The sequence below is a fragment of the Xyrauchen texanus genome, chromosome 37 (genome assembly GCF_025860055.1).
Source record: "Xyrauchen texanus isolate HMW12.3.18 chromosome 37, RBS_HiC_50CHRs, whole genome shotgun sequence".
Classification (NCBI taxonomy): Eukaryota; Metazoa; Chordata; class Actinopteri; order Cypriniformes; family Catostomidae; genus Xyrauchen; species Xyrauchen texanus.
Genome location: NC_068312.1, coordinates 18,457,714 through 18,581,093, shown reverse-complemented (window position 1 = coordinate 18,581,093; position 123,380 = coordinate 18,457,714). Strand labels below are relative to the sequence as shown.

The following is a 123,380-nucleotide window of genomic DNA, read 5'->3' as shown; positions in this document are numbered from 1 at the left end:
GTGGATTTTTGAGTTTCAGGGAAACTGCCAATTGGGCAAGCTCTTGTTTATAATGCCTTTTATAACTTGATCATGTTTCCCAATAATTTGGTAAATCCAAAGTTACAATACAGCTTCTGTTCCACAAAATAACTTTACATAAAAATTTAAGCATACCACCATTCCACATGCCTCTCTATTTAAGTGCCTTTTAATATAAAATGAAATTCTGCAGATACAATAATACATTAAAAAAACAAATATGTAACCACATCTTTAACCACAGATTAATCCAAAGTAATTTTATTACAAATTCTTACATTTTATATTCATAAAACATGTACAGAAGGCACAAAATGTGCAACATTTTCTTTATGAAGACAAATAGACCATTTCTCTCTCCAATCTCCTGGCTTTAAATAATACTGTGAACTCATAAAAACCTTCTTGCTGTTGAAATCCAATCACACATGTAAAAGAATGGTCACCAGGTAACTTGGAGAATTAATTTGTGCCTTGGTACAAGGTGTGTATTAAGTTGATAAATAGGCGTCGATTCGCAGTGCTTTTTCCTTCATAAATTAAAAACGTACAAAAATATATATATACTGAGGGTTGTTGAGGGGAGTCATAGACACCCACAAAATGGAGGTTTTAAACAACAATAGAAAATATACAAATAGCATCAAAAGACAAACTCATTACAGAATCTCAAACAATCCAGAACAGGCCAATGGTAGAAAAAAAGCCCTGAGCAATTCCAGTAGCACCCAGCCGCGCCGGCCATTTGAACAGCACGATGTGTGTTCTACCCACTGACAACCAAACTGGTGCATTAACCCACCAAACGCATACCATAACAAAATTGCTGAGGCCCTGTGCCTCCTTGGGTCCCTATGGGTAACAGTGCCTTCTCTTAGTAGTGCAATCTGCCAAACAAGAAAAACACTTTAGGAGGACATGGTTAACAGAATGCTTACATCTGATAATAGATATAGACTTCTCCACTAGGGTAGAAACTGTACTGTATACATACCGTTTTCTAGGTTTAACCTCCCACCCATCACGGCATTTAACAAATGTAATTTCTTTTCCTGGTGAGATCCCAGTTTCTTGTGCACAGAAAGTGAACCTATAAATATAACATTGTTGGCTTTAATAAAATATATATTTTTTAAATTAGACAATTTACTCTTGGTTATAAAACAAACAAGTGATCACGTTACCAACTTACTTCTTCTGCGTTTCTCCTGATTTGACCCTGATCCTCCGAACCTCTAGGACTTTTTCTTTCCGTCGACTAGACAATGACCAGATCGATGACTTCACATACTTCCATATGGATGACAAGGACTCAGATGGGCCTTCCCAGCGAAGAGTAATTTTTAGCAACTCACCAATGTCCTCTTCCGTAAAGACAAGAAATGGGTTTGTGAGGTTTAAACCAACACCATCAGCACTGTGAAAACCACAAAGAAAAGTCTTCAAAATTACATTACTCATCTGATCGGAGTTCCCCTTAAATTTCCAAAGGTATAGGACACAATCCAACCCATATTAAATTATATTATATACCAGTTTAATAAAGAATATAATACATATAATGTAATCTTAAAGCGCTTACATGTCTACACTGAGATTATTGGTGTCGTTATGGGATCCATGTAGTTTGATATAGAAATTGGGATCGGCGTCTTCCGCTTGCTTCCTATCAAAAACATGCATCTTCATCTGATAGTGGTAACCTGTGGAGAAACCAACCGTTAGGTATTGCAATTACCAAATACTTAAATTTGTGACTCAATGCTATGGCATGTAACTTTGAGAACAAAGACATTATAATGCCTTACCACCAAAAGGAGTGTCTGCACGAGTCTTCAGGTACATTTTACTGTTTCTCCTCTTGCGCATTTTCTTGGCATTGTAACCGATGCTGTTGCATCGGTTTTTCCTGCAGCTCAAACAAATGCCCTTCTTAAAGCGATCAGGGCCAGTGCACTGAAAGGCATAGCTCACATGGTCCTTATTCATAAGAGAGTCCACGAAAAGATGCACTGCTCGCTCATGTTCACACTTCATCACTTCCACAACATCTGTTTGGTAACAAGACAGTTGTGGTTACAAGAGAGTTGGTAACTGTGACAAAGACAGTTGGAAATTACCAAAACTCTTTGGAAATTCTTCTAAAGAACCTACTTCCTACAGCAGCAGTAGAGAGCACATCTCCTAAGGAACAGCCTGGCTGTACATCCCCACCATTGGGATAGATATCGATGTGTCCAATAGGCTCCTGGATTCCAATACTGACACCTAGAGCTCCCCGTGTGTATGTGTGAAGGACATCGACAAAATCTGCATCGTCAGGAGAAAGCCTCTTGTGGGAATCTGCCCCCTCAAACATGGGACCAGCTGGGTCCAAACCTATTGAAAACACATATTTCAGACATGGTTTCAATTTCTAATTATATTTCTCCCATAAAACGATCGAGCAATTTGAATGATTGCTTAAAAAGCCATGATGCCAACACAAACATGCAAATTGTACCTGTTATACGTCCAATATTTCCATTTACAAAGGTTCCAGCATATCCAGCAACATGAGCACCTAGACTGTATCCAATCATGTGGACATTTTCTAGTTGTAGCTGCTCCTCTTCCTATCAAAAACAGGCAGACATTAGTCCCAACATAGTGGCAAATTCACTAAATCTGCTAAAATTCTTGAATTTGAACAACGAAAAATTAAATAAGCTAATAAACGAAATAGTCACCCAAAGTTAAGAAAATATTTGGCAAAAGGAAAACGGATCTCAAACTCTGAAATTGATGATATATGAAATGTGAAGCCATTAGGATTTATGTACATTAGGGCATCTGTGAGTGTCGGTTGGGCATGCTCAGCTGCTTATTTACACTACTTGTATCATTTCTGTATAAAGTTGGCTTCAGAAGGCAAATAAGAGCAAACATTATTTGTTCCATTAGAATCCCCTTTATGCCTTGGGTAAGCTATCAACATATCCAACAAAAGCACACAAGCAAAACAAATCCATCTGGAAAAGACAAATTGTACTTCACCAGAACATCTGCTGTCCCGAGAAAGAATTAATAATATTGGCAAAGAGACCACAAGCAGAACTTTCACGGTTGCTAATTGCCAATTCGCTCATCTCAATAGACACCAAGAGAAACAAACCCATGCACCAATGGGATGTATAATATAAACCTACCTGGAGCCAGTCCAAAACAGTAGCAATGCTCTGTCCAACCTGGCGAGTATGGTTGACAGCATCAGGATAAAGCTGGTGGGCGAGACCCAGCCAATCGACCACCACCACATTGGCCTCAGACTCCCTCCTCTGAACAGCAGCCACCAACTTGTGCATCCAGCTTTCAAACATCCCACTCATCTGCAAAAAAGAAAGATCACACCACCCATTACTAAACCAAACTAACAGAGATCCAGCAATTAGGTGCAACATTCCTATATTCCTGAAAACATTCCTGAAATGTTTTTTGCTACACTGAAGAAAGAATGCTTGTGTGGTGTTATATTTGCATCAAAGATGAAATACGAGGAACCTCAAGAGGACTCAATACAAAAGCGGTGTAACCTTAGGTGTCAAAAACATCTAAAAGGTGAACCTATAACTAAAATACTTTCTTACCGTCCAGCCATGAATGATCAGAATGGTCTTGGCTGTTGTATTGAAGCCACATTCCTCAATGCTTTCCTTTTTCCCAGGTTGGAGGTAACAGCCATCATCTTCAAGATCCAAAGACTTGCGCATATTGTACTTAATCCGGTCATGAAGCAATACTGGATCCATAGAGAAGTAAACGTCTGGACCATCTAATAGTGACAGTGGAATGATAGGGGTTTCAGTGTCAATCTCAAAAGATCTTCTAAAAACATCATCATATTTTTAAAACCAAGTGTTTAAAACATTCCAAACCAGCAAAGAGTACTTAATTGTTTCATAACATGTTGTGTTTATTCATGGCAAGCTTAGTGGCATTCTCTCGATTTAAGGACTTGATTGTACAATGAGCTATTGTGGAGAAGGGGGAAATGTTGAAATCTTGTTTTACAACTAGTTTTCTAAAGAATGAAAGAACATTCCAGCTCATCATCCAGGCTATGCTAAATGTAGTCTTTTGAGTTGGGATTTAAGAGAGTGTCAAAACAGTTTCAGTTGAAATGCTGCTGTTATCAAGAGCAGCACGCGATCTATATATAAAAAGGCATTTCAATATTTAAAATTTAAATAAAATAAATTGCAGTGATGACGCGCTGGGCGCGGGTGTCTTTCAAAGTCAAATAGTTTCCACGGAGTCAGGGATGCCGCTGGCCAAATTGATGCCCCAAGCATAGGGTGGTAGGGGTTCGCGTGGTATGAGCGTGAAGCGATCGTCTGTGTTCCGCAAAGTTTCGGGTCCTTAACGTATAACGTGCGAGTCCCCGTGGACTTTCTGGTGCCCCCTAGGGAGTTGGTGCCCTACGCAGACTGCGAACTATGAGTGTAGGGAGCGGCGGTACTGCACGGAGTTAATGCCCTGCTGGATGACTGCAGTCGACAACGCGGCAGGATGTGTCGCTGATAAAACGTGGACTTATTCAGGCGCTCATTTAAAAGGTAAATCCAACACAGCGGATTTTCCGGAGTTTCCTCTCTTGTGCGTCGCCCTGACACGTATTTCATTCATTTTTTGGATTTCACTGACAGGTTCATTCACAACAGTCGTCATTGTGAAAAAGTGAAGCTTAAACAAGCATCGTTTCTCAGCTTGAATTTAAAATCAAAGTTATTGTTTGTCATTGTTCATGAATGGAATGACTAGATGTCCATAAGAAATGCAAGCAATAGAAACAACGACGTGTTTTCTATTGCTATTGCATGACGTGTACAGTGCTGAATATTGTTATGTGTTACTTTGCAGCTGTAAAGCAGTTAGGCTAAACTATCACAAGATGATGTTAAAAAAACAGAAAACCCGCTTTCTTACCTTTCAAAGGCGTATAGTCACCGGGTGCGGTGGCTGAGGCGCTGCATAAATAGCACATTATTAAACCTAACAAACAACTCATAGATGATCTCATGGATTTATCTACCATAATGTTCAGTGCTTTAAAATATTTTCTTTTTTCCCCCACAAGCTCAAGTAAATGAGGACGTTAAACGTATTATTCCTTTACTACGAGGTGTCAGGGAATTGTGTGAACCTGTATCAGGTTGCTCATTAGAGTTTTAAATAGGGTTTTTTCAGTCATCTGATCATCGGCAGATATCTACGACAAAATTCTTTCTTTCTAATTGGTCGAGCCCCTGGAACTACGTCCGAAGGCGTGGCATTGCCTTTGAATGAGTTGTAGTTTGTGGAAGACTGGCACCATTCTCACGTTTAACCCTATGTGCTCCGAGCCAGAGTCTCACGGTAGCACACACACACACACCGGTGCTCGGGGCGATCGTGTTGACGTATGCAACATACCAAATGTTATTTCTGCACATGACTGTGCTTGTTTACAAATATTCAAACATGAAATACCTTAGTGTGTATTTTACACTTGTATTGATGGCGTAGTGTGCTAAAGCACTGAACTAGTTATCAGAAGGTTGGTGGTTCGATCCCCACATCCATCACCATTGTGTCCTTGAGCAAGGCCCTTAACTCCAGGTTGCTCCAGGGGGATTGTCCCTGTAATAAGTGCACTGTAAGTCGCTTTGGATAAAAGCATCTGCCAAATGTAAATGTACTAGTATGTACTGTTAGACATTTTGTTTTTCTTCTCTTTTTGTCATAAATGTCATGTTGTCAATCTGTCACATTTGTATGTTGTATAAGTTCTGTTGCCGATAACAATGATTTGATACTTTTGCACATAAGCAGTTTTTTTTTTTTTTTTTTGCAGTTTCATTTTGTAAAATTTTCAAGATTTACTGTTTAAATTTCATATAAATTCATGCATTACATTGTAGATATAGATGTACAATATTGCTTTTAACTTTGGATAACATTTCCGATTTAGTTTGAAGAAGAAGAAAAAAGATATTCCCTTTATGTGAAGACATACCCCATATAGTGATATAACATGCCCCACTATAAGGTCCGCTAATACATTTTTGTTGCCTGTAAAATAATGGGGCACATTTTTCAAGACTTCAATGTATGAACAGTACTGGGCAAAAATATTGGCACCCTTGGTAAATATGAGCAAAGTAGGCATGTGTAAGAAATCTGCATTGTTTCTCCTTTTGACCTTTCACTCAAAAAATGTACAAAAATCTAACCTTTAACTGAAATAAAACAATTGAAACAGGAGAAATATCTCATTATGAAATAAATATTTTTCTCCAAAATGCATTGGCCATAATTATTGGCACCCTTTTATTTAATATTTTGTGCAACCTCCCTTTGCAAAGATAACAGCTCTGAGTCTTCTACTATAATGCCCAATGAGGTTGGAGAACACCTGGTAAGGGATCTGAGACCATTCCTCCACATATAATCTCTACAGATCCTTCAAATTCAGAGGTCCATGTTGGTGGACTCTCCTCTTCAGTTCACCCCACAGGTTTTCTATGGGGTTCAGGTCAGGGGACTGGGATGTCCATGGCAGAACCTTGATTTTGTGGTCAGTGAACCAATTTTGTGTTGATTTTGCTGTTTGTTTTGGATCATTGTCCTGCTGGAAGAGCCAACAAGAGCCCATTGTAAGCTTTTTGGCTGAGGCAGTCAGGTTTTGATTTTTTATCTATTGGTATTTGATAGAGTTTGTGATGCCATGTATCCGAACAAGATGTCCAGGACTTTTGGCAGAAAACAACCCCACAACATTAAAGATCCAGCACCACATTTAACCGTGGATATTGGGTACTTCATCTCTGTGAGCGCCAAACCCATCTCTTATATTTGCTGCCAAAAAGCTCTATTTTTATTTATTTTTTCATCTGACCATATAACACAGTCACATTTGAAGTTCCAGTAGTGTCTGGCAAACTGAAGACACTTGAGTTTGTTGTTGGATGAGGCTTTTTTTCTTGAAACCATCCAAACAACTTGTGGTGATGTAGATGATGTCTGATATTTATTTATTTATTTGAGACTTTCTGACCCTAAGACCCAACTCATTTCTGCAGTTCTCCAACTGTGATCCTTGGAGATTCTTTGGCCACTTGAACCATCCTCCTCACTGTTAAAAAAATTAAAAAAATTATTATTTAGATATATTTCATTGATAAGAATTTCTTGGGGTGCCAATAATTGTGACCAATGGGTTTTGGAGCAAAATATTTATTGAATAATGAGATATTTCCCTTTCAATTGTTCTAATTCAATTATAGGTTAGATTTTTTATTTTTTATTTTAATGAAAGATCAAAAGGTTAAACAATGCAGATTTTTTTTCACAGACTTCTTTGCTCATATTTACCATGGGTGCCAATATTTTAGGCCACAACTGCACATGAGCTGACTCTCTAACCCTAAGGATAGGGTTAGAGAGCTACGCTGATGACACACAACTCTACTTGTCTTTTCAGCCAAACGACACCACAGTGACTGCTCAAATCACTGCCTGTCTGGCAGACATCTCGGCCTGGATGAAGGAACACCACCTGCAACTCAACCCAGCCAAGATTGAAATCCTTGTCTTTCCAGCCAACCTTACTGTTGAACACAACATAACCGTGCAGCTGGGTTCAACTACAGTAACACCTTTCAAAAACAGTCAGAAATCTAGGGGTAACCATCGATAACAAGCTAAATTTCACAGACCACATCATGTAGACTGCAAGATCATCTAGATTTACACTCTACAATATCAGGAAAATAAGACCTTTTCTCTCTGAACATGCCACACAACTGCTTGTTCAGTCACTTGTCATAACTAGACTGGACTACTGTAACTCTCTCATTGCAGGCCTTCCTGCATGTGCAACTAGAACTCTGCAAATGGTCCAGAATGCAGCAACACGTCTGGTCTTTAATCAATCAAAGCGAGCGCATGTTACACCACTCTTTGTCTCTCTCCACTGGCTGCCGGTTGATGCACGTATTAAATTCAAGGCCCTGATCCTGGCATACAAAACAGTCCCAAACAATAATTTATGCAGATCTACAATCCCGCTAGAAGCCTTCGGTCGGCTAAGGAACGTCACCTTGTTGATAGAAACGTTTCCAGTTTCATCATACCACGTTGGTGGAATGCCCTTCCAAACTCCATCCATGAAGCTGACTCACTCTTCAAAAAATGGCTGAAAACACATCTTTTCAAGAGCACTTAACCAGGCACTAAAAAAAAAAATTAATGTTGCATTGAAATCTGTTTTGAATGCTATTCTGATGCTATTGAAACTTTGTAGTATGGCATTTTCGTACAAATGTCTCCTTAAGATGATTTGCTTATGTTTTCCACTTATGTAAGTCACTTTGGATAAAAGCTTCTGCCAAATGAATAAATGTAAATGTAAGGACTCGAACTAAATACTTAAGAAATATCCAATGGAGTAAGAAGTATGACAACTAGCCCCATACCTTCCTATACACTGACAACATCCATCCATACATCCACCCATCATTTTCTGTACCTGCTTATCCGGATCACAGTGCTGGAGCATTGTTGAGCACCCCTCAATAATCAAAACAAGCAAGTACATCCCCCATTATTTATACCATGATCAATGGAATAATGTAAATGCTTCATGCTGCAACCCCCCCAATGTTCAAGCCAAATATATGCCCTTGGGTGCACTGACAACACAATTAAACTATTCCTATGCAATAAATAAATACACTTTTCACAGGTTTACAAATTGAAAATCTATTATAAGACAACATCAGTGTTCTGCAACTACAATTAAGGCAAAATAGATGGGATATATACTGTATGGGTATGGGATATAAGAAAAGTAAATCACATCTCAATAACTGAACCATATGATGACAGACTGACTCACTAAAGCTGTCTGACTGATGGATGGATTTGTTTAAAAATAATGATAATAATAATAACAGGGCAACTTGTGGTACTCTGACGTACTTTGCATACATTTTACATCTGGGCAACAAATGTTTTATTTGATGAAAAATGTATTTGTATTGCCAGAAAATTTCAGTCATATTCAAGAAAAATGTATGCAAAGTATGTCAGAGGCTAAAATAAAAGATGTCTTTTATTTGGAGTAGAAAATTCCAAACAGATTCACCAAATTGCCATTACACTCTTCATACAAGACCAACTAAACATATAAATAGCCTTAACAAAAGTTCAGATATAGGTAGTCATTGGCCATGAAGTGTGAAAAGGACAAGCATTGTCTAAAATATGATTCAGTCATTAATTAGAGCAGGCTACTGGTTGTTGGTGAATTCTAAGTGGGTCATATACAATAAGCTGGACACCCTCCCTTCATTTGGATTCCCATTTAGAAAACACCCCGATAAAGCTTATGCATAACCAGAATAGAAGACAGGGGCTGCATACTAAAGAGCTAGAGCTTAACAAAAAAACACTTTATTCATCGGCCAGTTCGGTCTCTGTCCAATAATATTTGTACTGCAAAACATTAACCCAGAACACTTAGTTATTTTGCATCATTAAATTGATCAGGACATACAATACACACACACACACACACACACACACCCATATGCAGCATATTTGGCAAAAGTCAAACCAGCGGGCTTAATACCACCTTAAAGAATGCAATAGATACACATGGCTATATGAATCTGAGCACAGCATGTTTCCAATGTATAAGGCAATGGAGTGAGTTGTAGTCTGCCCTAGGTTATGTAAGGATGTATTTGGGTTAGTTCTGCTGATCATAGTATATAAAGAAAGGCACCATTTGGAGTTTCACAGCTGCCACACCTGCAGTACACTCTCGAGATCGCCAAGCACTCTTTTAGTTCTCTAAGAAACTTACACTTAGCCTGCTTCTTGAAAGAAATCTGTCATCTCTAAAGATTGTCAACTGTTCCTTCAGTAACCCCATCATTGAAGTTCCTTAGCTGAATACATAACTAGGATATTTGAGGATCCTTTAAAGGTTGTGTGGTCTCCAGATGGTTACACCAGTGTGGCAGGAAACCCCAAATGGTGCCTGGAATATCTTTGAATTTTTACAGTGAACATTTCTTTAAAACATATAGTCTTAAGTTTCGGAGCAGCAACACGTCAAGATTGAATGCTTTGATAAATGGCCTGGAAAGAAAACAATGCAAAGCAAGTAGACTTATGCTGCGTTCCCTTCAACTCGGATTTTCCAACTTCCTACTATGAAAATTGCAACTCCCATTAAAGTCGGAATTTCAACTGGGAAGTGGAGCATTTGGCAATGGGATGTATTCATAGTCGGAGATATCCAGTAGGAATATCCTGCATCCGAAATGGAGCATAGGCTACTGAGTGACAAATGAGAAAGATGAGTGTGCCATGTGAACAATCAAGCGTCAAGAGGGGGATGTTTACATGATCTTTATATCAGATGCCTGACTATATCTGTTCCGATTGCGTTAAGATCTGTGCTGGGTTTTAGATCCGAGTTTGCGGGATTTCCTGACGGGTTTATTTATTCAGTTGTAACGTCTATATTCATATTTTGTATATCGATTGCATAGAGACGCTAGTACAAATGATGTTTTAGAAACGTTTGTGTGTGTGTGTGTGTACGTTTTTTGCACATAACCGGAAACACTTTTGTTGTGTGTTGCGCATGCGCGAACTGTGTGAGGCGCAGGTGGTTATCATATTGGCTTTGGCAGCTCCAGTTGCATTTATAGTGAATTATACTAGAATGACACCATTAACCTCATATTTTCATCATTGCCATCTATCAAAACAATGGATTTACATGAAAACAGTCAACCGGCGAAGCATATGTCACTCACTTATAAGGTTAGGACTGAACTACACTAAAGACAAACAAAGCTTGCATGCTTTTATGTAAACCATACGTATCTTCTTTTTAAGTAGCACATCTTCTGGACATACATAGTATTGACCGTGAAGCTAAATAAACATGACAGCAAGCTGCAGTACATATAGTCGTTTCAGTTAAAACGATGTGTTGATGAAATGAATAAATTGCGTGCATTTGAATATTCCGCCACCTTGCGGTGTCATTGACGCTGTCACGCATGAGTTGCTTTGGCTAAATGATACAGAATTTTACATTGCCGATGCATTATTACGGTTTTGATCGAGTGGATTTTCCATCCATCTCAAGCTCAGTGTGTTGTTGCACATATATGTTATGTTTGTCACTGTAGACATGTTGCCACTGTGGTCTCGGGGACAGAACTCGCTCGTCAGATCCATAAAGAAGTCCAGAGTGATATTGCAAAGCTATTGGCCCAAGGCAACAGAAGGCCTCATCTTAGTGTTATCCTAGTGGGAGATGATCACGCCAGCCATACTTACGTGAGAAACAAGACCAGAACAGCTTCATTACTTGGTAAGCAAAACCGAAATATACTGTAAATCAACAAACTTTTATTCTGTACATGAAGAAAAAAAAAAAACAAACAAAAAAACTTTTGAAGTAGAGACAACCGCAGAGCTAAAAGGTAGGCTATAGTTCACCAAAAAAAATAAACATTCTCTTATCATTTACTCCAGATTAATCCCAGATTTGTAACACTTTCTTCTGCTGAACACAAATGAAGATTTTTAGAAGAATATCTCCACTCTGTTGGTCCATACAATGCAAGTGAAGTGGCCAGAAATTGAAGCTCCAAAAAGGACATACAGGCAGCATAAAAGACTCCAGTTGTTAAATCCATGTCTTCAGAAGCAATTTGAGAGGTGTTGGTGAGAAATAGATCCACGTTTAAGTAATTTTTTTTTACTATAAATATCTACTTTCACTTCCACATTCCTCTTGTTTTTTGGCAATTCTTCATACACTTCTGGGATGACATGAGGGTGAGTAAATTATGAGAGAATTTTCATTTTTGGGTGAATTGTTCTTTTAACAGTAAGGGTTTATTTTTTATTTCCAGGCAATTTTGCTTGTCCTGCAAACTTTTTACCCCACCACAAAAATGATATACATTTTATTTTTGGCAAAGAGATTTTATGTGTGCCAGAAGAGAAATAATCAAATGAATATATCTAGCTGGAAATTGTACAGCTTATGCAAAAAAAAAAAAAAAAAAGTAGGATGGCATATAGTGCAAAACATTATTGATTGGTTTATCATTTTCCTCCCGTTCTAACTGATGCTTCTATGACCATCATAATTTCATTCTTGCAGTTTTGAGAAAAAATAAATTATGTTAGCCAGCTTCATACAGTAACATTACCTTGATTACAGATTTAAATCCTCAGAAAGAATTCACCACAACAATGTTCAGTACATCACAGCAACACACACACATATACAGTATCTCACAAAAGTGAGTACAGCCTTTACATTTTTGTAAATATTTGAGTATATCTTTTCATGTGAACACTGAAGAAATGACACTTTGCTACAATGTAAAGTAGTGAGTGTACAGCTTTAACAGTGTAAATTTGCTGTCTCCTCAAAATAACTCAACACAGCCATTAATGTCTAAACCGCTGGCAACAAAAGTGAGTACACCCCTAAGTGAAAATGTCCAATTTGGGCCCAAAGTGTCAATATTTTGTGTGGCCACCATTATTTTCCAGCACTGCTTTAACCCTCTTGCGCATGGAGTTCACCAGAGCTTCACAGGTTGCCACTGGAGTCCTTTTCCACTCCTCCATGACGACATCACAGAGCTGTTGGATGTTAGAGACCTTGTGCTCCTCCACCTTCCGTTTGAGGATACCCCACAGATGCTCAATAGGGTTTAGGTCTGGAGACATGCTTGGCCAGTCCATCACCTTCACCCTCAGCTTCTTTAGCAAGGCAGTGGTCGTCTTGGAGGTGTGTTTGGGGTCGTTATCAAAAATCAAATTAAAATCAAATCACTTTATTGTCACACTACCATGTACACAAGTGCAACAGTAGGTGAAATTCTTGTGTGCAGTTCCGAGCAACATAGCAGTCATGACAGTGACGAGACATATACCAATTACAATAAACAACATACTTACACAACAACAATTTACATATCAAATGTACACATACTTACACAACACAATAATTATATACAATGCACAGTAAACAATACACACAATATAGAATACACACTATATAATAAGTGGGAGTATATGAAATATATATAAGTAGTTGAATTGAGAAGAATATTTTGACAGTCCAGTGTGAGATTATAGATGAATAAAGTGCAGTGCTAATTATTGATCCTAATAGATCAAGTGTTCAACAGTCTGACTGCTTGGGGGAAGAAGCTGTCATGTAGTCGGCTGGTGCGGGTCCTGATGCTGCGATACCGCCTGCCTGATGGTAGCAGTGAGAACAGTCCATGACTCGGGTGGCTGGAGTCTCTGATGATCCTCCGAGCTTTTTTCACACACCGCCTTGTGTATATGTCCTGGAGGGAGGGAAGCTCACCTCCGATGATGTTTCTGGCAGTTCGCACCACCCTTTGCAGGGCTTTGCATTTGTGGGCGGTGCTATTGCCGTACCAGGCGGTGATGCAGCCAGTCAGGATGCTCTCTACAGTACTAGTGTAGAACCGTGTGAGGATGTGGTGATTCATTCCAAACTTCCTCAGCCGTCTCAGGAAGAAGAGGCGCTGGTGAGCCTTCTTCACAACGGCCTCAGTGTGGACGGACCATGTGAGTTCCTCAGTAGGCAAACTGCAATGGGTCCAAAGGGGGGGCAGAACAGAGCAGATGTAATCTCTGATTAACCTCTCAAAACATTTGCTGATGATGGGGGTCAGAGCAACAGGATGCCAGTCATTTAAGCAAGTGATTGTGGCTTGATTCGGTACAGGCACAATGGTTGATGTTTTGAAGCATGTGGGGACTACAGACAGGGAGAGGGACAGATTGAAAATGTCCGTAAAAACACCAGCCAGTTGATTCGCGCACGCTCTGATGACGCGGCCCGGAATGCCGTCTGGACCCGCGGCTTTACGGATGTTCACCCATTGGAAGGATCGGGTTACATCTACAACAGAGATGGAGAGTGAACCAACCTCTGTAGCGTCAGCCGTGAATACTCTCTCCGTGAGGGCGGTGTTATTGTCCTCAAAACGAGCATAAAATGTATTAATTTCATCAATGCAGCGGTGTTCACGGCGGAGTCTTTATTCTGTTTGTAGTCCGTGATGGTGTTAATTCCCTGCCACATACTTCTAGAGTCAGTGGTGTTGAACTGACCTTCAAGCTTGTGCCTGTACTGGCGTTTGGCTGCACTGATGGTGTTACGGAGGGCATAACTGGCTTGTTTACGCTCCTCCGTGTTAGGAGAATTAAAAGCGGAGGTCCGCGCATTGAGTGCCGCGCGAACAACATCGCCGTTAACCCATGGTTTCTGGTTGGGGTATATCCGTATTGTTTTGGTCGGAACAACATCCTCTACGCACTTTCTGATGAAACACGTTACGCTGTCAGCGTAAACCTCCATATCGTCATCAGAGGCGGACCGGAACATCTCCCAGTCCGCGTGATCAAAACAGTCTTGTAGTGCAGAGTCTGATTGGTCCGACCAGCACTGGATCGATCTGAGGGTGGGTGCGTGCGTCCCGTTTCAGTTTCTGCCTGTACGCAGGCAGAAGCAGAACGGAATTGTGGTCCGATTTGCCAAATGGGGGGCGGGGGAGGGATTTGTAGCCATCCCGGAAAGGAGAGTAACAATGGTCTAAAACCCGGTCCCCTCGTGTGTTGAACTTTATGTGTTGGTGGTATTTTGGAGCGATTGTTTTGAAGTTGGCTTTGTTAAAGTCCCCGATAACAATGAACGCAGCCTCAGGGTGCACGGTTTCCTGCTCACTTATACACCCATACAGTTCCCTGAGTACCCGGTCTGTGTCGGCTTGTGGGGGGATGTACACAGCTGTGATGATGACTGCTGTGAATTCCCTCGGTAGCCAGAATGGTCGACACAGAAGCATGAGATATTCCAGATCAGGAGAGCAGAAAGATTTGATGAAATGTACGTTCCTCTGATCACACCATGATTTGTTGATCATAAAACATACACCACCACCTCTGCTTTTACCTGAGAGGTCTTTCGCTCTGTCCGCTCGGTGCACGGAAAAGCCCGTGATTTCGATGGCCGAGTCTGGAATCTCCGCAGCCAGCCAGGTGTCTGTAAGGCATATAACGCAGCAGTCTCTCGTTGGAAAGAGATCCGCGCTCTCAGCTCGCAGAGCTTGTTGTCCAGAGACTGAACATTTGCCAGTAGTATACTGGGTAGCGGGGGTCGATTTGCACGACGTCTTACTCTGATGAGAACGGCGGCTCGTTTTCCTCTTTTCCTTCTGCGTTTCCGTGGCCGAGCAGCCCAGACAAAGGGCTCCGCCGGCATGTTTGTAAACAGCGGGTCGGCATTAAGGAATTTGAAGTACGGTTTTCAATGTGTAATTGTAGAACCAATGTCCAAAAGCGTTTGTCTGTCGTAAACAATAAGGCAGACAACATCCAAGACAAAAAAACAAAGAACTGTAAACAAAACAAACAATAAACCGCAGTGTTGTATCAGAGCTCGCAACACAGCAGCCATACTCGGCGCCATCTTGAGTCCAAAAAAGACTCATCATGCTGGAATACTGCGGCCCAGTCTCCGAAGAGAGGGGATCATGCTCTGCTTCAGTATATCACAGTACATGTTGGCATTCATGGTTCCCTCAATGAACTGTAGCTCCCCAGTGCCGGCAGCACTCATGCAGCCCAAGACCATGACACTCCCACCACCATGCTTGACTGTAGGCAAGACACACTTGTCTTTGTACGCCTCAACTGGTTTCCGCCACACGCTTGACACCATCTGAACCAAATAAGTTTATCTTGGTCTCAGCAGACCACAGGACATGGTTCCAGTAATCCATGTCCTTAGTCTGCTTGTCGTCAGCAAACTGTTTGCGGGCTTTCTTGTGCATCATCTTTAGAAGAGGCTTCCTTCTGGGACGACATCCATGCAGACCAATTTGATGCAGTGTGTGGCGTATGGTCTGAGCACTGACAGGCTGACCCCCCACCCCTTCAAACTCTGCAGCAATGCTGGCAGCACTCATACGTCTATTTCCCAAAGACAACCTCTGGATATGACGCTGAGCACGTGCACTCAACTTCTTTGGTCAACCATGGCAAGGCCTGTTCTGAGTGGAACCTGTCCTGTTAAACCGCTGTATGGTCTTGGCCACCATGCTGCAGCTCAGTGTCAAGATCTTGGCAATCTTCTTATAGCCTAGGCCATCTTTATGTAGAGCAACAATTTGCCATGAGGTGCCATGTTGCACTTCCAGTGACCAGTATGAGGGAGTGACATCAAATTTAACACACCTGCTCCACATTCACACCTGAGACCTTGTAAGACTAATGAGTCACATGACATCAGGGAGGGAAAATGGCTAATTAGGCCCAATTTGGACATTTTAGCTCAGGGGTGTACTCACTTTTGTTGCCAGCAGTTTAGACATTAATGGCTGTATGTTGAGTTATTTTGATGGGACTTCAGGGATTTCTTCAGTGTTGTCACATGAAAAGATATAATCAAATATTTACAAAAATGTGAGCCGTGCACACACTTTTGTGAGATACTGTAGATATATATATATATATATATATATATATATATATATATATATATATGTATATATGTATGTGTGTGTGTGTGTGCCTTTATGTTTGTGGACTGATTAAGTGCTCATGTTTAAATTATTTTTATGTTTGTTAAGCATAAAAACACAAACAGGATGAACAAATGTTAGATTTAGTGATGATAGGGCAAGTGACACTTCCATCAATTATCTGAATCACTCTCATACTGATGAGTCCTGAACTATTTGCAATCTAGGAATTTGGAGATGTGAAAATAGAACATTATATGAGCGTCATTTATCTGACTGTCACTAACAGAAGTCCCTGTGATTTAAACCCTTCATTTAATTGTACTTCGCTTGTTTTAAGGCATGTCAAGCAGCACAATTTTCAGGCCATCATCAATATCTCAGGAAGAGGTGCTGGAACTGATAGACAAATGTAACAGAAACAGGGGAGTCAGTGGGTTATTGGTCCAACTCCCTCTTCCAGGTACAGTATTGCCAGTTTTGTTCAGTTCATTCTTTGAAATTTTTTTACTATAAATATCTACTTTCACTTCCACATTCCTCTTACATTTGGTCCCCCAGGTCATTTGGGTGACGAAATGTAAAAGGTGGTGGTGGTGTAGTGGTCTAAGCACATAACTGGTAATCTGGTAATTAGAAGGACACTGGTTCAAACCCCACAGCCACCACCATTGTGTCCTTGAGCAAGGCACTTAACTCCAGGTTGCTCCAGGGGGATTGTCCCTGTAATAAGGGCTGTGTAAGTCGCTTTGGATAAAAGCGTCTGCCAAATGCATAAATGTAAATGTAAAGGTTAAAAAATTGTAATTGTCAAACCGAGATTTATTGACCACTAGGGGGATGGGGGTTGGAGGGACATGTATGTGTGAATCCCCTAAATTAGTCTCATTCAGTGTTCTCCTCAAATGTTGTCGCTATTGCATGTGTTGCAGTGGCAAGTTTGAATTGAGTCTGTGCTTTGTTTTATTTGCATACAGCATTATAGGATCTTCATTCTTCACAGTATTTAATGAAACAAGCCAAAGCTAATTATGACTTGAAAATGCTGTGTTATGTAACTTACTTTCTTTAGGTGGAAGAAAAGCATACTGTGTATATCTGATTCAGGTAGCTATAGTTTCATGTTTGCAATAGTGATGAATTCACATACTGAAAGAATGTATCTATCTTACTCAGAGCACATCAGTGAGAGAGCTGTATGCAATGCTGTCGCCCCAGAAAAAGATGTTGATGGATTTCACATAGTTAACATTGGGAAACTCTGCTTGGATCAGAGATGCATGGTGCCGGCCACAGCAGCGGCGGTGTGGGAAATCATCCGAAGAACGGGTTTGTGACAAAGCTTTCAGAGAATTGAGATCAAAGTTTTCTTACAATGTTTTCAAGATGTCAATACTCTCAGTTTCTCATACCTCTCCTATTGCATCCCAAACAGAGATTTGATTTGGTTGGCTATGATTACATTGTTTAGCTAGAATATCATATAGACTCGGAACAGGAGTAGCAACAGTATCTTATGGCAGTTTATATATTGCCCACAGCAAGACTTTACATGTTGAAAAGCACTGTTCTGCAATTGTATCCATGTTTTGATGATTTTTCCATGCTGTGCAAAATTCAGAGGCATTTGTGTTATTTAGCTCAGATTTTTATATATTTGTTTTGCTAAAGGCGTTGTCTCCTGGCTCAATGTGTGAGTCAGTATATGAATCCATTTATTTGTCTTAATTTTTTTTGTTCAGGCATCGATACAGTTGGAAAGAATGTGCTTGTTGTTGGACGTTCCAAGAATGTAGGAATGCCGATTGCAATGCTGCTACATTCGGATAGAAATCATGAACGGCCAGGAGGTGAGATACATTTAATGTCTTTTTGATTGCTATCGATTCATGTAATTACCTTTTGTTTGTAGTTGCCAGTAGAGACACAAAATAAAGTCATGTCATTATTTTGATTTCCTTGTAACTAAAATATTTAAATCTAACTGAAATATTCCCAAATGAATCAATATCGAATCGGAATCAAATTGAGAGCTTGTGAGTCGGAATTAAATTGGAATATCCGTACCGATGGAGCTTAGAAGCTAAAATAACCATACCAAGAGTTCATGAATTCATGGAGCTATTGAGCTAACAACACGTTATACACAGCCACAATATGTTCCGATTACACTCTGTTATTGTAATTTATGATGATACTACTGCAAAGTGGGTGTATAAAAGAGTGTTAATGGGGGTAAAAACAGACAAAAGAGTGATGATAAGAGAGTCATATCTTTCGGCAGGTGTGTGAATAGCTTTCACTGCAGATGGCACGTGAGTGAATGGGCACTTGAGAGTATTTGAATAGATTTGATGTCTTTTGGAGACTTGTTTAATGAGTCCACAAAAAGACATCAAATCTATTCAAATACTCCCTATGTGAATGATCATACAGAAGTAGGTAAATTTGCACCAGCTCACTTATAACTCTACACGCTCATGCTCATGTTGACTGATTTTGACTGACTGAAGAATGTAAACAGAATTAGCTGACAGCTTCAAGTAGGTGGAGCTCAAGTTCACACCTACCGATGATGTGGACCAGTGGCTGTATGAAGGTGTTTAGCAGCTGGTCAGAAGTTTTCTTAAAAGTTTGCCCTTGTGGGGGCCTGGGTAGCTCAGCGAGTATTGGCGCTGACTACCACCCCTGGTGTCGTGAGTTCAAATTAATGGCGTGCTGAGTGACTCCAGCCAGGTCTCCTAAGCAACCAAATTGGCCCGGTTGCCAGGGAGGGTAGAGTCACACGTGGTGGACTCCTTGTGGTCGCTATAATGTGGTTCTTGCTGTCAGTGGGGCACGTGGTGAGTTGTGCATGGATGCTGTGGAGAATAGCGTGAAGCCTCCACACGCGCTAGTTTTTCGTGGTAATGCGCACAAGCCACGTGATAAGATGCACAGATGGAAGGTGTCGGACGCGGAGGCAACTGAGATTCGTCCTCCACCACCCGGATTTAGGCGAGTCACTACGCCACCACGAGGACTTAGATCGCATTGGGAATTGGGCATTCCAAATTGGGGAGGAAGAAAAAAAAAAGTTTGCCCTGGCGAGCTGATATGCACCCTGAAACGAACTCAAAATCACCTTCTTTTTGGACAGATTTTGTTCTCATTTACATCAATCCCATTCTTTCTTCGATTTCGTATGAATACCGGGACCTTAAGGAGAATAAATCCACTGAACCACTTAACCTAATGTTAACATGGCTCCATGATCAATGCCTTATTAAAAAGACAAATTAACTTTCAAATTTGATACGTTACACCAAATAGTACATTTCTCAAAAACAACAAGGATTTGCTTTTTTCTGTAGCTTGAAAACGTCACAATCCCACCTAAAAGCAAGGCTTTTATTTTAGCAATTGTGCCAGAAAAGCTAAAGCCCTGAGTTAACCTCAACAACATGGGGCAGACAACATAGGGCATGATTACCTAAATAATGATTGATTGGTCTACTAAAGCATTGTTATTTTTCAACAATGTTTGATTTGGATGTACAAATAGTTACTGCTAACAGATCGTTCTGTAAATACAAGGATGATTTCAAAAGGCACATTTTCAGAATTTGGATTAATAAATCTACAGCTCAGTCACCTTGCTTGTTGAGGGGGAGTGAGATCATTGCACATCACAGATTCACTGAATGAACCCTGGGTGTAACTACTGTTGATGCAAGTAGTCAAATTTTTTTATAATGGAAATTGTATTTTAATCTATAACCTGCAATGATCTTCTCTGTACCATTTTTATTGTGGTTAATTTTAACATTAACATTTTTACAAAATGATTTTAAATGAATATACACATTTAAAAATAATCATAAAAAGGTTACTTTATCTACATTTCTATCAAATATGACTAGAATGCATTGTCTTTGGCTGTACCAAAATACTTTAAGCAGTTATATCTCTATTTTCAAACAATGTGTTCATGTAGACTGTGCCAAAACTCTTTGTTTTCACCATACCTCCAAAAGGAGGTATGGTGAAACTTTAAACATAATCCAATAATTTGCTCTTTGTGCTTGTGAAGAAAAGACTAGCATTCAATACACAGCTCACATTGTAATTGCAACATGAAAACAAGTTAGTTAACACTAACTTCTCACTGTGTGAACACTGAAGCAAAAGTGGAAGATACAGTGCGGTATTGCATAAGGAACAAAAGGTATTTCAGGGTCTAGTGCCCTCTTCTGCCTAACCAGAGCTAACACTGCTTGTAATGCAAATGAGATTACATGAGACAAGATTTAGAGGCAGAATAAATGTGATTTTTTTTTTTTTATATACTGCATTTTCAATTTTTTTTTGCATTTATGTATTTTTATTTTGCATAGCTTTATATAGTACACACACACAAATATATATTGAAATGTTACAGTTCTATTGCTTGTAGTTTGCCACCTAAAAGCAAAGTTTGAATGAGATTGAACAAAAATATGTTTCAACAGAGTGGTTCATTTTATCTCGAAAGTTGGCAACAGTTTGCGGTTGTAGTCCTTGGTTTAAAAAATTCTGAGAAACCCTGTTTGTGGTTTTGTATAAATAAGTTTAAAACATCTCTTGTACATTTCAGGAAATATATTTTTGCATTTGGGGAAAACCATAAATATACCCGTTGCAAAATATTTGATAATGCATCATCACATTCGTTTTGCATCACAGTTTCTATTTACGGTAACACTTTACAATAAAGTTCCATTTGCTAACATTAGTTAACAACTTTAGTTAACATGAACTAACAATAAACAATACTTACTAAGCATTTATTAATCTTAGTTAATGTTAATTAAAACACATACTGATACATTTTTTAAATCAAAAATTGTATTAGTATGTTAACGCACTATGATCTAACATTAACTAAGATTGAACAATTGTATTTTTATTAACTAAGATTAATAAATGCTGTAGGAAATATATTGAAAATTGTTTGTTCATGATACCTAATGCATTAACTAATGTTAACGAAGCGAACCTTATTGTAAAGTGTTAGAGTATTGACATTATGTATGATTCTTAAAATTCTTGTAATGATTTTCATAATAAAGGAAAAGAGTGAACGGATGCTTCTCCTTTTTCTGTTTCTCTTTACTTGCATGTCACAGGAGGAAGGGGAGAGATAAATTGAGATGTCAAAGATTAAAATGAGGTTGGGACAAGAATTTGGCAATTACAACAGGTGCAAATGCAAGACATACCTGATTTGAGTTGTGAAACCATTCACTTTTATAGTGGTTTGTGCTCTAACACGTAGAAAATTCCTTGCGCAATGTGAGAAGCAGTTATGGATCAGTCCTTCAAAACCTTTCATCTTTTTTCTGTGTGACTCACAATCTTGCGGTTAATAAAACAAACTCTAGGGTTTACCTTCCTGTAAAAAAAAAACATCTGCAAGATAGGTCTAATAACATAGTCCTGTGACAGTGATAGTTATTACAACACAATTATTAACCACATTATTGTAGTTGCTCTAGTTACGACATCCGCAAACATACAAAGCTTGTTAGAGTTGAGATGTGAATTCCACAGAATTTAGCCTGTTATTAGCCAAAGATTATAGCTTTGGTATTTTATAAAGTACTGTTAGTCATTCCAGGAATTTCTAGTTAAGAATTTCCTTATTTGCTCGTTATCCGAAAACCGCACAGCATTTAACGTTTTTTTTTAGATAATTTTTGTGGCATGAGCCATGCAAAGATGATGCAGCTTTAAGGAAGCCCATACTACTTCAGAGAAAAGCCTGTGGGAGCTTTTAAAGTGGCAAGAAGTTTCTGGTATCTTCACACATTAAAGGGATAATTCATTTAAAACCAACAATTATTTTACTCACCTTCATGTTGTTCCGAACCCATATGACTTGCATCCTTCTGTAAAACACATAAGATGTTATGCAGAATGTTGGACTCAGTCACCATCATCTTTCATTGTGTGGGACATAAATGCAATGAAAGTCAATGGCGACAAAGATAACATTCTGCATAAAATATCTTTTCATATTTGGAACAACATGAGGGTGAGTAAATAAAATAATTTTCCTTTTTGGTTGAACTATCCTTTTAAAACTTACATGCAAACCTTGGGTCTTTAGTGACCCGGGACATCATTCCACCTACTTTACGTCATCCCTTTTTTTAAGTTATGGCCCCACTTCTTTAGTATTCCTAAACCTTTCTCTTATGAATCATCTAACTATATATATATATATATATATATATATATATATATATATATATATATATACACTCACCTAAAGGATTATTAGGAACACCATACTAATACTGTGTTTGACCCCTTTCGCCTTCAGAACTGCCTTAATTCTACGTGGCATTGATTAAACAAGGTGCTGAAAGCATTCTTTAGAAATGTTGGCCCATATTGATAGGATAGCATCTTGCAGTTGATGGAGATTTGTGGGATGCACATCCAGGGCACGAAGCTCCCGTTCCACCACATCCCAAAGATGCTCTATTGGGTTGAGATCTGGTGACTGTGGGGGCCATTTTAGTACAGTGAACTCATTGTCATGTTCAAGAAACCAATTTGAAATGATTCGAGCTTTGTGACATGGTGCATTATCCATGGAAGTAGCCATCAGAGGATGGGTACATGGTGGCCATAAAGGGATGGACATGGTCAGAAACAATGCTCAGGTAGGCCGTGGCATTTAAACGATGCCCAATTGGCACTAAGGGGCCTAAAGTGTGCCAAGAAAACATCCCCCACACCATTACACCACCACCACCAGCCTGCACAGTGGTAACAAGGCATGATGGATCCATGTTCTCATTCTGTTTACGCCAAATTCTGACTCTATCATCTGAATGTCTCAACAGAAATCGAGACTCATCAGACCAGACAACATTTTTCCAGTCTTCAACTGTCCAATTTTGGTGAGCTCTTGCAAATTGTAGCCTCTTTTTAATATTCGTAGTGGAGATGAGTGGTACCCGGTGGGATCTTCTTCTGTTGTAGCCCATCCGCCTCAAGGTTGTGCGTGTTGTGGCTTCACAAATGCTTTGCTGCATACCTCGGTTGTAACGAGTGGTTATTTCAGTCAAAGTTGCTCTTCTATCAGCTTGAATCAGTCGGCCCATTCTCCTCTGACCTCTAGCATCAACAAGCCATTTTCGCCCACAGGACTGCCGCATACTGGATGTTTTTCCCTTTTCACACCATTCTTTGTAATCCCTAGAAATGGTTGTGCGTGAAAATCCCAGTAACTGAGCAGATTGTGAAATACTCAGACCGGCCCGTCTGGCACCAACAACCATGCCACGCTCAAAATAGCTTAAATCACCTTTCTTTCCCATTCTGACATTCAGTTTGGAGTTCAGGAGATTGTCTTGACCAGGACCACACCCCTAAATGCATTGAAGCAACTGCCATGTGATTGGTTGATTAGATAATTGCATTAATGAGAAATTGAACAGGTGTTCCTTATAATCCTTTAGGTGAGTGTATATATATATATATATATATTCCACAGTTGCAATCTCCAGGAACCTCAAAAGGTACATTTTTTTTTAACCTTTTCTTCTTAGAGTGTAGACCCCAATTCGCACAGCCGTGTGCATCCCATTTTTTGTAATGGATAACAATGCCCGTGGCACTATTATATATATATATATTTATTTATTTATTTTTTTTTGATTGTTTAATTACCAAAAGAGTCTAGGGTCTTTAGTGACCCGATAGATGTAAGGTGCATTATTTCACACTGAAACTGTTTTTCTTTTGTTTGGCTCTGTCTCCATTTTAAGTTTTTATGCAATTTACTCAAGCAAGATTGTGATTTTTTTATTTTTTTTATTTTTATTTTTTTATTTTATTTCTCTCTTATAATGCAGGGTGCATTATTCTATAATGCAGGGTGCATTATTCTGCTGAAAGAGACCATTGCCATCAGGGAATACCATTGCCATGAAGGGGTGTATGTGGTCTGCAACAATCTTTAGGTAGATGGTACGTGTCAAAGTAACATCCACATGAATGCCAGGATCCAAGGTTTCCCAGCAGAACATTTCCCAGAGCATCACACTGCATCCACTTGCTTGCTTTCTTCCTACAGTGCATCCTGCTGCCATGTCTTCCCCAGATAAATGACACACACGCACCCAGCCATCCACATGATCTAAAAGAAAATGTGATTCATCAGACCACCTTCTTCCATTGTGCCATGGCCCATTCCTGACACTCACGTGCCCATTGTAGGTTCACCAGTTGTCCTTCCTTGGACCACTTCCTTTTTACCACACTGCCAAAAGCGCCTACAATGGGGAAGACATGGCAGCAGGATACAATATGGGAAGAAGGCAAGCCATTGGAGGCAGTGTGACACTCTGGGAAATGTTCTGCTGGGAAACCTTGGGTCCTGGCGTTCATGTGGATGTTAATGTAGGTACTAACCACTGCCTACTGGGAACACCCCACAAGATTTGCTGTTTTGGAGATGCTCTGACCCAGTTGTCTTGCCATCACAATTTGGCCCTTGTCACTTGGATCCTTATGCTTGTCCAATTTTCCTGCTTCCAACACATGAAATTCAAGAAATGACTGTTCACTTGCTGCCTAATATATCCCACCCCTTGAGAGGTGACATTGTAATGAGATAATAAATGTTATTCACTAAGTGTATGTTAAGTATGCGTTTGACAGCCAGTTGCATCTCATGAAGTTTCAGTGTGGAAGTAATGAATCCCTTTCTATCATTTGTTGCATCACCTCTTTGATAAATCAAAAATAAAACACCAAATATAACAGAATATACTCTAATTGTTTAGAGTGTTTTCTAATTATTTTAAAAATATTTAGAACATTTTACACTATCTGGGCATTTTTTTAGAACCATTTGTGATAGATGTTAGTGGCGGGTCACTAAAGACCTTAGGTATGTAATAATATCTGACAAAACGGCCATGCATTTAAGGGTTAAATAGTCTGTGTATTCTCTTGAATGTGTTTGAAGCCTATTGGACAATTTTTGTTGGCTGTAGAAAAATAGACAAATTAGCTGGTCATATTTTGTAAAAAAATTTAGCTACTTGGTATTAACTTTTTGTTTAAAGACCTGTAGAAAAGCAACTCATTTTGCTGTGAGGCTGTTGTAGTGAATATTAGCTCGGCTGTGATTATCTGTGGCCAATTTCCGAGCCACAACCATACTGATATTTACAGCACTATTGCTTATGTGATATTGATTAATTAATTACTTAATTGATGTACATGCATTTTACAACTTTGACATAAATAAGACAAGAATTTAAAAATTACAGATTTTATTTCATAGTTATATAATATTCACAAATAACTGTTAATATGAACATAATACCTATAACATGCAGGGATGAACAAACCAATATATCTGACTGATGAGTTTGATATCTTCTAGGTGATGCCACAGTTATCATCGCTCATAGGTGCACTCCTCTACTACGACTGAAGGAGCTCGCCAGTCTGGCTGACATAGTGATTGCAGCTGCAGGTCAGGCTTTTTGTATTTTTAGTCAGTTTTGTTTTTTCATCTTATCACACGGCTCTATTAGTTGGTCAATCGTGGCATTTTTTGGTCTAAAATATTTGTATATTGACAGCTAAATCTAATTTAGTAAATTAGTAATTGTTTTCCCTAGCAACTGATTTGCTGAATAGCTGAGCTAGATGCGCTGGTTTGTTTTGTGATTATGATTAGCTGACTGTACGTTTATCCTTTTTTACATTTTTTGATTTGAAATCAGTACAGTTGTGATAATGATTCACCATACTTTGTGAATGGGATGTTTGAGTTTATTGGTATGTTTGATCTTTGGAACATTATTATACCAGAAGCTTTACATAGAATTTTGCTTGTTTTTCCTGGCCTGGCTTGTTCTGACAAGGACTGAATATATGATTCAAAGGACAGATCTTGCAGGGATGTTTGCTGAGAGAAACTACAATTAGCGACTAGCTGAGATGGAAACCTTAAGAAGGCAGAGCCTCAAAGATTGGAGTCTCAAATTTGACTGCTAGTTAGAACATGCCTCAGAAATTTTATGAAGCCAGAAAATCAGTTATTAGCACACACCCTAGGATTATTATAAATGAATTCTCCCAGTAATGGTTTTTAAATCAAGTCAGATTTGGCACTATTGGTTCAACCGTTTTTGGATAGATGAGTTTTTAATTTGTATAATTTATTACTAATTCTATTACAAATATAATTTCATGGTTTGATACAGTTTCTTAAAATGTTTTGCTAAGATAAAGAAAATATTGTGTTGATAAGAAAATATATATTTTCTGAAAACAGGTGTACCTCACTTAATAACGGCAGATATGGTAAAAGAGGGAGCTGCAGTTATTGATGTTGGCATCAACCGTATCCAGGACTCCTACACTGGTAAAATTCGTCTTGTCGGAGATGTGGATTTTGAAGGTAAATTACATATAATAGAACCCATGTATGCTCTAAAATGTTGTTATAGCACTTACTTTAGAACCATATTGATGTAATTTTGGGGATTTTTTTCAGAGCAAATCATTTTTGTACACCATCACAATCATTTATCAGGTTATTATTATATTTTTTTGTTGTTGTTGCAAACAGCACATCAGTTATACACTACCAGTCAAAACCTAGTTTATTAAACGTTTTTACTTATTTAGGGTATTTAGTTAAGATTTATTTAACTTGGTTTGTTCACTACATTTATACATTTACACTTGGGCTATAACTAACGATTATTTTGATAATCGACTATTCTAACAAGTAATAGAACGATTATTCGGCGATTATTGCAACGATTAATCATTAGCTCTTAGCGATTACTCCGCTTGTGCCCCGGCTTAAAAGGTTGTATTAAATGTGCTTACTAACAATAAAGAGGACAAAATCATCTTTTAAAAATACCTCTAAATGACAATCACTGAATTAAAGGGAAAAAAATACTTTTTATTGAGTTTAATTCAGTAAAGAAATTCACTGCAAAAAAGAAACTATTGTTATCAAGTGTTTTTTCCTTATTTTCCATTTTAAAATGTCTACAAATCCTTAAAACAAGATAAATTTACTTGAGAAGCAACATATAAGATATTTAGACTTGCTTTAAGACGATTTATCTTAAATATAAGTGTATTTTGTATATATGTGTATTTTTTTCTGCAAGTGCAGTAAAGACAAAATATACAATCTATTCAAGATTTATTCTCTAAAAGCAAGTCTAAATATCTTATATGCTGCTTCTCATGTGAATGCATCTTTTTTCAAGGATTTTTAGATATTATATTCAACATTCTCAGAATTTTTTCTTCTTCTGCAGTATAGTTCCTAAAGTAAATGTACATAGTTTTAAAGGACTTAAGATATTTCTATTGGAAAACAAGCCAAAACAAAAACAAATTCTAAACATATTTTGTTGCAGTGTATAAGGGGCGAAGACTTCCTCTATCGCCTTTCTGTTCAATTCAATCCATCTTTAACTCACAAAAAAACAAACTCTCTCTTATTAATAAAGCTGCGTATTGCCAATTTTCTTCACGATAAGAAATGCACAGTGACATATTTTATGATTCAATAAGTCGCGAGCCAATACATTATAATCTAGCTGCAGCAAGTGCGGGCTGGAGGGACAAGCGTCCCCGCGAACAGAGCGTGCATCAGCCGCATCAGTCTACATCACCTGAAGCTGTTTGGAAAGGTTAGAGTACATCTGGACATGTGTTTTCTCACCCTCCTCAGTCAGGCGCAAGCTGCATTGCTGCATCATTAGAGTTTTGTATGATCTCATGTTACGTTAAATGAGATCAAACAACAATTTGACAACTAAAATTTTTGTTGACAATTTTTTCGTTGTCAATAACGTTGATTAATTGTTTCAGCCCTACTACAGATATTTCATAGTTTAGTGACTCATTCTAAAATGGAAAAAATAAAAATAATGAAGAATTAGTAGGTGTGTCCAAGCTTTTGACTGGTAGAGTAGTATTATTTGTGTTATTTTGGACACAAATTTCTGATATTTGAACGATTTCATTCATCAGTTGATGTATGAAGTGCCTGTACATTTGGTTTTAAATTGAACAGTATTTTTGTGTGTGATAGTAGGGCTAGACGATATGATGATGAAATCGGATATCAACGATATCTGACATATGTCTTGATGCTGATTTCGACAGTCATTAACAGATGATGATATGAGAAAATGACAAAACCATGGAGCTGAGAAGTTGACAAATTTATATGATATAACATCCAGGGAATGTGCCATCTGCCAAATATGGATATTTCATGCGCAGTGGCTAATTTTGCTCATCTACCCGCCACTGTGGCGGTCGAGTGACACGTGACGAGGAATTCTGTTAGACACAAAGATACACTCTGAAGAGACACACCTTATTTGATTTTAAAGAACAGATGAAAGAAAAAATAATAATTTTATATATATATATATATATATATAAGCAATATCACATGAGCAAGAGTGCGATATGGCCCTACATCAGCACTGCTGTGATTCGGCCATATTAGGTAATCACATTAGTAATGATTTAGGGCCATATAGCATGATTGCGAGTGTGATATTGCTTATATACAAAAGTTCAATGAACAAGTACATTTTTAAAAAATGAGGAAAAATTTAGTACAGTCATAAAAAATGCATTTGTGCATGGAACTACTTTCTCACACGACGTATTAGAATCTGCCGTTGCTGGTTCAAACCAAATGATGCGTCCAAACCTCCGTTAGTAATTAAAAAATGTCACTTCAGAAATAGTATCACGCTTTGTGCTGTTTCTAACAAGTTATTGGATAAACAAAGATGGATGTGTGCGTGCGTGCGTGTGAGTGTGAGAGCATGTGCAATCTCCTGTTGCCACACCCAAGCAGAGATTGTGTCAGCTTTCTGAAGATCAGCCGGGGTGTATCTCCCTATTTCCTAATCAGCTGTTATGAGCTGTAATGCTGAAGTTGTTCATTTAAAGCCTTTTAAAGCTATTTCATAGCTTTAGTAGTGTAGTGTAGCAAGTGATCACAAAGAGCTGTTGTATGTAAATGGCTGATGTAGATCCATTTCACGTCACCTAACTGGCTCATATTACACACAAAATTGATCTTTGCCACCACCTGCTGGCTTACATATGTAATGTAAAAAAAAAGACAAATAATAGCTCTTAACAGATCTGCACTGCTCATACACTTTAGTTTAGAATGTCACGAACACAAGCAGAGTGAAACACACACAGTGAAGCGTCGGAGTGCTGATGGTGTCAAACCATCAGTGCTCATGGAACGTCTCTTGTCCAATCAGATTCGATACATATAACTGTTGTATATCTATATTAGGGCTGTCGATTTAACGCGTTAAGTGCGATTAATTTTATTAAAAATAACGCGTTATTTAATAATAATAAATTATGTTCAATAATATGGTAGTAAACAATACATTGTATTCTAAAGCCGCTTTTTGAATTGTCTTATCAATGGTTAACTCTTCTGCCACAAGAATGTAATGCATTTTAATTATCTGAATATGTTTTATTATATATATATATATATATATATATATATATATATATATATATATATATATATATATAATGTATGATATTTAAAGATAACTGTATAATTATTTAATCGATTAATTAATCGGGATACCATGTAATTAATTTGATTAAATTTGATCGATTTACAGCCCTAAACTATATGTACACACACACACACTACCAGTCAAAAGTTTTGAAACACTTTGACTGAAATGTTTCTCATGATCTTAAAAATCTTTTGATCTGAAGGTGTATGGTTAAATGTTTGAAATTAGTTTTGTAGACAAAAATATAATTGTGCCACCATATTAATTTATTTAATTATAAATCTAAAATTTAATAAAAATAAAAAAAAGTTTTGGAAATGGACGACTTGGACCGAATAATTAAGAAAAGAAGCTAATAAGTGCCCAACATAGATGGGATCTCCTTCAATACTGTTTAAAAAGCATCCCATTGTGATTCCTCAAGAAGTTGGTTGAGAAAATGTCAAGAGTTCATATCTGCAAATTCTAGGCAAAAGGTGGCACAGTTTTGATTTATTTTGGATTTTGTTTAGAAACAAAATTATTCCCAATGAGGTTGGAGAACACCTGGTAAGGGATCTGAGACCATTCCTCCACATATAATCTCTACAGATCCTTCAAATTCAGAGGTCCATGTTGGTGGACTCTCCTCTTCAGTTCACCCCACAGGTTTTCTATGGGGTTCAGGTCAGGGGACTGGGATGTCCATGGCAGAACCTTGATTTTGTGGTCAGTTAACCATTTTTGTGATGTTTTGATGTTTGTTTTGGATCATTGTCCTGCTGGAAGATCCAACAAGAGCCCATTGTAAGCTTTCTGGCTGAGGCAGTCAGGTTTTGATTTTTTATATATTGGTATTTGATAAAGATTGTGATGCCATGTATCCGAACAAGATGTCCAGACCTCCTGCAGAAAACAGCCCCACAACATTAAAGATCCAGCACCACATTTAACCATGGGCATTGGGCGGTACTTCATCTCTGTGAGCAACAAAACCCATCTCTGATGTTTGCTGACAAAAAGCTCTTTTTTTGTTTTGTTTCATCTGACCATATAACACAGTCACATTTGAAGTTCCAGTAGTGTTTGGCAAACTGAAGACACTTGAGTTTGTTGTTGGATGAGAGCAGAGGCTTTTTTTCTTGAAACCCTCCCAACAACTTGTGGTGATGTAGATGATGTCTGATATTTATTTATTTGAGACTTTCTGACCCAAAGACCCAACTCATTTCTGCAGTTCTCCAACTGTGATCCTTGGAGATTCTTTGGCCACTTGAACCATCCTCCTCACTGTGCGTGGATACAATATAGACACATGTCCTTTTCCAGGCCGATTCTTAAGATCTCCAGTTGATTGGAACATGTTATTTATTGCACTGATGTTGGAAATGGGCATTTTTAATTTTTTCTTATATTCACTTCCCATTTTGTGAAGCTCAACAACGTTTGGCCACACATCAGAAATTTTCTTTAGTGTAACTCACTGTGATTGATAATTGAGGGAATTTGGCCTGTGTGTTACCTCATATTTATACCCCTGTGAAACAGGAAGTCATGGAAGTCACCCAGGTGCACTAAAAAAATATAAAATTATGAATGGGAATATAATTCAGATATATTTTACGCATAAACATTTCTTGGGGTGCCAATAATTATGGACAATGTGTTTTGGAGAAATTGTATTTATTTAATAATGAGATATTTCCCCTCTTTCTATTGTTCTACTTCAATTAAAAGTAAAATTTTTGTGAATTTTATAAACAATGCAGATTTTTTTCACAGCCTTCTTTTCTGTTCTTAGCTGACAGTAGTGGTACCCAGAGGGGTCTTCTGCTGCTGTAGCCAATCCGCCACAGTGTTCGACGTGTTATATGTTCAGAAATTATTTTCTGCATAGAACTGTTATAATGTGTGGTTATTTGGGTTACTGTCAAATTCCTGTCAGTTTGGACGAGTCTGGCCATTCTCCTCTGACCTCTGTCATTAACAAGCCGTTTTCGCCCATAGAACTGCCGCTCGCTGGATCTTTTTTGTTTTTCACACCATTCTCCATACACTCTAGAGACTGTTGTGCGTGAAAATCCCAGGAGATCAGCAGTTATAGAAATACTCAAACTAACCCGTCTTGCACCAACAATCATGCCACGGTCAAAATCGCTGAGATACAATTTTTTCACCGTTCTAAATGTTCATGTGAACATAAACTGAAGCTGCTGACCTGGATCTGCATGATTTTATACATTACATAGCTGCCACATGATTGGCTGGTTAGATAATCACATGAATATATAGGTGTACATGTGTGCCTAATAAAGTGAACAATGAGTGTATGTTTCTTCTATTTTTGTGTATTTTTCTTTCTAAATTGTTTTAAATCTTCAAACGAGCTATAATATAAAACAAAGGCAACCTGAGTAAACACAAAATGCACATATATATATATGAAAGAACCATTTACCGGATCATCAAGAACTTCAAGGAGAGAGGTTCAACTGCAGTGAAGAAGGCTTTAGGACATCCCAGTGTGTCCAGCAAGTGCCATGAAGTCTCCTCCTGACGAGTCAGCTACGGAATCATGTCGCCACCAGTGCAGTGCTTGCTCAATATTGGTAGCAGGTTGTGTGAGTGCATCTGCACGCACAGTGAGGCGAAGCCATTTGGACAATGGCCTAGTGTCAAGAAGGTCAGCAAAGAAGTCTCTTCTCTCCAAGAAAAACATCAAGGACAGACTGAAATTCTGAAGGAAGTACAATGATTGGACAGCAGAATACTGGTGCAAAGTTATTTTCTCTGATGAAGCCCCCTTCCGACTGTTTGGGACATCTTGAAAATTGATAGTCCAGAGAAGAAAAGGTGAATGCTACCATGAGTTCTGTGTCGTGCGAACAGTGAAGCATCCTGAGACCATCCATGTGTGGGGTTGCTTTTCATCCAAGGGAGTGAATTCTGCCCAAAAACACTGCCATGAATAAAGGATGGTATCAAAACATCCTGCAAGAGCAACTTCTCCCAACGATCCAGGAGCAATTTGGTGATGATCTATGCATTTTCCGGCATGATGGAGCATCATGTCACAAGCAAGAGTGATAATGAAGTGGCTTGGAGATCATTACATTTAAATTTTGGATCTGTGGCCAGGCAACTAATCCCATAGAGAACTTGTGGTCAATCCTTAAAAGGCGACTGGACAAACAGAAACCCACAATTTGTGATCAACTCCGAGCACTATTAAGGCAAGAATGGATCGCCATCAGTCAGAATTTGGCCCAGAAGCAGATATCCAGCATGCCAGAGTGAATTGCAGAGGTTATGAAAAACAAGGGTCAACACTCTAAATATTGAATCTTTGCATATATTGAATGTTTTTGACAATATAAGCCTTTAAAACGTATGAAACGCTTATCATTGTTTTCCAGTATACCATAGAAACGTGAAAAAATAATCTACAAATACTCAAGCAGCAAACTTTGCAAAATACAAAACGTATGTCACTGTCAATACTTTTGGCCAGAAGCAAAAAAGTTATCCAACAGCTGTATCACTCGTGTGAAAAACGAGCTGCCCCCTTAAACTTAAAAGCTGGTTGTGCCAGCTTTTAGCAGCAACAAATGCAACCAAACTCTTCCAATAACAGTTTTCACAACGCTGTGGTGGAATTTTGGCCCACTATTTTTTGCAGAACTGTTTTAGTTCAGCCACATTGGAGGGTTTTCGAGCATGAACTGTCCGTTTAAGGTCCTGCCACAGAATCTCAATCGGGCTCAAGTCAGGACTTTGACTTGGCTACTCCACAACTGTAATTTTGCTTGTTTTGAGACATTCGGAGGTGGACTTACTCCTATGCTTTGGATCATTGTCTAGCTGCACAATCCAGTTGTGCTTGAGCTTCAACTCACAGACTGATGACTCCTTAAGGATTTTCTGGTAGAGAGCTGAATTCATGTTTCCCTCAATTATTGTAAGTTGCCCTGGCCCTGAAGCAGCAAAGCATCCCCACAACATTACACTACCACCACCAAGCTTAACTGTATATGTTCTTTTTGTGGAATTCTGTGTTTGATTTACTCCAGATGTAATGGGACCCCTGTCTTCAAAACAGTTCCACTTTCGACTCATCAGTCCAATGAACATTCTCCCAAAAATATGAGGATCATCAAGCTGTGTTTTTGGCAAAATTCAGATGAGCTTTAATGTTCTTCTGGGTTAGCAGTGGTTTTCGCCTAGTCACCCTTCCATGGATGGCATTTTTGGCCAGTGTCTTTCTGATAGTGGAGTCATGAACAGTGACCTTTATTAATGCGAGAGAGGCCTGTGGTTCCTTGAATGTTGTCCTTGGCTTTTTTGTGACTCCCTGGATGAGGTGTCGCAGTGCTCTTGGAGGAATTTTGGAACATCAGCATTTCTGGGAAGGTTCAATTCTGTGCCAAGTTTTCTTCAGTTTGGAGACAATGGCTCAGCCTCTCACTGTGGTTCTTTGGAGTCCCAGAGCCTTTGAAATAGCTTTGTAACCCTTCCCAGACTGATGCATTTCAATCACCTTTTTCTTCATAATTTCTGGAATTTCCTTTTACCTTTGCATAGTGTGCTACTGGGTGAGACCTTTTAGCCAACTTCATGCTGCCTGAATATGTCTAGTTCAGCTGAATCCCATTATGAATTCAGTTTCATAGGTTTGGGGATTTATTAACTAAGGGGCAAATACCTTTTCACACAGGCCCAGTTGTTATTGGAATCCTTTTTTGCCTTAAATAACATTATCATTCAAAAACTCTATTTTGTGTCTGCTCAGGTTGCATTTGTTTTATGTTAGATTTTGTTTCAATTTTTGAAACAATTTTGTATGAGAAATATACAAAAACTGAAGTCGTCAAGATGGTGCAAATACTTTTCACATCACTGATATATATATATATATATATATATATATATATATATATACAGTGAGGAAAATAAGTATTTGAACACCCTGCTATTTTGCAAGTTCTCCCACTTAGAAATCATGGAGGGGTCTGAAATTGTCATCGTAGGTGCATGTCCACTGTGAGAGACATAATCTAAAAAAAAATCCAGAAATCACAATGTATGATTTTTTAACTATTTATTTGTATGATACAGCTGCAAATAAGTATTTGAACACCTGAGAAAATCAATGTTAATATTTGGTACAGTAGCCTTTGTTTGCAATTACAGAGGTCAAACGTTTCCTGTAGTTTTTCACCAGGTTTGCACACACTGCAGGAGGGATTTTGGCCCACTCCTCCACACAGATCTTCTCTAGATCAGTCAGGTTTCTGGGCTGTCGCTGAGAAACACGGAGTTTGAGCTCACTCCAAAGATTCTCTATTGGGTTTATGTCTGGAGACTGGCTAGGCCACGCCAGAACCTTGATATGCTTCTTACAGAGCCACTCCTTGGTTATCCTGGCTGTGTGCTTTGGGTCATTGTCATGTTGGAAGACCCAGCCTCGACCCATCTTCAATGCTCTAACTGAGGGAAGGAGGTTGTTCCCCAAAATCTCGCAATACATGGCCCCGGTCATCCTCTCCTTAATACAGTGCAGTCGCCCTGTCCCATGTGCAGAAAAACACCCCCAAAGCATGATGCTACCACCCCCATGCTTCACAGTAGGGATGGTGTTCTTGGGATGGTACTCATCATTCTTCTTCCTCCAAACACGTTCAGTGGAATTATGACCAAAAAGTTCTATTTTGGTCTCATCTGACCACATGACTTTCTCCCATGACTCCTCTGGATCATCCAAATGGTCATTGGCAAACTTAAGACGGGCCTTGACATGTGCTGGTTTAAGCAGGGGAACCTTCCGTGCCATGCATGATTTCAAACCATGACGTCTTAGTGTATTACCAACAGTAACCTTGGAAACGGTGGTCCCAGCTCTTTTCAGGTCATTGACCAGCTCCTCCCCTGTAGTTCTGGGCTGATTTCTCACCTTTCTTAGGATCATTGAGACCCCACGAGGTGAGATCTTGCATGGAGCCCCAGTCCGAGGGAAATTGACAGTCATGTTTAGCTTCTTCCATTTTCTAATGATTGCTCCAACAGTGGACCTTTTTTCACCAAGCTGCTTGGCAATTTCCCCGTAGCCCTTTCCAGCCTTGTGGAGGTGTACAATTTTGTCTCTAGTGTCTTTGGACAGCTCTTTGGTCTTGGCCATGTTAGTAGTTGGATTCTTACTGATTGTATGGGGTGGACAGGTGTCTTTATGACCTCAAACAGGTGCATCTAATTTAGGATAATAAATGGAGTGGAGGTGGACATTTTAAAGGCAGACTAACAGGTCTTTGAGGGTCAGAATTCTAGCTGATAGACAGGTGTTCAAATACTTATTTGCAGCTGTATCATACAAATAAATAGTTAAAAAATCATACATTGTGATTTCTGGATTTTTCTTTTTAGATTATGTCTCTCACAGTGGACATGCACCTACGATGACAATTTCAGACCCCTCCATGATTTCCAAGTGGGAGAACTTGCAAAATAGCAGGGTGTTCAAATACTTATTTTCCTCACTGTATATATATATATATATATATATATATATATATATATATATATATATATATATATATATATATATATATGTGTATATATATATATATATATAATGTGTATATGTAGTTGTAAGTGACACATTCATTTTATTACACTATTTGTGGTATCCAAGGACACACACAAACATTCTAGGCTCTGTGCTTTGTATGTGTTCCATTGCTATAGTATGCACACTCCAAATATCACTTAGCAACAAGTTTTAGAGTTTTATTTATTTAGTTGTCTCAAAGTAATGCTTGGCTTAGGCAGAGGTATTAGTATTATTTAAGACATGACAATAGATGTTTGTTTTGTTTTTTCTCTTTCTGTCTAATCAGCAGTGAAGGAGAAGGCTGGATTTATCACTCCTGTACCTGGTGGAGTCGGCCCAATGACCGTCGCCATGGTGATGAAAAACACAGTCACTGCTGCCAAAAATGCCCCAACATACTGACTGAACAAAAACCAGAAACAACTATTATACAGTATGTGGACAAGATGCAAGCATTGTTTTAAAGTCATTTCATGCACTCTGGATAACTTTGATTGGCACTATTTGTCCATATCTTGATTATAAACACAAGCCCCTGCAAGCTTCCATTATGACATCCTTCCCTGCCCATTAGCACGCTGGAACAGGTCTCTTTTTAGCTGGCATGGCAGCCATGCATGTCTCTGACTGTAACTACACCCTCGTGCTTTTCTTACCACTGTAATAAAGATTAGGTTGATAAGTCCTCACATGGAAGCTGTTGCCTTTGCTACAGTGTTTTTATTTGTCAGAGCCAAAAAAATAAGGAGGGTTTGCTATAAAAGCGTAATACCATGTGCCTTCCTGCCAATGCGTCAGTGAAAACGGAAGTCTTTTGCTTGTATCATGTTCAGTTTCGGTTGGACTCAGAGGCTTCAGGTGGCCTAATGGCAGAATATTATATGGTTGTCTGAGATCTGACAAATGAAGCTGTTAGACACTGATATAAAAGAGGGGTACTACAGGAGAATGACAAGGTTAATACGTTTGCTTAGGAAAAATATTTGAAGTGTTTAAAACACATATGTATTTATTCATCTACCTATGCATTCAGATTATTGTTCCTATTTATTTAGAATTGTGTGTCTTTCTTAGGAACTTTATATATTTAGCATGCATCTCTAGTTTAGTCAGCAGTGTAGTTTAAGGCACATTGTTGTCATGAAACACTAACATTTAATTTTCATTCATGTTGGATCCTTTACATCCAAGGATATGGTAATATGATGTTTCCCTATGACATTTCATGAAGTGGACAATATTAATTCACTGTTCATTAAATGTCAAATGTAACGTAGGAATCTTTAGACCCGTATGTTACTAAATATATCACTTAAATATTCCATATTGCCTATTTATCTATTTATAGAGATTTGTTGGTCACACTTCAGTGTTCATGTTACTGTGTATAGGTAATTATTGAGTAATGCAAATTAACTGTGTAATTGCTATTATTATTTTGTAGAGTTGCTTGTACTTACTGTACATCTTTCTATTATTAGAGTAATTAATAATAGTAACATAATATGTATAGCACGGACCCTTTATAGACATTATTTGCCAGATTTTGTACACAAGGAGAAATATCTTGGGTTCTGTATGAACCATCTTTATGAAAAAAAAAGTGATGGCTTATAATGTGACTCTGATACTTAACCTCATCTCATCTGAACCTTGGTGATATGGCAGTTCCTGAAACAGATCTTCCAAAATATTACTTATCATTGCTACAAAGGTTGTTGAATAATTTGTAGCTTGTTCGTGTGACCGATATAGTGTGTCCACCAGCTAAATATGTCTAATTATTGTCACAGCAAATACTTCATAAAAAGTGTAAAATATGCAAGTGTAAAATACATCAGAAAGATCAACTTAAATTGAAAGATAAGAGTGGCACTCTTAGAAGAACATACCAAACAAGATACTTATTTTTAGGAACTCCGGTATGAAGTTTGATAGTTATGAATACCCCTTATCTTTCTTTATGGAACAGGATGATAATGACAGTCAATGAGGTCAATTTATAGGGATGCAAACTACTCCCTTCTTCAGAAGCTAATTTGCCCAAGTTGTTTGGTCAAATGTTCTAAATATTACTTATGACTTGAAGGGTTACTTTAAGCTTAAGCACCTTAAAAAAGCTTTGAAGACAACAAACAAATCATCTGAAAATATACATCTGGACCACCTGCTATGGCACCTTTTGAACATCTCATGAGTTTGCTTTCCTGAATGTAACAAAAATAATACTGGGCAGTGAAGATCATTTTCTTATGAGGGAGAGACCAACCAGATTCTAGATAACGGCTCTGCTCATATTTTGTGAGATATGTATCATACATTCAGATTTATACTTTGTACTTCTAAAATATATAGTACATGTTTTATACAGAAGATAAAAAAATGAGCAAATATCATACAAATAATCCCAATGTTTTGTGGCAGCTGCTTTTGCCACTACAAATCAGCTTAAAATACTGTATATAGCATTGATCTCCATGAACATTCCTTCTTTATAAATTATATTATAAAATAATGCCATGCAGGTACAAGAGGTCAAATTCAATCCAAAGATACTTTGAATTTCTGAATAACAATGTAAAGAATTAAGAGTGTTTTGGCAGCTGCATGCAAATTATAACATGGGGGAAAAAACACGCCTGTGCATGCTGCATGCCTGTGGACCAGGAAGTGATGCGGAGAGGAATCCGGATTCAAATGCTGTTCCTTCAAACTGTAAAAATGATTGGCTGTCATAAGTTACGCAAAAGAACGATGCAGATGGATGGTATAAATTGTGGGAAATGTACTTTCATCTGGAGAGCAGCAGAAGTCTGAGAAGCCTTCAGTCTAATTGAACCTCTACTTGTGCCACAGAATGCCACAACAGGTGGATAAAAGGTGTTTGCATCATGGTGAGTCACGTGCCATATTACTTTTCATTCCACACAACAAACCCACAAATTTCTGCTCCAACGACAATACATGTCTACTTTCTGTTTTCTTAAAACTGCAGCAGTACTTGGAATGACTTTGGTGTTAACCCTCCTCTATGGACGTGGAGACACTATGGAGGTGTCAGAGGATGTGCACCTATTCAACACAACACTGAACCAGCTTTATAATGATGGTAAGTATTTTTTAATAAGTTTCCAAAATCATGGAAATTCCAGTGGTTTACTTTTTGTCATACATTTTGGGGTATTCATGGGGGCAAATTATTAAGGGACTTTGTATTATCAGATATTTATAAACAATGTTTTTCTAAGAATGCAAGTTCTCAGTGATGAGGTTGTGGCATGTGGACACAAGTTTGAATACCTATCAGTTAAGCTCACAATCCTTCATGCCTCTCTAATCTGATTTCCTGTATGTGTTTGTATCTCTAGAAAGTGTAGCGGAACCAAAGGTTTTGGCGATTCAAACGCCCTGTGGTCCTGAACACGATGGATTCTGTTTTAATGGTGTATGTTCCTACTCTTCTGACCTTGACACCCCCATCTGCCGGTAAGACCAGTCACCCAAAACAGCTTCTAAATAATGCTACTGATCCTTCCTTGACCAACATAATTTCCACTGTTTGCAGGTGTCATCAAACATACACTGGTGTGAGGTGTGAACATATGATTTTGGACACCAAAAGCTTTTCCAGCACTGAAGAAGTCATTGGAATTATCTGTGGTGTAGTTCTATTTCTTGGAACCCTTCTTGGATTACTCTACTGCTGCTTGAAGAAAAGGTATGTTCACTTCTCTTCTAAATACAGTGTTCAGTCTATTGTCATACAATTAAATGCTGTTTTGAATTGTTTAATTGGGAACAGTTTACAATAAGTTTGTACACATTAACTTTAGTTAACACAATAGTTTACACGAAGCATTCAGTAATTGTGTTTAATGTTCATTTATAACTAATACATTTTTAACATTAAAAGTTGTATGCTAATGTTAGTAAATGCATTATGAACTACGAATGAACAATAGTATATTAATAAAGTAACATTAGCCATGATTATTAAATGCTGCAAAAACAATATTGCTCATTGTTAAGTCTATGATATCTAATGCTTTAACCAACGTTATCATACAGTATACTGTAGAACCTTTTTGTAAAGTGTTACTATTTACATTTTTTACTATTTTATACTATTTTTTTTTATCCGGTATCTATTGTGAAATGAATGAGTATATAAAACTGTACGTTTGTATACCATTTAATAAATTGTCCTTCTGAAATAATAGTATTTTCGAATTTGTACTTCACAGATGCCGGAAGTCATCGCCACCCTACAAGAACTATGGCTCTGAGAACTCTGTTTAATTTATTTAGCAACTTGTAGTCCTTTTAAATAAACTGCTTTTAAGACCAAGACAGGAAGAAGGAACAACATCAAGGCAGAAAATGACACTACAAGCAAGAAACGTTAGACTGTGAGGTAACAACAGAGGGACAACGCCCTCTAGCTGAGACTTTACATTGTCCATATTCCACAAAGTACACATGAAATAATAATAAAAGTTGTACAAAATTGTTTTTTTACTTGTCTGCTTGGACTTGCGCTAACCACTAGGGGCATGGATGCAGCATCATTGAAACACAATAGACTTCAGTTACCAGTGCCATTGTAGAAATTCAGTTTTCACTTTAGCCATAATTAATTGAATCCATTAGTTAAAGGGCGGTATTTGAAATTAGGCGAGTAGTATCTGCCTAGTAATGTGATCCTAACATGGCAGCCCCCAAATGTAGACCATCTCCATGTAGAATAAATGAATCATTTAAGCACAAGTATCATGCGGATAAACCTGTCTTGTTTTTCCATCAGCAAATGACATATGCTGCCTCATTAATGAATGTATGATGTAAGTGCACATAGATATTTATTGCACAAGTATAAACAGTAAGTTGATGCTAAATATGAACCTAAACTGTGCTAATGTATTTGTATCAGATAGTTTGTATATTTATTGAGTAATTTGCACACAGTGTGTACCTAAAATAAAACAAATCTGAAAAATTAAAAATGTCTTTTATTTTGTGGAATTACTAAAGCTTTGTTGCATTAATGCAGAGATATGAACTTTGTAATCTCAGTTCATTATTATTCACATTAACCTATAAAAAGAGAAGAGAATCACCACAGGGATTCCAAAGGTATGGACTACAGATTCTTATTTAATTTTTGTTTTTAATACAGTGATTTCGTTTTGAAGGACAAATGTTTTCCTCTGATATTCTATAATAATAATTAAATAATAATAATCATATAATAACCCGTAGGCTATTGAGATACATGGTGTGTGAGCCTTCCTCCTTTAAAGCTATCAAGTCAGACATCAGAACCTTAACATCAGCAATATAATAACATCGCCCAATGCATTAGGCTAAATGTTACGTCATGTACCTTACACGTTCAAGGCCCAGTTCTTCAACAGTATTTTATGAAATTGTACTAATTACTCTGGAGTGCGTGGGATTCTTGGTATCATCTTGGGCTTGGGTCCCTCCTCTGTTATTTTTATCATCCATCAGGCCAGATTGCTTAGAAAAGTCATATATTTTCTAAACCTAAATCTGAGCAAGCATCCCTAGTATACACATACTGTATGAACCAAGTGTTTGTTATTCAAGGATTTATTAGAGTGATAGACCAAAGGAAAGCTTGATTAGACTTTAAACAGAGCTTGAAAGGTAACTTGATTAAAATTTTGATTTCACAAGTCTTATACAAATTGTGTAATATTTTTACTTAACTGGCCAATCTGTTAAACCAATAGAAAACATTGGAAAAATCAACCCCTGTAGTAGTGTGAATGTTTTGGAAAGTTATTGTTGGAGAAAGAACAAGAAAAACAAGGCAATTTGGAAAGACATTGTTAAAGAAAGGCACGAAAAAACTCCTGATTTCCGACAGGAAATTATTTAGTTCATCTGTACAGCTAAGCAGTCATAACATATTCAGATGATCTAGAGTGGGAATTGGCAGGTGACACAGCATCTGGAAAACATGGCATAAAAAAAAAACATTCAGTCAATATGTTCCAGAAATCAACTTTAACATACAAAGAACACTGAAATTCTACTTACACCTATCTCTTCTCAGAAGGTTGTTAATAATATTAGTGAGAGTTGTTCTGTTGGAGGTACTGTTGTTGTTGTTGTAATGGCTTCTGTAGCTTGAACTCTGTGATAAGTAGTTAGAGATAACAATTTGTTACATATATTGCAAGACGATTTGCATACTGATTTACATGAAACTTCAATCATTTGAAACATGAAGGAAATGTGTTTACATGTGTTGCCTTGGATCCAATGTGTCTCAATCTCAGTGTAAGGGCTTCTCGAACCTATTGGGTAATAGAAACAAAAACCTCAGACACCTATCTCCCAAATGCCTGTGAAGTAATTTAATTTCTCTTAGCTCAGCTCTTACCTTCTTTTCCATCAGTATTCCAAGGACCAAAATAAATAAGCCCTGAAATCAGTAAACAAGTCATACGAGTTTAGCCTTCTGACAGAACGCCATTATGATGTAAAATGTATAATTAAACAACACAGTTCTAGTTCTTTCATTTGATTGGCCATGCGGCATTCAAGGAGAGCCAAATTAGTGTAACAGCATTGGAACATTTCAAGCTTTACATCACTCTGTTTGTCTGTGTCAGTAGCGGTCTGGACCAGAGGACAGTTTTTGAGACCTGTGGAGTGGATGTGGAGTTGTTTTATTTGTTTGTTTTTGCTTGTAAAGTTTAAGTGTCAGTGATTTCTCTCACTTGAGGATAACTCTAAGCTGGGTTTCTCTCACCAGCAAGTAGGGGGCCAGTTAAAGAAAAACCCGGAGTGGAGCTGGAGCAGAGCGATTACAAATAAATTGAATGAAGAGGGGAAATTGCTGTCACTCCACTATCAAACTCCGTTCCAGACATACTGTAAGCCTTTGTGTTACCATGGCTGTGATTTGGCATAGGCACAGGGCCGCATATTCAGTACAACAGCACTCATGTGATATTTCTTAAACATATAAATCCTAAAGTAATAAATGTTTGGTTTATTTACATTACATTTACATTTTACATTTATGCATTTGGCAGATGCTTTTATCCAAAGCGACTTACAGTGCACTTATTACAGGGACAATCCCCCCAGAGCAACCTGGAGTTAAGTGCCTTGCTCAAGGACACAATGGTGGTGGCCATGGGGTTAGAGCCTGTGACCTTCTGATTACCAGCCCTGTGCTTTAGCCACTACGCCACCACCACTCCAACATTACAAGTACAACATTACTTCTTGTTGCTTAAGAATGGTACATTTAAGAAAACATACATACCTGCAAGGAGTTGAAGATTGCAAACAAGTAATGGATCACCAAAGCTTTAGGTTGAACCAAGATCCCCAAGCCAAGACCCCATGTGATGCCAAAGATGGGCGTTAATATGGCCACACATCTGACAATGGTTGTCAATACATTTCTTTCATCTCTGGAATTCTCTCCTACCCTCCTCCTGACAAGTTTGATCACAACTATTATCACAATAACAATGTTGACAGCCACAATGACCAGAGCTGGAACCACAAAAGCCAGAAGTGCTTTGGACTGGTCCCAGTTCAGCCAGCATATTCCACTCCTTGTGATGTAGGTCTTACTTCCACCTGTGACCGCAACCGTAATGATTGAGATGATGAGAGGTGCACCATAGCCCACACTGAACGCAATTGCCATCATGACTGATTTGGACATTTGAGAGAAGACCATGGTGGTGCGGTAAAGGAGCAACAGGGCTGAGACCAACATCCAGAAGAAAAGGGCCAGGTAGAAGTAGTGGGTGAAGAACGCAACTGCACTACACAGGTTAATAATGTCCTTTCCAGGATTGGAGATGGCAGCCCCAATAATGAACAACACATCGGCGATCAGGAGAGAAAGTGCAACGTTTACAATAAAAACATGCCGCATATGTGAAGTAGAATTTCGCGATATGTCCTTCCAGATGATAATTTCGATGATCAGGCACACCACCAAGCTGGCTAATGAAATGGCTACTCCAACGTAGGTAATTACAGACAAGGCAGGATCCTTGGGAGCAGAAGGGGACATCAATATTGAAAATGAGGTGGTATGATTGCATCTACAAGTGATATTGCCATTGTCGTGTATTCGCTCACATCCTGTTGAGTCCCATCCTCCATTGCCATTAAAAAGATTAAAATCCCAGAAAACACATTGAGGGTTTGCTAAATTCCCAGAATTATTCAGCTTTTGAAAGCTCAGGCTTATGTTGCTGATGTTTACACTTGTTTTCACTACAACAATGAGTCCATTGATGACATTTACACTCTTATTTGAGTTGTCAGTGCGATTTCTCACCGGCATAATGTTGTTCAAAGTGGAAAAAGCTGCTGTTATGATTGTGACATTGGATGAAATATCTGGAATGTCAATTTCAGCTGTGGAGTTGAGTTTTAATACATCCTTAAAAAAACGGTCAGACGTGGTTATCTTTCGGAACAGGAACGTGTTTTTAGGACTTGTTATGCTGAAAGAGTCATTTGACTCATTTGACGCTTTTAATACATTTTCAATAGCATTAAGGAGTTCAGAACTGTTGCCTTGGCTTTCACTTCCTGCGTTTAAATTTGCCCATACAAGCTTTGTTGCCTCTGATGAAATGACTTCCACTATTTGAAGGAAATCCTGTTAAACAGATGAAATGAATTAAACTTAAAAATGTGCTTCATATGGAAACTTCTAAATTAACTGGTTTAATTTAAGTCAAAAATATGATTTAATAAAACTGAAATCAATCTGACTACATTAGGTAATACGAAGTAATTTTAAGGGTTAGAACAAGTAGACATAGAATCGTAAGGTAACAATGGCAGGTTACCACTTTCCACAATGTGTAAAAGAATTGCTTAAACTTACTTCTATCAAAAACTCATCCAACTGAATTGTCTGTGACACACTTGCAATGTTTTTCAGTATTTCCACAAGATTAGTGACTGTAGCTGAAGACTGAACTATGTCTGCTTCATTCTTTGTGGTTGCATTGTTCACTTTATTCAAAAATGTTGTTAAAGTTGCAGTATTTAAAGCCTTAAAACAACAACAAAACAGACACACAAATAAGATGGTTTTTGTCTCTGTATAATTTGGGATAATATCTTAGACTTGATGAAAGGATTGTGTCATTAAAAATGAAGTGTGTAAATTTTTTTATGTAAAAATATTTTTTCGTTTCCAAGCTTCAGATGCGGAATTAATGCCTTTTGAGGCTGATTCCCCCTAAATGTGTAAATGCGGTGCTATCAAAACATTGCTCTTTTTGTTTGAGTGTCCTGACCAGTCCAAGACCGCAACACTGGCTCTAATAATGCCGTAAGTTTGGGGCGAGATTGTCTATTTCTCGTGGCAATAGGAGAGGAGGTAGTGTTTAAGAAACGTGATTGAAAACAGTAAGAAATTTAGCAATTCCATTTGGTATAACACTAATGGCGCAAAAATTACACACTTTAGCTTTAAAATCTATTACTTTTCCCAATATGCCCAACACACAAATCAAAGTATCAAAAGTAGCTTTTACAGCGTTCACTTTGTATATGTATCCAGAACACTTCCAAATGAATCAAATTACTGTAATTCTACATTGCTATCTGCAATGGCCTAGGTGACTGAGAATCTTCTCAGACATACACTCTAGACTAACCCCATGACATTTTATCTACCAATTTGCCGTTTCAGATGAGTCTAGGAGGGTATCGCTGATTAACACTATTGTTATGATCAGAAGGCAAATAACATATCATGCCATCAAAAACAATTAGACTATCAGTGTAAAAATAAACCATTAATTTTATCATTCCCGATAGTTTACATAACTCTACACAGAAATGAAACGGTATATATGCTGTACCCAATTAAAACAATTTGTGAATCTATCTAAGAATAGCTCTAAGAATACAATAATCTAACTTGTATGTTTTTTCTGTAAATATGTAAATTGACTCATGGGATGAGATGTGTATTAACATGTTTTATTATATAATAAAACATTAACAAAGAAAATTGTCAACCTGTGATTCCTGTTTTAATTCCTCAATGATACGAAGAACACAGTCATCCTGGAAAGTTTTCCAAGTGCCATTAGGTTGACATATTCCTTTTCTGCTGCCAATTTTATTCCCCTCACAGTCTCCATTTGCTTCAAGACCAACCTTTCCAAAACCATATATTTCATCATTACATATGACAGCTAAAAAGAGGAAATCAAAAACAAAATAGATATTATATACAAGTATATATTAGTAAATAATTTCAAAGGGAAAACATAAGGCCTTAGATTGTAAAATATTCTGATAGGTAACCTAAAATATGCTTCATATATATATATATATATATATATATATATATATATATATATATATATATATACACACACACATATACATATACATATATATATATATATTCAGCATAAACTTTGTATAAATGAACCAGACTACATTCTGTTACACTAAAGAACTTACTCTTTCAAGTTCAGATCAGTTAAAATAGCTTTAAGTAAACAATAGAATACCTTTTACAATATAAATTTGATAACTTGTTGGTGATAAGTGAATTTACTGAGAACTTACTATTTGGGTTTTGCTGTTCAGAAATATCCAGTTCCACAGTTTTTGAGCTGTATGAGAATCCAAACAAACCTTCATTGCCCAGTTTGCAGATGAATGTTTTTTTCCCCCCACAACTTTCCCCTTTGTTATTAAACATGTATGTAATACAATTTGGAATATCAGATTCTGAAAATAGAAGATGCAGGTGAAAGATGTCACAGCAGTGACTAATGACATACCTAGAAACAACAGTCCCATTACTGGATTTTCATTTTAAAGGAATAGTTTACCCAAAAATTACTTCTTTCCTCTGTAGAACACAAAAGAAGATTTTTAGAAGAATATCTCAGCTTTGTAGATCCACACAATGCAGGTACTTTGAAGCTCACCATTCACTTGCATTGTATGGACCAACATCTAAAAATTGTCTTTTGTGTTCTGCAGAAGAAAGAAAGTCATACACATCTGGGATGGCATGAGAGTAAATTATGAGAATTTTCATATTTGGGTGAACTATTCCTCTACATATATATATATATATATATATAAATAAATAAAATAAGAAAACCTGAAAATATCTGATTAACACTTACTGACACTCAACAATGTTGTGCCCTCTACCCAGTTTACAGTGTAGTTAGGATGCACACAGCAGCTTAGTTGAACCGGTTCATCATCACATGCTAATGTCTTGTTAACAGGTGTTTGTATACTAGGATATGGCTTAATAAAGTCAATTTCATCCCATTTAAGATATAGCCCAGTGTCTGTTTTGTACGAGCATTCATAACGACCTACAAAAAGAAAACACATATATATAAAAAGCAAAAAATATCTCTGACTCAATTCAAACACTGCATTAAGCCTACTGTGGGGTTAAAAAATCCACATAGAACATCTGGGATTCTAGATCTCATTTAAATCTGGGGATTTAAAAAAAGATTTAAACAAATTAATGTTATAACAGAAAAGCAGATTTCCTTGCTTGCATTGAAGCAAATTCTCATGCTAGGATTACATAGATCATCAGGTTTTGCTCTGACATTTGGAGGCTCCATGCTGGCTCAAGTGTGTGTTATCATTCATTTAAAAGGAGGTCATTATAAATACTTTTAAAAAAAAATCTGAAATTCCTGCCAATGTTTCAATTCAACTCTTCATTCAAACTGTTATGCTGTTTATTATTTATGAAAAAAAAAGCAAAATAGAAGAATTTTACAAACCCCACTGTAACATTACCATTTGAATAGTATTAATATTACAAATGTTTTACCCCAAGAAAGTTTCTTAAAAAAAAAAAAAAAGAAAAATCAAAGTTGGCTGCATTTTCAAAAATGAAATCAAACTAAATAAAATTGGAGATATTAATGGGTGAACAGACTAACCATTGTCATCATTGTTAACATTGTTGACTGTGAGGTTTATACCATCTGGTGAGAGCTCATAGTGACCCTTTACCGGTGGGCCTAATTGTTTTCCATGTACTGTCCATTCTATTTTCCCCAAGCGATCAGTGGTGTCGGGGCAGTAGAGTTGTATTATTTGTTCAGGAAACACTGCTTCCCTAGACGTCACCAGGTTAGTCCTCTCTGAGACATGTGGACATTAAAATCTCATGAGGCATACATTCCTGACTGCTATGTGCTTACATGCTTAGAAAAAAAATCATATTTTGAAATATGGCCTAAAAACAGGAATTTTAATAAAATTTCTCTCTTTCATGTTTGATTTTTGCATTATTGTCCAAAAGAGAAGTACAACATATATTACCAGTCACAGAAATTGAAGCTGGATCAACATCGAATTGAGACAGTTTCAGATTGCTGGAAAGAGCTTGGTTTATAGCCTCATTACTCTGGATCTCTTGAGATGATGTAATAAAGAAGTCTACAATCACACTTCCAGGTCTGCTCAAACACAAAAACAAATGAGAAACTGTCTATTGTGCTTTTCAACTATAAAGTATGTCCACATAAGTCAATGTAGAAATTGGGGGTGGAGTTACCTAAAACCTGTGACAGTGGCTGAAACAAATTTATCTTCTTTCTCATAAGTTTTTGTGATCTACATGAGACAAAAATGTGTTATATTTATTTTTTCTTAGAGGATTATTGATTCTATTTAACAGTGTGTGATTATGCAAAAGTAAATTTGTCAAAATTCTCATTTGTCAAAGTTCTTTGTGTGTGCTTTTAAAAAAAAAAGTCAAATACACAAGAACTATACTGTATTGCAGAATTAATTACCTGAAGATTTAATCAACCAGAAATTAAAAAAAAATAAGTAAGAAAACAACTGATTGCAATTCATTGCAGATTCATGGTCAAAATATGTTTTGTCAGGTAACCTTTAAATGGGCTTCAAGTTATAACATCTAAATCATCTGGTTTTATTCAATTCAAAACTGTCATTTAATCTGACTAAATGTACCAGTCAAAATAGTTTACACCACAAAGGCATTTTTTATGGGTTAGATCAAGTACAAATAGATCACTGAGTTCCCCTTCTGTCGCTCTCTTACGTTGTGTCAGAGAACGACACTAGGGGTCTCTCTTGAGCGCCGATATTCACCTCTGTACTATGAAAAAAGGCCAATGAGAGTTGGCAGCCAGTATTTGCATGTCCCTACTCGACATACGGGTATTTAAGCGCGCAAATACGGGAGTTCATTCAGAAAATTTCTTCGAGCCGATGGTCGTGTTTGCAGTCTGCTGCGCTACTACACACCGAAGTTCCTGCTATCCTCTGCTGCATGCTGTTGGATTCTGCGGCGCACAACAGTGGCTTTCTCCTGGTTGCACGGTTGTGCACTTCCTGCCCCTGAGCGCATCGACAGTTGCAGATAGAAAGATCTCTCACGAGTCTTTCATTCATAAAAGAGTGATTTTATTTAAAAGAGTAATTTCCTCTAAAAGAGCAAAAACACAGCGGCGTTGAACGCCCTTTTCAGGACGCCGTCTTTTAAAGATGCCTCTCCGCCCCTGTGTTGTTTCTGGATGCGTAGAGTACTCTCCGCTCCGACGGCCACAGGCGTTGTCTCGTGTGTCTGGGCAGCGATCACACCGAGGCTGCGCTTAGGATGGTTCATGTTCTCATTGCGCAGAACATGACCATGACAACGTTAGTGGTCACGGCTTGCTTACAACCGTAAGCAAGCCACTCCAGCCGCTCGCCGCCGCTCCTTCTTCCCACGGGATTGAGGACGATGCGGCTGGCGATGGAGGTGATTTGGGGATGGCAGCGGTGCAGCTCGCCGGTACGCCTCGACCACCACGCCCCAGCACGCCGTTGACTCCCGTCCCCGCCGAGGTGGCGGCGACTCGCCTCACAGCCAGTCTGCCTACCCTCTGGCGATGGAAGCAGATGAGTTCGCCACGACATCGGAGGGCGTGGCTCTGACGCTGAGGGCTCCTCTGGGCTGCCGCTCGGGCTTGCACGCCCAGCAGGAGGCCGACGCGCAGATGTCCGGATATGCTTTCCCGGGCAGCCAATAGCGTGGGCCTGGATTGGAACCCTCCATCCTCCCCGCCGCTCACAGCCTCGCCCCCCCCAGTACCTTTCTTCCCGGAGGTGCATGATGAGCTGACGTCTTCGTGGAGAGCACCCCTCTCCACTCGTCGTGCCACCTGCTCATCCAAACTCCCGTTCAAAATGCTCACCCAGAAACAAATTCTATCTGGCATTCGGCATCTAGATTGGTTCGCAGCGGTAGACCTGAAGGACGCGTACTTTCACGCCTCACTCGCCTCGACACCGACCCTTTCTACGGTTCGCGATTCGACGGCCAGGCGTATCAGTACAAGGTCCTCCCCTTCGCCTGTCTCTGTCCCTCGCGTCTTCACGAAGGTCGCAGAGGCGGCTCTTGCCCCGCTACGAGGAGCGGGCATACGCATACTCAATTACCTCGACGATTGGCTCATTCTGGCCCCCTCGCAGGAATTACTATGCGCACACAGAGACCAGGTGCTCGAGCACCTCCGCCGCTTGGGGCTTCAGGTCAACTGGGAGAAGAGCAAGCTCACCCCAGTCCAGAGCATCTCTTTCTCGGTTTGGAGTTAGACTCAGTCTTAATGACAGCACGCCTCTCCAACTAACGTGCTCAGTCAGTGCTGGAATGCCTCGCTTCTTCAAGCCAGGCACCGTGGTCCCGCTTGAAACGTTTCCAACAGCTCCTGGGGCATATGGCATCCTCCGCGGCGGTCGCGCCACTGGGGTTGATGCATATGAGACTACTTCAGCATTGGCTCCAGACTCGAGTCCCGAGACGAGCATGGCGCCACGGCACGCACGGCATGGAAATTACCACTGCCTGCCTCCAAACCTTCAAACCCTGGACAGACCTCTGCTTTCTTCGGGCAGGGGTACCCTTGCAGCAGGTGTCCCGTCGCGTTCTGGTTACAACCGACGCCTCCAAATCAACTGCCTAGAGCTGCTGGCCGTTCGTCTTGCCCTGAAGAAATTTCTTCCGATGATTCGTGGCAAACATGTCCTGGTCAGGACAGACAGCACCACGGTGGTGGCTTACATAAACCGCCAAGGCGGAGCACGCCCCCCACATGTCACAGCTCGCCTGCCGCCTCCTCCTTGGAGTCAGCAGCGACTGGAGTCGCTGCGCGCCACTCACATCCCCGCAACCTCAATGTGATAGCGGATGCGCTGTCAAGACAAACCTTGCCTGGCGGAGAGTGGAGGCTCCACCCCCAATCGGTCCAGCTGATTTGGGACAGGTTCGGCAAGGCCCAGGTAGACCTGTTTGCCTCCCAGGAAACCTCCCACTGTCCGCTCTGGTATGCCCTCACAGAGGCTCCCCTGGGGACAGATGCTCTGGCTCACAGCTGGCCCGTGGGGCTGCGCAAGCACGCTTTTCCCCAGTGAGCCTTCTTGCACAGGTGCTATGCAAGGTCAGGGAGGACAAGGAGCAAGTCACTCTGGTGGCCCCCTACTGGCCCAACCGACGTGGTTTTCGGATCTCACGCTCCTTATGACAGCCCCTCCCTGGCGAATTCCCCTGAGGAAGGACCTTCTTTCTCAGGGACGGGCACGCTCTGGCACCCGCTCCAGACCTCTGGAAACTCCACGCCTGGTCCCTGGATGGGACGCTGAGGGTCTAGCCGCCTACCTTTAGCCGCCATAGACACTATTAACCAAGCCAGAGCCCCTTCGACCAGGCATCTTTACGCCCTGAAGTGGCGCCTGTTCGCGAACTGGTGTTCTTCCTGAGCCGAAGACCCGCAGAAGTGCGCAGTTAGGTCAGTGCTCAGAGTTTCTTCAGGAGAGGCTGGAGAGGAGGCTGTCCCTCCACCCTCAAGGTGTATGTTGCTGCTATCGCGCCCACCATGACACGGTAGACGGCAAGTCTCTTGGCAAGCACGACTTAATCGCCAGGTTCCTAAATGGTGCCCGGAGGATGATTCCCTCCCGCCTAACCTATTTCCTCCTGGGATCTCTCGGTCGCCCTGAGGGGACTCGGAGACCCCCTTCGAGCCGCTTGACTCAGTTGGACTCAGGGCCCTCTCTCTCAAGACCGCCCTGCTGATCGCGCCGCCTCCATCAAGAGGGTCGGGGACCTGCATGCGTTCTCTGTTAGCGACGCCTGCCTGGAGTTCGGTCCGCAGACACTTTCGTGATCCTAAGACCGCGACCGGCTACGTGCCCAAGGTTCCTACCACACCCTTCAGGGATCAGGTGGTGAACCTGCAAGCGCTGCCCCGGAGGAGGCAGACCCAGCCCTCTCACTGCTGTGTCCGGCACGCGCCTTACGTATTTACCTGGACCGCACACAGAGCACCAGACGCTCTGAGCAGCTCTTCGCCTGCTTTGGGGGACAGCAGAAAGGGAACGCTGTCTCCAAGCAGAGACTCGCCCACTGGGTTGTCGATGCCATTTCCCTGGCTTATCACACCCAGGCCGTGCCCCCCCCCCTTTGCGGGTCCGAGCCCACTCCACCAGGAGTGTTGCGTCCTCATGGGCACTGGCTAGGGGCACTTGTAGAGCTTTTGTAGAGCTGCGGGCTGGGCAACACCTAACACTTTTGCGAGATTCTACAATCTCCGAGTTGAGTCAGTTTCGTCCCGTGTTCTCTCAGGTACCGAGCCCGTAGAACTCGGACATAGAACTCGGACATGCAAATACTGGCTGCCAACTCTCATTGGCCTTTTTTCATAGTACAGAGGTGAATATCGGCGCTCAAGAGAGACCCCTAGTGTTGTTCTCTGACACAATGTCTCGTTCCCTCCATCGGGGAACTGAGGTTACATACGTAACCTAGACGTTAACAATTGCTTGTTACCATTTTTTGCAGTGTAGTGCAGTGTAGAAGTTTTTATTTAACACTTACAGCCGTCTCAATTTTTGATTTATATTCCTTGAATTTTTCACTGGCCTTATTATTTAGGCCTGAATTAAATGTCTCCTTTATCCCCAATGACATATGACGAATTACTGGAGTGAAATAAGAGAGAAAACAATAAATCAATGTATGTGCTAAAGTTACAGAGCTATAAACTGAAACAAATCTTTACATATGGTACTTTTTTAAAAGGCAGCATATTTTTAAGGTCAAGTACACTGACATGTATCAATGAACACCAGTCAAAAGTTTGGACACACTTGACTGATTTTATTTTTGTAATGATCTTTTATCTAACCGTCTATGCTTAAATGCTTGCAATTAGTCAAATGTAGACTTCTTTTTTAATTAATAAAAATTAAAATAGATGAGTTGGACCAGAGAGTAAAGGTAAAGCAGTCAAATTGTGACCAGCATACATGGGAACTCATTCGACAGTAACTCCTCTGGTTTAAAAAGCACCCTGGGTTGATACCGGGTTGGTTAAAGGAATATTCCGGGTTTTATACACGTTTAGCTCAATTGACAGTTTATGTGGCATAATATTGATTACCACAAAAAATAATTTTGAGTTGCCCCTCCTTTTCTTAAAAAAAGAATCAGAAATCTGGGTTCAAGTGAGGCACCTTCAATGGGGGCCAAATTTTGAATGTTAAAATACTAACTTTTCCCAAATAATAGCCAAAAGAAACAATTTGCATGTAAACATGATTTTGTAAAATGATAGCCAATTTACAACTTCGTTGCCATAACGATGTAATGTCAACAAATCCTTAAACCCAAAAATGACTGTAAAAATTTCAACTTTACAGCTCATATAGTGCATGAGTTTTAACAGAAGAATTCATGTAAGTGCTTTTATAAAATTATAAACTTCACATTTCTGCCTTTAAACCCTTCAAAAGTTGGCTGCATTCACTTCCATGGTAAGTGCCTCACTGTAACCCTCGATATTTGCTTTTTTCCCTTCTAAATACAAGTCTAAATAAATTTTTGTGGTAATCAACATTATGCCAAAAATGCTGTCGACTGGGTTTAACTTCTATTGAACATGGAATATTCTTGAAGAGTGTGATAAGCTGATTTCAAGGCAAAGGGTGGGTATGTTAAAGAAATTAACTCTACTTATTCTAAAATGTGTAAAATAGTAATACCAAAGAATAAATAGGTGTGTCCAATCTTTAGCTTTGTCTGTTTTACATAATTGAACACTCACAAGATCTAGAAATCAAATAATTCCACATTTAGCTTTATGTCAGCTTGAATATTTATCCCAACTACCTCCTAAGTATGCATTATAAATGTGCTGTAAAATAATATTCAATATGGAATAAATGTCTTTGTCTGCAGATTTTATTTAGAAGCCAGGATTTATAAATTTTTTTAAATGCTGTTGTCAATACTTGCCAAGTTTAGATGTTGATGGTGGTTTTGTTGCAGTTGGTGGTGGTTTTATTGGTGGTTTTGTTGTAGTTGGTGGTGGTTTTATTGTTGGTTTTTCTGTTGTTGCTGCTGGTGGTGGTTTTGTTTTTGGTTTTTCTGTTGTTGCTGCTGATGTTGGCTTTGTAATAGGTGTTGGATGTTTTATTGTGGAAGTTTGACCTAAGGACAGATTTTGTTGTTCACTTAAAACACAAATGTACAGTATATGAAATGTCTACAAACACAAAGATCTAAAAAACACATTTTAAAAAATACACTTTTCCAAACTTGCAAGCTATTGGTGGTGTACATCTTTTTATAGATTTGAATTAATTAAATATTGTTATCTGTACTTACCAGTATTTGGTGAAGTTGTTGTTTGCTTTGTCATTGATGCTGTTGTTAGTATTGTTGTTGGTTTTGTTGTTGTTGGCACTGTTTTTGTTTGGACATTGAGTGTGTTTTCCAGTTTCCAGTTAGTTTTAGAGTTATATTTGGTATTTAATAACAACATTTACAACGTAAAAGTGAATACTACGTAATACTAATGGCATGGACTTAATGTGTAAATATGCTGTGGAACCGCTAACATTGTTATTGTTATTACTATTGTGTTTTCTAGTAATGTGTAATAATTTAACATGTAACGTTCCTAAAATGAGGCATGTTAAAGTATTAGCCTGATGATTAAGGACGTTTGCGGCAAAGACAAAAAATGCAGCCTCAAGCTGTGGACACCCAGACCTTAAAGTCCTGCTAAAGCACCTGTACTTCACTGTCCTTGCAGATATTTTGGTAAGAAGGAAAGCATCTGCTAAATGACCAGGATATTTTAGTTTAATTTACATGGATTTTAAGTAGTCTACAGTATATTAAAAAGGAATATATATTTAGCTCTTTGAGTATGAGAAAAACACATTTCAAATCAAATGTATTATTAAAGTCACTCACTAGCTGTTGTTTTTATTGCTGGTTTTGATGAGGCAACCATGGTTGTTGATGTTGGAGTACTTGTGGCAGTTGATGCTGATAAGATAAAGTTTGTAACATTTTTCTCCATGAGGTCCACTTGTATTTGTGACAAGGACAATTAGAAGTCCAGACAGAACTAGTTTACTCTGAGGAGGTTTATATTTCAAAATTCACATTTTACAGGTGTACTTTGTGATTTTAATTCCATCTGAAAGAAATATGTCTGTATAATTTACAGAGCAAATGGCCTACTGCTTTTAGGCTAAATTAAATACCTATTACGCAATTGTCTTGGTACAAAAACAGTTGGTGGTTCAGCTACTGTTGGGATTAAAGGATCTTCAGAGAAAGCACTTTAACACACACATCTGTTGGAGAACAAGGCTTATGCATTCATGTTAACACATAATTGCAATTCTTATAGGTTTTTGAAAAGTGTGCATGTGGGTATGTGCTCAAGTGCATCGGGGGAACCCCGGAGTCTGATGTAGAGGGAAACCCCACTTTTGCAAGTATGCATCTGTTGCATTACACAGTACATGCCGCTTTTGTGTCTTCAGCAGCTTTCTTGCATTAAAGGTTTTCTGATTTAAATGAGCTATTATAATTGTATTTCCATTTGATCTCCACAGAAGCTATTACTCCTCCCATTGCCTAACATCATTAATGACAGCTCTATATTGTTGAACGAACGTGGTTCAAACGATGGATGTGCATCATAGTTACTACGGTTTCAAGAAACAGTCATGACAAGCTAGTTCATTTCTCAAACGATGCATCTTGTCACGATGATATTGTGGTTAATTAGTGAGTTACATCGTTGTTAGTCTCATCCTCAGACGACATGCCCACGGACCACCCACAGTCCATGCTCTAAAATCTGATCCCATGTTTACATTTACATTTATGCATTTGTCAGGCACTTTTATCCAAAGCGACTTACAGTGCACTTATTGCAGGGACAATCCCCCCAATAATTGTCTTTATTTTAAAACTAGGGACAAACACTTCTATTCCAACATTCTGATTGACTGGTTCTTTTGAACCATCTGTAAATGTCTGCTGGAATGAATAAAATCTCTCATTCAAGAATGTACTCATTAGATTTTCATTATTACTCCTTCCATACTGTCCCTAGCCTCTAGCAAACTCAGATGTACAACATCTGAAGTCTCCCAATGTGGAGTATTTGACAGGCACAGCAGGACAAAAAAAACTAACAAATAAAACAGATTATCAAATCCATAATACTTGACCCATTGCTCACATTTCCACAAAAATAAATTGCCTCCATCACAATAATATTCCCAACATTCCTCCAATTCTACAGGTACAACGTTTATCAATCACACCTTAAAGATTCACCCAATCAGTCACTGCCATTTTCTCCCTTTTCAAATCCCTACTGAAATCCAATGGCATCTCTCCCATAACTACCCCAATGGCATCTACAGGTCAAAGATTCAAAAGCTATACTCCCATAATACATACTAGAACAAATTAAAGTTTGATAGATATTTAAATGTGAGTGTCGACTAGCATCCCAATAAAAGCTGGTCACAGCACAGATGCAATTGATTATTGTTTAGACTTTCAATTTTAGTATTATGCCTTTTCCAGTTCAGCCTCTCCTCAAACCATAAACCAAGATATTTAAACTCTGATACTCTTTCCATCAGCTGATCATATACATTAAAGGTTATATGATCCTTAAGTTATGCCTTTCCTAGTGAAGATCATACAATTTGTCTAAACCCCAATCCAAGGACCATTTTTCAACTGAAGCAGAGTCTGATTGCCATAATGCAATCAGAATCTTTTTTCCATAATGCTCTATTATCTCCATAGAGAGCCAAACCCATATTTGAATTTACCTTATCAAAGACACCATTGACCATACAATTAAAACGATCTGGACTTATCACACTGGCCTGCAGATTCCCATTAACAGTTTCATACGGAGTTGATAGTTCTCCAATTCTTACCTGAAAGGTGCACTCAAATAAGAAATCTAATTCCCAATTAAAAGAAATTACCCTTTATACAGAGTTTCTTCAATTTAATCAAAAGTTCCTCCCTCCATAAAGTATCAAATGCTTTTTCAAAATCAAAGAAGACTGCAACGAAATACTCTTTCATTACAAAATTATTTTTTACTATATTTTCGAACATAAAGCATCCATTGTAGACCCCCCTTTTTTACATAACCATGTTTACTGTACACAAATTACCGCTGGGGAATTCTCCATGCCCAATTTAAATTTATTAAATTACTGCCCATTTGCAACCAAACCAGTGAAGTAATAGGAAGACATCATTTCTGATGTTTAGTACTGATCCTCCTTCAGTCCAATCCTCCTTTAGATTTTATAAATGTGTGAACATGTTACACTTATACTCCAGTTTAAAAATGTATTTGCACATCCAACAACAGATTGTCAGATTTCGCCATTTACCACTGCACCTATAAAAGCCACAAAGTTGAATTTCTTAATTGTGAGAATGTCTCCTGTATCTATTCTTGAAGGACCTGCTCGACTCCCTGACCTATCTTTAAAGACAAATTCCATTTTAACCATTAGACCAGATTTACCAGTTTGGTTCCTTCCTCCTTCCGTCTCTGATGCACATTTAACTCTATGAGCAGCTTCAGCATACATGTAGGTTATACTCTGGATTGTCTTTACTTTTTGGATTTGATGAGCTTGCTGTTGTCTTGGACATATGTTGGACATATGTTGCGCTATGCCCTCCACCACAGTTACAGTATATGTATTTAATTCACACTTCACAAGTTGCATATTCATATTTTCCTCTGCATTTTGCACAACCCATTTCGTACAGTACAGTACTACACACATCGTTAGTACTCGGAGCTGATCAGGTAGGTTGAGAAAATGTCTCAGCTATCATTTTTGAATTAAATGAAATATGTTCCATTGGGACTTGAACTTGAATTTGAACATGTTTACTTGAAATTGAATTTGTCAAGTTTTGAACTTGACAAGTACATGAAACTTGAAATTAAAATGTATGTGGCACGAGTTCAGATCATTAAATTCAAATTCAATTTTTTAATACACTGATTCAGGGTTTATATTCGGATTCGGGTAAATCGAGCCTGTATGTAATCAAACTCCTTCTTGACCAATCACAACGTAGCTCACAGTTCACATTTGGAAGAATAAAGGTCCGAAATGAAATAGTGCCAATGTGGGATCATGGCTGAACGAGAGCACCACCTCTCTCTAGCGTAAATTACTTCTTCTGCCCTGATGCAAACTCCAAATAATTAGTGTGATTGGTAAACAGGCTTTGTTTTAGCTAAACCACTAAGGTAAGCTTCTAAACCACTTGTACCTTTATTAGAAACTGACACATAAAAGCCTGATTTACAACTCATACATTCTGTTTCCCACGGATTTCGACCTGGATGAAAGCATGTACAATTTTTGTGCAAATATTCTGTAAATTTGCACTTTCGTTTGGGCATTGTTTACACTCAGCTGTCATTTGCTGGCTGCTACTGTCAAGGAACTGTTTGATGCCGAACACTCGCCGGAGAGATTGACTGGCTGGAATTTGGCCAATAGTTGCTGCAAGCCTCTTATAATCGACCAATTGGTGTGCCAGAATGCGGAACTTACAAATAGGGGTTAAAGCGATGCAAATATTCGCGCGCACACAATGTATTAGACCAGATGCACATCATCTAAAGCCGATTCCAGACTCCCGGACATTGTCGTAAATTTAGAAATCCCGGCCAGATGCTTTTTTAAGGTCAGAAAAAGAGTACATGTCCGGGAAAAAGAGGATGGTCACCCTATCTGATAAATATTTATTTAATGCACCAAACAGCCTGTTTAACAATCACACTAATTACCTCTGGAGTTTGCTTTAGGACAGAACAATTAACTTGCGTTAGAAAGAGGTGGTGGCTCTCGTTCAGCCGTGATTCCATGTTGGCACTATTTCATGACCCTTCTTCTAAATGTGAACTGTGAGCTATGTTGTGATTGGTCAAGCTGGAGTTTGATTACATACAGGTCTGATTGCTCTTCGTCAGATTTACCCGAATCTGAATATAAAACCTGAATCAAAATTCAAACTGAATTTAACGATCTGAATTCCTGCCACATTTGAATTTCAAGTTTGATGTCATTTAAGTTCAAAACTACAAATTCAATTTCAAGTAAACATGTTCAAATTGAATTCCTAAAATTCAAGTTCAAAGTTTGATGCAATTCAAGTTCAAGTAAATATGTTCAAATTGAAGAGCCAAGGATGCCGACTGGTAGAGGGCATGTGTGTGATAGAGGAGGGGAACAAAAACGATCACCTGTCGCTTGTACAGGTGAAACTCGAAAAATTAGAATATCGTGCAAAAGTTCATTAATTTCAGTAATTCAACTTAAAAGGTGAAACTAATATATTATATAGACTCATTACAAGCAAAGTAAGATATTTCAAGCCTTTATTTGATATAATTTTGATGATTATGGCTTACAGCTTATGAAAACCCCAAATTCAGAATCTCAGAAAATTTGAATATTACATGAAATCAATAAAAAAAAGGATTTTAAATACAGAAATGTCGGCCCTCTGAAAAGTATAATCATGCATATGTACTCAGTACTTGGTTTGGGCACCTTTTGCATTAATTACTGCCTCGATGCGGTGTGGCATGGATGCTATCAGCCTGTGGCACTGCTGAGGTGTTATGGAAGACCAAGATGCTTCAATAGCGGCCTTCAGCTCTTCTGCATTGTTTGGTCTCATGTCTCTCATCTTTCTCTTGGCAATGCCCCATAGATTCTCTATGGGGTTCAGGTCAGGCGAGTTTGCTGGCCAATCAAGCACAGTAATACCACGGTCATTGAACCAAGTTTTGGTACTTTTGGCAGTGTGGGCAGGTGCCAAGTCCTGCTGGAAAATTAAGTCAGCATCTCCATAAAGCTTGTCTGCTGAAGGAAGCATGAAGTGCTCTAAAATGTCCCGGTAGACGGCTGCGTTGACTCTGGACTTAATAAAGCACAGTGGACCAACACCAGCCGATGACATGGCTCCCCAAACCAACACAGACTGTGGAAACTTCACACTGGACTTCAAGCATCTTGGATTGTGTGCCTCTCCATTCTTCCTCCAGACTCTGGGACCTTGGTTTCCAAATGAGATGCAAAATTTCCTCTCATCAGAAAAGAGGACTTTGGACCACTGAGCAACAGACCAGTTCTTTTTTTCTTTAGCCCAGGTAAGACGTTTGACATTTGAAGCCCATGTCCAGGACCCGTCTGTGTGTGGTGGCTCTTGATGCAGTAACTCCAGCCTCAGTCCACTCCTTGTGAAGCTCCCCACACATTTGAATGGCCTTTTCCTGACAATCCTCTCCAGGCTACGGTCATCCCTGCTGCTTGTGCACCTTTTTCTTCCACACTTTTCCCTTCCACTTAGCTTTCTATTAATGTGCTTTGATACAGCACTTTGAGAACATCCAACTTCTTTTGCAATTACCTTTTGAGGCTTTCCCTCCTTGTGGAGGGTGTCAATGATGGTTTTCTGCACAACTGTCAGGTCAGCAGTCTTCCCCATGATTGTGAATTCAACTGAACCAGACTGAGAGACCATTTAAAGGCTCAGGAACCCTTTGCAGGTGTTTAGCTGATTAGAGTGTGACACTTTGAGCCTACAATACTGAACCTTTTCACAATATTCAAATTTTCTGAGATTCTGAATTTGGGGTTTTCATAAGCTGTAAGCCATAATCATCAAAATTATATCAAATAAAGGCTTGAAATATCTTACTTTGCTTGTAATGAGTCTATATAATATATTAGTTTCACCTTTTAAGTTGAATTACTGAAATTAATGAACTTTTGCACGATATTCTAATTTTTCGAGTTTCACCTGTAACTGCTCTGGTGAAATGCCGAATTAATGCTCTCCTCTTGCTTCTCTTTGAGAAACCTGTCTCTGTCCCGTGTCCCCACATGTACACGATGGAGAAGCGGTTAATCACACCACCACCGAGATGTGAGCCATTGTACTCGCACCCAGGATTTGAAAGCACGCATCGCAGCCGATGGCCCAAGATTTCAGACCAGAATAAGCATAAATAAAATGATAAACATCTCTCAGAAGGCTAACGATGCATTTACTGTTCGCTTACTCATAACTGTAAGTCCATTTTTTTTATTTATACCACCTCAGCTGCAAGTTTATAGTTAATCCCTTACTGATATTTCAATCAGAGAATAATTAATGGAGCAATGGGATTCAAATAAATCGAGATTTACTGTGAAATTTAAATCAGCATCAAAACGATGGTTTAAATGTAACCCTGATTATTTTTAAACAAAGTTTAGAATTATCAGATGAACCTTGATTTAATTTAAATTACAAAATAATCCTTGTAGGTGCAACCCTGCCATAGGCTTCTAACACAAAGCTAACAAACTCCATTACATGTGGGGGAAACCAGCATCAGGTGTTAACAGTAATGCATACTGTGTGCTAAATGGGATCTAGAGAAAATTAAGTTGGTTTAACATGGCAAGTCTTAGCAATCATAATATCTAAATACACCATGTTCTGTATACAGTTTAAACATGCTTATTTTAAATCAGAACTCATATACTCTCTTTATGTTCCATACTGTTGTAGCACCCATACTTATTATTAATTGTATTAACACTCGTTATTGTTATTTGTTCCAGATAAGATTACGTTTCTTAATATCATACCTAAATTTGAACATAAAATGAAAACACAGAATTATTTCACACATCAAAGTTTTTCTATGGTCACTTACTTTGTGGAATAGATGTTGGAGTAGCACTTGTCTTTATAATCTCAGTTGAGTTTGTGAACAGGGTTGTAAGGATGGTAACATCTGTGAAAAGCAAGGACCTTTATTAATAACATTGGATTTCCTGATAATAAAGATTGGTTCTTAAATCTTTGTCTAGCAACACAACTTGATGGACTGTGGTATAACAAGCATATCTCAGTGTGTTTTATCAAGTTTTGGCATGTTCTGTGACAAACCTATATCATAACATATAATAACACCTGACTCTTTTACATCAAGACTCTCTTGTCTCATCACTTACGCAGAGTTTCTGCTGTTGGAGCAGGGGTGGATACTGGGTAGTCATATCTGTAAAAGGGATTTTGTTGATCTTGTCACATGGATAGTTTAGTTCCTACAGATGTGGCCTTTAAAATTTTGCATGCATCAAACAGCTTCACACAACCCATTATGTGTTCTCAAGCAGGATAGGTCTGGTGGGCCACTTGGAATTTAAACATATTTGTTATGCGTCTCACAATATCCACCAGGTGGTGCATGGAAGGTTTAAAAGATCAAATGAACAAGCTGGTAGTACTAACTACAGTAATACAGTAACTTTATATTAAGTAAAGCTAAAATATAGAGTACATATTGTGGAAATAAACAACAAAAACTTCCAATAAGCAGTTTCTAGACTAGTGTGTCGCTGGTTCTAAACATGTGTTTTTAATCTTTACATTTTAGAGCCTCATCAATGTATAGGACTCAAGTACCCCTTCATTGACACAAAACCAAAGATGTTTCCTAAAGGCTAAATATAATTTAATGTTACCAATAAATGATAAGTTGCCAGTTATGATGTCAATTCATCAACAAAAATAAAGACAAAACCGGGCCACATAAGCCATGAAACTCGCAATAACAGCAGATTAATGCTGCATACACCTTGGTACAAATTATTTTATCATTAATATTTCATAATTTTGGTAATTTTAGTAGACAGTATATATATATATATATATATATATATATATATATATATATATATATAAATACATACACACACACACAGTTGAAGAAATTTACATACACTTAGGTTGAAGTCATTAAAGAATTTTTTAACCACTTCACAGATTTCATATTAGCAAACTATAGTTTTGACAAGTCGCTTAGGATATACATTTTGTGCATGACACAAGTAATTTTCCCAAAAATTGTTTACAGACAGATTCTTTCCACATTTAATTAACTATATCACGGTTCCAGTGGGTCAGAAGTTTATATTAGGAGTTAACTGTGCCTTTAAGCAGCTTGGAAAATTCCTGAAAATTATATCAAGCATTTAGGCAATTAGCAAATAAGCATCTGATAGGCTAATTGGCTGAATTGAAGGTGTACCTGTGGATGTAAATTTATTTTAAGGCCTACTCAGTGCTTGACATCATGGGAAAATCAAACAAAATCAGCCAAGACCTCAGAAAAAAAATTGTGGACCTCAATGATGAAGTCTAGTTCATCATTGGAAGCAATTTTCAAAAACCTGAAGGTACCACGTTCATCTGTTCAAACGATAGTACACAAGTATAAACACCATGGGACCACGTAGCCATCATACCTCTCAGGAAGGAGAAGCATTCTGTCTCCTAGAGATAAATGTAGTTTGGTGCGAAAAGTGCAAATCAATCCCAGAACATCAGCAAAGGGTCTTGTGAAAATGCTGGAGGAAACAGGTAGACAAGTATCTATATCCACAGTAAAACGAGTCCTATATTGACATAACCTGAAAGGCTGCTCAGCGAGGAAGAAGCCACTGCTCCAAAAGCCAGATTACAGTTTGCAAGTGCACATTGGAGAAATGTCCTCTGGTCTAATGAAACAAAAATGTAACTGTTTGGCCATAATGACCATTGTTATGTTTGGAGGAAAAAGGGTGAGGCTTGAAAGCCGAAGAACACCATCCCAACCATGAAGCATGGGGGTGGCAGCATCATGTTGTGGGGGTGTTTTGCTGCAGGAGGAAATGCTGCACTTCACCAGTCACAAAATAGATGGCATCATGAGGAAGGAAAATTATGTGGATATATTAAAGCAACATCTCAAGACATCAGCCAGGAAGTTAAACCTTGGTCACAAATGGGTCTTTCAAATGGACAATGACCCCAAGAATACCTCCAAATTTGTGGCAAAATGGCTTAAGGCAATAAAGTCAAGGTATTGGAGTGGCCATCACAAAGCCCTGACCTCAATCCAATAGAAAATTTGTGGGCAGGACTGAAAAAGCGTGTGCGAGCAAAGAGAATAAAATAAAGTCAGGGAATGTTTTCTAAAATTAACTGTCAGGAATTGTGAAAAACTAAGTTTAAATGTATTTGGCTAAGGTCAGGGCTGGGCTGGGAAGAGAAATCGACCCAGGATTTTACATAGCATCTGGCCTGTTCTGCATAACGCGGCGGCTCAATTTAGCTTATCGTGGCCCATTTGGCCTGTTTCGCGGCCAACCCATCGACCCGCTCGGTTCTCCCGATAACCAGTTCACCCCAGATCGGCCCCAAAGTGCCGGTAAGCCATATTACCAGTCCAGCCCTGGCTAAGGTGTATGTAATCTTCTGACTTCAACTGTATAGCTCTGTAAAAAATTAAGAGACCACTGCAAAATTGTCACTTTCTCTGGATTTACTATTTAAAGGTATGTGATTGAGTAAAACGAACATTTTTGTTTTATTCTATACAGTATATATATATATATATATATATATATATAGAGAGAGAGGCTTACATGTTTTTTGTTTAAATGCATTATTTGTATTATTTACAAGTATTTAGATTACATTATTATGTAGAACGGTACTGCCTCTTTAAGACTACCAGCTGTTCAGCATTTGTTTTGCTGGATGAGCACTTTAACAAGAGTGAAGTCACACAGCTTCTTTATTAGAATTACATGTTTCGTTTTTGTTGTTTTAATCAACAGCTGACAGTAGAGAAAGGAAATATTATCAAGCACATCTGGATTGCATGGATCTCGTCTTTGGACACACATTGAATGGAACAAGTCAAACCAAAGTTTTCCTCTCAACATGCAGTGAAAGTATCTAAGTGCTTAAAGTTGCATATTAAAATACCTATCTTGGTATTTTAAGAATAGATTTCAAAATCACGATTAATCGGTAAATTTATATTTTTACCCAGCCTTAATCGATATTATTTTTATTTTAAGTCATACATTTACATTTATTCATTTAGCAGACACTTTTATCCAAAGCGACTTACAAATGAGGAGAACAACAGAAGCGATTTATCCAAAAGGAGACAGTAGGACAATTGTAGCAGTAGCAGCAATGTGCTGTAATACAGGTTTCAAAATTGCTTAGAGAAGTACATGTAATACACATAAGGTGAGAGACAGAAGAAGAATGGAATTTCTTATTTATTTATTTTTTAATCAGAGAGTGCAATATAATGGTAGTGTCAAGTGCTCACGAAAGAGCTGTGTCTTTAGGTGTTATTTTGAAAGAGAGTAGAGAAACAGCTGCTCTGTTAGAGTTTGGTTGGCTGTTCCACCAGCGGGGCACAGTTGAAGTGAGAGTTCGGGAAAGTGATTTAGTGTTTCTATGAGAAGGCACCATGAAGCGCCTTTCAATTGCAAAACAAAAGCTTCTGGAGGGTGCATAGACCTGAAGTAGTGAGTGAAGATAAGGGGATGCGGAGCCAGTGGTTATTCTGTAAGCAAGCAACAATGCCTTTAACTTAACACGTGCAACCATTGGCAACCAGTGCAGTTTGATGAAGAGAGTCGTGACGTGCGCTCTCTTGGGCTCATTGAAGCACAATCGTTTCGCCGTGTTCTGGATCAATTGCAGAGGTTTTATTGTACATGCATGAAGAACCACCAGAAGACCGTTGCAGTAGTTCAGTCTGGATAAAACAAGAGCATGGACAAGGAGTTGCGTAGCATACTAAGAGAGGAAGGGTCTGATCTTCCTAATGTTGTACAAAGCAAATCTGCATGATCGGGCAGTCCTTTCAATGTGGTCCGAGAAGTTCAACTGACCGTTGAACACAACATCAAGATTTCTGTCTGTCCTGTAATCATCGATTAGTCTAGTTCAGTGGTGAAACCGTGATTAACCACTGGGCTTGCTGGAACCATGAAAAGCTCCATTTTATCAGGGTAAATATTCAAAGGGATTATTTCCATTTTGCAAAAAACATATTAAAAGTGTATTATCAAGTCTTACTGTGGTTTCTAAAGTAAATTCAGACCAGCCTGTCACAAAAAATCTCTCCCATGAAGGGTTTATCTGATAACTTACTTGATGTCTCTGCTGTTGGAGTAGATGTTGAGACACTTGTCATAGTTGTTACTCCCTTAGTTGTGTTTGGGACCAGGGTTGAAATGGTGGGAAAGTCTATTGAAAGATAGGACTTTGATTAATATACTGAAGTTACAGTACATAATTTTTAAATGCAACTATTTTCAATGTTAAAGCTGGTTTATTCTGGTCTGTGTAGCAACACTATTCAATAGTGGTAAAATAATTGGATGAGAGTGTATTATCAAGTTTACTGTGGTATCCAAAGTAAACTGAGAACAGATCTGATACAGAAAACCTCTCTCCCATGAAATGTTTATATGATAATTAACTTTGTGTTTGTGAGGTTGAAGTAGATTTTAAGGCACTTGATATTGTCATTACTCCCTCAGTTGTGTTTGGGACCAGAGTTTAAAAGGTGGTAAAGCCTATTTACACATTTCTTTCACCTCCATGTAATGTAGCAACATCATTTAATAGTAGTAGAGCAAACAGAATAAAGTGTCCCATCAAGTTTAACTATAGTATCCAAAGTAACCGGAGACCTGACACAGAAAATCTCTATGAAGAGTTTTCTACAATCACTTACTTGGTATTTCTGTTGAAGAAGATACTGAAGGAAATGCCACTGTCATTATTATCTCAGTTGTGTTTGGGGTTGCAGGAGTGGTTATATCTGTGAAAGCAAGGGTTTTGGTGAACTGACAAATTGAAGCCTGATGGTCAAGCATCAAATCTTGTAACATAAAGCTAGCTAGTTCTATCCCAAGCTAACTGTAAAAAGTGGTAACCTGCAATTGTTACCTTAAAAATGAATTTCTGACCTAAGTAACCTAACCCTTAACAATGACTTTTGTTGATGAACCTAATGCAGTTTGATTCAGGCATATTAAATCATATTTTTGACTTGAATCAACAGTTAATTCAGATGTGACCACATGAAGCACATTTTTTTAGACAAACTTTTTTATTATTGTATGTAGAGCAGAACACAATCTGGAGTTTCTTAGCTCTATGAAGTTACTGAACTCTAACTCCATTTGGGTGAATATTGTCTGCTAAATGGCAAATACCGAATATCAAGTATGGCCACCTTCTTGCGATTTATGTTACTGGAGTAGATTTTGGAACACTTTTCACAGTAGTTATTTCTGCAGTTGTGCTTTGGATTAGGGTTGAAACGGTTGTAAAGTCAATTAAAAGTAATGACCTAGATTAATATTATTAGATTATTATATTCTTTTCATTTGTAACCTTTTTCGTCCTGGTAACTGTTGATGTTTCAACCTCTGTGTTGCAACATGACTCAATCATGATTGTACAACCAACTGATCTAAGACAGAGTGAATTTGTTTTGCTGTGATATGAATCACAACATACTATAACATAAACTCCAGGGGCTCCATTTACATGAGCGAGTTAGGCACAGTGCTGTGTGCAATGACCATGTGTTTTATCCAATGTTCAAAAGAGGGTTAATTCAAAGCACAATTTTGTGCCAGTATACAAAAATTGTTTACTACATACAAAACTATTATACACGTGGGTGACAGTGTTTGCTCTATTTGTGATTGCATGGGCGCAAACTGTGGGTGTATTGCATGTTAATAAAGTGGCGGAAAGTGCAATGAACTATTTTCCTGAGAAAAAGGTCATTGTGCTAAGACGTTTAAGAAATCAGTTCCTACATTTTCAGTTTGGGGATTCCACTAGCAGATGATATTAAAGAGGGATCAGTCACTTTTAAAACAGACAGACCGATAAAGAACATAAACCATGGTCTGGAGGCAGGAGGAAAAACAAACTTCCTTTCTAGTATTTCACAGTTAAACACCATTGCACTGGCACGATGGCAGACAAAATGGAAGACAGTTCACAGTAGGGATGTAGTAATTGCACAAAAGAATGTTAAGACACAAATGGTCTATATTTCTATTCTTCTAATGCATTACATACAGCCCATTTACACTACCAAATAGTTATGAAAGGACTTTCTTGATATATATCTACGTTGCTTGACAGGGAATGCAGTCTGATGCAGATGGTGAAAGAACCAGAGAAGAACCTCAGAATTAAATCGAACTTGACCCAGCCCATTAGCAATTTGTACGCACAATTTCACCAACCCACTTACGCATAGAATAAGCGCATGCTTGCGGAAAATATCAAAACTTCATGGCCATGCCCACTTAGAGGGAGTATACAAAATAAACTGTGACAAGACATGAAACAGAAAAGCTCTCTTCTATGAAGTGTTTTGTATGATAACGTACTTGATGTCTCTGCTGTTGAATTGAATGTTGAAGTACTCGTCATTGTCGTTATTCCATGAGTTGTGTTTGGGACCAGTGTTGAAAGGGTGGTAAAGCCTAAAGTTGCTTTTAAAGTTGGTAATGGTGAGAAAGTTGCATTTAAAATTACATTAATATTAATTGCAAATTTTCTCCAAGTAAAGGTTGGTATATTTACTTTCGTGTAGCAACACGACCCAACAATGTTTGTACAAAGAACGGTTGAAAATGTATTATCAAGTTTTACTGTGGTATCCAAAGAAAACTGAGAACAGATCTGATACAGAAAACCTCACTCCCATGAAATGTTTATATGATAATTAACTTTGTGTTTCTGAGGTTGAAGTAGATTTTAAGGCACTTGATATTGTCATTACTCCCTCAGTTGTGTTTGGGACCAGAGTTTAAAAGGTGGTAAAGCCTATTTAAAGCAATGACCTTCTTTCACATTTCTTTCACCTCCATGTAATGTAGCAACATCATTTAATAGTAGTAGAGCAAACAGAATAAAATGTCCCATCAAGTTTAACTATAGTATCCAAAGTAACCGGAGACCTGACACAGAAAATCTCTATGAAGAGTTTTCTACAATCACTTACTTGGTATTTCTGTTGAAGTAGATGCTGAAGGACTTGCCATTGTCGTTATTATCTCAGTTGTGTTTGGGGTTGCAGGAGTGGTTATATCTGTGAAAGCAAGGGTTTTGGTGAACTGACAAATTGAAGCCTGATGGTCAAGCATCAAAGCTTGTAACATAAAGCTAGCTAGTTCTATCCCAAGCTAACTGTAAAAAGTGGCAAACTGCAATTGTTACCTTAAAAATGAATTTCTGACAAAAGTATCCTAACCCTTAAAAATGACTTTTGTTGGTGAACATAATGCAGTTTGATTCAGGCATGTTAAATAATATTTTTGACTTGAATCAACAGTTAATTCAGATGTGACCAAATCAAGCAAATTTCTTTAGAAGAACTTGTTTATTATTGTATGTAGGGCAGAACACAATCTGGAGTTTCTCAGCTCTATGAAGTTACTGAACTCTAACTCCATTTGGGTGAATATTGTCTGCTAAATGGCATATCCCGAATATCAAGTATGGCCACCTTCTTGCGATTTATGTTACTGGAGTAGATTTTGGAACACTTTTCACAGTAGTTATTTCTGCAGTTGTGCTTTGGATTAGGGTTGAAACGGTTGTAAAGTCAATTAAAAGTAATGACCTAGATTAATATTATTAGATTATTATATTCTTTTCATTTGTAACCTTTTTCGTCCTGGTAACTGTTGATTTTTCAACCTCTGTGTTGCAACATGACTCAATCATGTTAGTACAACCAACTGATCTAAGACAGAGTGAATTTGTTTTGCTGTGATATGCATCACAACATACTATAACATAAACTCCAGGGGCTCCATTTACATGAGCGAGCTAGGCACAGTGCTGTGTGCAATGACCATGTGTTTTATCCAATGTTCAAAAGAGGGTTAATTCAAAGCACAATTTTGTGCCAGTATACAAAAATTGTTTACTACATATGAAATTATTATACACGTGGGTGACAGTGTTTGCTCTATTTGTGATTGCAGGGGCGCAAACTGTGGGTGTATTGCATGTTAATAAATTGGCGTAAAGTGCAATGAACTATTTTCCTGATAAAAGGTCATTGTGCTAAGACGTTTAAAAAATCAGTTCCTACATTTTCAGTTTGGGGATTCCACTAGCAGATGATATTAAAGAGGGATCAGTCACTTTTAAAACAGACAGACCGATAAAGAACATAAACCATGGTCTGGAGGCAGGAGGAAAAACAAACTTCCTCTCTTGTAGTTCACCGTTAAACACCATTGCACTGGCACGATGGCAGACAAAATGGAAGGCAGTTTACAGTAGGGATGTAGTAATTGCACAAAAGAATGTTAAGACACAAATGGTCTATATTTCTATTCTTCTAATGCATTACATACAGCCCATTTACACTACCAAATAGTTATGAAAGGACTTTCTTGATATATATCTACGTTGCTTGACAGGGAATGCAGTCTGATGCAGATGGTGAAAGAACCAGAGAAGAACCTCAGAATTAAATCGAACTTGACCCAGCCCATTAGCAATTTGTGCGCACAATTTCACCAACCCACTTGCGCATAGAATAAGCGCATGCTTGCGGGAAAATATCAAAACATCATGGCCATGCCCACTTAGAGGGAGTATACAAAATAAACTGTGACAAGACATGAAACAGAAAAGCTCTCTTCTATGAAGTGTTTTGTATGATAACGTACTTGATGTCTCTGCTGTTGAATTGGATGTTGAAGTACTCGTCATTGTCGTTATTCCATGAGTTGTGTTTGGGACCAGTGTTGAAAGGGTGGTAAAGCCTAAAGTTGCTTTTAAAGTTGGTAATGGTGAGAAAGTTGCATTTAAAATTACATTAATATTAATTGCAAATTTTCTCAAAGTAAAGGTTGGTATATTTACTTTCGTGTAGCAACACGACCCAACAATGTTTGTAGAAAGAACGGTTGAAAATGTATTATCAAATTTTACTGTGGTATCCAAAGAAAACTGAGAACAGATCGGATACAGAAAACCTCACTCCCATGAAATTTTTATATGATAACTAACTTTGTGTTTCTGAGGTTGAAGTAGATTTTAAGGCACTTGGTATTGTCATTACTCCCTCAGTTGTGTTTGGGACCAGAGTTTAAAAGGTGGTAAAGCCTATTTAAAGCAAGGACCTTCTTTCACATTTCTTTCACCTCCATGTAATGTAGCAATATCATTTAATAGTAGTAGAGCAAACAGAATAAAGTGTCCCATCAAGTTTAACTATAGTATCCAAAGTAACTGGTGACCTGACACAGAAAATCTCTATGAAGAGTTTTCTACAATCACTTACTTGGTATTTCTGTTGAAGTAGATGCTGAAGGACTTGCCATTGTCGTTATTATCTCAGTTGTGTTTGGGGTTGCAGGAGTGGTTATATCTGTGAAAGCAAGGGTTTTGGTGAACTGACAAATTGAAGCCTGATGGTCAAGCATCAAAGCTTGTAACATAAAGCTAGCTAGTTCTATCCCAAGCTAACTGTAAAAAGTGGCAAACTGCAATTGTTACCTTAAAAATGAATTTCTGACAAAAGTATCCTAACCCTTAAAAATGACTTTTGTTGGTGAACATAATGCAGTTTGATTCAGGCATGTTAAATAATATTTTTGACTTGAATCAACAGTTAATTCAGATGTGACCAAATCAAGCAAATTTCTTTAGAAGAACTTGTTTATTATTGTATGTAGGGCAGAACACAATCTGGAGTTTCTCAGCTCTATGAAGTTACTGAACTCTAACTCCATTTGGGTGAATATTGTCTGCTAAATGGCATATCCCGAATATCAAGTATGGCCACCTTCTTGCGATTTATGTTACTGGAGTAGATTTTGGAACACTTTTCACAGTAGTTATTTCTGCAGTTGTGCTTTGGATTAGGGTTGAAACGGTTGTAAAGTCAATTAAAAGTAATGACCTAGATTAATATTATTAGATTATTATATTCTTTTCATTTGTAACCTTTTTCGTCCTGGTAACTGTTGATTTTTCAACCTCTGTGTTGCAACATGACTCAATCATGTTAGTACAACCAACTGATCTAAGACAGAGTGAATTTGTTTTGCTGTGATATGCATCACAACATACTATAACATAAACTCCAGGGGCTCCATTTACATGAGCGAGCTAGGCACAGTGCTGTGTGCAATGACCATGTGTTTTATCCAATGTTCAAAAGAGGGTTAATTCAAAGCACAATTTTGTGCCAGTATACAAAAATTGTTTACTACATATGAAATTATTATACACGTGGGTGACAGTGTTTGCTCTATTTGTGATTGCAGGGGCGCAAACTGTGGGTGTATTGCATGTTAATAAATTGGCGTAAAGTGCAATGAACTATTTTCCTGATAAAAAGGTCATTGTGCTAAGACGTTTAAAAAATCAGTTCCTACATTTTCAGTTTGGGGATTCCACTAGCAGATGATATTAAAGAGGGATCAGTCACTTTTAAAACAGACAGACCGATAAAGAACATAAACCATGGTCTGGAGGCAGGAGGAAAAACAAACTTCCTCTCTTGTAGTTCACCGTTAAACACCATTGCACTGGCACGATGGCAGACAAAATGGAAGGCAGTTTACAGTAGGGATGTAGTAATTGCACAAAAGAATGTTAAGACACAAATGGTCTATATTTCTATTCTTCTAATGCATTACATACAGCCCATTTACACTACCAAATAGTTATGAATGGACTTTCTTGATATATATCTACGTTGCTTGACAGGGAATGCAGTCTGATGCAGATGGTGAAAGAACCAGAGAAGAACCTCAGAATTAAATCGAACTTGACCCAGCCCATTAGCAATTTGTGCGCACAATTTCACCAACCCACTTGCGCATAGAATAAGCGCATGCTTGCGGGAAAATATCAAAACTTCATGGCCATGCCCACTTAGAGGGAGTATACAAAATAAACTGTGACAAGACATGAAACAGAAAAGCTCTCTTCTATGAAGTGTTTTGTATGATAACGTACTTGATGTCTCTGCTGTTGAATTGAATGTTGAAGTACTCGTCATTGTCGTTATTCCATGAGTTGTGTTTGGGACCAGTGTTGAAAGGGTGGTAAAGCCTAAAGTTGCTTTTAAAGTTGGTAATGGTGAGAAAGTTGCATTTAAAATTATATTAATATTAATTGCAAATTTTCTCAAAGTAAAGGTTGGTATATTTACTTTCGTGTAGCAACACGACCCAACAATTTTTGTACAACGAACAGTTGAAAATGTATTATCAAGTTTTACTGTGGTATCCAAAGTAAACTGAGAACAGATCGGATACAGAAAACCTCTCTCCCATGACATTTTTATATGATAACTAACTTTGTGTTTCTGAGGTTGAAGTAGATTTTAAGGCACTTGGTATTGTCATTACTCCCTCAGTTGTGTTTGGGACCAGAGTTTAAAAGGTGGTAAAGCCTATTTAAAGCAAGGACCTTCTTTCACATTTCTTTCACCTCCATGTAATGTAGCAACATCATTTAATAGTAGTAGAGCAAACAGAATAAAGTGTCCCATCAAGTTTAACTATAGTATCCAAAGTAACCGGAGACCTGACACAGAAAATCTCTATGAAGAGTTTTCTACAATCACTTACTTGGTATTTCTGTTGAAGTAGATGCTGAAGGACTTGCCATTGTCGTTATTATCTCAGTTGTGTTTGGGGTTGCAGGAGTGGTTATATCTGTGAAAGCAAGGGTTTTGGTGAACTGACAAATTGAAGCCTGATGGTCAAGCATCAAAGCTTGTAACATAAAGCTAGCTAGTTCTATCCCAAGCTAACTGTAAAAAGTGTAAAACTGCAATTGTTACCTTAAAAATGAATTTCTGACCCAAGTAACCTAACCCTTAACAATGACTTTTGTTGGTGAACCTAATGCAGTTTGATTCAGGCATGTTAAATAATATTTTTGACTTGAATCAACAGTTAATTCAGATGTGACAACATCTAAATAATTTTTTTAGATGAACTTTGTTTATTATTGTATGTACAGCAGAACACAATCTGGAGTTTCTCAGCTCTATGAAGTTACTGAACTCTAACTCCATTTGGGTGAATATTGTCTGCTAAATGGCATATCCCGAATATCAAGTATGGCCACCTTCTTGTGATTTATGTTACTGGAGTAGATATTGGAGCACTTTTCACAGTAGTTATTTCTGCAGTTGTGCTTTGGATTAGGGTTGAAACGGTTGTAAAGTCAATTAAAAGTAATGACCTAGATTAATATTATTCGATTTTTATATTGTTTTCTTTTGTAACCTTTGTTTGCATTTGAGAGGCACACTGTGAATGAACACAATGCAAAGATGTTGGAGAAAACAGAAATTTGCATGCATTTCTTGATACTGATGGGGAAATATATAATCTGCCTCCTCTTATTAAAGGGACCTGAGCTTCATTCTGATTGTCTTATATTTTATTTTATATTAATAATTTGAAGGCTCCAGCCCCCCGCGACCCTGTACACAGGATAAGCGGTTGACGATGGATGGATGGATGGATGGATTAATATTTTCAGTAAAAAATAAATAAATAAAAAAAACTCAGGTTGTCTCACACTTCATGAAACCTAATAACTATAAACAAACACTTTTGACCTGATAATTAAAATGTACAAACTTCTTTACCTTGTGTCCTCTGGCAGAAAATTCCATCAACTGGAGCAGTATTTACAAATTCACAGGTAGAGTTTGGATTGTGGCTACAGCATTGTTCAGAAGACCAAACATATTGATTCTCACATTTGCACTCAGTTTTGTTTGCATTTGAGAGGCACACTGTGAATAAACACAATGCAAAGATGTCGGAGTAAACAAAGTTAGGTGCCATTTTCATGTTGAATGTGGACTGAACGTTAATTAGTTTCACACATCTTACAATTGGTGATGTTCACACTGGAAAGTTGCATGCAGTTCTTGATACTGATGGGGAAATTCTGTCCATGAATAAGGGCCCTGAACCTCTCAATTACATCTTCTCTTGAAGAATTGATTTTAAAGTCAATTGTGTATTTGAATGATTTTAGTGGTGGAGCTGCAAAGATTGGGCAAAAATGAAAATAATGGACAAGTCAGTTGCAATGCTATAGAAAGAACAGTCCAGCAAGGAAGAACATAATAATACCACAACTTACGGACCTCCACTTTTATGAATAATAAGATTAATTAGAGTGTGATGTAAAATACAAAAGTATATAATCTGCCTCCTCTTATTAAAGGGACCTGAGCTTCATTCTGATTGTCTCACAATTTAAAAAACAATATATTTATATATTTTAGCATTTTCATATAAACACAATAGCAAAAGTCAGGTTGTCTCACACTTCGTGAAACCTAATAACTACAAACAAACAGTTTTAAACTGACAATGAAAATGTACAACTTCAAAGAAAGACAAACTTTACCTGGTGTCCTCTGGCAGAATGTCCCATCAGTTGGAGCAGAATTGATGCATCCACAAGTAGCGTTTTGATTGTGGCTGCAAACCCCTTGTTTAGAGCATTGTTCAGAAGACCAAACATATTGATTCTCACATTTGCACTCAGTTTTGTTTGCATCTGAGAGACACACTGTAAATAAAGGAAAGTCATTTTCAAATAAAGGAAGTGTAATTTTTATGTTGAATGTGGATGAAATCTTGATCTGTTACACTCATCTCACCTGTGGTGATGTTTGCACTGGAGATTTGCATGCATTTCTTGACGCTGTTGGGGAATTTCTTTCCATTAATTAGGCCTCTCAACCGCTCTATCACATCTGCATTTGAAGCATTGATTTTGAAGTCAATTATGTATTTAATCAATTTCGGTGGTGGAGCTGCAAAGACAGGGCAACAATTAAAATAATGGCCCAGTCAGCACAATAACAGAGGAAGAACTTGTCATCTGATGGTACCATAACTGTAATTGTATAAATTACAACATTAATTACGATGTTCTAAAACGTCATGGTTACTGTTGTAACCTCGAGACATTGTGTCGAATGTAGTGACACAAGGGATCTTTCTTGAGAGCCTCACATACCTCTGAACTTGAGAAAAGGCCAATGAGAAATTGACAGACAGAATTTGCATGTCCCGCCATCAGACATACGTGTATAAAGGGAAGCGGGCGTGCGTCTGTCAGTCAGGTTTTTGCACCGAGGAGCCAAAAATAAGGTACGGACGTTTACAGTGGTAGGTCTAGTGTCGTGGCAAGGGGGACACAATGTCTCGTTCCCTCCATCAAAGAACGAAGGTTACAACAGTAACCATGACGTTCCCCTTCTGTCTCTCACTCAACGCTGTGTCGAATGTAGTGACACAAGGGATCCCATTTAAAAGCTCCATGCACTAGACTGTGTTACGTGAACTGCTGACACAGGTGCAAGCAAGCTCTGTATCGGCCACACATAACCCTCCCCAGTGCCCCCAGAAAAGGTGTCATATACAGACCTTAGGTTCCCAGCACCCCTAAGGTGGGAAAAGGCAACATGACTAACATTGGAGCAAGCCGGCTAGCCACGGCCTTTTCTCTCACTATGTTTCTCGTCATAGAGCATAAAGTGGCTGGGGCTTAATGCTATGAAATGCATCGGGGAAGGAGATCTTTCCCATTCCAATTCTTTCAGGGGGAAAAGACCCGGCAGAGACCACATCCTGCCCAGACTGGGGGGAGGTGACATGTGGCCAATACGTCACATGGGTTGTCAAGCCACATGTGGGAGTGGCAAGGTAGTAGGTCCTACCTGATGAGGGAGGAGCTCTACAAATACAGCGACTGTAGGCAGAGGGACTGCCCAAGGGTGACACGGGTCCGCCAACAGGGGGACCGTAACGTGGAAAATACATCACAGGGAGTTGCTTGAAGAGGGAATTAGGCCTGTGGAGCAATACCCCAGTACAGAGCACTTGCGGCTCGTAGTGGGTCTGGTTGCAAATTCCTCCGCTGAATTCGCAGGCTAGGGAGGAAGAACATCCATAAAGCGAGAGCTTATTGGCTAACCTGGGAGAGAGATTAACTGACTGCACAGCATGCAGAGAAAGAGAAAGCCACAGGTAATGTGCCGTAGATCCAAGAGCAGAGCTCTGCCAACAGAGGTGAGTGGAACAGTAGTGAACTTCAGTTTGCTGCTGCACAACCGCTAGGCTCCGAAGAAAAAATCTGACTGACAGACGCACGACCGCTTCCCTTTATACATGCAAATTCTGTCTGCCAATTCCTCATTGGCCTTTTCTCAAGTTCAGAGGTACGCAAGGCTCTCAAGAAAGACGCTTTCGAGTGAGTGACTGCTTATCTGTAGTATGTTTCTAAAACATTGTTAGTAATGCTGAGCAGATTTTTTCATGACTTTTATTAATCATATTATGTATGAATCTGCCCTTTTTAAATATGTTTTATAGATGTTAAAAATATTACTATTTCCTGGTGATGCATTCTTTCACAAATGTCTTGCCAAGGTCTTTATGTTTACTATGATAAAATGAAAAAGTACATTCCTGCTCTTTGACAGTTGACAAGATTCATGAAAAACATACATTCCTACTCTTTTTCTTTTTCACAATTACATTTGCATATGTATTATTTTAGACCTCATTATCTATGATAAATAATTTTACGTAATGGTCTTACTTGTGTTGAGATTCACATTGAGTATTGTGACATTTCTGTTGACACTGTTCGGATATGTGTATCCTTGAAGAAGGGTCCTCAAGCGGTCTTGCACCATTTCCCTTGAAGCATTTATTTTGATGTCAATCACGTATTTGAATGATTTCCAATATGCTGCCAGAAGTTGACAGAAATGTATTGTTAACATTCCCAAAGATCAATTCATACCCATTCATAGCCATTCAAGTCCCTTTCAAGAAGGTAACATTCAATGCTGTGTTAGAAGAAGATGCTATGGGAGCTCAGCTCAGGGGCAGTGACTTTTAAACCTTTTATCATCACTCCAATTTAAATGGAAGGTGAAACTTGGCATTCTGTCTAGGCTGACGTCATTATGAGCACATAGGCCTCAGTCCAGCTTCACACTTTCAGACATTTTGTCCTTCAGGGCAGCTTAGATATCTCTCATGCTCCTGGAAACATAAACCAATGCTTCGCTGAGCTTTCTGCACAGTGGGAAAGAGTTCTATTCTTCTCCCCGAGTGCGCCAGCAAAGATGGCGCATGTGACATATGCCTTTTACATGTGCATATTGCCTTTTACATTTTAGCACATGAGTTTCTCCTGTACTTATGGACCCCCCAGCATGAGTTCTTTTATGTGCACTGTAATAAAATAATAATAATACATTAAAAATAATAATTTTACTTTACACATCACAGCAGGTGCACTGAAGGTCAGATTATATATTATCAAACATTTATACCAGGGGTCTGTTGAATGCTTGATTCTGATTGGTTCAAGGACGTTCTAAGTTGTGCAAATATTTTTCAAGTAAACACACGGCTACAACATATTTCTAGGTCTTGATCACATAACGGTTCCATATCACTTTGCCAAATTATTTCAGTTAATTCAAAGAGCCCTACAGGCTACCAAAACAAAATAACAAAATAAACAAAGTCATTGGTTAAAATAAATCAGTTAAGAACGTCAAACAATGTCTAAAATATCCTTAATATATTTCAATTTCGGTTAAAAAGAGCCCTCGCGCTCCCTTGTCTCCCCTAACTTACACACGCTCACACACACACATGCACACTGAGACTCGAGTCGCAAGTGACGTGCCAAGCATGGGAGCAGGCCGCACCAGCAACGCCTTTTCTCTCTCTATGTTTCTCGCATAGAGTTTAAGCAGCTGGGGCCATTTAACGCTATAACATGCATCGGGGAAGGCGTTCTTTGCCAACTCCTATTCTTTCAGGGGGACAAGACCCTGTGGAGACCACAACCTGCTCAGGGGGAGGTAAAGTGTGGCAAAATACATCACATGGGTTCTCTTACGAGAGGTTCTCTCATATTGCGTAAGCTAGCTTACGCTACGGGAAAGATTCATCTTTTCTGAGATATTGAAGCCAAAAAATTATCCTTAATTTTGTATCCATTGTCAACGCAGTGCGGCAGCTGCAGACCTTGAGCGGGCTAGCTAGCGAGCTCATTGGTTGCTCTGCGGCAACTGCTGCAGCCTATAGACGAGCTTGGGCGAACTCGCATCCAATGAGAGGCGTCCGCGCGCTCACTGCATCAAAGCCCGCCAAAAAGGGCGTGACTAGAGTGCATATAAGCGTAGTTCGTAGGCTGGAACCCCGATTTTTATCTCTTCAGCGAAGCGCTTCGCATCTCTGAACTGGAAGCCGCGTCGCCGTTCGAGGGCATCTAGCAAGCGTGGACAGCGCTCGAAGAAGCCGGCCGTCTTCGCCACCTTCAGCCATCCTGCGAGCTACGCCATCCGGCGATGTATCCTTTTTTAGAGCAAGCTAAGTTCCTCAGCGAACTTCACAAAAGAGTATCAAGCGTCTTTTTAAAGATGCCTCGCACTTCCTGCGGCTCATGCCGCGCTCCTCTCAGCGCCGGAGACCGACACATCATCTGCGCTCTCTGCCTGGGACTGGGGCATGCAGAGCTCGCCCTCGCTGACGGCGGATGCGACCTCTGCGAGGAGCTTCCGATGTCGACCCTGCGGGCTCGACTCGAAGTATGCAAAACCAGAGCTGCCGCCGCCTTCTGTTTCGCCGCGCCGAAGAAGCGCCGCTCCCAAAGGCTGCCGGAACCGGTTTTAGAAGCGACTGTCTCGCCGGAGCCCCTCCCTCGAGCATCGCGTTCACCCTCCCCACCCCGGGACGCGCGCAGTTGCCGCCGAGCGGCCGCACTGCTGCCACCTCGGAGAGTGAGGCGGAGGACAAAGGCTGCTGTTCCATCATGGCTTCGGACAGCGAGGAGTGGTCACAAGCCTCCTCAACGGCCCAGGAATCCAGCAGGACCCGCGCCGAGTCGAAGGGAACTGATACGCCTCCTCACACAGGCCGTCGACCGCCTCGGGCTCGAGTGGTCACTGCCCCTGAGCAGGCTCCCAACAGACTCGACGGCTGTTTTCTTCAAAGCCGTCACCGCCCGGCGCCGTGGCCGGCCGCTCCCTTCCTGCCGAACTCCACGCCGAGCTCTCTAAATCGTGGAACGCGCCTCTCGGCCAGGACTTCGATCCCACGTCTCCACCGCTCTCGCTTCAGTGGACGGCGCCGCCAGAAGGGCTACTCTTCCATCCCCCGGTCGAGGATTCGGTAGCAGCACACCTTTGCCCGCCCTCTGCGAGATGGCGGTCTAAACCAGTGCTCCCGTCTAAGGCCTGCAGAACTACTTCCGCCTGTGTTGGCCACGCCTATTCCGCCGCCGGCCAAGCCGCATCTGCTCTGCATTCCATGGCCGTCTTGCAGATCCTCCAAGCGGACCTTCTTCGGGAGTGGGATGAGAGAGGCAGGCACCCAGAGGCTGTTACAGATCTAAGGAGTGCGACAGACCTCGCCCTTCGCGCCACCAAAGCTGCAGCCCAAGCTATAGGGAAGTGCATGGCCTCGCTGACTGTAACCGAGAGACATCTGTGGCTAACGCTAGCCAACATGGGAGAAACTGAGCGCTCCACGTTCCTCAACGCGCCACTCTCTCCGTCCGGTCTCTTCGGTTCCGCGGTAATTGGCATTGTTGACCGTTTTTCAGAAGTCCAGAAAGCCACCCAAGCCATGAATCTCTTCCTGCCTCGCCGCGCTAGCTCCTCTGCAGGCCGCCCACATAACCAGCCTCCTGCACGAGCATCTTCACAGCGCCCAGCTCAACAAAGCCAGACTTCCCAGCGCCGACAGGGCGGCCTCCCCAGATCACGCTCAGACAGCCGCCGTAGACCACCGCCCCCCCGCGGGCCTCGGCCTAAGATTGCGCTGAAACCTGAACAACCGAAGTCCTCCTAGCTTTGTTGAACAAACGACGGCTCAGTCCCGCCGCGGCCGGACCACCGTCAAAGCTTCGCCCCTGTCAGTCCCCTTCTCTCAGGCTACTGCAGTGGTGAATTTAGCAGCCAACAAGCCGGTGACACTGCCCGCTTGCCTGCACTCAAACGCCGTTTTCACGGCGACCCAAATAAATCTTGTAAAGAGCAAACATGTCTTATGTGTAGAAAATGTGCCCACAACCCTGTGTTCAGCCCCTACACACAAGCATAACACATCTCGTGCTCCCTATCAGAGCACGCTCTCATAAAGCGGTTATGAACCGCTCGAGCGTCAGAGTCAATGAAGGCGCCCACAAATGCGTGCGCGCGCCCATTCTCTGGCCGCTCTGTCACACCGACCAGCCCTATGTGTAGAAAACGTGCCCACAATCCAGTGTTCACTTCTGCACACAAGCACTGCATGTCTCGTGTCCCCACCAGAGCACGCTCACATAAAGCGGTTACTGAACCGCTCGAGCGCTAGAGTCAATAAATGCGCCCACGAATACGTCGCGCGCCCATTCTCTGCCCGCTCTGTTACACGGCCAGCAAACATTCCTCTGTGTGTAAGTCCCGTGCCCATGACTATGCTTGCGCATCACGTAACAGATGTGACTCTTTCCCCATTCATTCCAATCGGAAGTCACTCACAAAACAGCCTGTTCATGCTGTCTGCAAGCAATCATGCATAAACACACTAAACGCTCACACATTTTGTTCAGCTCTGTGTGCGGCAATCAGAGCGAATTGGCCATTCACCCTCTAGCGTTATGCTTCAAAGCGTGGGAAGCTATTCCAGGGATATCCAAGTGGGTGTTAAGCACAATACAACAGGGCTATTTGCTACAGTTCGATCGCCGCCCTCCTCGCTTCAGAGCGTGGCTCGAAACCACTGTGAACACGGAAGCAGCGTGCATGCTTCGTTCAGAAATAGCAAGCCTTCTGTGCAAAAGGGCCATAGAGAAAGTGCCACCCTCTCTGAGCGAAGTCGGGGCTTTACAGCCGTTATTTTCTTGTTCCCAAGAAAGACGGCGGCCTCAGACCCATATTAGATCTCAGGGTTTTGAACAAGGTGCTTTCAAAAGACCGTTCAAAATGCTTACAATCAGGAAACTCCTCGCGCATGATGCGCTAGGGGACTGGTTTATTTCTTTCGATCTGAAAGATGCATACTTTCAGATTCAGATAAATCCCCGTCACAGGCCATTCTTGAGATTCGCCTCGACGGCCAGGTTTATCAATATACCGTCCTTCCGTTCGGCCTGTCCTTAGCACCCGTACTTTCACGAAGTGCATGGATGCGGCGCTCGCACCCCTGCGGAGTCAGGGTTTGCGAATTCTGAACTATTTGGACGACTGGCTGATTATGGCTCAGTCACATATGGAGCTTCTGTCTCACAGAGCAGTTCTCCTCAGCCATCTGAACAGTTTGGGTCTTGCAGTCAATTGGACCAAGAGCTCACTACAGCCCAGTCAGACAATTTCCTTCCTTGGGATAGAACTAGACTCCGTGGCAATGACGGCTCGCTTATCTATACAGCGCGCGCGCCGTGTTCAGCGACTAGCCGCATCTTTTCAGATGAACAGCCTCACGCCTCTGAAGAAATTCCAGAGAGTGCTAGGTTACATGGCCTCAGCCGCAGCAGTACTTCAGCTGGGTTTACTGCACATGCGCCCGCTTCAGCATTGGCTAAGCACCCGCGCGTCTCGCTGGGCTTGGGCCACAGGCCGCCAGCCCATCAAAGTGACTCAGACCTGTATTTCAGCTCTGCAGCCTTGGACAGTGGCCGAGTGGTATCAGCGAGGAGTAACAATGGGAGCTGTATCTCGCCGAAAAGTCATCTCGACAGACGCGTCCAACACGGATTGGGGCGTGGTCTGCGAGGGCTCTCCGGTTTTCGGCCTATGGTCAGTTCAGGAAAAGCTCCTTCACATAAATTGTCTGGAAATGATAGCGGTCGAGTACGCGCTCGTGCGCTTTCTCCCGGTCATTCAGGGTCACCACGTCCTGGTCCATTCGGACAACAGATCTGTGGTATCCTACCTAAACCGTCAGGGCGGTGTCAGATCCAGGAACCTTTTCCATCTGACGGAACGCATACTGAGTTGGTCCCAGTGCCACCTGCGCTCGCTGAGGGCGACGCGACGTGCCAGGCCACCTGAACGACGGCCCGGACAGACTGTCCAGAGACAATATTCCCCAGGGAATGGTCCCTGCACGCTCAAACAGTCCAGACGTTATGGCACCTATTCGGCAGAGCAGAGATAGACCTCTTTGCGTCAGAAGAGAACTCTCACTGCCCGATATTTTTCTCAAAGCGAGGGCCAGCTGGCCCAGGACTGGCCCAGGTGCCCGCTTTACGCCTTCCCCCCCGTCTCGCTATTGCCACAGGTAATGCAGAGGATCAGGGAAACGCGCCACTCGGTGCTCCTCATAGCCCCGCGTTGGGAGAATCAGACATGGTTCCCGGAGCTTACGCAGCTGTCACTGACAGCGCCGTGGCCCATCCCAGTGAGAGCAGATCTCCTCTCTCAAGCTCGCGGCACAATCTGGCATCCCCACCCAGAGCGCTGGGCGCTGCATGCGTGGGTGATCAACGACTACCCGTCGCTCTGCCAGAAGGAGTAATAAATACCATTATACACGCGCACGGCGTTGACAATGGGTTCCCATAGCGTAAGCTAGCTTACGCAATACGAGAGAACCTCTCGTAAGAGAATGTGTCGGTTACCTAACGTAACCTCGGTTCTCTCTAGATAAGGGAACGACTATTGCGTAGCCGGCCGTGCTCGCGCCACGAGCGACTTTTCGCTTCAGTTAATGAAAACCAGGGTTCCAGCCTACGAACTACGCTTATATGCACTCTAGTCACGCCCTTTTTGCCGGGCTTTGATGCAGTGAGCTCGTGGACGCCTCTCATTGGATGCGAGTTCGCCCAAGCTCATCTATAGGCTGCAGCAGTTGCTGCAGAGCAACCAATGAGCTCGCTAGCTAGCCCGCTCAAGGTCTGCAGCTGCCGCACTGCGTTGACAATGGATACAAAATTAAGGATAATTTTTTGGCTTCAATATCTCAGAAAAGATGAATCTTTCCCGTAGCGTAAGCTAGCTTACGCAATACTCGTTCCCTCATCTAGAGAGAACCGAGGTTACGTTAGGTAACGACACGTTTTCAGGCCACATGTGGAAGTGGCGCGGTGGTAGATCCTACCAGCTGCGAGGGAGGAGTTGCTACATACATGGTGACCGGGGGACAGCAGGGACTGCCCAAGGAAGATGCGGGTCCACCAGAAGGGGGACTGCACCGTGGAAAATACACACAGGGGGATTAATCCATGAAGGAGCACCTATTCCAGTACAGAGTAATTAGTAACCATAGTGGGTCTGTTCGGGGAATTCCTCGGCTGAATTCACAGACCAGAGGGCTAGGGAGGAAGAATATCCAAGGAGCGTGAGTTTAGTGGACTCTCCTGGGTGAAAGAGCACACGTGATCACCTCAGAGGAGGGGAAAGGCGCTACGTGCAAGCGGAACACCTGGTCAGACGTTCCGTATTCCAGAGTTCTACGTGCTTGGATGTAAGAGAACACGGGATGAGACAGACTCAACCCTGAGATTTGTAAAATCTCATAAATGTATTGGATGTTGCCCAGCCCACTGCTCTGCAGATGTCTGCTAGGGAGGTGCCATTGGCCAGTGCCCACGAGGATGCCACACTTCTCGTTAAGTGTGCTTGAACCTGCAATAGGGCGGGCATGGCCTGGAAGTGATAGCCTAAAGCGACGACGAACCAGTGGGCTAGCCTCTGTTTGGAGACAGCGTTCCCTTTCCGCTGTCCACCAAAGCAGACAAAGAGCTGCTCAGAACATCCAAAAGCTCTGCGTGCGATCCACATAGGTACGCAAAACACGCACCGGACACAGCAATGATAAGGCTGGGTCTGCCTCCTCTCCAGGGCGGCTTCGTTTGCAGGTTCACTACCTGGTCCCTGAAGGAGGTCGTAGGAACCTTGGGCACGTAGCCTGGTCGAGGTCTTATGATGACGTGAGCATCTGCCGGACCGGACTCCAGGCAAATGTCACTGACAGAGAACGCTTGCAGGTCCCCATCTCTCTTGATGGAAGCAAGCACAATCAGGAGGGCAGTCTTCAAGGAGAGGGATCTAAGCTCAACTGACTCTAGCGGCTCGAAGGTGGGGTCTCTGACGGCCCGAAAGGACCACGGAGAGATCCCATGAGGGGAACAGGCATGGCCTGAGAGGGTCTAGCCTCTGGGTGCCTCTAAGGAACCTGATGATCAGGTCGAGCTTCCCTAAAGACTTGCCATCCACTGCATTGTGGTAAGCTGACATGGCGGCTACATAGACCTTCAAGGTGGGGGGGACAGCCTCCCCTCCAGCCTCTCCTGCATACATGAGAGCACTGACCCAACTGCGCATCTCTGCGGGTCTTCAGATCAGGAAGAACACCAATTCGTGAACAAGCGCCACTTCAGCAAGTAAAGCTACCTTGGTTGATCGTGTCTACGATAGCAGGTGGTAGGCCACTTAGATCTTCCGTGTCCCGTCCAGGGGCCAGACGTTGAGGTTCCAGAGGTCTGGGTGCAGATGCCAGAGGGTGCCCGGAATTTGCCAGGGAGGGGCTGTCGCGGGGAGCTTGAGATCCAAGAGACAAGTCCAAGTGGGCCAATAGGGGGCCACTAGAGTGACTAGTTCCTCGTCCTCTCTGAACTTGCACAGCACCCGTGCAAGTAGGCTCACTGGGGGAAACACGACGGGCCAGCACGTCTATCCCGAGGGGAGCCTCCACTAGGGAGTACCAGAGTGGGCGGTGGGAAGTCTCTTGGGAAGCAAACAGGTCAGCCAGCAACCCTAGGCAGTTGATGTGCCAACCCAGCTGGGGCCCCGTCCAGGAGCTGGCAGCCGCGTGCCCGTTGCACACGGTGCCTCAACCCTATTTGGAGGCGTCTGTGGTGACCAGAACACGTCGGGACACCTGCTGTAGGGGCAAGGGTGGCCTCTGCAACCATCGTGAAGCTGCGAGGGGACAGGGACGAGCCGAAGGGGACGACCTGGTACTAGTACGTTGGCCGTTGGACGTGAGCCGTAGGAAGGGTCTGTGCCGAGATCCTTCAGGTCTGCTTTGGTAATATTATGTCGGAGAGCAAAGTTGTGTCCCGAAACAGTTGTGCTGTGAAAAAAAATCAAAAAAGTGATGAGGAGGAGGTCGTATGAAGGTGTTCTCTAGACTCGTCAGAACCGGCCTGTTGGAAGTCTACAGTCGAAGGCGTGGAGGCGAGGGGACCGCGTCCATGGTTGCGTGACTGCATGTGTTTGGCACCAGACCGCTGCGAGAACGGCGGGTGGGGGCACCGGTTAGGTGACCGAAGGAGTGAGGGAACCGCTCTCTTTTTCCTGTCAATGTGGGTACCGTGGCCCGGGCGGGGTGCCGCAAGGGGTTTCTCTCCCGGCCCTCCACCGGGGGAAAGAGTGGTCCAGATACCAACTCCGTAGCGGCCATCTCGCTCCTTGGTTTTTTCGTCTCAGGAGCACTTGGGAGCCTTCTGGGTCCCGGTAGTGGTTCTTGAGACGGGGCGCCAGCTTCCTGCAGGGAGCTCTATGCTTTGGCTGAGAGCTGGGCCCAGGTTGAAGCGGAGCTGCCTGTTGTTTAGAAGCCGCAGGGGGACGCCTTTGGCGAGCAGGAAGAGCACGGCTCGTGCTGGAACGGTGGCAAGGCATGAGGTGGGAGATGACATCCGTCTGCTTCCTCACTGCTGAAGACTGCTGGGCAAAGTCTTTAACAGCGTCGCCGAATAAGCCGAACTGGGAGATGGGGCATTAAGAAAGCGGGTTTTTTCGGGGTCCAACATCTTGACCAGGTTCAGCCCCAGATGTCATTCCTGGACCACGAGTGTGGCCGTAGCCTATCCGGGTGCCAGCGCTGTAACATTTGTGGCCTGGGGGGGGCAGGGTCGGTCGTCGAGTGCACTTCCTGCAGCACATCAGGATCAGGACTACCCAAGTGCAGATCTGTAAGTGCCTTGGCCTGGTGGACTTGCAGGAGGGCCATGGCATGCAGGCCTGCGACAGCTAAAGGGCCGCTCCGCCGTCGAGGGTAGTGAGAGCGGAGGAGCGAGGAAGCTGATTGCGGGCAGTAAAAGGTGCCCTCTATGGCTTTGTCAACGTTTCATGCACCTCCAGGAAGAAAGGAACCGGGGGGGGCGTGGCTGTGAGCGCCTCTCTGACCAGAGGAACCAATCGTCTAGCTGTGAGGGGGTTCCAGTCCAGCCCCATGCTCATGGCGGCCCGGGCAAGCATAGCAGACATCTAAGACTGGACGAGCAGACCTGAAATTGGCAGCTCAGTTGAGTCATCAGCATCAGACGCCGCTGTGACGCTCACCAATGCAGAGGCGAAAACATCATCCAGCTCGTGGGGTCCGAGGGAGACATCAGAGTGGCCGTGGGGCGAGCCAGTCTTGCGTCGGACCCAAACAGAAGCAAACGAGCGTGCTGGGGGTCGGGTGGTTTGTGGAGATTTACCAGGCGAAAATGAGCCCTCTGCACTCCCCAAACCACCAGCCGTGCTGGTCCCAATCCCGCAGGAAGTAGGCGCATGGCAGCTGAAGTGGCTATCTCTCGGAGGAAAGAAAGCCGTGACCAGAACGTTGCATGGTTATATTCTTGCACTGAGAACATTAACCATTCATAAAACACTGCCTGCGTGTGATCGCAGCCCAGACACGTGGGGCAGCTCTTATGACCATCAGAAGCGGAGAGATATCTGCCACATCCAGGAACTACACAAAGGCGGAAAGACATCTTTAAAAGACATTCAACGGCAATATATATACTCCTTTAGAAGAAATATACTTTTTCAGGTCTATTTGCTCTTTAAGGAAACACTGTCGAAGCACCCAGGGGCAAAGATGCACTGGCTTGCAGAGAAGGAGAAAGCCGCTGATACGCACCGTCGATCCAAGAGCAACGCTCTGCAGAGGTGAGTGGAACAGAAGTAATCTCAACTTGCTGATCGCACAACCACTCGGCTCCGAAGAAGAAATCTGAATGAACAGATGCACGATTACCTCCTTTTAAACCCGTATATACGGGGGAGGGACAGGCAAATTCTGTCTGCCAATTTCTCATTGGCCTTTTCTCAATTTCAGAGGTAACCGAGGCCTTCAAGAAAGTCACCTAGTGTCGCTTCATTTGACACAACGTCGAGTGAGCGGCAGAAGGGGAAACAGAGTCGCACTCCTGCATCTCAGTGGGGATGAAAAAAGTTGTTAAGGTTTATATATGCTGATTTTGAAGCGACGTTACTTCTGACGAGAGCTGCAACAAAAAAGGTAATCCCAGAAGCGATCTCTCTCATTTTCTGAGTTTCTCTCTTTTGATCCCTCAAATGCAAACTCTCACAAACATGCACAAACGCAGTACCTTTTTACTCCAGTAAGTCCTCGAGTAAAGCAGCGCAATCCTCTGTTGCCAGTTCTAACTTGACGTTTTCGAATTAGCAACGAAGGCTTGGACTCTATTAAAGTAGGATGCTGAATTTGTGGCGAAAGAAAGTAGTTCCACTCACAAGAGCCTTTTAGGGACGAAAACAAGAAAATGTCTTGAGATAAAACCCTGAACGATGTCTTAAGGTGTTGTAACCATGGTATAAGTCGAATAATTGACTCCGGCCTGTTGAATTGTTTAAAAATTATTTGACTGTACGCATCAGAGCCCAGACTAGTGTAATCACCAATTTGTCCGTATGTGCGAAAGGGTTCAAGCTTTTTGAGAAATTCAACCATGTCAAATGGCTAAAGAGCCCTGATATTCTGAACAGAGCTGATGAGGTAAAGAGAAAACACCTGCTCTGCACCCACATCAATTACAAAACTTTTCACACCTTCACATCAAAATCCTTGCTAACACTTGTCACAGTAAACTGTAACAGAATTTTTCAATACGACTGCAGAAGTTGTAGCTAAGAAAAAACAGGGATAGCGCATACTCTATTTTGGATTGAAAGTCTTGTTTGACTAATGTAGAGATGACAAATTGTCACTGTAGTGTTTAACTTATTTCACAAGGCGATGAGCTGTCATCAAATGATTGATGATCACTTGTATGTGATTACATGACTATTTTTTTTATATTATAATTTTTTTCTGTATTAACTGATTTTGTTGTGATGTCCCAATGTGGATACTTGATTTGCACTTTTCAGAGAGCTCAATAAAAATATTAAAATGATAAAACAAAAAAATATCAAAAGCTTTTCGAAAGGCCATACAGTTCTCAAAATATTTACCAAACAATGTGGAAGGCAAGTCGCCAAAATGGATCTTAAACTGTATCTCAGCAACAGAAACTTTGTGTGTTTCATTGTCACCACACCCTGACTGTACCATACAAACTTGGCGTCAGCGCCACCTGTTGGTCAATATTTATAAGGAATTGTATTTTTTATACTGCTTCTCTTGATATCGTAATCAGTGATGCCAGTCATACTTCCTTACGTGCCGTTGGTGTGTTTGGCCCCGTAATCACTTCTTATTATTATTATAATTATAACTATGTTCATATTTTACAATTGTATTTATGATCTCATTTGTATTAGTTACTTTCCACCTGTTGTCGTAGAGTGACTATTAAGTCACTGCAAAAGGGAAGGTTGAAATTAATTAAAATGCTTGTGTATTTGGGGAGGTTGTTAAATACGTTTCTTTTACCACTTCATTATTTTGATTATATTTTCGATTCATTTGAAGTGTAATTTCAATTTAGAAACACTTTTGGTTTTAGTTTTTTTTAATGTTTTAATAAAAGGAATAAAAAATGTAAAGCAAAACAGACTGACAGAACTGAAGTGCATGCAAAAAAAAAAAAACAATCCCTCGATCCACATCCTAAAATGGAAGACCGATACGATCACTGTAAATACTAGCCATGATTTGTGTCAATTGATCAAAATGATTAACAATACCGTATTTACATTCACTATAGCTTAATGGAGCCTACATCCAAATAGTAAAAAAACTATATTTTCCATGCGAGTGTCACTAGAAATATGCCAGATTGTGGTGATGGGGCGAGGTCAAGTCACAGCTTGTGAATGGAAAGTGAGAACGGTTAGGATCACCACCTGTCATTGACTGTCTCTAATGGCTGTTTGTCATTGCAGTGAGAGTGGAGACGGTTTTAAGAGTGAGCCAGACACCAGTGAGGAGAGAGAACTGCCCATGCACACACATCCAGAGAGGATGGATTTTGGATTTTGCCATCTTCCACTTACTCCTTTTTACCTCTTTGTGAACTTGCAACACAGACATTAAAGAAGGACGCAATTAATACACAAATGTCCAAATTTCTATTCTTCTAATTCACTGCATATGGCCCGTTTACACAACCAACTTCTTATGAACGTGCTGTCTTTGTTTAGATTGCTGGTGCTTGAAAGGGAATAGACTGCATGATAGGATGCAGATGGTGCAATATCTGGAGAAGAAACTCTAAATTAAATAAATTGCACTTGACCGAGCCCATTAGTGCTTTGTGCATGCAATTTGGCTAAACTCAATTGACCTAGACTTGTTGCATGCTTGCATGAAAATACCAAAATTGCATGGCCATGCCCAATGATTTTGTGCATATGAATTAAAGCATAGCGCTGTGCTTTGTACTAGCACTCTTAAAATAGGGCCCTGTGTTTGCTTGTAGACTGCCAAATCTTTTGATTGGCCTCCAAAGCAAAGAATTTCCCATTGGGTTGCGGATGCTATTACGCTCGCGATGCTGCATAGCTGTACAGTGGCTTCTGATTTTTTGCTGTTAAGGGATTGAGAGATGCATTCTCCTTCCTTCAATTGGAAAATTCTGATGGTATGAAGCTGGATTCTGGCTTATACGTTCACTATGACATCAGCATTGGCAGAGGGCCAAACTTCACCAGCCAATAAAATTGGTGTGATGATAAAGATTTTCAAGGTCACCGCCCCTATGAGATGCTCCCATAGCATCAGCTTATGAAGCAGCATCTAGTTCCCTCCTTTCAGGTTTATGTAGTAACCAAGACCTTTCTCTTCTGCAAACTGTAAACACATTATCTCTTGTTTTTACTTACAAGGTGACATTTTTTTAAAAGATGCTGTTGAAAAGGGAACATTCCTTTAAATGAGATGGTTAGGTATATGTATAGTTAGATTAGTTAATATGACATTCTACACTAAAAAAATAAATGAAATTGAAATGGTTGAGAAGTTAAAAAAGCAAGAGTGTTGAGTTGAGTTCTCCTAACAATTGTCATCTTTATAGTAGTACGCTTAGCTGTTCTTCTTGGATTTGTTTGTTTACTAGATGCTGAATCTTCTTCAATCAGTTTCAAGGAAAACACATTTTCAATTATCAACATAAGATATCATTATTTGTTATCATTTTATACCCATTATTCCAACAAAACTTTTCTTTTATTAAAATTCTCATTCAAAACCACCCATGATAATGATTAAGTGATTTACAATTTTTTAAATGCAGAACAATACTGAAATCCTTATTTTTACAAAGCTAATCAGCATGTATTTTATTATTTTCTACTCTATATATTTTATCACTTATCTCTTCCTCTATATTTCAGCTTGATCTTCTTAATATAACAAATAGACTCTTTTCAACCTTTGTTTTTAGCCTTAGCAATGCCCTCTATTTTTAGTCATTATAAAATGTATACTTTAAAAAAATATTAAAGACTAAAGTTTGAAGATCTCCCATTGAATTAGCTGTTAGAATGTTCTAACAGACAGAAATGACAATGCATGGAATATTTGCCTATTGAATTGCGATTGGTCTTTTTTCTTCCATCTATTGAAAAACAGATTGTTTTTTTCTCTTACATCAATTCATCCCTTTAAATTGTGTATTTCTGACAATATCGCTCTTTGTCCCTATGTCTGCATGCAGGGCTTAAAACGTTTATAAAACATTTTACCTGCAACTTTAACTATTCTTTAGCTGCCTTGTAAGAACTTCATTCAATTCATGCAAATCTAGTTAAAAACTGTTTTTGGTAAAAAAAATCTCAATATCTTACCTTGCTGTCATTTATTTAACTTATCTTAACTATTGATTTTATTACAGTGCATACTGAACTACATTTTTTTTAATTTATTTTTAATTTTTATTTTTTTGTCTACCATGTTTTAAGACATGTATATCTGATTGTTTAATGGTTGAATCACATACATTTAACTACTAACTGATTTCCCATAAACAATAAATAAATAAAAACACTTACCTTGTCTTACTTGTTTAGAGTTATTTCCTGTTTCACCCATGTAGGGTGGCTAGAATTTAGAGTAAAGACAGAACTGGTTCTAAATTTATCAGTAACAAAATGTCTTAAAGATATGCAAACAGTGCTTGAGTTGAACAACAACAAAGCCCAGATTCAGAGCAAAAAAGACAAACTCTGTTTCTGATTCAAGGTGCAGTATTTTTATTTAGATATTGCACTGACTGACATAGAAGTGTGGGATATAGAGTGCAGTACCAAATGACTGAAAAAGACTGTTGTAATTTCACCCTGACTAAAATGTGGTTTAGGATAGTGCAAAATGCAAACAAGGAAATAAAGCAGTTCTGTTGCATTCTTACTGATGTCATATGCCATGTACTCTCCCTAAGTATTCCAACTGTCTGTGCGTGACTTAGCCTTTCTATTTCCAATGAAGAGGTCACATACAGTACGATTATGATTCTCTGTATCACTGTAAAAGCAGCCATGTCTGTGTGGAGAAAAGACATCAAAATATTTTGTTATGTATTTTATTTCAATCTTTTGGGTGACCCAAATCCAATGTTATAGATATTATTAATTTTAAGGGTGAATTAATAATGTTTATAATATTTAACTTTGGATACAATAAATAGCCAAAAGAAAGAAATATGTTTTTTTTTTATTACTTTTTAAATGACATAAGTGCAAAGTGTAGATTACTTTAAATAGTGTCAAGTTCTAAAATGTTGGTGGCATTTGCGTTTTTTATTTTTATTTATTTGATATATACAATTTTCCTGACATGACAAGAAACATATTCTTGTTTTTTTTTTTGCCATAAAACACAAATCTTGTGCATGAAATCTAACTTCTTGATTTGCAAATAAGAAAGTGATGTAAAATCTGTATATGAATTTATGTACCCTATTTTTTATTAATTTAATGTTACATTTATTAAACCAATGCATTCTAGTTCTGCATGCATGCAATACAAGGCTTTTTGTTTAGCAAGTGCTGTTAACAGAAATGTATACCTAACCCTACACCAACACAAAAAAGAAAATTCTTTCATCATTTACTCACCCTCATGCCATCCCAGATGTGTATGACTTTCTTTCATCTGCTGAACTCAAATGAAGATTTTTAGAAGAATATTTCAGATCTGTAGGTCCATAAAATGCAAGTGAATGGGTGCCAAGATTTTGAAGCTCCAAATCCATATAAGGGCAACATTAAAGTACTCCAGATGACTCTGGTGGTTAAATTACAATATTCTGAAGCAATATGTTATGTGTGGGGGAGAAACAGTTCAATATTTAAGTTATTTTCCTTCACTTTCACCTGTTTTTTTGTGATTCACATTCATTGTGCTACTGGGCAGGGAGGGGAATTTATGACAAAAGAACTGACAGAAATATTTATCTGTTTCTAACCCACACCAATCATATTACTTCTGGAGATATGGATCTAACCCCTGGAGTCAAATGGATTACTTTTATGCTCTCTTTATGTGGATTTTGGAGCTTCAACATTTCGGCACCCATTCACTTGCATTGTGTGGACCTACAGAGCTGACATTTTCTCCTAAATATCTTAATTTGTGTTCTGCAGAAGAAAGAAAGTCATACACATCTGGGATTCCAGGAGGATTAGTAAATTATGAGAGAATTTCCCTTTAACAAATGTTCCATAGGATTACAACAGAGAACACTATTGTGAAACAAGCCAATCAGATTACAAATAAATCCATACTTGTTGTATTGACATATAATTTAACAAGATTAGACTGTGATTCTGTTGAAACAATTATATTAGCATATCTTTACAAAACTGAATAAAAGTGTTCCTTCAGCATTCATTAAAATATTTATATACACTGCCATTCAAAAGTTTGTTGTCACTTGACTGAACTGTTTCTCATGATCTTAAAAACCTTTTGATCTGAAGGTGTATTCTTAAATGTTTCAAATGAGTTTTGTAGACAAAAATATAATTGTGCCAACATATTAATTTATTCAATTACAAAACTAAAACAAAACAAATTTTGAAATGGATGACTTCAAAAAAATAAAATAAAGAAAAGAAGGCAATAAGCGCAAATAGATGGGAACTCCTTCCATACTGTTTAAAAGCATCTCAAGGTGATACCAAAAGAAGTTGGTTGAGAAAATACCAAGAGTAAATACTAAGAAACCAACAAAATAAAAATGTACAAACTGACCAATTTTACTGAGACTCAAGGGTCAATGGAAATAGATGAGTCATAAAACATTTAATCTTTTCTGGTAAGTTATTCCACTGGTAGGTTATTCCATAACTTTGGACCAGCATGTATGCTATATGAGCAGAATCACCTGGTCAAAAATCAAGTCTGGTCTTACCTTGGTAGGTGTCCAGTCTCAGCTTGTGATATTTTACTTAAGATAGAAAATTCATCCCAACTGTCCAGCTGCAAAAATGTTCAGCACTGTGAAGAGTCAGCATTTGATCTGTAAGGGCAATTTGAGCACTCACAAGACAAGTGCAAATGTCTCCTTTTTCTCCTTTTGGTTTCTAAGAAGGAAGTCTAAATGTGTCAGATGCTTGAAATATTTATATGCTCGTCATTAAAGATAAGTGTCAACACATTGTTGAGAAAATATGTTCTTCCTTACAGTAAAGGTGGCAACGCTACCACTCCTCCACCCATACAATTCTGCTTTGTTCTCAGATTCAGATGTTGTAGAAGAGACCTGTTGATCAAACAGCAGTATAAACATAAACTCAATTTGGATTAAGCAAAGATCTTGCACTGAATTTATGCAATTTACTGACATAAGAGTAATACATGGCTGCCCTCCAGCATCAGATACAAAAACGGCCACTCACACCTACCCAATCACACTACACAATTTGAATTTGTACATTTAAATAAGTTAAGGCAGCTCCGTGCAGCCTTCAAATTATGTTAAAAAATGCTGTGCCACATAAAAATAGTAGGGGAGTCTGGGGATGGTTAGCACATTTTTCATTTTAAATGTTGAATATCTCTGTAGAACAAAGGTTTAGATCAAACGGTTAACCAAATGTCAACCATGCACATCTCTATTTAAGTATTCCTTAAATGTTGCCTATATAGCAGGGTTTTTTGCGGGTTTCATTTTGTTAAATTTAAGACTTTTTAAAAACTGTTTTAAGACCACATATATTGACATGTGACAAACTCTCAGATAGTGTAAACTCTGGTGAGAAGTGACAAACGTGGAAGTGCAGAGTATAGAGCAAAACAAAACCCTGGTCATGAATTTGAAGACAATGAGGATTTTTAAAGAGAAGATGAGATTGAGTGTTTTTCCCAGCCCTATTTGTTTGAACCGGAGTACACCAACCAGGAACTCCTGGAGATGAAGGTGGCTGCAGCAGCGGCACAAACAAAAGAATCTGGTAGATGGAGAGTATGGGAGACGTGGTGGTGCTCATGCAGGAAATGTGAGGTAATGCCAACATAAGCTGAGAGTGTTTGCTGCCATGAATGGACGATTGGAATGAATGGATGATTGGAACGAATAGACGCACAAACGCAACATTTTAAGACTAATACAAATCTACAGTATAGCTAAAACAACTAAATACTTTTTGCCATTTTTTCTTTGCTGTAAACAACTCGTTCTTCCGTATTTGTCACTTCTCACCTGAGCTTACACTTTGCCTACGCCATACGCCGGAATTCGACTCTCTTGTGAACGCGTGGACAGCCGTTACTGGAAGCCAGTGATAATAGTTTATAACGTTATAAATATGTATATTTTTCTAACAAAAACGCATCGCTTCGTTTCAGAAGGCCTTTATTACCCCCCTGGAGCCGTATGGATTACTTTTTTGATGGATGGATGCGCTTTTTTGTGCTTCAAAATCTAAGGAACCATTCACTCCCAATATAAAGCTTGGAAGAGCCAGGATATTTTTTAATATAACTCTGATTGTGTTTGGCTGGAAGAAGAAAGTCATATACGCCTAGCACGGCTTGAGGGTGAGTAAATTATGGGATCATTTTCATTTTTGGGGGAACTAACCCTTTAATATTACCTGCTTGTCAAAACAGATATTATTTAGCAGAGATGGACCACTTCTATTAAAATTAATGGGAGAAATTGTAATGCCCAATGGCAACCAACGGTCAACCCGCCTTACAGGTGAAATAGCCAATCACCTTTTAGATACAGAAATTGCCTGTCAATCAACTCAAGAATATGCATGCACATTAGCTAGACAAGATGGTATAATTGCATTTATAGCGTAATCTGAGGTAAAGAAACACAATTTATTATACCAGTTGTGACGAAACTACACACCCTACCCGTGGATCATCGTTGCCCCACCTCGCATGATGGAGCTCACATGATCCCAATGAAGAGCCTCATCACCGCTGCCAAAACACAGAGTGTGCCTCTCCTTGGGAGGCCAGTCTCTACCTACTGGCATCTTTACAGGCCCTGGTACAGAGTTATGGCGTCCCTTTAGGGTCAAAATTATGACTTTGCATCATGCACTCGTCTGACTGAACGTGATGTCTGCTTCTCTTTAACCTACATCTGTGTTTGCCTTACATGAAGACTGCGTGTGCCTTCACATCGCTTCACTCCCTCATCTGAATGAACGTGACATCTGCGTCTGACGCATCACACATTCTCTGATCTACCATGGGTAATGTGACACATTGTTGACAAATTTGAAAGAGCTATAAGTGTGCACATCACTGTTAGATTATTTCATAAGATGTGTATTAAATGTTTAAAATAGATATACCACTTTAATGCATATTAATAACTCTTAGTTCTTGTAAAATCAGACTGAATTAATGAAGTGCGTTGCTGAATGGACTCAGATATTGTATAAACTTAGTTAATGGGGGGCGGGAGATGGGTGTGAAATACGAGAGACTCCTGGGAAAACCGGGAGTGTTGACAGATATGGTTACAAGCCGATCCCGAAGCAGCAATCAGTTTTACAACTGATATTTGGACATCTAACGTAAGCTTAATGTCAATGTTGAGCGTATTGGACAGTTCAGTTTTGTTCATAGGCTTGTAATCTTTGGAATTGTTTTGTTAGAAGAGTAAAAAAAGAGAAAAATTTCCATTTATAAAAATAGTGGAAAATGACATCTGTATTGTTATATAAAGCAACTAATTTGCAGTTAATTGTTATTTCTACCTCTTTCCAGTCACAGAGCACTTTATTTTGAGAGTTGTTTAAGTGAAAGATCCTGTAACTTAGTGCAGTTTGGGGGAAATTGTAACGTTTAATAATTTCTTTTATTATGAAAATAAAATTTTGCATTGAAGAAAGGTAGATTTTATTTGTATATATTGTATATAATAATAGTTCTTAGAAAGAAAATCAGACCAAATCGGTATTGGCAAGTCACACTTGCGAAAAAAAAAATAAAAAATCAGAATCGGACAAAAACATTGCAATCAGTGCATCTCTAAATAAATTCTTATATATATATTTTTTTTTAATATATATTCATTCATTGAACAAGTTGGCGAAGAAAAACATAATATAGGAGAAAACAGGAACAATAGTCTTGCTTTAAAAAATGGCAGATGCAGACATCACATTCATTAAGACAAGTGAGTGAAGGGAAGTAATTAGGGCAGATTGCAATATGTGTTTGCAATATTGCAAAATTGAACTAGAAGCCTAGATGCTTCACTGGCACACGTGGTTTACGTGACGTCTGCGTCACGTCTTCGGCTTGTCCTGAATTTAATGGCATAAATAGCAGAACCTTTACAAAAATCAAAACGTTGAATGACAAGTTCAGTGAGATGAGTGTGTGATGCAAAGTCATATATTAGAGCCTAAAGGAACGCCATACGTAGTGGGGTGAGCCGGTGTTCTGACAATCTTTCCTACCCGCTCAGGTGCTACCGGTAGTTCAAGCTGTCATATTGTCTAACAAAATGTGCTTCTTTCTCAGGATGACCTACTATTTATATTAAAAACCGCCTAAACGAATGATGTAAAATCAGGGGTAGCACATCCTGTCAGCTTGAGATACCCCATCAGAATGAACTACCACCTTAATAAATGTATAAATACGTGTTTTTTAATGATGTCTTGTCACTTAAACAACTCTACAAGTTATTTGTGGTAAATAAAGTTCCATTTGAGTAGATTTCAAATATCGTTCTAGAGTATTTAAAAAATATATATATTTAGATACCGTATCCGAAAACACGTAGGGCTACGCTTCAGTTGCTGTTTAACCGTCAAACTCCTACCGCGTATATTTTTCTCACAGACAATACAGATTAATTATTGAGAGATTTTTATATATTTTTTTTTTTACAATAAAATACTATATATAATTGTATTATTATTCAGCAAGATTTTACTTACATTTTTTCACCCAAACTCGTGATTTTTAAGGCAATGTAGCTCAAAATTATGGGCGTGTCTTCAGATATGCTAGAAAACGTATTGCGCATGCGCAGTGTTTGTTGGTAGCACATTCTGAGAGGTAGGACAGATTGTCAGAACACCTGTTTTTCTAAATTTGCGAAAATGTTCGGGAATCGGCTTTAATTGCATTATGATGTGCATCTGGTATAATACTTAATTGTGTGTGCGCGCATATTTGGATTGCTTTAACCCCTCTTTGTAAGTCCCGCCTTCTCGCACACCAATTGGTCGATTGTTAGTATTGATCAGAGCTATATAGAGAGATCTCTATATGGCTCTGGTATTGATTATAAGAGGCTTGCAGCAACTATTGACCAAATTCCTGCCTGTGAATCTATCCACGAATGCGCGATGCGCTATTGTGTTCGGCATCAAACTTGATAGTAGCAACAAATGACAGCAGAGTGGAAACAATGCCAAAACGAAAGTGCAAATTTACAGAAGATTTGCACAAAAAAATCCCATGCTTTCATCCAGGTAGAGATCCGTGGGAAGCAGAATATGTGACATTTAAAGCTGGCACTTCTGTGTCAAATGCTAATAAAGGTGCAAGTGGTTTAGAAGCACACATGAAGCATAAAGGGTCAGCAAAAGGTGAAAGTTCATCAGGTAAATTAACTACTTTTTGTGACCAGGTAAAATTGTTATCACATTGCTTTATTTTCCATGGCCATTCAAAATAATAGTAGCCTAAATGAAGTTACACTCATGGCATAACATATTTTATATTAGTTCAAAATAATGTTGGACATATATATATATATATATATATATGTGTGTGTGTGTGTGTGTGTGTGTGTGTTATGCTAATAGTGTATTTTTCACTTTATTCATGTTTGCAATATTATATATGTTATTCTAATGGTGCGTATTTTTCACTTTTTTAAAGTTTGCATTCATAGTAACACTGTTTTGAACCCATGGTATCCTTTTTTTGGAAAATCTGAATATGGTCACCCTAAGTTACATTAAGTGTTTACAGTGCGTAAAGTGAATTTTTGTTCACATGGGGAAAATAAATCTCTTTTCCAAGGGAAAGCATGTTGAAACTGTTGTATTAATGCTTACTTGGTGGTTTTATCTAAGAGCTTGTTTTGTTGTTGTCAAGCTCCATGGAGGCACCACTGGCTATTTTGCTATATATTCCCTTAAAGTGTACCTCAGGGGAAAAATGCTTGGTATATCAACTTAATTACCTTATATGTAGTGGCTTAAATCTGTTGCTGTGCTTGTTTTATTATGAACAACTTAAATAATGCAGCTTTCAGGGACAGAAAATTCAAATGACCCATTTGGCTATATCTAGCACATGTACATCACTAAATAAAGATCATAAAGGAGTTGTCCAAACAAAAATGAAAATTCTCTCATCATTTTCTCACCCTCATGCTATCCCAGATGTGTATGGCTTTCTTTCTACTGTTGAACACAAAGTTTATTTTTTTTTTTTTACAATATTTCAGCTCTGTAGGTCCATACATTGCAAGTGAATGGTGGCCAGAAATGTTTAATAAAAAAGCACATTAATGCAGCATAAAAGTAATCCATACGACTCCAGTGGTTAAATCCATGTCTTCAGAAGTGATATGATATGGTGTAGATGAGAAACGTTTAAACCTCCACTTTCAATTTCACACTTTTTTTGGCTATTCACATTCTTCATGCATATCTCTACCTACTGGAAAGGGGGGAACATTTGAAGTAAAAAAGGAAATACATTTTGATCTGTTTCTCACCCACACCTATCATGTCCCTTCTGAAGATATATATATTTAAACACTAGAGGCTTATGGATTACTTTTATGCTGCCTATATGTGCTTTTGAATTGGTACTCATTCACTTGCATTGTGATGATCTACAAAGCTGAGAGGTTCTTCTAAAAATATTGCGTTAAGCAGAAGAAATGAAGTCACATCTGGGATGGCGTGAGGGTGAGTAAATGATGAGAGAATTTTCATCTGTGGGTGAACAATCTTATCCTACCTTTCACCCCTGATATCATATTAAAGGAGAGTCTTACAACATCGGTATACTGTAAGTGAATAACACATTGAATCTGAATGAATTTATGCTCGCCCCAACCCTTTCATGACATCACTGCAGACAACAGTGTTCTACCAGTGACCACTGGGGGCGCAAGCTCTTTAAAACGTCATTTCTGCTTGCACCTTGATTTTTTTCAGTTGTCATTTGCCCTGAATTTTCTAATTGTCTTGTTAGTTACTTTTTTTTTTTTTTAAACTCATGCTCAGAGTGCCTTCATTATTTATCTAGTGTTTCTATGAGTCTTTATTTCATTTCAACATTAGGTAGCTTGAATGAAGTTTTCACTAAAATACTGCAATTGTGTTTGAAACCTTTCTTTAAACTTCTAGAGCATGTACCATACAACAGTTGCAGCTGCACTAGCAACATTCTATTTACATCTAATGCATGCAGACAAGCGTAAGCACTGAAATTTGTAGATATTATAATTCTCATACTCCCTTTATTTATAATAAGGGGTAAAAGGCACCAAATCATGTTAACTGTTGAGGGGGACAGAGAAGAGGTGGCATATGTACAGTATTAAATTGTGCTCTATTGAGGAAGCAATCCACCCCAAATAATTTTGCCAGATGAAAAATACAACAGGAACACTTTACAATATGGCTCTGTTTGATAAAATTATTTAATGCATTTTTATTATCATGAACTAATTAATATTTACAGTATGAATTAATATTGAATAATAGTAATTTATCAAAATAATATTGATTATTGTTTAATAATGCATCAATGTTAACATTTACTTATAATGTAAATAAAAGGTATTACTCTAGGTAGTAATTATGATTAATCAAATTAAACAAATGGTATAAAAGTACTTTTCATTGTTAGTTCAAGTTAACTACTGCATTAAATAATGTTAACGAATACAGCTTTATTGTAAAGTGTTACCACAACAACAGTATTTATTCCCCATTAAAAATGGTTCAAGTACAAACATAGAAATTTGCAACACTCATCTATTTAACTGTACTAAGTACTGTAAATAATATATAACACCTGCAAATCTAATGTACATGCATATGGAAGTTGAGAATTAGTTTGAAGCTCTCAAATAAACAGTGAAGAGCAGCCACACATCCTCTTCATTTTTAGGTAAGAACCAGCACAGAGAGGCACTTTATAACATTGTTGTTTCATGATGTTTCAGCTGTCCCTTTATGTCCTATTAAACCGAAGAAAAACAATAGTTATGACAACTAAACAGATGTTATATTACTCATATGGCTCAGATTGGAACTTACTACATTTGTTTACATTTTAAACGTATTCAAATTATTTAAGAGCAAGAAATAACAAAAATATCCTCACTTATACCACAGGCACTTTAACCTTCAATTGCAACTTCAGTAGTTGCCAGACATCCATTGATGGCATCTACAGTTAGGCCTCCACCCACTGCCAAGTCCTGTAAAAATGAGAAAAAAAGCACTCACAGGTTCTGACTCCATGGGTCAACCATAAAAGTTATGGGATGTAGGCTATAACAGAATTAAGCTGCTATGGCATTGCACTGTAGATGCTACAACTTCACAACTTCATAAAATGAACTATTAAAACAATGAAACACTCACAGGACCCAAGACAGTCTCCCTTTAATATACTGTATTTATATACATTTACTGTAAATTCTTGATGTTGATTAAACAAAGTTCATGCACACATTATGTGTCAACTACACACAAACTAGCTTGGCATCTGTTTAGAGAGCTTTTGTGAGCTTGAGTTTACGGAGGTGAGCAGGGGAATGGTGGTAACATCGTACTTCAGAAATGTTTTATGGGAAAAATACCTTTTTGACTTCAGTTTCTACTTGTGCCATAAATTCATCTTGAGCCTGAAATGTAAAGAATACAATTTTATTAAAATGTCAAATTATTATGTGGGCTGTGAGTCTATGGGGTGGTGGCAATACTATGGGGTGGAGTGTCATACAAGAATAATGTCAAGAAGTTTTGAGGAAAAACAATTCCTTTTTGATTTCAGTTTCTACCTGTGCCATAAACTCATTTTGAGCCTGAAATGTAAAGAATATGGTTTTATTAAAATGTCAAAATCTTTTAGTCGGGTAAACAGATACAATATAAGCCAGAAAGTTCCATATTGTGTATATCAATCAGCAATTTAGAGTCAATGTATACAAGTGTGTTCTTTAAGATTGGAGCTCTGTGAGAAGTCTCTCACAACTTTAGCTTCTTTCCAATTTCATCCTTAATTAATCCAATCCAGCCAAAAAATATGAATAATTTACTTAAAATTTCTGTAAATAATAATATGCAGCAGTCAAATTAAACAAAGCTGTGTTTCAGTAGCTCAGCTGGTAGAGCATGGCATTAACAATGTCAAGGTCCTGGGTTAAATTTCACTGGAACACCAAAACTTATCAAATATATACTGTATGTTGTTGAATACAGTTAAGGTCATGGATAAATAAAAAGCTCACATGGATAATCTCCTTTGGCAATGGCACAGTAGCAGGAATTGTTTCTGCCATTGTCTCTGAAAGAACCTCAGGGGCATCTGCTGGTATTTCAGGAATCTTTGGGAAAATAAATTTTTCTATTTGAATCCATCCAAGGAGCAAACAGGATTTAATGCTTTGATGTGCACATTGTGGATATGTCTGCTCGCTGAAACATCAATTGCTCACCTGCTCCTCTGTTATGGCTGCTTCAACACCTACAGGTATAGCTGACTCGGTCCCAACATAATCTTCAGCAACAGGATCACTAGTGGACTCATCCAAAGGCTTTAGCATGTGACAACCCGTGGGCAAGAGACCATATTGAAAAATAAAGTTCAATCTAAAAGGATTCTGAATATGAATGCTGCAGATGATCCCACTAAAAGAGTTAATAAAAAAATAAATCTCATACCGTGCGTTCCTCCAATGGGACTGACTGCTGGTCAGGCTCTGGTTTCACTAAAGCTTCAGTAAGTTCTACAGTTTCCTAATAAAAAGGAATTTGAAAGAGTTATTTGTGTGCCCCCTGGCATGCATTGCAAATAAGTCCAATGTTATTGAAGTGAGCTTTTCACCACTAGAGAGGTACATTTTACTTTAACTAGAATTCAGATGTCCTGCATGTCCGTTCAAGAACAATTAATGCAGAAACTTCCTCACAACTCACCACTGAAACCTTTTCTGGCTCAGGATCTGCATGTACATCCTATATTCGAGTGAGAAAATAATTTATTTAAAACATGCCTATAGTGGGCCATAGTTGGTTCCAAGTGCAAAATTAAAACAATTAAAATTTAAATAAATTACACAAACCATCCTTTCAAAAGACTACACAGATTTCTATCATTCAAGATTCATGCTTTCAAACAATTAGCACAGACAAATCTAGACACATAAGACAAATCTGCTCTACAAAGGCAAAGTGCAGTAATGTAACTATAACAGCACTGACATTGAGAAAAATGGCTTAAATACTGCTATAATGTTGCTAAACTGCAATTTTCACATTCTGTTTTCTCTGAATCTGTGCATAATTCAATCAAACCCATCTGTCAATAGACAGATCATGTTTTCATCTTTGAGAAAATATGTACTGTAGTTACTGCATGTTGCCTTTGAAAGTAAAGCAATATTTTCAGATTATAACAAGGCATCAAATGCCATCATATCGAAACCTGCTGTGTTAGTAATACAAACAGAACAGATGGGTACAATTTTGTCAAAACAATTATCATGCCTTTGCTACAGTATATTTAAAAGTGCTCACATGTGAAATCCCACAGCAAAGAAACAATAAAAACAGAAAAATCCAAAGTACTCACCACTGGATCTTCTTCTGGTTCAGGTGCTCCATGAACACTCTGTAATGTGAAAATGGTTGATTTAAAAGCATACTGATTTGATAGCTGTAGTTTAGAGTGCAATTAAAAAGGATTTTAGAACTGGAGACCGGGGACCCCTAGTGCAGTGTTTCCCAACTTTTTTCTGCCAGTTCATACTTTTTACGACTAAAAAATTATAGGGCACACCACTATCCCACATAGGCTAACCATCTTCAATATTTTTCTTTTTCAAGAACTTGTCCATGTATTCTGCCCATGTTAGTAGCGGGTTTACTTGAAATGTTTACAATTCGGCTATGCAAACAAAACCAAAAAAACAAGGAAAAATAAAATTCACATACAGTGTTTGCTCAGTCATAATCTATTATTACTCATCATTTTAATTTTCATATTTTAATGATAATAAGACATTTAATAGCTTTTATTTTCATTTTTAATCATGAACTTGACGAGCATATAGCATATTATGCATTTATTTATTTATGAAGAGAACAGATGAACAACAGAGAGACCACACGAAGCAGATTAATGTTTTAATGCTCGCAGTGACAGCAGAGGCCACTAAAACACGACATATGAACAACGCAATATTACAAAAAACAAATACGGTTAAAATATGAACAAAACACATAAAAAGATTAACTGAACAGAACTCAATCGACAACTCAAACCTTCCTCCTGGTCCGCATCGACTTAAACTGTGTGCTCACCTGTGCATAATCAAACGCATCAAAGGAGACTGATGCTGAGGTAATTGTCAATAGATTTAGCATCTTTACCTCGGACAGACGACTTCTAGTGACAGTTTTAATTTGGTTCTGGAGGTTGAACCCAGCGTTCTCATGACAAGAGTTGCAGAGGGGCGATTTTACTAGTTTGCCATGTAAATAAGTGCACAATAAACATTGAAAACATTTGGAAGAGAGAAAAAAAGCTTGCAGTTGCTTTGATTGTAGAAAGTAATAAAAAGGACACGTTTATGTTTAGGTCTAAGTGTTTTAAATTTTAAATTAGTTCAACGATAAGGTAATATTTAATTAAAATAAATTATGAGACATTCAATGTTTCTTCACAAATGTAGACCGCTTTTTAAATATTTCTTGTTGCTTAGTACTCTCAAAGACATTGTTGGTGAAGCAAAAATGTGTGTGTGAAAAATACTTTGGTGTAAAGTCACTTCATAGACTTCAATGTATTCTGCAGTGCTGACACGAGTCATGTGAAAGACCCTTAACGCGTATAAATATCACTCACTTCTGCACATTAATCATTGCCCTTCAGAAAAAGGTTAGTTTGGATCCCTGAAATTATATATTTTTTTCATGCATTTATTTATTTTGTGGAATTTGATCATTTTCTACGGCACACCTGACAACCATTCAGGCACAGTGGTTGGGAAACACTGACCTTGTGGACCAGAATGGGGTGTTAGATGGTCCGTGGAAAAAAAATGAACAAAAGAATGCTTTTTAAAGACTTTTAACAGTATAAAATTAAAACAAGTTTGCATTTATTTTTATGGAAATTAAAACAAAAATTGTTTATGCTTAAGTTTGCAAGTGTCATTATTTTTGCAATACATTTTTTATATCACACTTACTATTTAAAAAATTTTTTGAAGTTGAGAATACTTTATATAGCTGACTTTATATATTAGGAAGGGGCCCCTTTGCAAAGGAATCATCATATTTGGGGGACCTTGGCATTAAAATGTTTGAAAACTGTAATAGCATGCAGGATCAAGCTGAATAAACAATAAATTGGAAGAAGGAGGCTCATGTTATGCATTACAACACAATGCAAACATACTCATGCAAAGAGTTTATTGCAATGTGCCATGAAGATATATTGTATCAGGCACCTCTATAATTTCTGTGACTTCCATGTGGACTTCTAGAGGCTCAGCTTCAACAGTTATGGCTTCGGCTTCAACGACAGGCCCTCCAACTATCTGGACAGCAGGCTCAGAGGTTTCCACTGCGGCCTCAGCAACAGGCTCAGCTTCAGTTGTCAGTGTTTCTGTCACAGTTTCAATATCAGCTAGAGTTTCAGATGTAACCGCTGTCTCCTCTGGCACTGGAACCTTCACCACCAAATCTTCTGCATGAAGCCCAGCAGCAGCTTCATCTCCACGTACAGTGTCAACCGTCTGAACAAGTTTAGCCACAACATGAATCTGCAACAAACATGCAAATGCACCAAAATATCATATAGAGACCAGACAAAGCAAGCAATATTTATAACAAAGCACAAATTTCAGCTTTTAACAGAGTTGGGTCTATTTAAGAATTACATTGAACTGCAGCAAATGGACCTTAGTCAGGTAATACAGCATATTTAAAAGGATAGTTCATTAAAAAATAAAAAGTCTGTCATTATTACTCACTCTCATGTTGTTGCAAACCCATACAACATTCTTTCATCTGAGAAACGCAAAGGGACATGTTAGGCAGCATGGCCTCAATTTTAAGCCTTACCATTCACTTTCATTGTACTGAAAAAAAGATGCAATTACAGTGAATGGTGGCTAAGGCTAACATTCTGTATAACATCTCCTTTTGTGTCATATGAGTTTGGGACAACATGAATGAGGCTAAATAAATAATGACAGGATATACATTTTTGGGTGAACTATCCCTTTAATTTGATGTGAATACAAACAAGGTTATGAGGGAAAGAAGTACACTATTCAATTGGTTTTATGGTCTTAAATAACATTTAATTTTCACAAACGTGATTTTTGTCCACTGGGATTTTTTGGAAAGTTGCATTTTCAACATTTTGGTGGCTGAATGATCAACATCAAGGTACACAACAGTGCAATCCATTAGTGGACAACATTTATATCACTCACAGCCTCATTTTCAACTAAATATGGCGTCCACCATGCATATTAAAGAAATAGCACCATGTTTTAGAGCAATGTTCCAGTCACTTTCAGATAGGAGCATAACTGTTTGCACAGAATGTAAGGCCGATATTTTCATCTGAAACTTTTCAGAAAACCTCTTGAAAACTATGGCACAGATCATGCACATGAATGATTAAAATACTGTAACGAGTCACTTGAAGAGACCTTACCTCTGTGACAACAGGTGACCTGTCCTCGACCTGGATCTGTCAATAGCATGTTTAAAAAAGATCATGGTTACTGAATGAACAGTATATTTGTATAAAGCTAGTCTTCTCTGTTCGTCAAAAGGGTTAAACACAGCAAATGAGCTGTCTTCACACCTCATAAAGCAAGGTGTGACAGAAAGCACATTAGTGCACCTAAAAGGCAGGGTGTGGCACCGGAGGCCAACTAATTAGGAAAAACACCTATACCAGCACAAAACTGTGAATGGCCAAGGGCAAGGGTGTTTTTATTAGATATGCAACAGTGCAATGCAATGGACTGATGGGGTAAAACACGCTAACACACCTCAGATTCTGCAGGGATGGACACTGGCTCATCTATAGTTGCTGTGACCTAAAAAGGATAATTGAGAATAATTTTTGATGAGTACAAACACCTATAGACAACCAACAGTGTGTATGGCCAAAGGCAAGGTTCTTTTTATTAAATATACATGTACACTGGTGCTATGCAGTGGACTGATGGGGTAAACATGTTACCATACTGTACCTCAGATTCTGCAGGGATGGACACTGGCTCATCTATAGTTGCTGTGACCTAAAGAAGACAGTACAATATTTTAAACCTCACTGTCCACATCACTCTATAGAGCTTTATTGTGTAACAACTGTCATAGACTCCATACATATCATTGTTAAACAATGCATTAAATTGGAATTTGTACTTAAACAACAACATTATGTAAAGTCAGGTGTACCATGCCTCGCATCCCTTAAAGGGACAGTTCATTCAAATTACATTATATTATAATTCTGTCATCTGCTACTCTAAATGTTGTTCCACACCTGTATGACATTCATTCTTCTGCATGCAATGGAATTTGAATGTGAAAGATTCAAGAAAATGGTAAATGAGACTAACATATTGCCTAACAGCTCCATTTGTGTTCCATGGAAGACAGTCATACAGGTTTGGGATGACATGACGGTGAGGTCAAGTCATTTTATTTGTATAGCGTTTTTCACATTCAAATATTGTTTCAAAGCAGCTTTACAGAAAATCATGCTGTATTAATTGTAATGTGACAGAATTTTCTTTCTTTTTTTCAACATTTTATTTGTTCTAAACAAGGTTCGACTGAGAACCCAAGATGGATGAGAGTGTGAATCTGAGCAAGGCAGGAACCAATTTAACTTCCCTAATGGGCTTTGGCTTCAAGCCACATGGTCCACAGAGGCATTACATATCACCCACCCTCTTCAGTACATACATTATAAGTTTACTTTTGTAAGTTTTATAACATTTAGGTTAAAGTTTTTTTATTATTATTATTTTTAGAGTAGGTTGCTAACACAACCATATGGTGAGAAACAAGAAAAAGTAAATGCTAAATGTTGAAAATGCTTGGACATTGCAGAGCATAGTGTAACATATTAACATGACATATGCTATGATGTTAAAATACTGAATACATGCCCCAGAGGCCTCCTGTGGGAGCAGAACAGAATGTTCCAGGGCCAATTTAACTCTTTCCAGAACAAAGTGTACCAGGCTGTTCCCAGATCCTATTTGAAATGTAACTCTTCAATGTATCCACAATTTTTCTTGCACAATAAACAGTAAACAAGTCTTTATACTTTAAAAATACAGCTGCCATTATATATTATGAAGGGAGACCCTAGCAATATGATCATCATATTTGCGGGATCTTGGCATCAAAATATTTGGAAACCAATGGTCTAAGCCAGAGTAACAATGGAGGAAAATGTATGGGAAATTAACAAAATTTTGTAATACTTGAAAAAGAGTTTTACAGATACGTTACCAATATTACAGATAAAGTACAATATTAGAAAACTTTATTTAATGTATTGAATGCTCACATCATAGAGGCTTCAGTGGATTCTGTAGAATGCCATTCAGCTACTTGTCTAAACCACACAATGGCTTTCACAGTACAATAAAACTCACACAACTGTTGTCACAAAGATTGTTGTTGAAAGAGACAAAAGACAGCCTTTTGGCCACCACACCCCCTCAGAGTTGAGCATGTGCATATGGTTATAAAGTGGGCCTCAGTCACATGTCTGCATCAGAATCCCTATAAATTATTTGATACTTTGTAAATAGTCATCCCTTTTAAAAAGTTCAATTATATATAAACTAATTAACACTTTTACAGTCCTATTGGGTTACGAGGCAATCACAAGAAGGCAAAACCTATAAACACAAAAAATACAAATATTAAAAAAGTTGCCACGCCCCTTAATTAGCAGGCATGACTGAGCCATTTCTAGCCCACCTAAGCACATTCCTTATCTCCACCCACCCATCCATACATCTGCTTTCTCCACAACACATGTACACATACTGTATAAGCTCCTCTGCAGTGTCCAATACCAGCCACTGCAACGCCTACCTGGGCCTCTTTACAAACACAAGAAGGAGGGTAGAAAGAAAGTTGGTTGGAGAAACGGAGGAGAGGAGGGGGGTGAGGGTAAGTTGAGTACAAAACATTCTTTCTCACCCAGCTGAAAAGATGGGAGCTCACCTGCGTTTCCACAGAGACATCCAGCAAGTCAGTGGACTCACGAGGCCCCCGAAGCCAACTGAGAATAAGCCCCATGGCATCACAGACCTGACACTCCAATAAACTTGTGAAACTCTAAGACTCAGCCCTTAACCTGCCACTCTCTGTATGGGTATGAGTCTCTCTAACTTTCCCTGCCTTGTGCCACTCTCAGTGTGTTTGAATGTCCAACCCAACCACTTGTGATGGCTGTAAATAGAGAGAAGAGGCTGAAGCAGAGCTCACAGGAAGAGAAGGGTGGGCTTTGAGGGGTTGGCTTTTCTTAAAAAAACAAACACAAGGGAGGTTGAGGGGCAGGAGACTGAGGAGAGCGGCAGTGACAATATACTTTGTGTCAGTTAAGGTGTGAGGGGAATTTAAGCTTGCATATACAGTATGTACTGGCAAATAAGTACACTCATTTACAAATATCATTTCTAACATCCTCGTTTTCCAAAATCTGCAGTACTAGAGAGTATTTTACTTGTAGGTCTACATTTTCGGTTGAGGAAAACACTCGTTCCAGTGAACGAGAGGTGTAAACATGGCAAAATCAATGTATTTTCAATGTATTAGTTTGTGGCTGACCAAAGGATATACATTTATGCATTTGACGGATGCACAGGGCATCTGAGGTATGCATTTTATCAGTCTATGCATTTGCTGGGAACTGAACCCAAATCCTTGGCATTGTGAGTGCCAAACTCTACCATCTGAGTTACAGGAACAGGAAGGAAAAACACAATAACTTACAAGAATCTCTAATCTTCAGTATTCCAGGCAGGTCACCAGATATAAAACAAAAAGAGCCAACATAGTAGCCTTCAACAAAGCTTCAAGTCATTTTTAATAAAAGAGCAGTTGGGCAGTTGGGTTTGATTCTGTTCTGGCTCCAGTGCACAATGTTAACTCACTAAAATATACTCCTCCAACACTGCCTAAGACCACACCCACATCTTACGTCCAGACTGCATAAAAGCCATTACTGACAGGCCCATACTTTCATATTGGTAACATCAGTGTCTATCATGCATTATAGACATTCCATGTCCTATGTAATGATTGCTAATCCAAAAAGTTTGTGTGCACTTGATGAAATCAAAAGGCCATTGAACCTCAATGAATGACCTCAAACAAGGGTGTGCACATGCACATTACCTCTGCTAATGGAATTGTGACACTTTCAGGTTCCTCAAGCACAGCTGGCTCTTCTATAGGGGGTTCCACTAGAGCTTCTGTCAGATCTTCTGCTGCCATCATTCCCTTGTCTTTGATGGCATCTGTGACTAGGACCTCTAACACAACTTGCTCTGCAGAGGGAATTTCATCTGGAACATCAACTGGAGCAACCATTGCCAGTGGAGTTTTAATTGGAACCAAGATTGGGCACTCTGAGGTTTTAGGAACTGGAATCTGTGTGGGAACTGGAGCAGAGACTCCTCGCACTCCTGGTGTTCCCTTTCCAGAGGAGGAATACTGCTCCTCCAAGACCCTTCTTTGGGCCTGCTTCTCACAAATAAAAGAAGAAGAACAATATAAAATCATGAAATCAATACCAATTTATTTTTGTTTAAAGGACTGCTAAGTTAAAATGATTGCATTTGATGGGGATTACACATTTTAGAACAACTTCACTTGTTTTTAAGTTACAAAAACTTGGCCTTCTACTGGCAAAAATTGTCTGAATCCAATTGTTTCAGACAAGCCTAGTCAAGTGAGTTCAAAGAGTCAGCACCCCTGTGAGCTCCGGATGGGACTTCGGAGAATAGACAAAAATGCTAATCACATCATAATGGAACCATAATCGCATTATAATCAGACCCATCGCTTCATTGGGCAAGAGCGAGGGCTTGCTGATGCAGTTTACATAGGCCTCAAAAGAGTTTAAGCTCATATTGTGTGAGTATGGGGTGTACAGTGTACAGCACAGTTAGGGCCACATTATGCAGCCATGTGTGAAGACAAGCATCAGCACTGGCCACTGTGCTCACAGGACAAAACTAAATTAGGCAAAGCATGGGCCTGAGCCTATGCAACAGGTCAGCTTTTAAAGCAAGACACCATGTCACCACAAGAGGCTCTTGGGATTGTAGCAGCATAACAGCATAAATTGTCTGGAGCTTGGGGGGAGAGGGGAGGATGTTATGACAAAAATAAACACAAAAAAAAAAAAACACGCGTCTTCCCTGAAAAAGCATATTTTGCTTCAAGGTTGTTTGGTCTCATACAAACAAGAGAAACCAGTTCAAAAGCTTGAGCATGGGCATACATATACAACAAGAAGTTAAAGAGTAAATTGGAGCTGGTGGCTGACTTTAACAAATTTTTCTTCTATTTGGACGTGATGGATAGCCATAAACAGAGTGTTGGAATGTGCTCGCCCCAGTACTCACACCATTTCCTGTTTTACAAAGGATGATTAGAGACTGAAATGTGCCCAGTTTAGGACTGGCTAGCTCTATCTGGGGGACTTAACAGCTACAGAGAAAAAAGATACCCCTCTGTTTCTGTATTTGAGTGAAAGGCAGGTCTGTTGATATAGTTACATGCCACAAGTAGGGTTTTAAGGTAGTCAATGAGCATTAATTGGTTACATTTTCAGCAAACCATACTTGTGGTATTTCCTAAATATTTTAAGATACCTTAAAAAAGCTGCTGTGAAATCAAACAAAGAGCCCAGTGTTCATATGACAAACTGTGTGCATTTTGTTATGTCAGTGGCCACAGAGGACAAACAATGTCTTATAGAGTTGACGCATAGTCAATAGAGTGCAACATTCCCAACATCCCAACGTGGATTTTGTCTTTTGGTCTTGGAGCAAATGGTTAAGTAAAAATAATATTTGCTGTTATCTCCCATTCACCGCTGTCAAGGTTTACAATGCAAACGTTTACTTCCGCGTTCTAAAACACGGAGTGTGAAAAAGATAAAATAATAATTAGCCTAAAATGATCACATAAGTTAGCTGAACTGTTATTCTTCATGAAACCTATAATGTATGGTAAACAACCTCCTTAAGTGCCGTTCATACCGAACGCGTCTTTTCGACCGTCTGCACTCTTCGAGCGCCGCGTTTAAACGCTTCGTCAAGCAAACAAGGAGAACGTCAACTTTCAAAAGCGCGTCTCGAGACACATGCGTTCTAATATTCGTCGCGTTGCGTTTGTGTGTGTGTGTGTGTGTGTGTGTGTGTGTGTGAGCGTGTATTTATCACTTTGTGGGGACCAAATGTCCCCATAAGGATAGTAAAACCCGAAATTTTTGACCTTGTGGGGACATTTTGTAGGTCCCCATGAGGAAAACAGCTTATAAATCATACTAAATTATGTTTTTTGAAAATGTAAAAATGCAGAAAGTTTTCTGTGAGGGTTAGGTTTAGGGGTAGGGTTAGGTTTAGGGGATAGAATATAAAGTTTGTACAGTATAAAAACCATTATGTCTATGGAAAGTCCCCATAAAACATGGAAACACAACTGTGTGTGTGTGTGTGTGTGTGTGTGTGTGCTTAATTTAGCAGAAGTAGGCTATACGCCTGTCTGAACAGTCTCAAATAGATTAAATGTAAAATAGACTTTAGACTGAAGCACAGAAAAAGATAAGCCTATGACAACAGTTAACTAAATTCTAACTGCTTACAGACTTTTGTAAAAATATATGATCCTGCGGTTTAGGAGAACACAGTTTTGGAAAACAACCAGCGAAAGCTTGGAAGCTGGAACTAGACGAAAGATGTGGGAGATGAAGCTGACTGGAAAACTACAAATAAGTTTGAGCATAGATTGTATATAACTGCTACAATATAATATATTGAGTAAACAGCTTACCACTCTCCTCATGCGGCGCTTGTTCTTCTTCCTCTTGCTGGGCATGATTACTGTGTTTACTGTGATGTGTGTGTAAAATTAAAGAATAATAGTGTACAGAGAGCAGTTCTGTCGCTGCTCTTTCAGTCAGATAACAGCAGTCAGATTGACAATATGGTTCTATTTAAAGCCCCTTTGATTTTCCCCCTCTTCGTGTCTGCCTAAGGGGAAGGGGTTAGAAGCGGATCTACGCACCTCAGCATCAGTCATCATGATTATTATGAAGTGGGCTGACCCCATACCAGCTCTTTGCAAGGTTGCGTAACATAGCGATCCGACAACATAAGTCGCGTTTTAACGTTTCTGCTACACTTCACGCACGTGGTTTCTGGGTGAACAATTTCTAAAATCAAGTATAGGATGGTCTATTACTTGTCCTGTGTCCCTTGGGGTTGGCTACATTATTGTTGGTAACTCGATTAAAATTGCTTAATTGCATGACAATCAAAACTCGAGATGCACTTGGCATTGTTAAATAAAAATGAACGTCAAGGGCGATGTCAACTTCTTTACATTTAAATTCACATTAGTGCCATCATTGCCAATAATAATCTGCATGATGTAATAATCAGATTTTTTAAAATAGGCATATAAATAATAAAAAAGAGCTTACAATATGTACTTCTATAAAAGTGTTGTAGACAAACATGCTTTTATATTATGCTGGCCTCCTAATAGCTACTCATTTACTGTATAATGATTATGTAATTACACATAACAGGTACCAACTAATTGCCTAATGACTTTTTGTTTTCTTGCAACAACTGTAAAATGGCCTTTTAATATCTGTCTTCAAGTCATTTATAAATATACATTCTCAACATTGTGGGCCTATACTGTTTAAACTAGTTTTTAGTTTACCACACAAGCTACGCTACTGATCATCCACAACTGTATCCTAATTTTTGTGATTTAAAAAAAGGACAGTGATGGCAATAGTGATCTACACAGTAATTTAATCTGTGTGAATAACTAATATCTTCATATATGAAATGTAAAGACAGTTTGATTGGTTCTTTTAGCGAGTATGAAGATTATGTCGTGGAACTGCACTGGGGATCAGCATGTGAAGCTATTTCTCAACCATACATTTTCATAGAAACATGTTTTAACTTGTATTTTCAAAGGTAACTATGAAATATATGATTTCCAAACTGTGATCTGTGATTATCTATATAAAAAAATATCTTAAAATCACATGTTAATTTGTATCTTTTATAGATTATTATTATACACGGTTAATTTGTCATGGATGCCTATGGACTTCACAACAAGCTGTTGCATTTTTGAATGACTGGAGCAAATGAAAAGGTTTTAGTCATCCCTGCACCCTTGAGCCTTGAAGAGGGCCTAAGATGCAGTGGTGTCATTTGACATGTTTTACCCCCTATGCATAGAGGAAAATGTGTTTAAACTTGCTGTATTCTAGATATACTAGAACCAACATTCCTCTTATGAGTAGTACTTTTTCAAGGTATTCTTAAAGCAAATAAATAACCAAATGTGAACAAACCACTTACTTTCAAAACTTTATTCTGAAATGTGTGTACACTCAATCGGTGAGATTTATTTTCATCAAACACGTATACATTAGTGTATTTCTTAAAAGGTGCTTGATGGAAAAGAAACAACTTTTATGCTCTTTAACTTTCTATTACTAAACATGCTGCTGCAGAATGTTATCTACATGTGCTATATTTAAGCATTCCTTCACCATCCAAGTCTATCTCAACCATATATGCACAAAGATTAGGAAACCTTTTCCTTCATTCAGCCACCTGCATTCACTTCCATCCTTGACCCCCATTTTCAATGACCCCTTTCACTCATCAAGCAATCACCCCTCCTTCATTTCACATACTATCATCACTCCGTAGACAATGCATACATCAAGCTCACTCCTGAGTCCTGTTCACAAAATTAAAAGCATTGATATATGTGCTTTATGCTGAGTTTAAGCACACACTGTGTGCATTCTTTATTGTAGACAGAAAATGTAACTACTTTTCCTTTTATGTTTTCTGGTATATATATATTTTTGAGCTACACTTATCATCTTTAAGATTAACAATTTATTGTAAATATGTGTTTCAAGATAGTTATCAACACCAGCAACAGGAGAATAAAAAACATAAGGACATCCCGGTGACAAGGCCAACACAGCTGTAAGTATTGGAAAGTGTCTGTGTTTATACAGTGTTTTTTTTTAGTAGGCTGATCTCTCAAATTACTTTTTCTGTCTGCACACCTGTCCCTAAATCAGTCAATCTGAATTTTAGAGGCATCACAGAAAGGTTCACTGCCTGATAGAGACCCTCACCCTCAGCTAATGCAATTTTACACTTATGCCATGGGCAGAATATACTGTACATGGTTGACCATCAAGCTTCTTGAGTCGCAAAAGAGAAAATTCAAAAGTTAAAGCAGTTAAGGCATTTGTACATTTAGACTTGAAAAAAAGAAAAGAAAAATCCCCTAACGGAGGGCTTCTCGACAACCCACCTCAATATCTCCTTTCTGAAGTGGGCCTCCAGACTCTACTAACAGTGCTACTTAAACATCCAGTTTTTCTAAGCAGCAGTACTCTTTTTTTCTCATTAAATCAGAAGGTTTGGATGCACTCACGACCACTTCAACAGAGTTCATGTTTCTTTTCCAGTCTTTTATCACTATGAAAATGGTTCAGAACAGGCACATGTGTATGTGTATGAAAGAGAGGCAGACAGGGAGACAAAAAGCATTTATTAGTAGCTATAACCTTCAACCTTTCACCCAATGAGGAGTAGTAGTCACATTAAAATAATGTTCTGGGTTCAATTGACAGCATTTTTGGCATAATGTTGATGAAGACAGAAAATAATTTTAACTCATCAATTGTTTATTAAAAAAAAAAAAAAGTAGCAAAAAAAGAGTGGTTTCATAAGTCACTTTCAAGTCAAGTCAAGTCAAGTGGTTTTTATTGTCGTTTCAACCATATACAGTTAGTACAGTACACAGCAAAACGATACAACGTTCCTCCAGGACCATGGTGCTACATAAAAACAACAAATGACCAACACAGGACCACATGAGACAACACAACGAAATAAAATACCTATATCAAATGCCTACATATATCTATATAATGTGCACGTGCAAACATGTGCAAAGTACGGGACAGTACAACAAATGTCTGACAATGAACAGGACAATAGACACAGTGCAGCGCCGACCAGTACACAGTAGTGCAAAAAGATGACAGTTTCTAAAATGTAAACATAACATACTATGAGATAGTGTTCTATGCACATAGCAGTTATTGAGGTAGCAGACAGTTATAAAGTGACAGTAATTAAAGTGCAACTCAGGACACGTGTGTGTGTGTCAAACCAGTCTCTGAGTATTGAGGAGTCTGATGACTTACAATGGAAGTAAATGGGGCCAGTACATAAACAGTAAAATACAGACTGTTTCAAACATATTGGGACAAGACTAAAACATTATACATGTTGACATGATTTTAGTGTGCTAAAAGCTCTTAATAACCTTTTCTGTGCAAAGTTATAATCAGTATTAGCCTACAACTTTATTGTCATGACGACATAACATTGGTACACCCAGTGTCTAATAGTCTTTTGGCTATACTTTTACAACAATGTGTATTTTAATTCAATTCCATTGTAAGTGCCTTACTGTAATCACACATTTTTTACAACGTCAAAATAGTTTTTATGTCAAAAATACTGTCAAATGAGCTTGAGAGAAAGTTCACCCAAAAATGAAAATTCTCTCATCATATACTCACCTTATGCCATCCCAGATGTGTATGTCTTTCTTTCTTCTGCAGAATGAAGAATATCATAGCTCTGCGGGCCTACACAATGCAAGTGAATGGTGAACAGACATTTGAAGCTAAAAGCACATAAAGGCAGCATAAAAGTAATCCATACTGACTCCAGTTAGTAAGTGATTCTATGCCATGCCAGCTCATAATGAAAAACAAGTTAAAGTATATTAAAAGGCAGAGTGATTAAAAACCTATTTACAGTTTTTTTTAAATCAGTCTTTGATAAGAACTCTGAAACTGATTCAGGGTTGACTTTGCTAAAAATCTCATCAAAAGATTTTGCTGAGTAAAATAATCTCCTAAAAGAAATGAAACCAGCACAATCCAATAAAATGTGCTTCAAAGACAGTGGACACTGGCATGCAGATACGACTCCAGTGGTTAAATCCATGTCTTCAGAAGTGATATGATAGTTATGGGTGAGAAACAGATCAATATTTAAGTCATTTTTTACTGTAAATCTCAACCTTTGAACAGCCCCAACCAATAGGCGTCGATAAGCATGAAGAATGTGAATCGCAAAAAATAAATAAATAAATTAAAAAAGTTGAGAATCATAGTAAAACAGTACTTAAATATTGATATACTATATTTGCATTAATTTAACCACCATTCACTTGCAGTGTATGGACCTACAGAACTGCAATATTGTTCCAAAAATCTTCGTTTGTGTTCAGCAGAAGAAAGAAAGTCATAGGACATCTGGGATGGCCTGAGGGTGAGTAAATAATGAGAGCATTTTTATTTTGGGGTAAACTATTCCTTTAACTTGTATTGAACACAGAACTTTCCTTTAACTACATCCAAAAGTATTGGAAATTGCCAGCTGTGACTTTTCTGGTTAAACATAGCATATCTTCACAATTAGATCACGCAAAGCATCTGTTCATCATTGTTTCCAATTTGAACTATTATGCTATATTACCATGGGGGTGGTGGGAACAATCCTTCTTTCATTGGATGAGGCTCTGTAGTGCATCAGTTGATGTGTTTGCATTATCACGCGCCTTTGATTGAGTTGTTACATTTGAAACGGAACGTTGTTTGATTCTCCCGCCTCTGTTGCGCTAAATTTCAGTACATTTTGAGCGCTGACGTCTACCCTCTACAGCAGCCCCCGGTTTAAAATACAAACTATATGATATCTTATGGTTCTTATTCAATATGGCTATGCTCACAATATGCTTGAAAATATGTGCCATATATGACGATGGGCAGATAGCTTTATATTTATAGCTTATTAGACACAAAATAATATATAGCAGCCGACTTAAGCATTCAAAGTCTCCTAATATGTATTTGAAATGTACCTCTCAAAATGTGATAATCTTCTTTAATAGCTGTCTCTTTATCTCTCCTGCAATAATAAACATGTACTTTCTAAATGTAAAAAGAGGAAACCATGACAGAAACAACTGTGATTATTTTCGGACATATCCGAAGTTTTTTGCGTTTCAAAATAAGAGTTTTTAGGTTTAAGTTATTTTTAAACTTGACACGGCGTCTAAAAATGAGGCGTAACGGTCAAAGACGTCCGTCACTCTAGCGCATGGTAACACAAAATTATTGAATAACAGCGCGGATGGACGCAAAATGTGTTCGGTGTGAACGCCCCTTAGAATGCACATGAAGAGTTAACTTTTATGGTACAATACAGCAAGCACATCTTTTGTGATCTTTTCAGCGTAATATTTATGTAGGCTATAAATTAAGAGCAACATAATAGATTATTCCGCATTTTAATATGTTTAACCAAAACGCAGTGACCCAATCCAAGTAAGAAGTACAGATCTGTGAGGACAAAAAGTTACTGTTCTAGAAACCTTCTGCTTGGTTTCTCTTAAAAATGACAGAATAAGCTCTATAATTATTTTGTAAAAATGCAAATTCATTGAATGGATGTATAAATGTAAAATCACATGAAGTGTCATCTAGTTCAGTATCAGTCCATTAGATGGTGCTGTTGACAAGCTGTAAAACGTGCAGTTAGAAAAAAGATGCTTGTATTTTAGCCATCAGGTAGGCGGTAGGTATTCTCTTTGTTGAAATAGTCAAATGTTTAATATTATCTGAGAAATGTATACTAGTGACATTTATTTCATTTTCTCTCAATACAGGCCAAGTGTAATAAATAGACAGAAATAAATGGAATATACTGTAGTGTGAACCATATAGCAAATAGAAAGTCATTTACGATTGGCTTTAGATACCACAGTAAATAAACAATAAATACAAAGAGTAATATATGCAACATGGTGTATAATAGAGCAGATGATGGATACATTGCTCAAACCTACTACCCTTAAAATCAAGTGGGGATTGAACGGCTATAGATAGTGTGGGTGAAATTGGAACTTAACCTAAAAAATTGCAGACTTCAGATTAAACCTCAGAGTAAAATCGAATTATTTTGATGCTTAAATTGACTTATTCTCCCTAAAACAAGGTATGGATCTGGAACACAAGCCAAAACATACAGTATATCTGCTCGAAAAAGCAGACCATTGGATTAGGGGTCAAGCTTTATGGCACAGGCAATTTTGCGCTTGAATTGCAATCAAAGACATAGATGTAGGGTGCATTTGATGTAATTGCACTAAAGCACAGAATGAGCTGCCAATGTGCCAGACGTGCACATTGCTTGGCAAGGATACAGTAACTCCACCAGGCTGTCTATGTTGCCCTCTTTTGTCAGTATTAGACTAAATGGTTTTCCTCAAAACAAGAGAGCCAAATGTTGATTAGACAAGTACAGTCCATCCTCTAGATGCTGTAGTATTGTTCTACTGACTAATCACTGTTGCTTTTGAAGCTATAAGCCATAATAGTTATTATTTTTCTGGCCTATGTGTATTATCACAAAGCTGCTCGACTTACTGAAAACCATCTGCCTGTCTGTAACCTGGATGAAATAGAAAGAAAATAAAGATATAGAGAGAGAATAAGAGATCACAACCCATAGTCACACCAGAAAATCAGGTTAAGCTGCTATTTAGTTCAGAATAGAAAAAAGTGTTTTAACTTGTACTTTGTATTGAGTGATGGGGTAGTCTCTAAAGTCTCACTTTTTTTTCTTTTAGATTTGTCAAAACATTCAAATATTTTCTAAGGACTGTCACTACTATGCAAAATAAGCTATATCCAGAATACAGGCCTCTCCATAACATTTAGTGACTGCTTTGAACTAATATGTCAGAATTACCATAATTACACCACTCACACAAGCAGTGTACCATGTAAAGCAGAAACTGTAAATGTGTATCTAATTAAACATTCACTTATTATGTGAAAATAAGAGCCAGCCAGACAGAGAGAGGGAGAGCACCATCATTCCTTTTACTATCCAATAATAGCTTTTCTTAGCAGCCTAAAACTTTCAAGAAACATAATTTGTTGACACAAAAACCTAAACTTGTTATATTGCGTAGAGTAGTAATGGACTACATGTACAGTAGTCTGGATTATGTACTCTGTTTACAAAAATAAGTACTTGTACTTAGATTACATTACATCTTTAATCAGATTACCATTCTTTTTTTAATGTATTACACATAACATATCGGTTCCAGTAACTACCTTAGTTACTGTAAAACAGTTAAATGATGGGAAAGGAGGAGGCGAGAACCGGCTTGACGATATAAATCATAGTTTAATGGAAAACTTAAAAGACAACACAAACACACATGACGGACATGTCCGCTAACGATCTCTCTCTCCCGCACGGCCCTCTGCAGTCAGCCTTTAAACCTCACGGAGGCATAATTAGCCTAATACGGGACCGGGTGTGTAGGATCACGACCCGGCCCGCCCTCCGCCCTGCCACATTCCTCCCTCGTTCTCTCAGGCTGGGGAGCCCCGGCCTGACGTACATCCCCTCTTTCCCTGGGGAGGGCGCCTTCCGCGCTGACTGCCGGCAGGTCATCCCCATCTACCTGGACAAGGGAGGGGACAAGGGGAGGGAAACAGAAATTATTAAAATGGTAGGGTACTCCTGTAACAGTGTAGTACCCCCCTAAAAAAACTGTACAATTTAAGAGGATAAAGGCCAACGCAGAGCACCAGTGACAGAGAGAGAGGAGAGAGAGATGAAAAAAAAAAAAAAACTTACTCGCCAGTTCTCCGATACGCCGCAGCTTGTTCCTCGGCCACTCCTCGTCCCTTTATCGGACGACAGCCGCGCCTCTCCGGGCGGATCTGAGGCAGTCCTCCAGCCCCTGGCGGACGGAACACCCCGCCGCGTTCTCGGGGACTAGAAGGGGTCTCCCCCGCCCCTGGCAGCGGTTCTCTCGCTCCAGGCGGTCGGCAGTGAGCCCCTCCCCGCTCGCGGTCGGCGGTCTTAAACCCCGGCGCGTTTCAGCGGCCGGTAGGTGGCGACTCCGC

At 39.2% G+C, this 123,380-nt stretch overlaps 5 protein-coding genes across 42 annotated transcripts; 2 read left to right on the top strand and 3 right to left on the bottom strand.

The window, feature by feature from the left end:
• Positions 1-265: 265 nt before the first annotated feature.
• LOC127630426 (endothelial lipase-like) lies at positions 266-5,220 on the bottom strand. Its single transcript, XM_052107936.1, has 10 exons — positions 4,987-5,220; positions 3,648-3,832; positions 3,210-3,389; positions 2,525-2,636; positions 2,176-2,400; positions 1,830-2,072; positions 1,604-1,724; positions 1,214-1,438; positions 1,016-1,111; positions 266-908 (listed from the first exon to the last, which is right to left on the bottom strand). The coding sequence occupies exons 1-10, from the start codon at positions 5,093-5,095 to the stop codon at positions 896-898; spliced, it is 1,509 nt and encodes a 502-aa protein (XP_051963896.1). The 5' UTR covers positions 5,096-5,220; the 3' UTR covers positions 266-895.
• A 5,015-nt stretch (positions 5,221-10,235) lies between these two features.
• mthfd2l (methylenetetrahydrofolate dehydrogenase (NADP+ dependent) 2 like) lies at positions 10,236-38,807 on the top strand. Of its 2 annotated transcripts, none has more exons than XM_052107943.1 (8): positions 10,236-10,881; positions 11,256-11,440; positions 16,996-17,118; positions 17,832-17,984; positions 18,398-18,505; positions 26,086-26,178; positions 26,986-27,111; positions 37,138-38,807. In XM_052107943.1, the coding sequence occupies exons 1-8, from the start codon at positions 10,700-10,702 to the stop codon at positions 37,248-37,250; spliced, it is 1,083 nt and encodes a 360-aa protein (XP_051963903.1). In that variant the 5' UTR covers positions 10,236-10,699; the 3' UTR covers positions 37,251-38,807. The 2 variants fall into 2 exon arrangements, with proteins under 2 accessions (XP_051963903.1, XP_051963902.1); XM_052107942.1 differs by having other exon boundaries at positions 10,238-10,881; positions 37,135-38,807.
• A 758-nt stretch (positions 38,808-39,565) lies between these two features.
• On the top strand, positions 39,566-41,800 carry LOC127630431 (epigen-like). 2 transcript variants are annotated; one of them, XM_052107949.1, is made up of 5 exons: positions 39,566-39,742; positions 39,847-39,957; positions 40,217-40,334; positions 40,414-40,566; positions 41,093-41,800. In XM_052107949.1, the coding sequence occupies exons 1-5, from the start codon at positions 39,706-39,708 to the stop codon at positions 41,145-41,147; spliced, it is 474 nt and encodes a 157-aa protein (XP_051963909.1). In that variant the 5' UTR covers positions 39,566-39,705; the 3' UTR covers positions 41,148-41,800. The 2 variants fall into 2 exon arrangements, with proteins under 2 accessions (XP_051963909.1, XP_051963908.1); XM_052107948.1 differs by having other exon boundaries at positions 39,569-39,742; positions 39,844-39,957; positions 41,093-41,795.
• A 110-nt stretch (positions 41,801-41,910) lies between these two features.
• On the bottom strand, positions 41,911-95,888 carry LOC127630422 (adhesion G protein-coupled receptor F5). Of its 32 annotated transcripts, none has more exons than XM_052107898.1 (31): positions 95,737-95,888; positions 93,733-93,863; positions 93,374-93,422; positions 78,793-78,945; positions 76,844-76,999; positions 76,588-76,752; positions 76,062-76,217; positions 75,812-75,961; positions 74,778-74,864; positions 74,161-74,265; positions 72,476-72,562; positions 71,859-71,963; positions 70,175-70,261; positions 69,558-69,662; positions 67,874-67,960; positions 67,285-67,380; positions 62,990-63,070; positions 55,195-55,389; positions 53,776-53,879; positions 49,444-49,502; positions 49,209-49,345; positions 48,824-49,027; positions 48,032-48,232; positions 47,460-47,624; positions 46,899-47,077; positions 45,751-45,921; positions 44,155-45,519; positions 43,261-43,302; positions 43,121-43,174; positions 42,915-43,011; positions 41,911-42,825 (listed from the first exon to the last, which is right to left on the bottom strand). In XM_052107898.1, exons 2-31 carry the CDS (start codon positions 93,859-93,861, stop codon positions 42,767-42,769), a joined length of 4,830 nt encoding a protein of 1,609 aa, XP_051963858.1. In that variant the 5' UTR covers positions 93,862-93,863; positions 95,737-95,888; the 3' UTR covers positions 41,911-42,766. The 32 variants fall into 32 exon arrangements, with proteins under 32 accessions (XP_051963858.1, XP_051963860.1, XP_051963859.1 ...); XM_052107900.1 differs by having other exon boundaries at positions 69,558-69,653; XM_052107899.1 differs by having other exon boundaries at positions 74,161-74,256.
• A 4,639-nt stretch (positions 95,889-100,527) lies between these two features.
• Positions 100,528-115,376, bottom strand: LOC127630427 (magnetosome-associated protein MamJ-like). Of its 5 annotated transcripts, none has more exons than XM_052107938.1 (14): positions 115,136-115,376; positions 112,469-112,813; positions 109,291-109,338; positions 109,087-109,134; positions 108,744-108,779; positions 107,524-107,838; positions 105,642-105,680; positions 104,987-105,025; positions 104,732-104,806; positions 104,506-104,604; positions 104,299-104,394; positions 103,648-103,692; positions 103,167-103,263; positions 100,531-103,020 (listed from the first exon to the last, which is right to left on the bottom strand). In XM_052107938.1, exons 1-13 carry the CDS (start codon positions 115,178-115,180, stop codon positions 103,183-103,185), a joined length of 1,311 nt encoding a protein of 436 aa, XP_051963898.1. In that variant the 5' UTR covers positions 115,181-115,376; the 3' UTR covers positions 100,531-103,020; positions 103,167-103,182. The 5 variants fall into 5 exon arrangements, with proteins under 5 accessions (XP_051963901.1, XP_051963898.1, XP_051963899.1 ...); XM_052107937.1 differs by having other exon boundaries at positions 100,534-103,020; positions 112,469-112,816; XM_052107941.1 differs by lacking the exons at positions 112,469-112,813; positions 115,136-115,376 and adding an exon at positions 111,293-111,516 and having other exon boundaries at positions 100,528-103,020.
• Positions 115,377-123,380: the final 8,004 nt, after the last annotated feature.

Excerpts from the sequence above, each read along its gene's own strand:
- LOC127630422 (XM_052107898.1), bottom strand. The coding sequence starts at position 93,861 with ATGGCTGCTTTTACAGTGATACAGAGAATCATAATCGTACTGTATGTG. Across the intron at positions 67,961-69,557 it reads TTCAACAGCAGAGACATCAA|ATATAACCACTCCTGCAACC; the intron begins GTACGTTATCAT and ends TTGCTTTCACAG. Across the intron at positions 47,078-47,459 it reads TGAACAGCAAAACCCAAATA|CTGTCATATGTAATGATGAA; the intron begins GTAAGTTCTCAG and ends TCCTCTTTTTAG.
- mthfd2l (XM_052107942.1), top strand. The coding sequence starts at position 10,700 with ATGCGCGAACTGTGTGAGGCGCAGGTGGTTATCATATTGGCTTTGGCA. Across the intron at positions 26,179-26,985 it reads CATAGTGATTGCAGCTGCAG|GTGTACCTCACTTAATAACG; the intron begins GTCAGGCTTTTT and ends TTCTGAAAACAG. Across the intron at positions 27,112-37,134 it reads CGGAGATGTGGATTTTGAAG|CAGTGAAGGAGAAGGCTGGA; the intron begins GTAAATTACATA and ends CTGTCTAATCAG.
- LOC127630427 (XM_052107937.1), bottom strand. The coding sequence starts at position 115,180 with ATGCCCAGCAAGAGGAAGAAGAACAAGCGCCGCATGAGGAGAGTG. Across the intron at positions 105,681-107,523 it reads AAGTCACAGAAATTATAGAG|AGTGTTCATGGAGCACCTGA; the intron begins GTGCCTGATACA and ends TTCACATTACAG. Across the intron at positions 104,807-104,986 it reads AGCCAGAAAAGGTTTCAGTG|GAAACTGTAGAACTTACTGA; the intron begins GTGAGTTGTGAG and ends CCTTTTTATTAG.
- LOC127630426 (XM_052107936.1), bottom strand. The coding sequence starts at position 5,095 with ATGGTAGATAAATCCATGAGATCATCTATGAGTTGTTTGTTAGGTTTA. Across the intron at positions 2,637-3,209 it reads CTGTTTTGGACTGGCTCCAG|GAAGAGGAGCAGCTACAACT; the intron begins GTAGGTTTATAT and ends TGTTTTTGATAG. Across the intron at positions 2,073-2,175 it reads CTCTACTGCTGCTGTAGGAA|ATGTTGTGGAAGTGATGAAG; the intron begins GTAGGTTCTTTA and ends GTTACCAAACAG.
- LOC127630431 (XM_052107948.1), top strand. The coding sequence starts at position 39,706 with ATGCCACAACAGGTGGATAAAAGGTGTTTGCATCATG. Across the intron at positions 39,958-40,216 it reads GAACCAGCTTTATAATGATG|AAAGTGTAGCGGAACCAAAG; the intron begins GTAAGTATTTTT and ends TTGTATCTCTAG. Across the intron at positions 40,567-41,092 it reads TACTGCTGCTTGAAGAAAAG|ATGCCGGAAGTCATCGCCAC; the intron begins GTATGTTCACTT and ends TGTACTTCACAG.